The following is a 144,179-nucleotide window of genomic DNA, read 5'->3' on the forward strand; positions in this document are numbered from 1 at the left end:
TCTCAACAATTAGCTTGTGCTATTGTTCCGTTTCGACTTTCCACCTCTCTATATGAATTGACCTTCATAAAACCACCACCTGATTCTCCTTATCTCCTCTTTACTCTTTTCCCTTGTTGTAACTTGTATCAACAATTCTTAACTTATATTGATTCTAATACAAAACATCAAAGATTCTAAAAATTAAACAATTATACTATTTTATTTTCACTTTCCCAATCATAGTATTTTTGAAACCTCACAAATTCTATAACAAAATTTTAAGAAATAAATATAATATATTTTAATTGATGCATACAATCAAACCTGTCCATCACAAGAAATAAGAAACTGATAATATTTATTTTTGGTTTAATACCTATTTTGACATTCGTACAATAGTACAATTCTCACTTTGGCCCTATTACTATTTTTCGGTTACTTTGCCCCCTCACTTTCATTCTGTCCTTCACATTCGCACATTGTTCATTTTCTATATAAAAAATCCCATGTGTTCACATAATTGCCCCTTGACAATGGGCTTAATAAATGTTTTGGCCCCTATACTGGAGTGAAATTCTCACTTTGGTCTGTACTATAATAAAAAATTCACTTTTGCCATTGGTCTAAATGCCCACACGAGTTTTTATTTAATGAAAATGGTCAAGGGACTAATGTAATGGATGGAACGAAAGTAGAGAGGCAAAGTGAGAATTTTACTATAGTACAAGGGCTAAAACAGATATTAAGCCTTTATTTTTAAGGATGGAATTAAAACATTTTAAAGTTTAGAAAGAAGGTAAAATTTGCTCTAAGGTACTGTGCTATTAACACTTTTCCTGTGTATTTTAACAAGCAGGGCGCACATTAAGAGATGTCACCTGTACACCGTCTGTATCTTGTATTTCGTTCTCCCTTCTCTTTCATTGTCGACCCACCTTATCCTAGGCACCTTCTTCCTTCTCTTTTTCCTCGTTGGATATATATTTTTTCCTTTGCTAGGGTTAGGGGTTTCTTGCTTTTTCTTTACAAAATTCTTCCTCCATGCTTGTCGTGGAGTTAGGGTTTTGCTATTGGGGACTCTCTTCACTTTTTCTTCTTCATGGAACCCAGGCGCCAGTCGAAGGATTCGTTTTCCTACTCCGGTCTCTTCAATCTTGAGGTCTATTACTTGCCTTTCGATTTATTTTCTCAATCGATCTTCTTTGGTTTTTATGCGTTTTTTTTGTGATTTTGTATCAATATGTTTTGGTGATTTCGGGTTCTCGGATTTTTGTTAATTGTGCACTCAAGTAAATTTATTCCTTTTTGTTTTTATTTTATTTTATTTTGGTTTCTGTTGTAGCCTTTGATGAACTTCAAAGTTCCACAACCTGATGATGATTTTGATTATTATGGGAATAGTAGTCAGGACGAGAGCAGAGGTAGCCAAGGTAGTTTTTTTTTTTTTACAACTCGGAATTAAGGGCTCCTTTGGATTCTATCCTTGTAAATGCACCTTTTTTTCATTGGTTTTTTATACGTCTAGAGAATTTTGGTGGTTAAAACAGTTCGATTTAAAAAAAAACATTGACCTAGTGAATGTGCATTGTTCTTTAATGGGAATTCAATAGGTGGAGCAATGTCGCACCATGGTAATGGAACTATGTCTGAGAGGGAATTGAGTTTGGCGAAGCGAAAGTGGAGGGGGGCATTAAATAGTGACGAGGAGGACGACGACGATTATCAAGGCACCCATATCACAGAGGAGCGGTATCGGTCAATGCTTGGAGAACACGTACAAAAGTACAAAAGGAGGTTCAAGGATACCTCTGCGAGTCCTGCTCCTTCACGAATGGGTATTCCAGCTCCAAAGAGCAATTTGGGTAGTTCCAAAAATAGGAAATTGTTGAATGAGCAGCGAGCAGGGTTTTATGATATGGAGACCACATCTGAATGGATGAATGATGTTAGTTCTCAGAGGTTTGCAAACTATCATGAAGCAGATCTTGTGCCCAAGTATGACATTGTTTGATCTACTGTTTCCCTTGGTTGATACGCAATGTTGTACTAGAATGCATGAATTTTAAATTATATCTTGGATTTTCGTATTCATAGAACTTATTGGCATAATCAATAATTCTTTTTCACATATAATCTGCAGAATTATGTATGAACCTGCTTATTTGGATATTGGGGAGGGTATCACTTTTAAGATCCCTCCGACCTATGATAAGCTGGCATTGTCATTGAACTTGCCAAGCTTCTCAGATATCAGGGTGGAGGAGTTTTACCTAAAGGGTACTTTAGATTTGGGGTCCTTAGCAACGATGATGGCTAGTGATAAACGATTTGGATCTCGAAGTCGAGCAGGGATGGGAGAGCCTCATCCTCAGTATGAATCACTTCAGGCCAGATTGAAGGCTTTGGCAGCTTCAAACTCATCTCAGAAGTTCAGTCTCAAGGTATCTGAAAGTGCATTGAATTCCTCCATTCCTGAGGGGGCTGCTGGAAATTTACAACGGTCCATTTTGTCAGAGGGTGGTGTATTACAGGTTTACTATGTTAAGGTTTTGGAGAAAGGAGACACGTACGAGGTTAGCTCAATTCAAGTTATGATAGTCTCCTTTTTATTTATTGTGATAATACTTTTCTTTAACTTCCTCTATGATTGTTTCTGGCTGCAGATAATTGAACGAAGCTTGCCAAAGAAACCTAAAGTTAAGAAAGATCCTTCTGTAATTGAGAGAGAGGAAATGGAGAAAATCGGAAAAGTTTGGGTCACCATTGTTAGAAGAGACATTCCAAAGCATCACAGGAATTTCACTAATTTTCACCGAAAGCAACTCATTGATTCTAAGAGATTTGCTGAAAACTGTCAGCGAGAGGTATGTATGTTGTTTTATGTGACCTCAAGAGCACTGTAGGATAGTAGGGCTCCTGTGATGTTATCTCTTGAAGCTTTAGTGACAATCTAATTTCCTATCCAGGTGAAATTGAAGGTGAGTAGATCACTCAAATTTATGCGGGGTGCTGCACTTCGCACAAGGAAATTGGCTAGAGATATGCTGTTGTTTTGGAAGCGAGTTGACAAGGAGATGGTATTTTTCTTCTCCCTTTCTAAAGCACTATGCTCTGTGAATGTCCTTCAATTTTAAGAATGGAAGTCATTTTGTTAATTGCATATTTGTAATTTATTTTTGAAAGGATGACCAAGAATTGGCCAATTATCAGTGGTGGAAATATGAAAGGGCTTATTGGATGGTTCATTTTGATAGACCAGATAATAACGAGGGTAGTTGGGTTGGGTACTTTTTGCTACTAGTATTTATGATTGTGTATTTGTGTGCCTTGCATGTAAATACTTGTTTCACATAAAATAAAAAATTTCTAAAGCTTAAAGTTTGAAATAAATAATTGAAAATTTATAATATTAATCTATAAATTATTCAATTTATGAGAATTAAGAAAAATAATTTTAATGGAAGTCATTAAATGTACAAGTGGATAAATTTTATTAATATTTATACTTAAAAAATGTTTTATTGCTAGTCATTTGATGCAATTAGAACTTCTGGTCACAAATTAGATAAATTTATTAATAACTGTGTTAGAGAAACATTTGAACGTCACTTTAGAATTACAATGAGTAATTGTATACACATATTATAACTCATGGTTTAACTTGGTAACTAAAACTGTCAGTCTGAGACCTCTCTCTGCATAGGATCAAAAAATTTTATTGAACCTGCTGCTATGTAATTTCCAATCCTTAATAGGCAGAAGTGAGGAAAAGGGAGGAAAGAGAAGCTGCAGAAGCTTTAAGGCGTGAACAGGAGCTTCGAGAAGCAAAGAGGCAGCAGCAAAGGCTCAATTTTCTTATACAACAAACAGAACTTTATAGCCACTTTATGCAGAACAAGGCAAATTCTCAGCCCTCTGAAGCTTTGCCTGCAAAGGATGAAGAATCAAATGATGATGAAAAAGAAGATGATGGTGGGCCTGGTGCAGAAGAAGATCCAGAAGAGGCTGAATTGAAGAAGGAGGCTCTAAGAGCTGCTCAAGACGCAGTCTCTAAACAAAAGAAGCTGACTAGTGCATTTGATACCGAATGTATCAAGTTGCGTCAAGCTGCTGAAACTGAGGTGCCTTTAGAAGATAATTCTGTTGCCGGGTCCAGCAATATAGATCTGCATAACCCGTAAGTTTTATTTTGTGTACAATTTTTGGATAAAACTGCAGTTGGAGATGATCTTTTTTTTTTTACCCTCTTAAACTTGCTCCTTCTTCCCTTGTTTCACTTATTTGGGACTTCCAATATGTGCAGATCCACTATGCCTGTAACCTCAACAGTTCAAACACCGGAGATGTTTAAGGGTTCCCTCAAGGAATATCAGTTAAAGGGCCTTCAGTGGCTTGTTAATTGTTATGAGCAGGTTTTCATGCAACCTCTGACTGAATAGTCTTTTAATAATTATCAAATGTAACAGTTTTAACTTCTCTTTTATATGATTGTGTGGTCATATATTCTCTTTCAGGGTTTAAATGGTATTCTTGCTGATGAAATGGGATTGGGGAAAACTATTCAGGCAATGGCATTCTTGGCCCATTTGGCTGAGGTAACCACTAAGGTTGGTGTTTTATGTGCTTAAATTTACCTTATCCTAACTAGGATTGGTTGCTTTACACAGGAGAAAAATATATGGGGGCCTTTTCTTGTCGTTGCACCTGCTTCAGTATTGAATAACTGGGCTGATGAGATTAGTCGCTTCTGTCCTGCCCTTAAAACTCTTCCATATTGGGGTGGACTTCAGGAGCGGATGGTTCTTAGAAAGAACATCAATCCAAAGCGCCTTTATCGAAGGTAGTCTACTTTTGTTTGCGATACTCATTTTACTTGAATAATATGAGAAACATTGTAGGTTGGTGCCATAGCAGCTAATAATGATTTGTTATGATCTGAAGTTGATGTCCCCAGTCCTTCTAAGTTGTAGAATCTTCTTGAAAGTTATATATATCAAGAAAGATTACATCTTTCGGTTTGCTCTAATATCATCCAAACTCTAGAGTGATGTGGCTTTTACCACTCAAGCACCTCGCTTGTCATTAGGGTTTATATGCTATTTGGCAGGGGAGCATGTACTGTTCAATTTTCTTGCATCTTCCTCTGGTTTACATATCATACGGTTACATAAGCATGTTATTAGGGAAAGAAGAACAATAGAATGAAAGATGCAATTAGTGGCATATTTAGACTGGAAGTAATTTGAGAGTTTCTGCACCCTAGTTAGTTCCTTTGAATGAACCCAGTGTTGCTAAGCATTGCACCTTAATTGTAGACAACAGAAGTGCCTTGGACCTTCCAGGTGAGCCAGATTTTGATTGGGTGCATGCCTATGCTCCTAGCTGCTCTTTTTTGAAGTATTAGGTGAAAATCTGCCTGATTGAACCTCATTAATTTTTTAATTATAAGTTTCTTAGGTAACTGTACCTTTACTAGTTAAAGAGAGGACAGTTTCAACCTTTCTGTTTCTCAATGTTTGATTTTTCAACAAAAGGCATTGGACCACAAGAAATCTTGCATAATGACCAACGAAAGAGAGGGAACATTTTGCATGTCGTGTAGGATAAGTTGAACCTCTTTTTAGAGTTTATGACCATAATTATAGTTTAAACATATTTTATATAGACACGAATAGACATACAGAAACATATAAATATATATTGCATCTTAATAGACTGAGGTGAGTTTTTTCTTTTTTTTTTTTGGGGGGGGGTGAATTGTGCATTTGACAATGTAAGGGTTCTAACAGCTTGAGCATCCCTTGCTCCCTTGACAACACTGATCTAACTTCTAGTCTGTTCTTCATACTTACGGAGTTGCATTTGTTTCAAATGGCTACTTAACTCTCTCTCTTATTCCTTATATTGTTCATGTAAATTTGTTAATTATTTCTTTTTTGTCAGGGAGGCTGGATTTCATATTCTGATTACCAGTTATCAACTGCTGGTGTCTGATGAGAAGTATTTTCGACGTGTGAAATGGCAATACATGGTATTAGATGAAGCACAGGCAATCAAGAGTTCAAGCAGGTTTTTACATTTAACTTTGAATTTGTTTATTTGCTTAAATTTATGAGCTTTAGTCCTTATTAATTATTTTTAATTTAGCAATTATTTCTTTGATGAGTAAGTTCTGTTTATAAAATGTCTTGTTGCCAGCTGGCATCCTCACCCATTGAATGCCACATAATTATTTGTTTTCTGTTTAGATGGTTATTTGGAAGTTGGACAAACCTTCATGTACTGATATTTATGCTAATTGTTCATTCTTTTTAAAGCAGTATAAATGTTATTCTGAATAGAATCAGAAATATTGTCTGCGTTAATAGTTGTATAGATTTTAGTTCTACTTGAACACTAAATTATACATGTATATAACAAATTGTAATTTTAAACAGCATTAATTCATTCTCTTTTCATTTATGGTGTATCCTTGTATCTGGTGCTACCATAGATTTCCTCTACTGGTTTAAGGATCTTATACGATCATTTACTGCAATACATTACTGCATCTCAGTTGCATCAGTGGTTTTCCATTTTTTATTCTAGAAAATGGTTGCCCTTGCCTTCCCTAAGTTGCAACTCTGATTTCCATTTTTACTTTATACTATATTAATCTTTATATACTCAGTTTTATCTGATATTCTGATTGGATTGTTTCTTTGCAGTATAAGGTGGAAAACACTTCTTAGTTTCAACTGTCGTAACCGCTTGCTTCTGACTGGTACACCTATCCAGAACAACATGGCAGAACTATGGGCCCTTCTGCATTTTATCATGCCAACCTTATTTGATAGCCATGAACAGTTCAATGAATGGTTTTCTAAGGGGTATGTGTTCCTTATGCTAGTCTACTCCAGTCTTCACCATCTAACCAAAAATAGATCTTATTTATTGCATCTCTTTCTATATCATCAGAATTGAGAATCATGCTGAACATGGAGGTACTTTGAATGAGCATCAGCTTAACAGATTGGTGAGTATTTTGTTTTGCTGGATTTGCTACCATGATGAAGTTGGACTTGAAAAGGCTACTTTTTTTTTATTATATTTATTATAGTTTGATTTATCTAGATGCCAAAACTGACATTCTTCTTCCTTTTGAAAAGGAATGTAGGTTTTTTTTTGCCCTGTTGTGTTGATATTTCTTAAAGGTTTTTCTTCTCCTTTTCTGTTGGCAGCATGCAATTTTAAAGCCCTTTATGCTACGGCGAGTGAAGAAAGATGTGATTTCTGAGCTGACTAGGAAAACAGAGATTATGGTTCACTGCAAGTTGAGTTCCCGGCAGCAAGCTTTCTATCAAGCTATTAAGAATAAGATATCTCTAGCGGAATTGTTTGATAGCAATCGTGGACATCTAAATGAAAAGAAAATTCTGAATTTGATGAATATTGTCATTCAGCTGAGAAAGGTAAGCTACATTACCTCCTTTAGTTTCTTCTTATCCCTGCTTTATATGGTTAACCAGTTGCGCAAAGAACGCGTATCTCTGTTCATTACACGTGTTGAAGTTGTTTATCTTTGTTTTAGAAGTTTCAGATTGTTTTGAATATCTTATTTATGTAATGGTAGGTGTGTAACCATCCGGAGTTATTTGAAAGAAATGAAGGAAGCACATACTTCTATTTTGGAGAGATCCCAAATTCTCTCTTGCCTCCTCCCTTTGGGGAGTTGGAGGATATACACTATGCAGGGAGTCATAATCCCATAACCTACAAGGTACTTCTGTTAAAATATCTATAGTTTTGATTATATCAGCCTTGTTTGTTTTAGTGCTTTACCATAAATACCACTTTTGCCCTCCTTTTCTTTATCCAGTTGCCGAAACTTGTCCAACAAGAGGTTCTACAAAATTCTGAAACATTATGCTCGGCTGTTGCTCGTGGAGTTTACCAAGAAATGTTTTACAAATACTTCAATGTATTCTCTTCGGGAAATGTTTATCAATCTATTTTCCAGCAAGAGAGTATCTCTAATGAGTGTTGCGTCAGAAGTGGGACATTTGGGTTCTCCCGTCTCATGGATTTGTCTCCCGCTGAGGTTGCCTTCCTTGGAACGGGTTCTTTCATGGAGAGGCTCTTGTTTTCTATTTCAAGATTGGACAACCAATTTTTAGATGGAACTTTAGACGACCTAATGGAGGTATTGGATGATGACTTCAGTCCCAGCTACCTTGAGATGGGAACAGTCAGAGTTGTTACTAGGATGTTGTTAATGCCATCAAGATCCAAGACCAATTTGCTCAGAAGAAGAATTGCAACCGGTCCAGGCAGCGATCCATTTGAGGCTTTAGTTGTCTCTCATCAGGATAGGCTGCTATCCAATACTAAACTTCTTCATTCAACATACACATTTATCCCACGAACTAGAGCTCCTCCAGTATGGTCTTTTTATTTTATCCATTTTTTACTATTATGGGGAACGGCTTAAACTAAATTAGATATATTATTCACTGTTGATATTTTCTCCTTGATAGATTGGTGCTCAATGCTCGAATAGAAATTTTGCTTACAGAATGACTGAAGAACTACATAATCCATGGGTTAAGAGATTGTTGATTGGTTTTGCTCGGACATCCGAGTATAATGGGCCTAGAATGCCAGACGGTCCTCATTGCTTGATTCAAGAAATTGATTCTCAATTACCGGTTGCGCTACCTGCCCTCCAACTTACATATAAGATATTTGGTTCTTGTCCCCCCATGCAAAGTTTTGACCATGCAAAGTTGCTAACAGTAAGAATCTTTCTTGTGCACTTTATAGTTGCTTTTCTTCTTCTTTTTTTGGTAATATTCTAGTTGCCCTTTTGGGTTTTGATATTTATTTTTTGACATTAAAATTAATTTATTTTCTCCTTAGGATTCTGGCAAACTTCAGACGCTTGATATATTACTGAAACGTCTCCGGGCAGAAAACCACCGCGTTCTATTGTTTGCACAAATGACAAAAATGCTGAATATTTTGGAGGTATTTTTTATCCTGTTTATTCTTCACCTTTATCTTATTTCCTAAGCTTGTCTGTTCTATTTTAAACTTGATTCTTAGATATAGTGCAAAAGCATTTGGATCAAGCTGTTAATAATGGTTCTCGGTTGGATAGTTAGATTCGGTATGTCATAAAACAAAAGCACTTAAAAACACGCTTCCACAATGTGTATGCTGTATATTTATTATTCATAGTAAAGTGCAGTTGTAAGGTATGGCTGTTATCATTGCTTGTATGCATTGGAGTTAGAAATGGGCTTCCTAATTCTATACTGATTTTATTTTAATTGCAACATCTCAATCTACAATAACAGAACTTATATTATTGATGGATTGCTTTATACTGATGCATTGGATTTTGATGCTTGTCTGTATCTGCATATTGTTGGTGCTGATTCTTTGTTTGTTATTGCAGGACTACATGAACTATAGAAAATATAGGTACCTGAGGCTTGACGGGTCTTCCACAATTATGGATCGACGAGACATGGTCAGAGACTTTCAGCTGCGGTGAGTATTTCATTACATCTGACTTCTTCATAACAGGTTTCAGTGATCACTACTTCTTTTCATCTCCTTTTATGAAGTCATGAAAATAAAATATGTACTTTGTTTTCTATTGCAGGAATGACATTTTTGTGTTCTTGCTGAGTACCAGAGCTGGTGGATTGGGTATTAACTTGACAGCTGCTGACACTGTAATCTTTTATGAAAGTGATTGGAATCCAACCCTGGATTTGCAAGCCATGGACAGAGCTCACCGTTTAGGGCAGACAAAGGATGTAGGATTCTGCTTCTTACCTATAGTATAACGGAACGTGAATGATTTGATGTCGGACATTTATTTAATGGTTCTTGAGATAACCTTGCTTATATTATGCTGGTTAACATCCCACTTGTATTTCCGCAAATAACGTTCAGCTCTTCTTTTTGCTACTGTTACGAAAATATTTGTTTATTTAAATTTTCAAACACTTTTTAATAAGTAATAGTTGCACAATCTTACATGTGTAGGTTACCGTCTATCGACTCATTTGTAAGGAAACAGTTGAGGAGAAGATTTTGCAGAGAGCAAGTCAGAAAAGCACAGTGCAGCAGCTTGTCATGACAGGTGGCCATGTTCAGGGAGATCTCTTGGCTCCTGAAGATGTTGTATCTTTACTTCTGGATGATGCACAGCTGGAGCAGAAATTAAGAGAAATTCCGCTGCAGGTAAGGTTGAATCTGATAGGGTGTAAAATTCTCTACTTTTCTCAACATCAAAATGGGCTTTACAACTGTTTATGGGCCCTGTACTGATTTTTATGTTTTATGCACCCTCAAGGCTAAGGATAGACTAAAGAAAAAACAACCAACGAAGGGCATACGGCTAGATGCGGAAGGTGATGCATCTTTGGAAGACTTAGCGAATGCTGGAGCTCAGGGTACTGGGGTCGATCCATCTCCAGATCCTGAAAAAGCCAAGTCCAGTAATAAAAAGGTACTGAAGGTCATTTTGATTCAAATTATGATTGAAATAATGGTCATTTCTTTTTACAAGAAATAATAATGAAGGCCTATATTGTAGAGATTCCAGGATATCCTGAACAAAATAATTTACAAGAGACAAAATGCTATGCCAAGGAATGCGTAAATTGTGTAGTCCTATTGGTTTGTCTCTTGTTATATTAGCTGCTGCAAAGGATGATCTAATTATTTTTTGGTTGATCCTTGAGGGCCTCCTTTCCAACCATTGTATAGCATAGAAAAACTGTGTATCCTTATCCTCTGTGAGGGTGGTTGTGTCCTGCAATTTTCTTTTGGTGCTGCTGACCATGAGAAGTAGAGAACAACCTCTTTTAGGCAATATTTTATGTGTTAACAACTTTATTTATTTAAATATTTGTGCAGAGAAAAAGTGCTTCTGAAAGGCAAACATCTGCTAAGCAAAGGATTTCTCAGAAGACAAGTGAACCTAGCTTTGTGGATAATGAGTTAGATGATGCCCTTCAAGATGATATGCAATCACAGAGACCCAAAAGGCCTAAGAGACCAAAGAAGAGTGTAAATGAAAACCTAGAACCAGCAATTACTACTGCAGCTGCTGCATCAACTTCTGGCCAGGTACCTGGAAATGAGTTTGGTCCTGGTGGTTTTGGGACTGAAATGGGGCATAACATGGCGCAGAGTAATATGTCAACGTGATAACTTGACGAAAGGAAAGCAAGGTACACCTTAATTGCTGTCACTGCAACACTTGTTGGATGGTTGTGGTCATTTCGACTAAAATTGACCTGCATATTGATTAGTATAGTAGTATGTATGTATATATAACATTAATTTTTGGTGGGAGGGAGAATTGTTCTAGGTGCAGCGGTTGATTACATTAGAAAATATGGGAAAATATATGCGGGATAATCATATATTGTAGATGTTATAACCAGCCTGGGTGCAGTAAACGTTGTTGGTTTACCAATAACAGACCCATATATTTATTGACCACTCTAGATTGGGCCCGTAAAAGCCAACGTATTTAGTTTCCTCTTGCTTTCCTAATTCTCTGCTGAAACAGGACGGATGCTTCTGCTTCGTGTCTTTGGATCCTTTAATGACAGTTCTCCCAATAGTATGCTGTTTAACTTTGATCTTTGGTTATAGATTTCTTCTGTTTCTTTGATCAAGTTTAATGAGGTAGCAAACAACAATGAAAACAATTCAACGTGGTTATTGCAATGTGTTGAATTCTGGTTTTCCATTGTCCTGGATGCTATAAAAGGAGTAGGTGAAGCATTTGTCAAAAGAGAGTAGTGTACTGATGTTGAAGAATTCGTACAGAGATCGATAGAAAATGTTTTCTTCCAACTAAAACAAACAAGTCAAAAAAGTTAAAACTAAGAAATTAGAATAAGCAAAGAAAGCAATAATCCCAATGAGACATTGATGCAAAGCTAAATTATAAAGGTTTTTAATAAGTTGGTTATGGTTATCTAATAATTTATTTTCTTGCTTTTTTTATAATTAAGATAATTATCATTAATTATTTCTTTTATTGACAAATAACGTATAATGATCACTTAGAAATTTAATTTATAAATAGACTTAAAAAAGATTCAATTTTAACCAATAAATGCACAACCAGAGTTCATTTGAGTTAGATTGTTGTTCATATTATACAAATAATTCTATCATACTGAACAATTAAATTAAAAGACATGCAAATATTAAAGAGAAAATTATTAGAAGTAATTCAATCTTGTAAACTTATAAAATTAAATTTATAATATTACTTCAACTAGAAAAGAGAAATTTAGCAAGTAAAGTACAAAATCAAATTATAATTGAGACTGGAGATAATTTCTCTCTTCTAAGATTCTATTTATAGAGCTGTGGAGTTTTAATTGCCTTTACACTAGTGTTACAAACTTGATTTAAACTTACATACTTGAAAAGATGAAAATAACCTTGCATCTCGAGTTTAAAATAGCAAACAGAGCCATGAGACACAGATAACGGCACTGCGGTTTGGTAAAACAGCTCCGTGGCACAGAGCTTGGAGAGTTGGGCTGCTTGCTAGCTAACTGCATTGGGTTGGTGCTACAACGTTGGGTTGTGAGGTCGTGATTGTTCGTTTCTGTTTAGGCTTTCTTTTAAAACGCTTATTTCATCTTTGATCACTTGTGATTTTGCTTTCTAAATTTATACATAATTTATATTACAGAAACACTCAAAGTAATCACTTGTAATTAGGTAATATAAAAGCGCATGCATAAATGACACTAAATATATAAACTGAGCGAAAGCACGATTTTTCGCTCATGGAACAATAAAAAAGGTTAAAAATATATGAATTATGATAGATGTTAGTGATTGGCATTTAAAACTAAATAAATTGACTTGATAAGGAAAGGAAAGTGAAGAGAGGGTGGATGCTTTTGTTTTGGTCTGCTAAGAGTGATTTAATGTCAACTTCAGCACAACCGCATGTGAATAGGTGTTTTTGCCTTCACAACTTTTATCTGTATTTTGTCTGGGAATTAAAAGGATGAAAATTTTGGGTTTTTGGGATAATTGGTTAAGATATTTTTTAACTCCACACTATTGTTTCTTCATACTTGTTAAACTTTTACCAAAGAAAAAGCTGGTAGATTTGATAATGATTGTGTCCCAATCCTCATCAAATGACGCTGTAATTTGTTTTCGCTACCATTCGTCTCGTAGTTGTTAATAATAGGAATAATAATTTATTTAACTTTTTATTTAATTTTTTTCTCTTATAATTTTTAAATTTATATTATTTATCAAATCATTTTAAAATAGATAATAAAAGCTAATGTTTATTAACTGTACTGATATAGCATCCTCGTAACATTCCGTTAATTACGTGAGCATATATATGCTAGACTAATATACACACAATATAAATATGAATAAAAAGTATTTAAAATTATACTTATAAAGAAATTTATGTAAAATCACTATATAAAAAAATTTAAAAATTATGATGTTTTATAGATATTTTAAATAAAAAATAAAATACCCTCATAAAAAATTAAAATTTTATATAAAATGTGAGAAAAGGTTAAGAAATGAGGGATATCTGGTGAAGAAAATGAGGTTGTTGCCATGTGGCACCCGATTTCTTCGTTGAAAATTTCAAAGTGCGAATGCTTGGTAGGCAAGGCTAGCTGTAAGCATACATAGGAATAGGATAATAAATAATGCAAGCTGCAGGGAAGGTTCCGAACACCGTTACGAAAATACTGAGCAACTCAGTCGCCAAAATGTCGCAATGGATAACTCCTACATCAATTACTCAATCCGCAATCACCTTGACTTTTGATAATGGGGAGAAACTTTCAAATTTGCATGTATCACTTTTATTTTAAAGATTTATTTTCCCAAGTTCATGCAAACAACCAATCCCGTGGGCAAACTAGTATATTAATAATATCTACATGTTTGTTTTTTATTTTTATTTTTATTTTTATTATATTCAATCAATTTATATATATATATATGCTTCAGTTGTTTAGCTCAGACTGAGTTGCACATTCAAATTACACCAACAATAGATTCAAAGAAAAGAAAGGAGCAATATGTACTACAAGGTAGCAAATGCATCAGAATATCTGGTCATCACTGGTGTTGGCATCCAAGACATAAAGCTAGCCAAGAAGGCATGGATTCTCCCTGGTCAGTCTTACACCGTTTTCGACCTCTCCCCCGTTAACTACACCTTCGAAGTCCAAGCCATGAGCGCCGAGAAGCTCCCCTTTGTCCTCCCTGCTGTTTTCACTATTGGGCCCCGTGTCGATGATACGCCCAGTCTCCTCAAGTATGCCAAGCTTATCTCTCCTCACGACAAGCTCTCTAACCATGTAAAAGAGCTCGTACAAGGAATCATCGAAGGCGAAACAAGGGTCCTTGCTGCTTCTATGACCATGGAGGAGATTTTCAAAGGAACCAAAGAGTTCAAACTCGAGGTTTTTGAGAAAGTCCAGCTTGAACTCAACCAGTTTGGACTTTTGATTTACAACGCTAATGTTAAGCAGCTTGTGGATGTCCCTGGCCACGAGTACTTCTCTTACTTGGGTCAAAAGACTCAAATGGAAGCTGCTAATCAGGCCAAAGTGGATGTTGCAGAGGCCAGAATGAAGGGGGAGATCGGGTCCAAGCTACGGGAGGGCCAAACACTTCAAAACGCCGCCAGAATCGATGCGGAGACCAAGATTATATCCACGCAGCGGCAAGGAGAGGGGAAGAAGGAGGAGATAAAGGTAAAGACTGAGGTGAAGGTTTATGAGAATCAAAGAGAAGCTGAGATAGCTGAGGCAAACGCAGATTTGGCAAAGAAGAAGGCAAGTTGGGCTAAGGAAGCGCAAGTGGCGGAGGTGGAATCAGCCAAGGCTGTTGCGTTGAGGGAAGCTGAGTTGCAACAAGAGGTGGAGAGGATGAACGCTTTGACCAGGACTGAGAAGCTCAAGGCTGAGTTTCTTAGCCAAGCAAGTGTTGAGTACGATACCAAGGTAAACAACATATATACACGCTGATCCTTATTTCTTCGCTTTACCTCGTTAGTATATTTTTACTATTTGTTTTTGACCCTTTCGAAATAAAAGGTACAAGAAGCAAATTGGGAGCTGTACCAAAAACAGAAACAAGCAGAGGCAATTCTGTATGAGAAGGAAAAAGAGGCAGCAGGGCAAAAGGCAATAGCAGATGCAGCATTTTATGGTCGTCAAAGGGTTGCGGATGTAGAACTGTATGCAAAGCAGAAAGAGGCGGAAGGGCTTATGGCACTGGCACAAGCCCAAGGTGTTTATCTACGAACACTTTTAGAGGCATTGGGCGGCAATTATGCTGCCCTAAGGGATTACTTGATGATCAATGGTGGAATGTTTCAAGAGATTGCTAAGATCAACGCTGAAGCCGTGCGGGGACTTCAGCCTAAGATTAGCATTTGGACTAACGGTGGTGGAGAAGCAATTGATGGTAATGGAAGCAACGCAATGAAGGAGGTTGCTGGTGTTTATCGGATGCTGCCGCCCTTGTTTAAGACGGTGCACGAGCAAACTGGAATGCTTCCGCCTCCCTGGATGGGCACATTGCCGGACCCAAAAAAAGCTACCACCGATTAAACAAGCAAATCGTCTAATCACGCTTTGCCATGCACTTCCTTGTTTTGGTTTTAAAGTATTTTGCCTTGGCTTTACATATACGGTGTTGATATAATCGTACAAAGTTATTGGTTTGTCTTCATTGCACCTGCTTCGTCTCTAAATTTATCAAATTTCTTGATCTTCAAAAAAATGCCATTCTACTCAACCGATCTTTTTTAAAATACAATTTAGTTTTAAAATAAAATATTTACTATTATATTTTTAAATTTGTATAAAAAACATATTTTTAAAATTAAAATTATTTACAAATTAAAAAATTAAATATGAAACTAGAAATTATTTTTTAAATATAAAAAATTTAGGCTTATAGGTATAAAATGTACTTAAGGAAATATTTAAAAAAATCATTTAATTCCCTCGACTTAATTCACACTAAATTCAACATTGCTGTTAATAAAAAAAAATCAATTAAGCCCATTCATTGACGATTTACTTTTTTAACCATGTTGACCATTAAAATCAATTGACGATATATGAAAACTCTTAATTTAATTTCATATTTCTAATAAAAATCATAAAACTATTTAAAAAATATCTTATAAAAAATTTATAAAGCTTTTATAAATTATAAAAAATTCATAAAAACTTGTAAAAAAATTCTAATTTTTAATACTTAGACCCTAGTTACAAGACTTAGGTATTGAAGTTCCTAATTATGGATACTTAAACCCACTATCAAGACTTGGATGCAAGAGAGCCAAAATCAAGTTTAAAGACATTACAAAATATACCAATTTATACCCTAATCATTCTCAATCATCCTTAACCATTCTTAGACCTTAAAAGTACTCCTAAATCTCCTATGTTCAATCACCAACAATAAACCACAAAGTGTTCAAAACATTCACTTAAACACAACTTGTCCTCATATCATTTCACTGTTTGTTTGATACTTTCATGTCAAAAGAATATCTATGTACATGCCACACTAGTGTCCATAATTTAAAGTCCATACTTCACCATCCTTACCTTGTTGATAAGATGTGATTTGGCAAGTCACACTTAAACTCTATTCTTATGATCTCTTTTTCCAATCTATGCGTTTAAAAACAATGCATTAAGCTTCATAAAAGCTTAGTAAATACTCATGAATTTTATACATATCCTAGTATTCAATATAAATTTTATTTAAATACACTAATTCATTTTGTCTTATCTTTATCACTTCATTATAAATGTATACACTAAATATAAAATTCACTTACCACTTACTTCACTTAACCCTCAGTAAACGAAGGAGGACCGAGGAGAATATGTAGAATAGCACAAGCATGTAAGTGCTAATAATCACGAGCACATAGGTGATAATAGTCACAAGCACCGAAGTGCTAATCGCACGAGCAAACTAAATGGGTTTCTAATGGCATACCATTTATAATTGACTAGTCACCTTGTTTACTAGCCTTTACAATATCTTATTCACTTGTAACATTTCTTTTTATTTTTCATCATATTTGCACTTCATATTTAAATATACACTTCCATATGTCACTTATGGCTAGATCACACATTTTCACACAAATAATTTGCATTATTTATCACTTAATTCACTTATGAAATATTCTTTTACTAACTCCACATGCCACTTAATCTACTTATAAAATATTCTTTTACTAACTCTACATACCACTTATCGCATTCACATTCACTTTCATGTTCACTTAGTCACTAACTTTCACATCTTATATACTTTGTAATTATTTCATAGAATTTCACTCATGAGCACTTATGATAAGCACTTATCCATTAAGTACTTCAATGCTTTAATTTTCTTATAAAACATGTTACTTTCATTTATAATTCATATCTCTTGCTGATATTTATACTAAATTTTTATATCTCTTGCAGATACTTATACTAAATTCATCTATTTTCTCATTTTCACACTAAAATGTCACTATTATATTCACTTATACTTGTAATATTCCAATTAATTCACCTAATTCTTTTATTTTCTATATGTAAATTCTCATTATTTCTTGCACATTAATATTATTTTAAAATAAATACACAATTATTACACTTGATTTTCCACATATTTCAATTTAATGCTTAAGTAAATATAACTCATAAGAGTACTTACCTATTGTTTACTAGATTTCACTTCTTTTGCTTCTTTTTTCTTCCTTTCACTCCTTTGATACTTTTTTCTTTTGTCTACAACACTTTCATCACTTTCTTTCTTTTTCACTTCATGAACACAATATGAACATAATCAAAATCTATATTAGAAATCGTTTCCTTATGTTTCTACATCAATAAATGACAAAATCCATAAAAAATAACACTTGAATTCTTACCTTATCACATTGCTTTCCCACATTTTCTTAACTTTCTCTTATTTCTACCCATGAACTCATAAATTCTACCATGAAAATTGAGCTTTTGTTATTGTTGGAGACTTGATTTCACTTGAAAATTTGTTTAGAAATCAAAAGCAAGTGGTATGTTGCAGCTTTTCAATGCTTCCGTCAACATCCATTTATAGCCAAATTGATTGACGACTTCCATTAACTGAAAGATCTTATTGATGTTTTTTTTTTCATCATTAAAGGCTCAATTAGGTGTAATTTTCTTTAAAGATTCAATTATTTTTTAAAAATTTTTTACCAAGAAATTTTTAGACCTTTTGGAAAAAAATTGTTTTAGAGTAATTAATTTATAAGGAACTTGATTGTATTTTCTATATATTATTGATGTCTTGGAGGAAGGAGATGTTATGGGGGTGGTTTTGGAGCTGCAACGAAAGTTATGTCAAGCTTGATCAACGCTACCTAGGAAGTCGAAGCCTTCACAGGTCATGATGTGCCAGTATAGAGGCTCAAGGATGTGAATGGCAAGGTGACCTTAGTCGAGTAGCATGCGTGCAAATGTACACGTTATATGGCCGAGGCATGGACTCACTAAGGCCTTAAGGTTGGCTACAATTTGGTTACTCAGGGCCCAATGACGTCTAGTGGTCCAACAATTTCCCCTAGGTGAGGGGGAAATCATAAAGAAGCCCTTCACAAAAACAATTCTAATTGGGGATTGCATTTGTCGAGACTGTTCTCACCTATGATCATAATTGCACCAATTCAACAAGTCTGGGAGAAGAGAGCCGTTACCAAAGGTGTGGGCGTTTGGTTGGTTACAACGGAATTGAATACAAATATATTAAGTATTGAGTACAAATGGAATAGAAATATAATAGTATTAGATAGGTTGAATGGAATAAAAGTATAAATAGATGTTTATGGATTAACATAATGATTTATTTGGTTTTTATTTAATTTTTAAATTGACATTGTTTGTTAAGTTATCCTAAAATGGATAAAAAATTAATTAATTACAAACGTGGCATACACGTAAACGTTAAAATTTTCATCAATTTTAAAGTAATTTGATAAACAATATAAATTTAAAAATTAAAAATTTAAGTAGAGGATTAAAATAAATTTATTTGTAAAGTTGGATTTCCTTAGGGATTTTAGTTTTTATGTAGGGTATGTTGTGGTACAAAATGCTACTTGTTATCATATAAGTAGATGTAAGTGATTATAGGGCAGGGATTATTAATTATGGAAGGAACCACCCCTACCATCCATTAATGCACTGCATTCCCAAACCCGGATATAACTAAAAATTTTATATTATCCCATTTAAGCTAAAAGTCCCCAATGCCCAATGCTGAATATTAAAAAGATTCACAATGCAGCGGAGGAGGTGAATGGAGATGTCATAATGGTGACATTTTGATTGGTAAGGTTGTGAGATGTAATGAAGTAAAATCAATAATATTATGGTGAATAAGTCATCCAATATTTATGTAATGACGGTTGGCATGCAACAACCTTTAATGCAACTCCCAACTCAAATCAATCACGCTCTTCTCAACTGTCACTCATCAATGCATCTCTCTCACCATTATTATTGATCACAAGCCCAGCTTTCACCATTTCACTCATCTGTTTCATTTACTTTAGCATCAACATTCACACATTCTTACTTTGTTTTGCCTTTCTTCCCTCTAAGTAAATGCACTTTGAAATTAACCATGCTGTGGTAATTAAACGAAATCCTCTACTTTATTTGTAACTGACAGCACCCAAAAAGCCAAAGGTTGGTCTATATTTCATTGACAATTATTTCTTCTTCTTTGCCCGCTTGTCTTTTTCTTTTTATTTATTATTCTATCTTTTCTGTTGAAGTTTATAGTTGGGTAGATGAACAAACTCTAGACGGAGATATCAATGTTTTGTTTTGTTTCCTATTTCTTTTTTATTATATCCCTTAGCAGCCTTCAATGAACTCCAACTGTTTAGATGCATTCATTCTGATGATATTGTTTTATATTGGAACTCTGTACAAGAACAATCTCTAGAACGGGTTGGTATGAATATCTATATGGAGTGATCAAAAGTTAGCTCTGGTTTTGGTACAAGAATCCACCAATAAAATTTTGTTCTTATTCAATCAGGGAGAATTCAACATGTTTTTCCTTGTTTCAAGTAAAGGCTGTTTAGTGCGGTTTTAGGAGAGCAAAAGCCATATAAAGTCATTAGGTAATTTGGCAAAATTTCCATGATCCTTTTCTACCTCACAACATATATCCTACATCCTTAGAATCAGAGAATTGGGTTTTCTTTGTTGGAAAAAGATGGTAGGGAGTATAGACACATTGCACCGGAGTTTGAACTCAAATGGATCTTTCTACAACTGTAATGGTTTGGAGGAGAAACTTGATGAGCTTCGGCACCTTCTATGCAAGAGTGATGGTGATCCGTTGAGGATTGTGAGTGTGGGAGCTGGTGCTTGGGGAAGTGTGTTCGCAGCTTTGCTGCAAGATAGCTACGGGCAGTTTCGAGACAAGGTTCAAATCAGAATATGGAGGAGGCCTGGAAGAGCAGTTGATAGAGCTACCGCAGAACATCTCTTTGAAGTGATCAATTCCAGGGAAGATGTATTGAGGAGGTTGATACGACGTTGTGCCTATTTGAAGTATGTTGAGGCTAGACTAGGCGATCGAACACTATTTGCGGATGAGATTTTGAAAGATGGGTTTTGCTTGAACATGATTGATACGCCACTTTGTCCTTTGAAAGTTGTGACTAACTTGCAGGAAGCTGTTTGGGATGCCGACATCGTGGTAAACGGCTTGCCTTCCACCGAGACACGTGATGTATTCCAAGAGATCAGCAATTATTGGAAAGAAAGGATCACTGTGCCTATCATTATCTCTTTGTCTAAGGGTATAGAGGCTGCACTGCAACCGCTTCCTCATATCATTACCCCAACACAGATGATTAATCGAGCAAGTAAGAGTCCCTCAATTACTTAATATGCATTGGTGAAGCAAAGCAAAATTTTCAATTCCAGATGATATTGTTACTACTTTCACTTTCCAGACCGCACAACCGATAGTCGAGTAGGATTCTCTGTTTCTTCTCAAGTAAATCTTTTATCTGTCTTGTTTTTGAGCTTTATGCGTATATTCCTTGCAGCTGGAGTACCTATAGAGAACATACTCTATCTTGGGGGACCAAATATTGCCTCTGAGATATACAATAAGGAATATGCTAACGCTCGAATATGTGGAGCCGAACAGTGGAGAAAACCGCTAGCAAAGTTCTTAAGACAGCCCCATTTCATTGTATGGGACAACAGTGATCTTGTCACTCATGAAGTCATGGGCGGCCTGAAGAATGTCTATGCCATCGGAGCTGGTAAGTACCCCCTGTATCTTTCGGCCAACTAAGTTTGTATAATAGACAACAACTGGTGCACCAACATATTTGCAGTGATTCTTTTACCCATCCCATTGACTTCCTTCAAAGATTATATACTATTTGATTTCCATGGAAGTAATGGTGAACAAATTTGGTTCATGATAGGTTAGACATCGTTTATATGCTTAAGAAAGAAACTTTGAAGAAGCTAAATCTTTAATTTGAATTTAAGATGGATGCAAATAGGAAACAATCTAATCATTCGAGTTCAAAAGGAATACTTGATAATGACTTTCAAGTTTGATTTTCTCAGGAATGGTAGCAGCCCTGACCAAGGAAAGTGCTACTAGCAAATCAGTGTATTTTGCACATTGTACATCAGAAATGATATTTATTACCCATTTGTTGGCTGAAGAACCAGAGAAGCTGGCAGGCCCTTTGCTGGCTGACACTTATGTGACATTGTTAAAAGGTCGTAATGCATGGTATGGCCAAATGTTAGCCAAAGGAGAACTAAGTCGAGATATGGGTGATAGCATCAGCGGAAAAGGAATGATTCAGGTAAAAAAAAAATGCTTGTTCAACATATATCTTATTCTTCAACTGTTATTTAGTAAGTGCAATTGATGGCTTTATGAGAATGTGGCAGTACGTCAGGATTATGACTCAAAATTGCATCTATCCATTATACTAATGAAGAACAAAATTAAACAAATGGTAATTGTTTACCAGGGAGTGTCTGCAGTAGGAGCATTTTATGAACTTCTGAGTCAATCGAGCTTAAGTGTGTTGCATCCAGATGGAAACAAGCCTGTTGCCCCTGTTGAGTTGTGCCCTTTATTGAAGACGCTCTACAAAATTCTTATAACAAGGTAGCTTCATATTCCTCATACAACAACTTCAATTTTCAGCTACAAATATCAGATAACATGTCTCTTTGACCAATGTGTAGTAACATGGTTATGTATGAGGAATAAGTCCAATGCTAAGCTTGTGGTTATATATTTTGAATGTTTAGGGAGAAGACGGCTGAAGCGATTCTGCAGGCACTGAGGGATGAAACCCTGAATGATCCTCGAGAGCGCATCGAGATTGCCCAGACACATGCATTCTATAAACCTTCACTTCTAGGCCAGCCTTGACAAGTTTGATGCATACCAAGATTTCAAGTTTAAAGGGAACTAATCATATGTAACCAATTGTTTCAGAATTCAACATGGTGTGTCATTGTCATTGTCATAAATATAGAGTACTGTACTGCCTTTATCCGAAACTCCATCCTTGAAATTTGTCTGAGTGAATTTTTTTTTCTTTTTTGACAAAGGGAGCATTTTTATGTTGTGACAACAAGAATGAAATTTTTTTAGCGAGAATCACGAGAATTTAAATTATTCCAACTCTTGAATTTAAAGTCAACAGCAACTTTATTTTTTCTTTTACCCTTTAGTTAAAAATTTTGAATATGACTTTGAAATTTTAAAGTCAACATGAAAATATATCTAGATTATATTCATATAAATATGTTTATATAGTTTGTTAGGTTGAGTAATTCAATTTAATAGCTTTTAGTTCTAAATGTAATTATGGAAAGTTTAAATTGGTTAAGATAAAAACTTTAAAAATTAGTTTAAAATGTCAAAATTTTGTATCAATCGATACAAGCCGGTACAAGTTGGTATTGAACGAAATAGGTCAAAATACACCGAAATTATCGAAACCCACTAAAATTTTGACAAAAATGAAACATAAACAATTTGATATCGGTTTAAGATCGAAATGATACGTACCGATCAGTACAGCCAGTACCAGTACCAGTACGATATTGACTACTATAATCTTATCTGTCCATGTCCATGCACCATATAGTCATCAATGCCATCCATTCCTGAGAGGCTTGTCAACTTCAACTAAATAAGACAAGCAAAACTGCAGCTCTTCTACCCAAAACAAATCTGAAAGCAGTCCTAATCTCATAAGACCCACTTGCCACTTGCTTCATTACGTTCCTTGTATGTTAACTCCTTCAAGTGCTGAAATAGTCCTGCCAATATAGTGTAGTTATAACATACGGTATTTTGTAGTATTTATAAACTCAGTTATACATTTATGCATCAATTTCAATTTCTGTCGTTCAAATTTTGATATAATAACAATATACATACATTCAATTGTACAATTGCTTTTAAAAATGAATTATAATAGAAAGATAATAATTAGTAAAGATATTAAATTATATATATAATAAGTAACTAAAATTATTAAAATTATATATTTTAAATTAAAAATTATAATATTAAATTTATATATTTGTTAATGCGTAGTTTAGAGTTTTGTGATTAAGGATGATTTATACCGAAGTGGAGGTGTTGAGAGCTACCAAAAGAGAGACTTGGTGAGGACAAAATGTTCGGGAAAGTTTTTTTTATAGGCAGTGAATTTTTGAGAAGACTATCTATGGGTCCTAGTGAAAGTATCCATACTTTATAGGATAATTTATAGGATAATTGGTAGGATTATGAGTTTTTTGTTATGACATGATTAGATGAGGGAAGCTACAAAGTAGGTAGCTAGTGGCAAGGTGTTACAACATGAACTGAAATGTGACGGTGTGATGGGGGAGGTTTTTGGCAAATCTTTGGCAGGATACAAATGGTTCCCTAAGTAGGTGAGCTATTGTGTCGATGAGCTCTTGAATTGGGCAAACTCCTTAGATTAGCGAGGTGCTGGAAAACCCACAGTTGAAGTAAAGGTTATAAAGGAACATTTTCAAGGCAATTGGGTCTATGCTAGGGGCGTTAAGTAGGTTGTTTGTTTTGGTGAATAGTCCTGAAAGAGGAGGTAAAAGTGAGCAAGCCTGAAAAGGTAATAGAAAAAGCAAACTTGATTAAATGTGCCTTACGCCTAAAAAGGCAAGTGGGGTGAGCACATTTGATACAAACCTTACGCTGAAGAAAGAAACATAATGAGCGAGCGTTAGGCTTGGAGAGGCAATTAAGATACAACGGTGTAGCTAGGGAGATTGGTGGGGACCATCCTCTTGTTGGAATGTCGGTATGTCTTGTACAACGAACTAATCAAGTTGAAATAAGGTTAAAGAAATACTTTTTCAATCTGATCCCTTTTCAATGTCGATATTGTTTCAGCCCGACCCCTTTGTGATGTCGATCCCAAGCCCCAACAAAATCGTCTCGACCATTGCATAGTTCACCCAATTAAAGCGAACAACAAAAACTCTCTTGAACTTTTTAGAGAGAAAGTTCAAAAGAACTACTAGACCCTCTATTTGTTTCTAGGTAACCAACACTCTCTAAGGGATTCTATTCATTTTATTAATCTAAGCTAATAAAAAAACGGAATAATTCCCTTTTATTTTTAGAGAAAACTATGGAAAATATTAATACATTATATCCTTTCCGAAAGAACATTATCTTTCATAATTTTTATCTTTGACCGTTATAACTATTTATTTTAATAATTTCGGTAAACTATATTCAGTTAATATTTTATATGAATCAAATTCATATATTAATTTTAACTATGTTCTCTATTTATATAGAACAAGTTTGTACATATAATTTTAACTATGTTCTCTATTTATATATAACAAGTTTGTACATATAATGTGTTCAATGTTTAACTATTAAATTAAATTGATTCAATAATTAATTTAATTCATGTGGCAACTAAACACAATATCAATTGTGTTTGGATTTTGTTACCAAAATTACAAGAAGTCGTGATTCGACATAATCTTTCTATGATAAATTTTCATGTATTATATCATTTTATCTTTTATATCTAGATTTGACACAAGTCATGGAATAATCATACTTGTATAGTCCAATCTCATATTTATTGATATTCTAAGTAGACTATGATAAACAAATAAATGTGATATATCATATCAACTTATTTGAGCATGACCATGCATTTCTAGTTTCATTCCATTAAGTGGCCTAATATATTACTCCCATTATGTAGGAGGGACAAATCATATATTGATCAATCATATCCCACTACATAAATTTGTGACATACCCAACATCAGTCTTTATAGTACAACCTGTTATAGTAGACGTTTGGCTGTATCAAAATATACGACTCATGATGTTGGAATAATGATGATCTCAAGTTTGAGGATCATATATATAGTTATCACTATGAGTAATGTTGTGATTATTACATAATAATCCAAGAAACATACTCATAGCGGGTCAGTCCAGCATGTTTTTATCTAACACATACTCTTGTATTGATTTTGACATCCATATGTCAATGACAACACTTTGTCATTAATCAACTATACATTAGTCTCAAAGTATTATTATTGTCTAAACTCACAATAATACTTAATTAAAGACCTTTTAAGAATAACTATATTATTCCCAGGATATTATAATTAATCAATTTATTTATACACACAGAAAAAGAAACTGAAATAATAATGACAATGCATTATATTAACAAACTAGGTAGAAACGAGTATGTGATTACAATCATTTTATGATTGGTCTTTGGGCATACTTTAACCCCTCCCCCTTTCTCCCACTAATTTTTGAATATCTTCCTTGGTTTTTATAATTTTATTTAAAAAATGTATATTTATGTGTTTGGGCCCTCAAAATTTTCAAATTCTCACTCAACATTTGACGTTTTATTTTGATATGGTAAAAAGTTGTCATTCAACATTAATGGTGGGTTTGGATGGACGAATAGGTGCGGTGTGGTACGTTTAACTTATTTTTTGTGCCACTACGATTTTTACACTAACCGCATGTAACCGCATGTAAACACATCGTCCATCCAAACCCACCCTAAATTTATTAGAAAATGCATATTTTTGTATTTGCCCCCTCTTAGATTTTCTTTTAAATTAATAGAGCATATTTGTATTTGGTTTGCTTAAATTTTTATTTTGATATGTTAAAAAGTTGTAATTTGTAATTTGCTATAATAAATTTAATAACACTTTTGGTTAAAACCTTAACTTAATTTTATCTATTTACCTTCTCAACCAATCAAATATATACTTACTTTAATTTTAATGAATTAATCTTATTTTTCTTACTTTCAAAAAAAAAAAAATTCTTATTCTTATACTCATGAGAAAGAAAAGTGCAGCTAAATCATTACAATACTTAATAAGAAATTATTTAATATATTTTCGTTATTAAATATAAAATTATATGTATCTCCCGGTTATATAAAGGTTTAAGGATACAAAAAACTCTCAAACTTTTTCAAAAAAAAGTAATTAAGTCATTACTTTTTTTTTGAACTCATTTAGGTACTTAAACTTTCAAAATACATTAAAAATACACTCAAACCTTTTCGAAAAAAGCAATTAAGCCCCTACTTTTTTTCCACTCAATTGGGTACATGAACTTTCAAAATGCATCAAAAATACACTCAAACCTTTTCGAAAAAAGCAATTAAGCCCCTACTTTTTTTTCCATTCAATTGGGTACTTGAACTTTCAAAATGCATAAAAAAGACCCTCAAACTTTTTCAAAAAAAGCAATTAAGTCCATGTTTTTTTATTAAAAATCAGAAAAAAAAGCTATACTTATTATTAAATTTTAATAAAAAATTCAATTATTAAATTTTATTAAAAGTTAGAAAAAATATAAAAATGGTAAAAAAATATAAAATTTTATAAAAATAGCAAAAATTATAAAATATATAGAAATATAAAAAAATTATAAAATTTTATAAAGTCGTAAGAAAATTATACAAAATGTAAAGAAATATAAATTTCGTAAATTTTTTATAAAAATTATTGTACCAAAAGAAGCATTTTATAATTTTCTATAACTTTTATTGATTTTATTTTTTTTATCATTTCTCGTCACATGTCACGTTGTGTTATGGCACGTGATGACTTTAATTGAAAAAAAACTAGGGGTCGTTAATTTTTTTATGATTTTTATAAAATTTTACAATTTTTTATTTTTTACGATTTTTATAAAAAAAATTATATTTTTTAATAAGTTTTAAATTTTTCATATTTTATTAAAATTTAATAATTTTTCTAAAATTTATTGTTTATTATTTATTTTCTAATTTTTAATAAGAGCAAGAGCTTAATTGCTTTTTTGAAAAATTTTGAGGGTCTTTTTGATGCATTTTAAAAGTTCAAGTACTTAATTGAGTGAAAAAAAAGCAGGGCCTAATTGCTTTTATTGAAAATTTTTGAGGGCCTTTTTGATACATTTTGAAAGTTTAAGTACCCAATTGAGTGAAGAAAAATAGGGGCCTAATTGCTTTTTTTGAAGAAATTTGAGGGTTTTTTTGATACATTTTGAAAGTTCAAGTGCTCAATTAAGTGCAAAAAAAAAAAACATAAAGAGGCTTAATTTTTTGTTTTAAAGTTTGAGGAATTTTTACACTTTTAAGCAGTTATGGCTTATATAAATTAATATGTTTTTATTTTTATTTTTAGAAAGTATATTCTAACGTGGAGGCTCTATGATTAACACATCAACTCCTTGTTATTATGAAATTCCGTAAGCCATGCGTTTTTGTAATCAACATTTCTTTTATTTACTCTTTTATAATTTGGGAGTATTATATGATAACGTCATTTTCACTTTTTGAATCATATAAATAATTCCTTTTTTGCATTTTATATATTCCATTTTTAACACATTATAATTTAACTTCTCATTTTTAATTTTTAATTTTTTGTAATTCCATTTTTTTAAAAATTATTAATTATTACGAAGTTTTCATTTCTTTCAATTTATTAATCTTTGATTTGAAGTCTTAATTTATTTAGATTTAATACCTAAGTTCACTTTTGATTTTTATAATTAGGTCCTTATGATTTGGGTTTTAATTTCTATTATTTTTCTTACTTTAATTTTTTACAAAAACTTATTTTATTTCATATAATTGTTATTTATTAATACTTCACATGTTTACTTTTTTCTTTTTAACTCGCATACAACATATATCATAAGAATTATAATATAGTAATTTATTTGTATTAAATTATAAAGAAAAATGATTACGGGAATGATATTTTAATTTTTAAACATATTATTTTTCAAAGGTTATTTAATTTTTAAATATAATTTAAAATTTATTAAAAATATAATAAAACAATGTATGATACAGGTATACAAAGAAATATGTGTGTATATGCCAAAAGATCCTCCCGTATATTGTATAAAAGGTTCTTTATGAAGCGTGGACCGTCTCTTAATAGAATAGAAAATCACAGTTTTAAGTTTCAATGAAGCCAACCATGGCGAGTGAAGAGCTCCTCAAACCCTTCTACCAGAGAGCTACCGAAGCCGAGGTTTTGATTTCTTTTCCTTTTCCTTTTTCTTTTTTTTTTTCTTAATCATTGTATAACCTTTTTTTTTTTTTTACTTTTGCTAATAGAAATTCTATTATAGTGGGTTATTAAAGATGTTTAATTCTGCCATTGCTATCATTTTTGTAGTCATAAAAATTGCCTTGGCCTGATTTAGCCTTTTGAAATACATGAATAAATTATTTTCTGCTTTTTTCTGTATAGCTTTTCATTTGTGCATCAACTGGAGTTCTGGGTTAGTTATTTGTTCAGCAATGTCGATAGTCAACCCTTAAAAGCACCTCACGGTTCTTACTGTTAATTAGTTTCTGAATTGCACCTTGTTGAATAATCGGAACTTTTTGAACTTGTTTTCCTTTGAAGTTCCTATGAATGCTTGTGATAAAATTGATATTTTCAGTATCAGTATATGAACATTTGGACTTTTTAATATTGCATCATGTATTCTGCTTACTGATGTGCTTGCTTTTCGAATTAAAGGAACGGCTATCCAGACTAGAAGCTGTTCTAGCGGGCAATAAAGGTAATGGCTGAGGTATTCCACTGGAAGCTAATTTATGCTTACCTAAATTAGATTCTAATTAGGTTACCAAATGTTGGCAATATAGATGCTGGAAATCAGGAACTTTCCCAGTTAATAAGTGAATTACAGGCGAAGTTAGAAGATGCAAATGCTGAGACACTTTCAGAGCGAGAAAAGGTAGTTGAAACTTTGTCTAATATTTTGTGGAAAACAATAGGATTTATAGCACGATGACTTGTTACTTGTAGGCTAAGAAGCTGACCATGGAAAATGAAAAACTCAAATATCGCATTGCCCATCTTGTCCAAGCAGTTAAGGTGGCTGATCAGAAATTAGAGTGCATGAGAGGTAAGAATTGAAATTTATTGTGCTGAATATTGAAGCTTATATGTTATGAATTGTCCTAGAACCAGAAATCATATACAAGTAATTTTGGATTAGGACAACAGAAAGTCGATTACCTGTAGGTCTAGAGTAATTAGACTTCTGAGATATGTTTATCCAAGAAAAACAGACGACTTCTGAGTTTATTGTCAGGGTTGTATATCATAGCTTAGTTTAGATATATATATTGGTGTTACTTAGGCAAGTGTTATCTTCTGCACATTGTGCGACAGGAAAATATGCTTGAGTGTGTTTGACCCATCAATAATACTACTCAAATGATAGCAGTGGTGTTCTTGGACGATGAAAAGGTGCAAAATAATCAAAACAACCAGCAATGGCGTTCCATGGATGTTTATTGTCAGAATTTATTTCCTTTTTCTTCATTGCTTTAGTGGTTGTTTTGACCATCTTGAGTTCTGATGTGCCATACATTGGTCGCAACTTGTTAATACATACATTGGTTCAATGTCAACAGGTGATGTTTCTGAAGCAACAGCACAGACATCATCAAAATTTGAGACCATGAGATTGTGAGTTTGGACCATGAGATTGTTCACATGTTTCTTGTTGAAGTGGTCTGATTATACCTGTACAATGCAAGGCATCTGTAAAACTTTCCTTTCGGATTTCTATAATCACTTGGATTGATTGGTACTTAGCATGAACAAAAGGCCATGAATGAAAATGCCCTTTACTTTGAAATAAAGGTTTTGAGAAGTCCTCAGATATGTGGGACTTTCTTAGAAAGTCCTTTTTGGATAATGGGATGAGACAATACTGATGCAAACCAGTAAAAAAGGATATAAGATTAGGACTTGGGTCAGGCCCTGGAGTCCATAAATAGGAAGTGTGTGGTAGGAGGTAGGAATAGAAGTTGGAATTGATGAATGGTACACTACACATAACAGTCTCTCTACTATATATTAGATAGCATTTTGAACCCTCTACTGAAAAAATGGCCAAATTGGTCCCTATATGTTAGTTGAGAGAGCAGAATAGTCCCTTTATTAAAATTGTGTCTTTAAATGTTTATTTTGGTCTTATATGCAAGGCATAATAATAAATTTAGCCTTTGACCCCTTTACATATTTGTTCAATTTGGCCCTGACTCTTTTAATTGGAGCAAATTAGCCCTCTACATTGAGTTGTATATCTGGATTTGTTGGTGGTCTATTCCTTAAATTTTATCAATGAAAAATTGATTTACACTTGATCTTAGAATGCATTTAGGCTTAGAAATAATAAAAAATGCATTTGTCAATTTAATAATTCGTTCATCATTTTTAAACATTAGACATTTGTTAATAAAATTCATGGATAAATATTGTATTCATGAAATTATTAAATTGACAAAAACGAATATTAGATTTCTGTGTTTTATATGAAGTTTAAGAAGAAATATTTGACGTTGAAATTACTTGATGCATTAAAGTTTACTTAAATCATTAAAAGATTTTAAAGAAATTTAGTATTGAAGCACGGGCCATGGGAGAAAAGATTCAGGCAAATCGAATTCCCTTCTAGTGGAGATGTTGCTAGCTTGGTTGAGTTATACATTTAACGGAATTGGAAAAAAGGATTTCGGCATATTCCACTGTCTAAGCATGCGAATAACTGTACACAGAGTTTATTACTATTTACAGATCCGCTAAACTCAGTTCAAGGTTTCAGTTAAATGTAATCGCCTAGAGTTGTTAAAAAAAAAAAAGATTTTTAAGAAATTTAGTAATTTTTTAGAAAATTTTATTTAATCTACTAAAAGGATTCTAAGTAATTACTGAAAACATATTTAATACTTGAAAGGTTACTTGTAAGAGAAACATTAAAATATTTGTAAAAAGTAATGAAAAGTTTACTTCAACATTAAAAAGTTGTTAAGAAAATGAGTAAATCCTAAATTGCGGGAAAGTTACTTAAAAATGAAGTTGCAACTTGGTAATCCCATTTCTTTAGCATTTAGGTTTTCTTTTCCTCATTCATGCTTTAAATCATTTTCTTTCTACTTCATAATAGGCTCAGGGGCTCTTTTTAGAATTGCAAATTAAAGAAAAACAACACAGTAGCTCATTACCTAATTATAATATGTTCCTTCAACTAATTGCTGTTAATTTTGTATCGGTGTAATAATAAATTTAATTCTAATAATATATTTTTTGCTTTTGTTTTTATGGCTAAGATTTAATTTGGGTATTTGAAAAAAGTACCTCTGAATCTCACACAATCCTGCCAAGAATACGAATGGGAAGGTGGTGGTGGTGAGCGCAGATCTCGGCTCAGGAGATTTAGTCAAAAGATTGATGAAGATGATGATATTTAGAATACAAAACTATATTTTTGTAAAAATTGGGTTTTTCATTTTTTTAAATACAAAAGAAAATTATAAAAGTTGGAGGCTAAATTTATCATTACACTAATTTAAAAACTACAATGTCATCTGAGGTAATAAAAATTAATAGAACTAGACCATAAAAGATAGATACGATTGGTTTTTTCTAATTGGGTGAGTAAAAAAAAAAGGTTAAGAATAATTAGGTTGTAATTTACCCTAAAAAAAAGTAAAAGACATTTCCAATTATCATTTTGATTATTAATCTAATCATGTTTTATAATTATTAATTCTTATTATATTTATTTGGATGCATTATTTATAATTACAACGTAACTATATTTGTATATATTATATTCTCCTGGTTATATTAAACATTTATTATTTAATTTAATAATAATCAAAATATTTTTATAATTAATTAGATTGTTATAATTAAATATTGAATATAACAAAAATAAATAAAATAATTAATAACTAACAAATTATAAAATTTTATTTAAAAATCATTTAATTTTTTTAATAAATAGTTAACTCTAAAAAACCATTTAAAATTGTTCTTTTTATCGAATATTTTCCCTTTTAAAAATAAATAAATAAATAACCGCAAAAGCCAAAATTTCCGTTGAAGCTCTTCTTCTTCTGCTGCTGTTTTTTAATCAACAATAGATCCAGCCCTTTTCCCTTCCACCCTCCAAACTCCAAAAAAATGTCATCAACCCAGCAATCCTCTTCAACAAAAAAGCAAACCCTTTTCATAGCTTCACTTATAATCCTATGGTACTCCTCCAACATTGGAGTTCTTCTCTTAAATAAATTCTTACTTTCCAACTATGGTTTCAGATTCCCAATCTTTTTAACAGTGTGCCACATGTCAGCTTGTGCTTTTCTCAGTTACGTCTCTATTGTGTTCATGAAACTTGTCCCTCTCCAACCTATCAAATCCAGGCCTCAGTTCCTAAAGATTGCAACTTTAAGTGTTGTCCTTTGTGGTTCAGTTGTTGGAGGTAACATTTCCTTAAGATACCTCCCTGTCTCTTTTAACCAGGCTGTTGGTGCTACCACACCCTTTTTCACTGCCTTATTTGCTTACTTCATGACTTTCAAGAGAGAAGCTTGGGTTACTTATGCTGCTCTTGTTCCTGTTGTTGCCGGGGTTGTCATTGCTAGTGGGGTATGTTCCTTTTTTTCTGTCTTTTTGGATCTTTTAGTGATAAGATGAAGAAACCTTCCACTTTTATGTTTGTTTTGGTTCTTTACGTAATTTTGTCTCTCTTTTTTTTGTGTGTAAATGTGTATGTAGTGATGAGTTTATAGATCTGAAATTGTATTACTATTGATGTTATTTGTCTATGATAATTAGTTGTAAATGTATGCTGATCTCTGACTACCATAAATCATAAGGAGTGTATAATATAACTGTGAGAGATTAACGATGGTAATGCATTAGTAATTTAAAATTTAACCAATTAGTCCATATTGGCATAGATGATTAATTAGTTTAATAAATTGAAACAATAGGAACCAGCAAAAGCTTTGTAGCTTTTATGTTTTTCGTTGTCTTTGACGTTGACATATTTCATGACTGTCTTTGTTCTGTAAGTCGTAGTAAAGCTGTATGCAGTTTGCATCAAATTGCAGCTAGAAAGCGGGATATCTTGAAACTATGGAAATTCGTTCAATCTGAAGTAAAAGTAGATGTTGGTGTAGTTATGCTTAAGTTATACATGCGGTATCTCAGAACTCAGTTATTGATCGCACTTGTTTAATTTGTATATCCTTTAGATGGTCTTGTGCCACTTGTGATGACAAACTATAGATGTACAGCTCATCTCATTAGGCCAAGAAGTCCAACTGTAACATTTGTCCAGCACTAATCCATTCAGAGTGTAATTCAATATCATGATAGTAATCTGCAATAGGTGTGCAGTGAAGGTGTAAATTACTTCCTTTGTAATAGAAGTTGCAATGTCATTGGGACCAATGTTTATTTATGCGAGATACTGGCTGCATAGTGATTAGCCGTATCCACCGTATAGCTTTAGATTCATAACTAATACAAGCAAACTGGCTTGAGAGTTTGAAATTTCTAGAAGAGGAAACAAGTAGAGAAGCAAAAAACAATCAAACTGGCTTGGGGTGTCCACTCTGTTTACAAGTAATTCCTTCTTTGATGTATAATTGACCACCATATACAAGAACCTATTGTTGCAAAATCTTTTGGCTGCATCATGTACAATTGTCTCCCTCCCTCCAATCTTCCCCAAGAAAATGAAAAAGAAAACAAATGAAAGAAGATCGTTCCACCTTGGACTCCACTATATTTTGGGGAGGAAAAGGCAGGTTTATTGCCCATGTTCATACATTTCTCTGCTACACTAGCATAGCTATGGCCTATTCGGGCTGCACCATAGTGACGTTTCCTTACTGTGCTTAAATACAGTAACCATTGTTTCATTCCATAATGCTGTCTAAATTGTTTGGTCAAGTTTCCAAATCAAGTTTTGTCGGTCTTTGCACCTTGTTCATGAATTCATGCTGCAAAATTGGTGGCAAAGGAATTTTTCTCAAAACCCTGTCATTCAGTTCATGATTTGTTAACTAGGAAAGAGACAAAGAGCTCTAAGTAACTTTCAGCAGTGCTGGGCTATCTTTACTTCTTCCCTAAAAACTTATTTGGTTAATGAATTTTATGGCAGGGTGAACCAGGTTTTCACTGGTTTGGATTCATTATGTGCTTAAGTGCAACTGCCGCAAGGGCCTTCAAATCTGTTCTTCAGGGCATTCTGCTTTCTTCTGAAGGGTATAACAGTTTTATTTTTATTAGTTCATCATCTGCATTGCCACATTTCTTTGTGCATTTCAGTGCATATAGGTTTTGTTTTGTCCCTCTTCTCTTTTGAGCATTGGAATTCTCTCGTAATCTCTTGGATTTTTACCAAAGTTAAGTTGCCTACAATTTCTGTTATTGAAAGACCATGTAGTCAAATGCTGCTATTAAGTTTATTTTTTACTGTCATTATTTAGTATTTCAATCTTTTAAAGGGAATATACTGTCATGTTATGTCTTAGTTGAATTCTAGCTCCTGCCAGCTATGAGGGGTGCATTTCTTCCATGTGTTCCTTACGGATATTATATTTTGGGGAAGAAATCAGGTTAATTGGAGGAAAACTTTTGAAAGCCTGATTTATGGCAGAAAAAGTGGCCAAAAAAAAAAAAAACCTGACATAGGATTGTGGAGTTCTTTTCCTCTCCTTTCTTAAATGTAGGACTGCATAGATGGTAGCCAGCTTTTCTGACGAAGAGGACATTGTCAACTATAACCATGGAAAGAAAAACTTTCCACTATTAGTTTCTGTGTAAATTCCAACTAGAAAATGACATGAAAGTAGACCAAAAAGGGGTCTTTGTAATTGTTGACAACCAGAAGAAACCTTGCATTTAACATACCCTTTATCTTCAAGTTAAGCGATTAGTCTGAGCAAAAGTTTGGACCTTAAAATTTCTTATTATTTCAATTTCTATTGGTGATGATTGGTAGTAATATAATTTTTTGCATTAACATCATTTTTTCTAATGTGAAAAAAACTCATTTCCAAACTAAGTGTTCCTACATAAGTGCCAAAGGCTTTTACTATAATCTGAAAGTGAGTTATGGATGTCTAATGTTTCTACTTCTTCCCGTACCCCCCATCATATTGTGTCTTTCTCTTGTATCCTACAAGCATTTCTATTTGTCTTCACTCTTAAACTGCTTGGGCGTTTCATTCTTACAGAGAAAAGTTGAACTCGATGAATTTGCTACTCTATATGTCCCCAATTGCAGTTCTAGTTTTAGTGCCTGCAGTACTTATAATGGAGCCCAATGTGTTAGAAGTCATCTTATCCCTTGGAAAACAACACAGATACATGTGGCTGCTTCTTTTCATTAATTCAACAATGGCATATTCAGCCAACTTGTCAAACTTCTTGGTGACTAAACATACAAGTGCATTAACACTCCAGGTTCAATATCTTCTGCCTTCCTCTAGTTTAATTTTTTAATATCTATATCTATGGATTATAGTAGTAAATGTTGACCTTCAGCACCTCATCAAATTTGATAAACTCTTAAAAGAATCTCATTAAGGTGATGTCGGTAACTGCTTTATATCAATTGCACAAGTAGAACACTAGTATAGCTATAATATGTGGCTTGTATAAATGAATAACTTGTGATTGACTTTCATCACATTACACAAATGACTGTTTCACCATCATTCATACTTTCCTGGAATGTTGTAGGTTATACAAGTTTATTAGCAATTATCATTTTGTAGTCTCGTTAACAAAAAAAAAGAAGAAAAAAGGCTTTGATTAAGTACTGCATGCATGCTTTGCTTTCAGTAAGCCTTTTGTTGCATAGGAGGTAGATGTCCTTTATTCCAAATTCATGCCTTCACTAATGATCGAGTGTGAGTGTTAGACTTAAAGAATAGCATACTTAAGCCCTTTAAATTCTCTAGTGGCCAGGAAAGGAATCACAATAGAAAAACAATCATAAGCGTTCACATAGCTGGAAGCTCAACCAAAAGCGCATCATTAGTTGGACATTCCTCTTTTGCATTTCACCTGCAATAATATGAAATTTCAGCTTGTGCTTGCATTTTTTTCATCTGATATTGTGGTCAGGTGTTAGGCAATGCAAAAGGTGCTGTGGCTGTTGTCATCTCAATACTTCTGTTCAGAAATCCTGTAACAGTTGTGGGCATCGGTGGTTATACAATGACTGTCCTTGGTGTTGTTGCTTATGGAGAAGCAAAGCGTAGGTTTAGATAAATGACATGTCACGTCACATTTTACCGATATGAATTCAATTTAGTGGACTTGGAAATGTTGTGTTTTCATGAAAGAGTATAGTGAGATTTAAAGGGCAGATTCCTAGTGAATATAGTATTTTGTAGAGTGCTTTAATTGCCTACACATGCATGCCTTCCCTTGTGTTCTTACCCTTATTTATTTGGGACCTTCCCATTTTTAGCTTCTTCCAGTGTGGTTAATGTTAAGAGGAAAATATGTGTTTTCCATCAGCTCCCTCCCATGTTACCTATAATAGTTTATGTAATTGAAGAATTCTTTCTCTCGTAATAGTTGGTGCAGTCTCGCCTCTTTCCTTTTGAGCTTTCTATTTGTAATCAAGCACGAACCTCTATCCTACCTATGGGCCTCCAACTAAATTGTGAAAGCTCTATTGTTGTATATATAATCCGTGCTGAGAGTTTGCCCACAATTAAGTTATACTTCACCACAAACACCACGTTGAAAGGGTAAAATAAAATTTACAGTGAGATTCATGATTTGAAACCCAAATCACAAAGGTAAAGAATTTTTGTAATTTTAAATTTCAATTTGTGACAACACCTTTTCTCAAACTTAAAAACTTTCTTTAAAACAAACCTCCTAAACTCAAACTTTTCCTAACCCAACCTTCTTTTGATACTAATAATTAACCCACAGTTGAACATAGTAAAACTGGAACTGAGGAAGGAAAATAAACCAATAAGTTTAAAAATTACAATGACCCGAATCAAATCAAATTCTATTTTTTATTATGTAAAAATAAATATTTCATATTTAAAATAGTAAAAATAATTTAAAATTTCTAAATAAAAGAATTATTTATAGAAAAACTCATAACAATTCATTATTTTTTAAAAAGGACATTGAAACTTTACAAAATAAAGTTAATTTTGTCAAAATAAATCCAAAAATACAAAACTCAAAATTAGTATAAAAATATAGAGAACCAAACTAAATTGAAGTCCTAAACGGTTTGTGCAATCCAAAAAGCCCAATTGAGCTTAACTCGTTGCTAAGCAAAACTTAAGGGCTGGAATCACTCCGGGGAAGAAAGGACATCTAAAGAAAAGAAAAGGAAAATGAAACAAGTAACATTTAAGGATCTCAACCAACCAAGAATCAAAATCTGTGAAGAAACCAACGGCTATTCAAGTAGAACATCAGAAAGGAAACTTCAGTCCATTTTTAGTTGGCAAAATTCATGCAAGTTCTGGACCACTAGGAAGTGCATCATAACCATCATGGTGCTTTGGCTTAACCGCTGCTCTTTCAACAGGGATACACTTCACAATCACACCGACAATCAAGCTAACTGACCCAATTAAGATGCAAAGTAGCCATAGTTGCCAACTTAGAGGCACAGTGCTGGCAAATGTTCCAAGGAACTCAACTATCACCACTTGGAATGCTACTGTCGAAGCCATCACACCAAGGAATACCCAGCTGCTAAACATGCCCCGCAATATATTTATCTTCTCTATTTCACGGCTATTTATTTCATTAAACACCTGCAAATATCCAAAGAGAAAAAGTCAATAATTAAAGATGTTTCCTCTACCAAATGAGCACGAGCTATCACGTTGTGTTCTAGGTAAAGTCTGTTTTGGATGTTAAAGAGGATCGAATTATATAGTTTTGGGAGACTAAATAAGGAGCCAAGGCTCCTGCTTATCCCCTTGAATCTACCTCCGACGTTAATTAATGAGATGGTATACAATTTTCTCTACTAATTTCACTATGATTTTGTCATTGACCTATACAAATTATAGCCTTAAGCTCCTAACAATGAGCACACTTCGAAATAGAGATATCTTGAAACTTTTTGAGGTGTGTCTTGATCAAATGATCATCTTAAACTGATAATGTGAGATTGTTTGTCATCCATCTGAACAAATGCATAAAAAGCTATCGCCAAAGAAGCTTATGATAGTGGCTGTTAAATCTGAAATATCATACCTGGCAAAACACAAATGAATTGAATATCACAGTATTCAGAACAGTGGTGGCATCTGAACCCGTAAGCCGTAGAAGCTGCTTCCCATCAAAATTGAGAACACCAAGGACAATTAGTTGATATATACTTTGGCCAATGATATTTCTCCACATTGGTTTGGTGATAAAACTTGCGCCCCTTGGAACAGGCGGCCTTTTCATTAATGCATCATTTGGAGGCTCTGTAGCTAGTGCCAATGCCCCAAGAGTGTCCATTATCATATTAACCCAAAGCAATTGTACAGCTGTGAGAGGGGCAGATCCTGAAAAGTCATGCACAGGTCAGCAAATGATAATGATAGTGTTTAATTTTTACAAATCTAATACATGTCTGACAAAAGCTTCACAGAACAACACACCTGAGATGCATGCAGAGACAAAATTGATTATAAGAGCTACAACATTAACTGTTAACTGGAACTGCACAAACTTTTGTATGTTTATGTATACTGCACGTCCCCATTTGGCTACATTTACAATGGTAGCAAAATTATCATCCATTACAATGACATCAGCATTTTCTTTCGCAACCTGTACAATCAAGGCATTAACAAAATGAAAGTCGGAGCAGATTGAGAAGAATGCTAAAAAGCTTGATATAGCAACAAGGTCAGCCCAGAGTACAAATATTGTAGTCTGATAGCAGATATCTTCATAAAAAAGAATGACATAGTCAAACATACATCTTAATCCAATCTACATACCTCAAGAACTAAATGTTACTATGCTGCTATTCCTAAATATTTCCAGCAGTTCACAAAAAAAAATTGATTTACTTGCACAAATAAAAGTTATTTTCTGATAATTATAGACTCATAAAGTACAGCTTGAAAAAACAGTTAGGGTATCAAGCACAAAGAAATAAAATAAAACAACTTTAAATCAATCCAATAAAACTTATCAGATATCTTGGTTATCCAAACATCTCCCTACAGAAAGAAAAGACCACTAACAAAAATACACAGGTCTTTCATCCAAAAAAATATTAAATATCTTCTATAAGCATGTCAAGGACAGATATAAAGTTATTAGGGACATGCCTGATAAAAAACAAGCATGCTCATCCAAATAAAAAAACCGAAGAAAAAAACATATAGAAACTGAGAGAATTAAATTCAAATGGTACCAAGAAAATGGAAGCAACAAAACAGCAATGGATCCAAAAATTTCTTTTGATGAGTCATTTACAAAATTACGCAGGCCATTTTTCCAAAGAATGGGAGAAACATCCAATTAGAAAGAAGAGTGGAGAAAAATCCAAAGCTCAAAATATTCACCTAGGCAATCTTTAAAAATGGAAGTTGGAACCAAGATATTGATAAACCTCGGTCAAAAGGCCAAAAGAAAAAGTTAAAATTTGTTACTTCCGGAAAATAATTTGTTTTCCCATTTCTTAATGGATAAACTAATTCGGTAAAGTCAACAAAATATAAATAATAGGGTAGTAAACATGAAATAGAAAACAAAACAAAACAAGAGATAGAAGGGTAGAAAAATGAAAACAAAAATGAAGCAAAAATCCTGTACAGTAGTTCATTTTATAGAATAAATAGCAATTTTCTATTCTTGATGTAAATTAAAAACCAAAATGAAATACAAAGATGTTCCTGGAGAGAGATGACATCCAATGAAAACATTAAGAGAATAAACAATAAACTAACATCACATAGGATGCTGAATAACATCAAAATATGGGAGCAAAAATAAGAAGATAAACACATCCAATGTTGTTAGAATCATATCGTCATTAAATAAAACTATGCATGCATGCAAACCTCTGTTCCAGCTATCCCCATAGCAAGTCCAATATCTGACTGGCGCAAAGCTGGAGCATCGTTGGTCCCATCACCAGTCACAGCAACAACTTCTCCAAACATATTTCTCAAATTGGTTACGAAATTGAGCTTATCGGAAGGCTTTGACCGTGCCATTACCTGAAATCAAGACAGTGTTCAAGAAAATGTACACCTCATGAAGCATAAATAAAAAGATAAAAAGTTTTTTATGGTCATTAGAACCTGAATATTTGGTATAATGTCCTTCATCTCATCAGGAGACTTGCTACTAAACTCTGGTCCTTCTATGGCATTCTCTTCTGCTGTTAGTATGCCACATTCTTTAGCTATTGCTTTTGCAGTGTTAATATTATCACCAGTGACCATACGGACAGTAATTCCAGCAGCTAGACAGGTTTGAACTGCTTCCTTGACTCCAGGACGCACAGGATCCTTGATCCCAAAAACCGCTATCAGGGTATAGCCACTATCAGGTATACCATTCTCATTAAAAGTTTCACCGACATCTTTAACAGCCACACACAGAGTCCTTAGAGCATCCGAAGCAAAGCCATTTATGGCCTCTGTTATATCTCTTACTCGTTCTTCAGATAAAAGAACTACTTCCCCACTGGAATCAACAACCTTTTCACACATACGTAATACTATTTCAGGTGCACCTTTACAAAAAGCTTGAATTCTGCCTTCAGGCAAAGCTACCAACACAGACATCTTCTTCCTGTCTGAATTGAAAGGCTCAACCTTGAGAATCTTAAACTGTCTTCGGTATGCATCATGATCAGCACTCAAAAGAAGCCCAAATTCGAGCAGTGCTGTTTCTGTTGGTGTTCCCAAAATGGAGTTCTTTCCATTTTCATCTTTCACCACTTCAGCACTACTATTTAGAAAAATAGAACGCAGAAAGATACTGAAAACACTTTCATGTATCTCCAGCTCATCAATGTTCTTGTTCTCATTATCACCAATGTTACTAATTTTCTCACATATCCATATCTTATTAACTACCATATGGTTTGTGGTTAGTGTCCCTGTCTTGTCAGTGCAGATGCAACTAGCAGAACCCATTGTCTCACATGCAGAGAGATGCCTGACCAGTGCCCTTTCATCCATTAATTGTTTCATTGCAAAGGCCAGGCTCAGTGTAACTGCCAATGGTAATCCTTCAGGAACAGCAACAACTATAATTGTTACTGCAATAGCAAAGTAGTCTAGAAGCGTCAATGCATCAGTTGAGGACCATTTTGTGAACTCATTGTGGAGGGCTTTCTCAATGAGAAACCTTACTGTTAAAACCAAAAATGTGAGCACAGCAAAAGTCAAGCCGATTTTACCAATAATTGTAGCAACACCATTCAATTTCACCTGAAGTGGGGTCTCATCTTCTCCCCCCTCATTCAAAGTTTCCATCAACTTCCCCCATTCGGTCCTCATACCAACTGCTGTGACCAGCATCTTTGCTGATCCATCTCTAACTTTGGTTCCTGAAAGAAGAAAAGGCTTTTGTTCATATATGTCAACCGGGTCAGTCTCCCCTGACAAACTTGACTCATCAATCTGCATGCTGTATCCCGATATGAACAGCCCATCAGCTGGAACTTGGTCACCTATACCTAAATGAACAACATCGCCGACAACCAGGTCATAAATAGAAACTTGCTGCCTACGTCCGTCTCTTGTAACTTGAACAGAAATCTTTTTCTTCTCCCTGTCAAGGTCTCTGAATTGCAATGACTGCCTATAGTCACTAATAGCAGTAACTAATACTACCAAGATTATACTGAGTAAAATTCCTGCTCCATCATACATTCCCTTTGGCCACCCCTCTGTGGCAAGTCCAACACCTATAGATACCACAGCACAAATCATAAGGATGATCAAGGTCAAGTCTTGGAGTGCATCCCACACAAACATCCAGAAAGTTCTTGGAGGTTTCTCTGTGTATCGGTTGAAGCCATAGATCCTTTGTCTAGTAGATACGTTTTCTGAGAGGACACCTTCATCAAGGGAGACTGTGACTTTCTCAGCAATCCCATCAACTCCACCATGCGACTTTAAGCGCTTAATATCATGACCATGAACAATAGAAGCAAGTTCATCTGGTTCAATTCCAAAATTTGCTTGTCTAACCTCGTCAGTAATCTTGTAATCAAGTGGACCAGCAGCTGAATATGATCACAGGATCAGTTGATTTATACATGAGAACACAGATAACATAAAAAGGGGTATCATATAAGCATTGTTCAAACAGCAAAACTGCATATCGTACCATCAATAAACTGCAGAGCTGCTTTCTGAACAATAAGAGCAACTCGAATTTTCTCCTGGTTTAGGGGGAAAAAATCATAAATAGATTAAATGCATTATAAGGTCAAAGTAGTTTAGAAAAATAAAGTATATTCATTGCAATAGTGATACTTGGTGTTGTAGCAGAACTTAAAAGATATTCTTATCATAACAATAATAGTATATTCATTGTAATAGCAATCTCAAAATGTTCCCAGTCATCTTCCCAAAGAACATTTTTGGATTATTGTTGACATTTATGATCTTCAATGCACAACATTGTATCATGTTCCAGTATCTCATTAGAATTTGTAAGGAAAAGAAAAACTCTCATTATATATTACCAGCTAAAAGTAAATGATTTAGATGCTCAAGGGGAAACTTGTCTTACATAAGAAAGATAGATACTGATAATGGAAAGGATTTGAGCTTATCGAAAACGTTCTGATAAGAATAAGGTATTCTTACCAGGATTCATTTCATCAACCGTATCCCTGCCTTATACAATTTCCACCATGTCTTTGTAACAAGTGGTTTTTTTTTTTAACTTCAGACGATGTTAATAAATATTATATAACCTATTCAAAAGAAATTTAGCTAGGGCATTTGTTAGGACTGGACCTTTATTTAACATGAAACGACAGTACTATCAAAATTCAAAAGTGCTCTCTAGACGCAAGCAAAGCTTTTAAAACCACCCTTTAGTTGAACTGACACATTTACACCATTTCCATTATACCTTACTTTTATCAGAAACTGAGCAATTTAGGTAGAGTTTGGGAACTTAGATTTCAAAAATAGTGTAAAATGAGTGATAACACATATAATTGTAGCATTCATGATTATTTCTCAAATTCGTAGATTTGTTGGATGACTATTTAGTAGTGAATTTGAAGTTCTTAAAAGAATTATGAATTTCACAAATTCATGCATTTTACACTTTCCAAATATATAAAGGGCATATATTTCATTCTTAAAATTTATGTAACAAATGAAATCTAAATCCAAAATTTCAAATTCATGTTCCCAAATGTAGCATTAAAGAATCAAACATTAGTTGAAATGGCATTCTTTTATCAGATTCCTATTCCCAAGCTTGTAAAACACGCAACAACTGCAATATATGATATTGCATAATGGTGATTTAATCATAGAGATTGCAACTAGAAGACAAGTCGACGGCCACGACAGTTCAAAGCTTAGAAGGCAATAAACAAAACAGCATTATTAGTTTTAAAACAAAAAAGATTACCCACTAAACGAACAAATCTATTTATATCATGATGGATTAGAAATATGTGAAGTGGAACAAATAATACAGGTGGGGCATGATTCTTGCAGAGCTAATGGGACAAAATTAAAAGCCATCCTTATCCTTGACATAAATGTTCCCCATAGCTTGTATCGTATTTAATACGGTACAATACACCTGGGGTCCATTTGAAACCTATTAGGAAATTTCAAGGAAGTTTCATTAGAAACCCTTTATCATCTATAGTCAAAAAGGTTGATTAATTCTGGCCTAGAATAAATTAGATTTTTTAAATTCAGACCCTACCTCTACGTCACAACCAAAATTAAAGACAAAATCCAAGAAACTCTAGAAAGACGAACTGTAATGAAACCACCATAATTTATTAGAGTAACCGGCACCAACTCCGTTTCGTTTGACTTACTCTCAAAACTATTACCCATGACATGATGATGATCTAACTTTTAATTCTTTTTTCCAAGTTCTTGCATACGAATCCCACTGCATATTAAATGAAAAAACTCCTAAAAAGTTAAATATAAATGTTAAAGGAATACATATTCTGTATTCCATCATAAATTCGATTTTTATAGTGGCTAAATGGATTGAGTAGTTTTTTTTAGCAAAAAGAATTTTTTTTTTTCAAAAAGAAAAGAACAAGGTCTTGTACGTAATCATTGTAAATTACTTTTGAAAATTTGATAAATCACTCAACTAGAGTTGTTTGTTTTGATCAACCCAGCGGACCACAACCCGTAAGAAAATTGAAAGGTATGGTAACGCAGTAGTGGATTCTCCACTGTAAAAAGCAACGGCAGGAATAGATTTTCTTGATGATTTAGTTGGCGGGAGGCGTAGCTTAAATTGCACCAAAAAGACAGAAACGCGTAGCTGAAAAAGCATTTAACCACAGCACCATCTTAATGGAGAGGCCATGTTCAACCACAAGGTGCCCCAAACGTGGCAGTACATCACTGGTGCTTGCAGATAAGTACGACAATATGTTCCCTAATTATAAGGGACTACAAATGGATCCGATCCACCAAATCGTAATTTCAAATGTTTAAAATTAATTAATTAATTAGCATAAAGTTAAAATGAAATGAAATGAGATTCCCTAATCTGTGAGTATACCACAGTTGCCCAAAAAACAAATGAAAATTCCTAGCCATCCCTTTGGTTCCTCCGACGATCAAGGAAATTTTTTTAACAAATAAAAAAGGTTGGAAAGGAATGGCCTTCATTTTTTTTGATTCCAAGAGTTGATTAATATCGTAACTGTGCATTTGCTAGTTCAGTGGAGAACTTCAGAGAAAAAAGGAAGACAATAACGGAATTTCATAAAAAGTATAAGGGGAAAACTAGATGAAAACCTTGATTTTGAGCTTTTGCTGTTCGGCTTCGGATCTTTTTTCGAGATTCGCGATCATTCGGAACCTCCGGCGAGGGTTCCTAACAATCGTGACAAGCTTCTCCACCGCCTCAACGCCGCCTCCGACGAGTTTTTCGGCGGCACTTCAAAGCCCTTCAACAGTTCTTCCATATTTCTGCTGAACAAAACCAAAAAAAACGACTTGGCTTCTTACCACTCTCTCCCTGTCCCTCTCGTCTCTCCCTGCTGTAAGGCTGCTAGCAGTTGTAGTATTATTTACATATTACATACACACACATAAATATATATATATAAAATATTATTTCCAATAACTAAAAAGTACAATACTTTTTATTACAAAAAAAAACCACACCTCCTCTAGGGTTTAATATTCCCAAAATAGATCTCAAAAGTGAATCTTAAAAATAAAGGGAAAGAAATCAAACTCCATTATTAATGAAGAGAAAATTGACTCATTAAATTGAGTTACAGAATAAAATATATATATATGCTATTATATTTAATTAGTTATTCGACTGGGTTAGAATTTTGAATCAATCCACATAAATTTAAATAAAAATTATCATTTATTTTAAAAATAATGCACAATATTCTAAAATTTTAATATTGTTACATAAGTTAAATTCTAACTTATAAAATTATTTAAAATTTATTATTTTATCAATAATTACTTTAAAAAACATTTTTAAATATTTTTATATTACTTTTATTTCTTTATGATTTCATATAGTGGTTGTATTATTTTTTAAATATGTTTGTACATAAAATTAAAATATGAAGGCATGTTTTTTGAATTATTCTCTTAAAGAAAGGATTAAATGTTGCACACGAGAAAGTTCCATTGTTCGAAACAGTGAGGGTTTATGGACGACACATTCTAACGATGAGGAAGAAGATGGCGAAGACATGTGAACGTGCCTAACAAAGGTGAAGAGAGGAATTCTTGTCCGTCTTCATGATGACTTTCCTTTGCAAGATGGAGGTGGCCTTTTTTGAGTGACAATCTTAGGCGGGCGATTACTTGCGAGTGGCTTCTAAAAGAGTCTTTCTTTCATGGGAGAAGTCTTCATACAAAAAGGGCCTTTGAAATGGCCTTTGCTTGTGGGGAGTGTCTCGAACAAGTGACAATGTTAAGCAGTGATCTTCCCTTAGTGAAGAAGGTTTTGGATGGACAATGACATCAAGGGATGACTCGTTTTTGTAAAGAGAATCTTGGACAAATGATGAGACCAAAAGATAATACAAAAGATACATCAAGTTCCCATGCCACAATACATAGAACAAAACAATGGCATGAGATCTAACTCCCTGCCAGATGGAGATTAGAATGAGCTACATATCTTGTTGCACCAATCCCTATTCAAAATACTTCACTAAGCCTATTCAACACGAAGATGACACTCTTGAATTCACATTCAATAGGCCACCTAGAGTTCCCTCAACACCTCATAGATATTCTTTTGAAATAGGAATGTAACGTCTCGTAAGTAGGGGGTGTCGGGAAATATACCTCCGGGACCCCACCTTTGTGTATCGAATTTAAAAATATTAATATTATAATTTTAAGAGCTACTTTAGAAGTTAATTGAATATTAAATTGATAATTTTAATTGCTAGGGATTAAAATTAATTATAAGAAAGAAATAGTTGCAAGGACTATTTAATTAAATAGTCCATTTTGTTTTAGTCAAATGGAGTTACTGGATATGTATGAGAATAATATAGATATATAGGTGATATCATTAATAATTATAATAGGATAACTATTATATGTAAGAGAAAAAAATAAAATAAAAGAAATAGAAGAGTGGAAAAGAAAAAGAAAAAGAGTTAGTAAAAAAAAAAGAGTAAAAGCTTCATTTTTGCTCTTGCATGCCGAAAATGGGGAGAAAAATTTCATCCACCTTGTGCTTTAGAGCTCAAATTGGTTAGTAATTTTTGGTTAGATTTTGTGTTTTTGGAAACCTAGGATCATGAGTTAAATAACCCATGTTGTAATTTTTACAATGGCTGATGTTGGAACAAGTTAATATGGTAGAAAAATCTAAGTTCTTAATGTTATTGGGGTAGATTTTGGAATTAGAATGGAAGTGGAAAGATTTGGAAGCTAGTTCATGAATTTGGTGCATTGAGATTTTTAATTGAGGCAAACTTTAAAAGGTGAGGGTAAAATTTGTAATTTTGTGAAGTATAGGGACTGTTGGTGGATTTTTTTTTTATGCTGGAAAATTTGGACTTAGTTACTATGCTCATTAAGTAAATAAATTATTTTGTGATATGAAATTTGGTCAGTATTAACTAGTAAGGAGTAAAATGTTATAAATAAATCTAGCATTGTGTGATTTTATAAAATCTAAGATTTTAGGGTCTGTTAATAAATTTATTTGTATATTTGGTGAGTTATTAAAATTAGAAGGAAATTTGATTAATTTAATTTTGATGTTAATGTTTGAATTGAGTAAACGGCTATTGTTGTTAAATAAAAGTATGGAGTATGATTTAGGATTGATTTATTTTAGTAAAAACTAGAATGGTATTAATTGAGTTAAATTGTTAAACTTAGATCAAGAAAAGAATAGATCGGACATCAATCGTGGGAAGGAAAAGATCACTGAGTAGACATCCGTCGAAATTTTGGTAAGTTCGTGGACTCAAACTTAGTTTTATTTCTAACTACTATTTAAATTAAGTAATGCTAAATTAGCTCTTGATATAAAACGTATGCATATTATTGAATTAATGTAAGGAAAATAAATGAGGAAATTGTGGAAGTAAACAATTGTACAATCATCGATATGATCGACTAGAGCTGGGCGCAATCTTTGTCAGCTTGTCTGACTAGTGCTGGGCACACAACCGTCGGTTTATCTGACTACTGCTGGGCGCAATCACCATTGATTCATTAAACTAGAGTTGGGCTCACAATTATTATTGTTGGTATGTCCGACTAGCACTAGGTGCAAATATTGTTGGTTTATCCAACTAGAGCTGGGCTCACATTCAAAACTGTCGATTAATCCGACTAACGCTGGGCGCAACCTTTTCTGCGGTTTACCACTAGGCACCTGGTGCCACGTCGCTAATAAATCTTACGATAAGGTTACTTGAATTATCAAAAGAATCGAAATCTTATTTGGCTAAGTTAGAAGTTAATATTAATATTGATTGAAATTATGTTTAGCTAATAAATGGAACCTATTAATGGTAAATTGATTTACATGTTGCAGGTTAGATAAATAGTAGAATCGGACTCGGCATCCTGCAAGAATCTCGTACTCAATGTTGGTGATGTTTTCTTTTTGTGTTTTTGGCATGTACCTAGGATGCAAATTTAATGATAACGTCCCTTTTGTTTAGTGAGTTCTAAGGTACATGATTTTGTAAGTGTAAATAATTGTAAATACATGTTTGAAGTCTTATGCTATATTGAAAGTAATGTTTGCTTAAATGAATTGGTCATTTTGGTGATTTATCTAGGTTGTTTGTTTGATAGGTAAAGTAAAACTAATTCTTGTCACTTGGGTTGTGAATTGGATAGGAATGATATATGCAGGTTGTGCATTTAGCAAATTCAATGGTTGTATGTGGTGATGTTACATGTTTTAAGCTTGATTTTGGGTTGGTTTGAATGTCTATTATATCATGGTCTTATGCATATTGTTGAGTTTAGGTTGGTATCAATTTGGGTGAGAAATATGGCTTGGAAAATGACTTATTTTTATCCATACAGGCAGAGACACGGATGTGTGTCTCAGCCATGTGTGACACACGGCCGTGTGTCCCCGGCAACTTCTAAAGAAATCAAGTTAGTCGACTCACACGGCCTAGCACACGAGCTTGTGGCACAAGTCAGTATACCCTCCAATTTCACACGGCCTAGCACACGGCTTGGTACATGGGCGTGTGAGGTTATTTCAAAGGGAACATGGCCTGGCACCCGGGCGTGTGGTTTCATCGTGTGACCCAAGTCAGTGAGTTACACGGGTACGGACACGGGCTGGGACACGGTCGTGTGTCCCTATTTCGAATGCCCACACGGCCTGGGACACGGCCGTATGTCCCTATTTTGAATGCCCACACGGCCTGAGACACAGGCGTTTGTCCCTTGTACCTTTGAAAATTTTCCATGTTTTCTGAAAAATTCCTTGAGTACCCGGTTTAGCCTCGAACTATTTTTAATATTTATTTTGGGCCTCGAGGGCTTGTATTAGGGACTACATGATTGATTGTGATTGGTTTTGACTTGAATAGTATATGATATGAAATGTTTGAAATTTTGTATGTTTGATCGCTAATACTCTGTAACCCTACTCCGGCGACGGATACGGATTTAGGGTGTTACAAGGAAGCTCTAGTGCAACCTTTAGACAACTAAATCTAGAAGAAGAATCAAATCACGAAACACAAAGAACAAATTTTAGGACAGATAAAGCTTTATCTCTTCCATGCCATCTACATTTAAAACCAAATTGCAAGAAATGGATAATTCTTCAAATATATTCCAACCTATCTATGCTATAAAAGAAAGAAGTCCCTCAAATTTACCTAATATGTCACTGACAAACTCATTAATGAAAAATAATGCAAAAGTAGAAGAAAATTCATAAATTTCACATTCGAAAAGTCATTTGAAATCAATAAAGAGGGGTGTAGAAAACACTTCTACTCCAATGAGAATAAACAAAAAGGAAAATATTACCTTAAAAATCATGGTAATGAGAAAGAAGACATTTTCCAAAAGTATTACAAATTTATGGGTCCATAAATTTGATATAAAATTCTTTAAATGGTTTGAGGAGCATTATTTGAAAACTATCAATATAATAACAAAAATTACTAAATGACAAACAAATAAAGGAGAAGTTGAATCTCAACATCCTTATTTTATAGAGGTCCAATACCTCCATAAAAAGATCAGAATAAAAACAAGTCCTTAATAATGAGATCTCTTGATGCGAGAGAACCAATCTCATCAAAAGATGTTAAAGTGATAGTGGAACAAAACAATTATACAAATCTAAGTTATACAATAGGAAAGCAAGTAAATTATATTAAAAATTCTGTAGAAGGTCAATCAATTAGGAAAGAATTGATCAAAGAAATTAAAAAGAATATTGAAGAACCGATATTTACACATTATGGAATAACAAAATCTTTTCAAAAATCCAAAAATGATTTCTTAACTAAAATCCAAAAACTTAATGCTTTGGAAAGTTAGAGGTTTGAACTAGTTTCCCCAAATACCCCTGTAAGAGCTCAATTTCATTCGGCCCAAAATAGAAACCAAAAATAATAATAATTAAACAAAATAAAAAACCAAAATAAAAGTTCAAGTCCATGTACAAAAATCCCAAATACAAAAAACCCTAAGGCCCACAACCTAAACTTTTTCAGAAAATTAAAAAATCCCTAGGTCTCAAGCGCCGCTTCCCCACCACGTCGGCATGCTCGTGCCCCGAGGCCTGACGCCTTATCTACCACCGTTGCACCAAAATAGCCAAGGTACGACTCCCATCGTCATCGTTGACCATGGGTGCCTGCAAAGGAGAAAAAGCACAGAAACAACATAGTAGAGCAGAGACAAAAAGGAAAAAAAAGAGAGAAATATTGTAATTAAAAGGCTATAAAGGTCAAACTTTTATAAGATTCAAACACATAGAAAATACGAAGAATAAAAAAAATTAAAAGAAAACAAAGGTGATTTTTATTTTACCTTTTATTTTTCGAAAAAGCATAATAAATAAAGGATGAAATCTTTTTTTATCTGAGTCACTTCGCCTCTCTCCGTCACCGAAGGTCTTCTCCGACACCAAGAACCCCATAACCCATTAGGGTTCGGCCTAGGCTTCGACGGAGCAGGGCATGAACGGCATGCAAAGAGCTGAAAGTTTCGTTGTTTTTATTTATTTTTTTGCAAACAAAAGGCCTTGCCTTCAAATCGGGGTCCAAATGAATTGAAAAGTTTTTTTTTTGAAAAAGGCTAAAATGGTACTTTTTCGCCACCAGAGACGGCGACCACCGTCGTGGATGACCGGTGGCCACTATGGACCACGGCGAGGAGACAACGGCCCTATGGCTGGACCCTGGGGCGTGTTTCAGAGAAAAAAATAAGAAAGCATAGTTTTTTTTAAAACACAGCTGAAATGATTTTTTTTTTGAAATTTGTAACTTATATGGGGCTAGGTACAGCGTCGTTTTGGCTTGGCTTTAGAAGCCCCAAAACAGCGTCGTTTTGAAGCAGGACCCGATTGCCCAACCTGAATCACCCTTAGGATCTACGTGTTTTTCTAAAGGGGGATATTTTCTGCTTCAGTCCTTCTGCCATTTAGATGCCATCCAATATGGTCCCATTTCCAACCTTTTTTTCCTTTTAAAAATTATACCACTTAATTTTGTTTTTTTTTTTGGTCCTCTGGTCATTTAGCCACTCTTGGAAATAGTGCGTTTAATTAGGTTGGGAATACTTTCTCATTTGGTCCCTGTTCCTTTTTGCACATTTTTATTTTGGTCCTTTATTTTGCTTTATTATTTAATTTCATTTAAATCCCAATTCAGTCATTTATCTATTTAATTTCACCCTTTTATGAAATGTTTTATCTATTTATTTATTTATTTATTATTCCTTTACTCTGTTTTTTAATATTTAAAATTGATGTTATTTATATTTCCTATTTATTGTGCATTTTTTTTCTTTTTTTCCCTCATTATTATTTCATTATTCATGTTATGATAGTAATCACGACATGATATCGTTGTTATAAATTGATGCTTTTTTCATTATATTTGCTTGATTATTACTCACTAGTATGACATTTTTATTTTACCTTTTTTATTTATTTTCTTTATTCATATACTTATCTATTTATTTCATTTTTTCACCCTCTACTATTTTACCTTATTTTTCCAATCATCGTGCCATCCTGTTAAAATATATTTATCCGTTTGTACATTATGCCCAAATAAATTAAACATACTTCGTTTTAAAAGTTACACTCGTTTTATCTAATGCATATAAAATATTCAAAACCAATGTAATGTTCATTACTTTTGGGATTTGAAGAAGTCATGCTCCTAACTTATGGAGTATGACATCTTCCTAGAACCGAAGTAATCGAATATCCTATTTAAAATAACAAAAAAAACAAGATTTAAGTAACGATCAAATGGCGATTATTCTGATTTTTTGAGAATTTAAGGGATTGTGTTCTAACTTATGGGGCATGATCTTTCCTTCTCGATTAACTTAAAATAAAGCCTTTTTCCATAAAATTTAGTTGAGTGATATCTTAATCAAATAACATTATGTAAAGAGGGATCATGTTTTAAATTCTCTTCAAACTTTCAATTCTCGACACTAAGACATCAATTAATCAATTAGGTATCAATTTTGGGCGTTATGAGAGTGTTAATCTTTCCTCATACGTAACCGTCTCCCGAACCCATTTCCTGGATTTTGTAGACCAAAAATCATCGTTTTAGTAAATTTAAACTTTTACCAAAATGATCAAATTACAAGGTGATTTGATCACACCTAATAAAAAGGATTGGTGGCGACTCTATTTTAGTTCTTTTTAAAATAAAAAGTTGATTTCTAAAAATGTTTTGACAACCCCAATACAAGGTCAAACATTCTATGAATACATTACACCAACCTTCCCAATTTGACTTTGATCAGTCAGATGAGCAATAGATTAACAAAATGACTTAGAAAAAATCAAAACAATTATATTATCTAAAAAACACTTCGACCTAATCATAGAAGAGAAACTTAACTTCTAAAACAAATATAATGTCAATAGCATATATGAATAGAATATAGATGGGATGTTTGAATATAATATCTTACTTTATTATAAAAATAAAATAATTTCAAATGTTTATAAAACTCAAACCAAAATAGGTTAATCACTGATCATGCCATAGCTAATTTTTTAGTTGTCGATTTTACTAGCCGAATAAAAAGATGGTGGGATTTGCACTCACTACAACTCTACAAAAAGAAATTTTAAAAGTTGTAAAAAAAAGTGTAAAAATAGAACATTGATAATGACAATATATCGCAAAGAAAAGAGAAATAAAAATAAAGAACACACATATTTTTACGTGAAAATCTTTTTGGAAAAAAAATCACGGGCAGAGGAGAAGAAAATTCACTATATCAAATTTGAATGATTACAAGAGGAGTTTCAACTACATCTATTTATAGGTTGAAAAAACCTAATTCTAATCAAAATTAAATATATTATGCTAATAAATGCTAAATATATTATACTCATAAATACTAAATCTTCTAGAAAGAAGATATATTTTGTTTAACTTGACTTGCAAGCAATCTCTTAAAATTTGGGTCACACAACTCTAACAAAAAGGATGATCAAGAGGAAAATATCTTAGATGAACAAGGAAGAGAAACTCAATATGTGGTTACAACTTTGATTTTGTCAATCTTTAAACATTTCATAGGAGATCCTTCTCATCTCAAAAATAAAAATTTGAAATTATTATCAAATTTAAAATACAAAAAGTTAACAAATTTCAAATAGTATAAAGATGTCTTCATGACCTATGTCATACAAAGATATATATGATGATTAACAACCATTCTGAAAAGAAAATTTTCTAGCAGACTTACTATCTTTTATTAGAAGAGAAAGTTAGGAACTAAATTAGGGAAGATTATAAAGGCATCATTTCTTATGAAAAACCTATATATGGCAAATTAATTAGTTTTATCAAAAAAGAATGATTAAAAATTGGTCAAGATCTAAAATTACAAAAGCAAGATATCAATGCTAAAAAGGATCGAGATCTTTTTGCTGCCAATTTGACATAAAAAAGTAATAATTCTCCCTTGAAAACATGATGCTCTGCAAAACCAAAAAATAATAAAAAGAACACCCTTGAATATTATAATAAACAAAAATATAAAAAAAAATATAGAAAAGGAAAGGAAGAACAAAAATTAGAAAACAAAGTGGGTAAAATAATAAAATATTATAGATGTAGAAAACCGAAACATATCTCAAAATATTATAAAATTAAGAGAAAAAATAATAATTTAAGTCGAGATAAAGAAATAGAATAAATATTAATGAAAATCTCTTAAAAAATCTTACCTCTAAAGATGAATTACGAATAGATAAATTACATACAACCACCCAAACTTGTGAAGATGAATATGTAATAGATGTCTTAACCAAAGACTAATAATTTACTATTTATATTTATGAAATATTCTTCAAAATCGTTGATAAATCCAAAACATGCCATCAAAATAAATTAATATCAACAAGTAGTAGTTCCAATAAAAAAAAGGGTGCGCTCACTAATGCCACATTGGCTACATTGCTTACTTGTCACCCATACTTAAAATTGTAATTGCTATTGAAAAATAAAAGTAAATGTGTGTTATTAATAATGAAAACATAGTGCTTACAACATGAGAAATAAAATAAAAAAATTACTAGATTTAAACTAACGTAATAGATTGATATTTAAAACCTGTTGAAAATATAATAAAATTTTAGTTTATATAAGTCTGAACTCTGAACTAGAGTCTTTTCATTTCAACTTAAAATTTCTTACCTTCAACCTTTTTATTTTTTATTTTCCACAAAGCCTTTTTAGTAAAAACAACAATAAAAATATTTTTAAACTTCTTTTACATGTTTTAATTTTCTAAAATTATTTTTAGAATTTCAACTCAACACTTTTTTCAATGTTTTCCATTCACACAAACCAAAATAAAATAATTATGTCATTTTTTCTAAGTTTGGCATTTCTTTTTCTTTTTTTTTTGTCATAAATGGTACATAAATTATACTCTGTTATCCAAAATGGTACGTAAACTATACACCGTTACTCAAATTACCCTAGCCATTAGAAAATATATCTTAGCCAATCATTTTGTGAAAAGTGGTAATTTTAAATTAAAAAATAAAAACGCTTAAATATTATTTTGTTCTTTAAAATTATAAACACATTCATCTTTTTTGTTCTTCTCCCAATAACTCTAGTATAGAAAATTCAAAAACCCATTGGAAAACTCATCCAAACCTAGCTTTTGATGATAAAACTTAAATTCCAACTAGCTTCTTTTCCTTTCTTAATGTGGATTTCAATTCCTTTCTCACCCAATTTAAATCCATATATTATTTTTTGTAAAAATAATTTTTTTTTCATTCCTTTCAATATACTTTGCATAAAATAGTTAATATTGAATGAACTTTTATAATAATAAAAAAAACTTAGATAAAGCATGAAATCTAAATGCAGAGGAGAAGTTGAGTAGAAAACATGGTAAGGGGATTGCATAAAAAAAAAAGAAACTCTAGCTATTAAAAAAAATTGCATTAAAAGAGAAGAAAGAATCATGGGAACTAGTGAAGGAGAGAGTGTAAAAAAAATGAAAGTTTTAATTTAATTAAAGAAAAATTATCTCGTACACAAGTAAGGTGAAGGTGTTACATATGTCTTGTAGGGTATATTAAAAAGTTGGAAAGGAAAAAAGCTCATCGGAACTGGATTTTGTCGTTGAAAATTAGATTCAGATGAATTTTTCGACAAGTTCTTGAATTTTCTGTCACCGGGGTTCTTTGGTAAAAAAAAAAAGTGTTAAATCTGTTTATAAATTTTTTAATGAAATAATATTTAACTTCTTTTTGGATTTTTTTAAGTTAAAAATCTCACGTATATTGGTTAAGAGGGTTTTTTAAACGGTTGGGGTAATTTAGGTAACAAAGTATAATTTAGGTATCACTTGGGATAAATGTTTTTTAAACCAAATCGGTGGTCGAACCGATCAGGTTACTGGTTTGTCGGTTCAGTATAATTTAAGTACCATTTTATGATTTAAACATTTAGTTAACCAAATAAATCCTTAAACTTCTGGAGTCTTTTTTTTTAAAATTTATTTTAATTTAAATTCAAATATATTCCCTTATATCTCGTTATATTTTTAAAAAATTATCTGAATTATTATAATATTTAAAGATTATAAGTAAAAATCATAGCTGGTAGTGGGGGAAGTTAATAATAAAGATAGATGGTGGTGAGAAGATTAGTAATAAAAATATAAAAGGGCCAAGATTCCAATGGAAATTAAAGGGAAATTGCCGTATTAATCAAAGGGCAAAACGAAGCTAAAGCCAAAACCAAACAAGATGGAGAAGGTATTTTCTATATTTTTAAAGCGCAATTCACATGAACCCCATTGACTATATAGAGAGATGCACTTTGTAAGGACAAATAATTAAAAGATATTACTTTAATAATCAAACAACTTATTGGTCAATTTAGATGACATCCATTCTCTCATCTGTGTCTGTAGACAACCTGTTACATTCGCACCAGAGCATTAGAAGAAGGAAGAAAATCGTGAGCCAATCGCAAGGTCCTAAATTCATTCATCATGCTTTTTTTTATTATTATCGGAATCCAAAATTTTTATTTAATTTAATGAGAGAATGCTGGGAATGTCAACTCTAATGCTCCTTAGTTCATCCTTTTCTTGTGGGTTTAGCTAAAGCCTATGATCTAACATACAGTCCAGAAGACGCAAACATTATGATTCCATTTGTCGAAACCTCAAGTAGAAAGCCATAAATACTACCACTAAAATAACCCCTACACCCATTGAGATTTCAAGGTTGTATTTAAGGGTTTAAATACCATTTATATTTGAATATTGGCATGTATACAAATACTTAGACTAGATGAGTTGGTGTAAAGTTAAATGACGAATTGAAGTTATTTTATAGTTTTCCTAAACGAGATTTGTATTATTTCAACTTGGATGTGTTTATCTCATGTATTTTAGCCTAAATGAGTTTAATTTTTTTCTTTATAATGTTTTGATTCATGATGGAATGATATTGTGATGTTTTGACATAATTTTAAAGTTTTTTTTAGCTCAACTTCTACTTTCAAAGGCCTAAGGTCCGATACTCTGTCAAGGGTATCATACCCCACTTGGCTGAATGCCAAAATAAATAGTACATGGACCTAGGTTTCAATAACTAGACCACGTACCGATATATAGGCCCCTGTACAAGATTACTGCACAGTTTTGGTCGCTTTGAGGCTCTACTTGACGGTAGGCATCTCTAATCACTCGAAAAACATTTCTAAATTGTTTTTAAGTTGAATTTAAAGCCTTTAATTTTTTAATATTATTTTTATGATTTTATTTAAATTGCTTGAAGATTTAATTTTCGATAAAACTCCTATTTTTCTCGACCTAAATAACTCTATTTTAAGCTTATAGGTTTTGAACAATTGCTTTATGATTAGGACGTGGCCTTATTAGTAATCAATGACCCGGATTGGTTTGTAACCAAATTGAGTCTTTCTAAATTTTGCTAATTTGTTTTAATGACCATTATTACGTTGTGAAATTATTATTTTTATAAAAACAAAATTTTTGGTTAAGATTAGTAAGTGCTCCAGTAATTCTTTCCATTTTGTATTGTAAGTTGGGACAAGTAAGGAGTGTTACAAGCTAAGTCAAAATAATGATCATTGAGCGTAGTTATCATGCTAGAAAATAATAAGAGTATTTTTCTCAAATAAATTATATTTTTGTGAGAACTCAAGTTAAGTTTCTTGTCCATTGAGAAAATTATTTAATTTTCCCCATTGGAAAGTTAAAAGATTTCATAGTGTGATTGGTCTCTGAATTAGAGTATACTCTCTAATAAAATCAAGAGCTTGAGAATAACAAAGAAGATCGTACTGATTGAAAGCCAAAAACTGGCTAAAATCTCTAAGTCGAAAGTACATATACTAATTTAGTAAAATTTATTACTATAAATAACATAAGAGCTCAGTTTTCAAAAAAAAAAAATTTCCGCTATGCTAACAATCACATTTTCTAAATCGAATTTTTCCAATAATTTTCATGATATACAACACATCATATTCATGTAATTAGAGCTTCTGAGCTTCCATGCAATATTTTACATCTTCAACTTCCTCATTGTATCACATACCATTTTTAAAGACTCAAAGGAAAATTTTAATTAAAGATTGCATATTAAACACACTTAGTGTTCCAACAATGTTTTTCACATGCATAAATAGACACATTAATACACCTTCTATGATTTTCTCATTCCCTCTTGCTAGGACATTATTTTACCATTGATTCACATTTTACCCCATTATTCAATGTTCATAACTCCACAAAGTTACCCCCAATTATCACAACCTGTTAAGTTATCACTTTTCTCGTATAATTACTAATAATCATATTTGAATTATACAACATCATTTTACACTTTATTATACCATTTGAACTAATTTCTCATAATTTCATGCTAATCCCATGTCCTAAGTCACATAGCAACCAAGTTTTCATAGTACATTAACGATTAAAACTTCACTTTATGACCAAGGCTTACTAAGCCACAAAATTTTAAACCACTTGTTTTCAACCCTTTTAAACTATGGAACTTACACACATTCATCACGTAATAGTTTTCATAATTATTACATAAATTTATTAAGTTCCGTAAACATGTTAACATTGAAAAAGTAAGAGTATCCAATGATACTTACTTCTTAGATGCATATAAACTTAAATTCAAGCTTCTTGTTACTTGAATCCGTCCTCATATAAGTTTAAAACTCCGCTTCTCAATTTTTTCTCATTTTCCCATACACAAAAATATAATAATAAAAAATTAGCATATAAACTTTTCAAACTTTCTCATAGCAATCAGACTCAAATGTCAAGCTTAAAGAGGTGGAAAACATCATTATTAACCTTGTTGGATCTTTCTCTCTCTAGCTTCAAATTTCTCTCTCAAGAACCTATGAGACCTTTGCTGGAAATGGAGGACTTGAAGAGATGAGTTTCCTAGATGATTTTAGAAAGAAAAAAAAACCCAAGGTTAAGGACTTAAGATGTTTAGATTTTTGTGAGATTTGAAGAAAAATGGAAAGGAAAAGAAAAGAGAAAATTTTTCTCTCTTATTCCATGAGGGTTGGCTGAACAAGGTTGAAGTAGATGATTTTTTTCCAAATGCCTAGGAATATTTTTTAAAAGTGTTTTTTAAGGGAAAAAAAACATTTTGCTGGAGAAACTAAAATTTTCAACTTTTGCCAAAGTGCTTTTGGGTTAATTTTTAGCTTGGGAGAGCACTTTTTCTCTCTCAAAAAAAATTTACTTAGTAATATTTTTATCCCAAAAGGCTTAGAAGTAATACTAAACTGCCCAAAGTCTACCTTAAACTTGTGGTCCACAATTAATGATCTCTTGAAATAAATTACATCAAATGGTATAAATTTTCCAAATATAAAATATCTCATCAAAATAATATTTTCCATATATAATTCTTGAGAAATGATCCAAATGCCTTTTTATGATAAAATTATCATTTTGTCCCTTTTTATCTTTTTATACAATTTCATCACATTGAATAGATATTTATCCACTCGATTCTCATAAATCATATTTAGCTCTTATTAATAATCCTTGAATGGTGGAAATTATACTTCTACCCTTTTCTCTACAAAATAAAAAATTTACAATTTAGTCATTATACTTCCAAATCTTTTCAATTGGTCCTAAAAGTGATTTCCATGACATCAATACACATGAAAACTTATTCTCATGTCAAAAAATCAATAGTAATTTATATTAAGTGCTTTCAATCACTCAGGATATGTCGTGGTTGAATTGTGACAAAGTCAATTGTCAACGTGATATGATGTTCTATTGATGCTAAGGCTAAAGCATTTATTGTGTTGATGGATGTAACAGCCTGGTTTAGACCCTAGTCAGACAGTGATTTCAGAACCACAGATCTGAGTCAGAAAAATATTTTAGTATTATTTTTCGTATTTATAGTATGTGAATTGACATGTGTGAAATTTTCGTGATTTAATTTATCCGTTTGTGTGTTTAATTTGATAAAAAGGACTTAATTGTGAAAAGTAAGAAAATTGAGATCTATTTGTTAAATGCATTAAATTGATATAAAATAGAAATGTAAAACACTTGCATGTTAATTATACCATTGAATTAGGGCATGGACAAGTATGGACATTAGTTAGTGGGATTTTAATGTTATATGCCTAAGGTTAAAATAGTAATTGTTATATTATTATGTGATAAATAAAATAAAAACAAAATGGCCATGCATTTTAATGTGTTCTTGCCGAAACTTGCAGAGAAAAAGAATCTATTTTTGGTGTTTGATGTTCGGCACCTTGAAGCTATGTTTTTTGTTCGGTTTTTGATAATTTTTACGGATCGTTGTTTTGTGTTTTTGCTAGCCCATGCTTGAATTTTTGAATTGGTTGTGCATTTTGTAATGTTCCATTGAAGAGAGCTTGTTGTTCTTGTTGTTTGATGATGGAAATAAATATATATTGTTAGATTATTATGTTTAATTAAGTGATTTTTAGTAAAAATGCCTATTTGGGATTAATTTGTGAATTTTGTAAATTGAGGGGTCTAAATGTGAAATAAATTAAATAAATGGGCTGCTATGAACCTTAGTAAAATTCTTCCTAACTATAGGATGTTGAAATTTTGAATATTTTGTGTTATTTTGAAATAGGGACTAAATTGAGAAAATATGAAATGTTAGGGGCTAAAGTGCAAAATACCCAAATTAGGTATTTTTGAATGAATTTGAGTCAATATGTTATTAAACAAGTTAAATTTAAATTAATTCATATCAAGAGAGAAAGAAATCGGATTTGGATCGGGGGAAGTCGAAAGTTGTCGAATAGCCGTTCCGGTCCGTTCGTCTTCGTTCGAGGTAAGTTTATAAGCAAATAGATATTGTAATTTTTAATTTAAATATTATATGTATATATATTGAAATGAAATATGCAAAAGAAAACAATATAGATATATGGTAGCAAAATGTGTAAATATTGGGAAGTAAGAATTGATGTAATTGCATTTTATTGATATATAGCACTGAGTTTGCGAGTATAAATTAGCAGCAGTTAAACGAGTAGAAACTAAGTGTGCGAAATTAAAACGATGATGTTAAGTGATAAACACTAAGTGTGTGATATCATGATTAATTTGGTTTAATGCATAGGCACAAAGTGTGCGATTTCATTGTGGCATTAGTTAGTTATGGAACACACTAAGTGTGCTGGTCCAGTGAATGATATCAGATGATCGAATGAGTTAATACATCGAGTTTTAAAGTGGTAAATGTGAGATATATGTACGCGTTAATAAAGATATGTAATAGATAAATATCAAGTCATGACAAGGTAATTACTTATATTATGCGAATGAAAGTTTAGGTATGTATGGAATTCTGTATTCGGCTGGGTTGATTTGATTCATAATTTCAAGTTTGATATTTTAGATTTTATAAGTTCGAATGTGTATATATGTTATGGTTGCATAATTAGGTTTTGTTAAAGTATATTATTAATGTCATTGAATTATTTATTACTTATGACTTACTAAGTTGTGAAAGTTTACTGTATATGTTTGCTCTTTGTTTTATAGATTTTAGAAATTGGTTGCGAGCTCAATCACACTATCGATCGTCTTTGGTATTTTATAAATTTGAATTTGAACCTATGGCATGTATAGTCTAAATAATATGTTTGCTATTAGGATATGTAAGTAAGATCGAGCCATACGAAAATGGCTTATACATTTTGAGTAGTTAGGTTTTATATGTCTTTTGTGTAAATACTTGACATGTTAAATTTTGAGTTTTGTATATACATATAAGTCATGAAAATAATGGGATATATGTTCTATGATGATGATGTTTGTGATGTTTAGCTTGTAAATTAATAGTAATTCATATTTCTCATTTTGGTTAAATTTACATTTAGGTCCTCCAACTTTTTAGAATGTTTAATTTATTCCTTTTTCCACATATTCACTTCTACAATTCTTTTCACTGATTTGCATACTCAATATCAATTTTACTTTCATGAAAATTCTCTATTTGACTCGTTTTTTCCAAATTTCTCGAGATTTCATTGTTTGATCCCGTAATAGTGCTAGACATCTTATCAAAAATTTTGGGGGAGTTACATCAAATCTTCATATTATGCTTTATTGTTGGAGGCTTTAAAGTTGAATTTTAAGGCGTCATACTCCATCCATGAATCTTGGAGGATCCGTCTACGTAGAGTTCCTAAGAAGGTGACTTGCCGCTGTCTTCTTCTAGGTTTGAAGCTGTATACTCAACGTTGAAATCTACCAAGATTTGTCACTTTGGAATTGTCAAGGGTCTTATATGCAAGTCAAACTCATTCAGCTCAACTGCCCACTTCATGATTCTCTTAGACATTTTGAGCTTATAGAGAACTTGGCACAATAGGTTGTCAATCAGCGCCACAATGACTTGCGGCTAGAAGTAATGACTTATTCTTCCTTTGGAGATAACCGCATGTAGCTATTCCAACTTGTGATACTTGACCTCGACCCCTTGCAAGACTTTACTAATGAAATACATAGGTTCTAGCTTCCTTCTTCTTTAAACTAATTTCGCGCTAATAGTCTCAGCGGTGGCAGATATATAGGTAGAGCTGTTATGTGGAGCAGGTTTGGTGAGCAAGACGGGTGACATCAGGAAGGCCTTGAGTTGCTGAAAGGCTTCTTTGTACTCTTGTGTCCAATCAAAGCCTTTGTTTCCGTTCAACATCTTAAAGAACAAAAGGTATCTTTCTGTCAACTCAGACATAAATATTTTAAAAGTCGTGATTCTTCCCATCAGAAGTTGTATGTCCTTAACCGTTTGTGGGCTTGCCATTTGGAGGATGGCTTCGATCATTTCAGGGTTAACCTTAATTCTTCGTTGTGTGACCATAAACCCTAAGAACCTCCATGAGGATACCTCAAGATTCCTCAAGATCATATATATGGCTGCTAGAGTCGAGGCTCTTGACTAGCACGTTGTCTACATAGGCTTCCAGCTTCCTCCCTATTTGTTTCTCAAAACTTTGTTGATCAACCTTTGGTATTTTCCTCTAGTGTTCTTCAGGCGGAAGGACAAAACCTTTTAGCAATGTGTTCCCCTTTCGGTGATAAACGAATTCTTTTTCTCGTTGTCAAGATTACATTCAAATTTGATTATATCTCGAATAGGCATCCATAAAGCTTAACAATCCTTGCCCAGAGCTGTCATCTACTAGTTTGTCGATGCTAAAAAGGGAAAAGTTGTCTTCTGGCCAGGCTTTGTTTGAGTCAATGAAATCTAAGCACATCTTCCGCTTGCCATTAGGTTTCTTAACGATTATCACTACACCAAAACAGGCTTTTAGCGGCGCTTTTTAAGGCCTTTAGCGGCGCTTTTTAGCGCCGCAGATACTTTTAGCGGCGCTTTGAAAAGCGCCGCAACAGACCCGCTAATGAATGCGCCGCTAACTTTAGCGGCGTTTTTAGAAATAAACGCCGCTAAAGGTGTTGGTCTATAGCTGCGCTTCTAGCACAAACGCCGCTGAAGACTAAGACCTTTAGCGGCGCTTTAGTGGACGCGTCGCTAAAGACCCTGATCTTTAGCGGCGTTTATGCTAGAAGCTCCGCTATAGATCAGGGTCTTTAGCGGCGTTTTTATCTCAAATGCCGCAATAGACCCTAATCTATAGCGGCGCTTTGACCACAAACGCCACTAAAGAACCTAATCTTTAGCGGTGCTTCGACCACAAAATGTCACTAAAGAACCTAATCTTTAGCGGCGCTTTCCCCAAAAACGCCGCTAAAGACCATGATCTTTAGTGGCGCTTTTTCCACAAACACCGCTAAAGACCGTTATCTTTAGCGGCGCTTTGACCAAAAACGCCACTAAAGGCCAACACCTTTAGTGGCATTTTTTTTAAAAACGCTACTAAATTTGGCAGATTTGTAAAATAAAATTTTTTATATTTTCAGCCCTCCTGTAAAAACAAATTAGAAGAAATCATATCTAAACCAGCCAAAAGTAATAAATCTATATATTAAACAAATAATAAATATCAATAAATAAAATAAAATTCGTATTATTCTTACAAAAATGTTAAAAGTTAAAATGATAATTAAAAGTCAAAATCGAAGTATATTTACACGATAGTCTAAGACGGCGGCTGTTGCGACTGCTGAAAAATCTTCATCATGCTCTGAAGCTGCTGCTGGAGTTCATCGAACTTTTGACGCTGCTCTGCTTCCCTCGCTGCAGCCTCTGCTTCCCTCGCTTTAGCCTCTGCTTCCCTCGCTGCAGCCTGTACTTCTCTAGCTGCCGCCTCTGCTTCTCTTGCTGCCACATCTGCTTTAAGCTGCTGCTGGAGTTCTTCATATTTTCGTTGAACCTCAGCTTCTCTCGCTGCTGCATCTGCTTTCAGTTGTAGCTGGAGTTCTTCATATCTTTTTTAAACCTCAGCTTCTCTCGATGTTGCCTCCGCTTTAAGTTGTGTAATTTGCTCAATTGTTGTCGCTTGCATCTGAGTCATCTGGTCTCTTAACCTCTGAACTTCAGCTTCGGCTCGACTCCCCGAAGGCATATATTGTTGCGAGCTAGATCCAAAATATTGGGATGGGTTAACAAAAGATCCTTGAAATCGAACCCGACCATACCTTCAGGACCCAAAACTTCAGTGATAATCCGGTTATCAATGTCGTCAATATGAACAGAACTATCACTGGAAGCAATCGCTTCGTACTCCGCCTTTTTATCCTTTAATTTTTCCTAAAAAATAAATCCTATAGTTAGGAACGCAATATATATTAAAAAAACCCAATGCAACATAACTTAACAATATTTGCATTACAATAAATGAAATAAATCATTAGAAAATAAACACTATAAATTATTAAAACAATTTAAATTGTATTAATTAAGCAAACGTACCATAATTTCTGCAGCTTCAGGAGTCATAGGGTTTCCATCTTTCTTCCTATGTGTAATGTCAAAAAGTTGAAGGCGTCTAACTTTTTGACCGGACGACAGTTCCTACAATACAATAGTAAAAATATTAATGTAAGTAAGTAATAAATATCTGCCAATATTACAAAATTGAAAATACCTCTGCATGAGCTACACACGCAAAACTTTTCGACCCAGCTATGTGAGTGAATTTTTATTGCTGCCTACTTTTTTTCCAATTTCTTCACGATCCTACATTATGAAATTATTAGTACGTTAATTAGGAAATACTATACACCAGAGTAATTACAAAATTTTATAAGTTACACATACCTCTCCTTTCTTCGAAGTCCAAAATCTAACGACCTCTTCCCACTGGTACCTCAGCATTCCCGGCGGGACATTTTGTAATCTCTCCTCGAGTGTTGTTTTTGTCTTAAAATAGTCTTTCTTTAAAGTGCTCTTATGGTCTCTCCATCTTTTTCCCAATGCCTTCTTTACATAAGCATCGGAGACCTCTAGAGTAAATCTCGCCTACAAAAAACACAACTTAAGAAAGTAAATGTAAACGAAACTTAAACCCAAGTATTATAAATGACATACACGTTTTGTTACCTTAATGTTATCGAGAGCTTGGTTCTTGTTACTCTCGGGCACTTTATGCCATGACTCAAAGTTAATTGACAACATATTTGCATTCCGTGCTAGAATGCCCATGTATCCTGCTAAAAGGCGAGCTTCTGATCCAACAGGCTGACCGAAGCTATTACTGGATACTTGGACACGCTCGACTGGATCTAGGTCGTATAAATCGCTCAGTACCGTACGTCCGCGACCTCTCCGCGTCCGACCAGTTTCATCTGAAAAATAAAAGTATTGTAATATACGAAATTTAAAAAAAACAAATAAGAAGTCAACACACATGTAAATTAAATGTTAAATTACTTTGAACTTCTATAGGTTCCTCAGGTGTAACCGGAACATTCGAAGATCCAATAGCAGTCTGTTGTTCAGTGCTGTTTGTTTCCGCCGAGTTTGAAGTACCTTGAACAATGCGGTGCGATCACACTTTTCTTCTAGGCATTTTATCTGCAATACAAATAAATTAGTTGAAAACTTAGTATACAATTACAACAATAATATCACATATAAAATAGTTGAAATGTCATCATTCGTAGATGTAATTAGATAATCGTAAAAGCTTACTACATTATAATTCGTAAATCTCTTCATCCGTATCCTGGCGGACCCATTGAAATTGTGTACTAGTACTAAGGATGTTTTCGTTTAAGTTCTGTTCTGGAAATGGCAAAGTTTGTGTTCTGTCGTCAATGTCATCTCTACTTCCACTGCCCATGTCAAACAAGTCTCTAGGGATGTTACGGAGTACAACGTACCAACCCTCATCAGTTGGGTCTTTTGAGTAAAAAACTTGTTTGACTTGAGAAGAAAATACATACGGCTCATCAATCAATTGTTGTCTTGTGTGAATCAATCGAGCAAAGTTTACCATTGTGAAACCAAATTGATCTTGCTTGATTCCACGTGCAGTATTAACATCGGCCCAATCACCTCGAAATAAGACAACTTTCCATTTGCCGTAGTAATCCAACTCAATTATGTCAGTAAAAAGTCCAAAATATTCCACATTTCCCTCCACAGGATTATTGTCCCTAGCACTAGCATAACTTGTAATTGAGGAATTAACCACTATTCCACAATTTTGCGTTCTCCTCAATCTCTCGCGATTGTATGAAATCTGAATCCGTTTATGAGGAACGCACTATATCTTTTAACCACCCGATTTGGACCTTGGGAAAGCCATTTAACTTCGTCGGTGACGTTCTTCCCACTCCAAACCTATTGAATGGAAAGTAAATTGAGTAATTAAAAATGTTTTGAGTAAATATTATTATTTGTCGGTGAAAGCTCCAATTACATACCGTTTGGCTTAACCATTCATGAAAAGATTCTGTAAACAACTTATTGATATCTCGATGTTGTGTTCTTCGGGAGCGCGAACGAGATCTCAATATTTGTTTGTACTCACTATGTTAAAAATATGTTCACTTTGTTAGACTATAAACAATTTTTAAATGATGAATATTTATCAAATTTCTAGAACTTACTTGCGTAAAGGTTCGATTGATTCGTAGTGAAACAGAACATATCGATGTGCTTGAACCCACGATAAATCATCTAATTCTGCAATTTCAACTTTACCGATTGGTTCTCCAAAACTTTGGAACAAATAAGTCTCGGCAAAGTTATGATCTTTGCCGTAAATTAAAGTTCACATCAAAGCTGCACGTAAATTAAAGTTCTCCTTTCTCAGCACATCGTATGTCTCGACACCAACCCATAATTGTTTTAACTCTTCAATAAGTGGCTGTAAATAAATGTCGATATCATTCCCGGGCCCTTTCTCTCCAGGGATAATCATAGATAAGATAAGGGAAGATTGCTTCATGCAAATCCACGGAGGCAGATTGTAAGGAACAAGCACTACTGGCCAAGTACTGTATGCAGTACTCATGATCTTGTATGGATTAAATCCATCAGATGCTAGGCCAAGCCTCACACTGCTGGGATCGCTTGCAAAGCTTGGAAATTTATTGTCAAATGATTTCCAAGCTAAAGAATCTGCCGGATGCCTTAATAGTCCATCATCGGTTCGTCCTTCATGGTGCCACGTCATTGACTCCGCTGTCTTCGACGACATGAAAAGCCTTTGAAGCCTTGGTATCAGCGGAAAATACCGCAAAATCTTGACTGGCTTCTTTCTTGGCTGTGCATCATTTTCATCGTCGTTCCCATCTTCTGTGTTTCTATTTATCCAACGGGATTCGCCGCATACATGACAGCACTGTTGGTTTCTCCGATCGCCCTAGTACAACATGCAATCATTCGGGCAACTATGGATTTTGTTGTACCCAAGACCTAAGTCTTTTATCATTTTCTTCATATCTTTGCATGACTGAGGGATTTTTGCAAACGGAAACATTTCTCTCAAAAACTCTAACAGCATTGTCAATGAGTTCCCGGTCCACCCTCCCAAACATTTTAACTAGAAAAGACGAATGCAGAAAGAAATTTTTGAAAATTTCGATCCCTCATATAGTTCTGAGTTCATCTCATTAAGTAGCGCGTAGAACTTTGCCGCTTCTCCATTCGGCTCTTCATGATGTACACTTCCTCCGGGTTCAGTAAAAGCATTTCCACCGAGATTACAATCATCAGATGGCACAAAGTCGGGTGGGAACGACTGTAAACCATGACTGTGAATATTAAATGCTTCCCGCAACATCCCTTTCATGTCATCCCCTCTAACAGACTGATGGTAAGCAGTACTATCATAAGATACATCCATCCTTGAAGAGGAAGTACTAGGCGGGCATTCTCCATGAAAAAACCATTGTTTATAACCACGAACAAACCCATCAACAATTAGATGCTCGTATACAACTTCACGATAATGCCAGTTTATGTTGACACACTTCTTACACAGGCAAAGAATCATGTTCTCTTGGCTTGCATATTGAAATGCAAAATTTAGAAATGTTTGTACTCCATTTCGATAACCGTCGCTTACCCTTGACAAATTTATCCAAGACCGGTCCATTTCTTATTTCTTGAAGCCTAATCTTGACAATAAATTGCACGGGTTTAGGATTTAGGAATAAGTATAATTAAGCTATGTAAGTTATGTATTATGTAAGTTATTTATTATGAAAACTATGTAAGTTGTGTATTATGAAAATTATGCTATGTAAGTTATATAAGTCATATAAGTTATGTATTATGTAAGTTATGTAAGTTATTTATTATGCAAATTGTTAAAATGTTATGTAAGTTATGTATAATATTAATTAACTAAGTTATGTAATTAATGTATAATATTAATGTAAGTTATGTATAATATTAATTAATTAAGTTATGTAATTTATGTATAATATCACATCACCCCATCTTTAAAAAGAAATAAGTCACAGCAAATTATGTAAGGTAACATATAAGTTTATGTAAGTTATGAATGTAAGTTATGTATTATGTAAGTTATTTAAATTATTTAAGTTGTGTATTATATAAGTCATGTAGGCTATGTGTTATGTATGTAAATTATGATTTATAAATGCTTTAAAATTTTCAAATATATCAATATAATTTTAATTAATATATTAAAACTGTATATAAATATATATATCAAAGATGTTTTAAAATATAACTTTGAAAACATTTCATTTAAAATATAATTTTGTAGGTTTAATCTCCGGAAAATTCAAAGATCGTTATGATATGATGTATATTTTGTAGCTTTTATTAATTCAAACAACAAATTATGTTAGTAAAAAAAAATTGACTTCGAATTACAAGATATAATTAATTTGTTTATATTTATCGCGATATTTTTGTTACTAAAGAAATAATACTTTGAATTGCCATTACAGAATAAATATATTTCGAAAAAGTATATTTTTATTTTAATAGAAAATATAAATAAATATACAAATTTATTTGTATGTAAAAGATTATTAATCATTAACGAATTCCCATTATGTAAGTTAAGATCGATAATTAATCATTAATTTTCCAGTAAAATTTATAATGGCAACACATAATATTGGAAATCGATGATTTATAAACGCTAAACCGATAAAACGATTCGCCCATCATTGGACACGCACTCAAATATATAAAGTTGTTTAAGAGTTGTATTCCGAATTTTAATAGTTTAAAACAATTGCCTTTGCCGAATATCTTGAGCAGAAAATTTAAACATCAAATAATATGTAATAAGTTGCAAAGTAAAATGCAAATTTAGCTAAAATGGTAATTAAAACTCCCATCTAAAAATGAAAAATAATAATTAAACTATACAACTAAAATATAATAACATATAAAAATTTAACAATTTGACTTTTTTTATAAGAAACCTAAATAGAGAAAAATAGGAATAAATACCTTAAATCCACTCAATTCCGAAGCAAATCCTGGAAAAAAAAGACAGAAATACATTAGTACGTACCGAAAAAACATAAGTAATTAAAGCCAAAAAAATTAAAAAAACAGGAGTTTATACTCACAAAGTTAGCTAAACTAAAAAAACTAAAATTGAACATATATATGAAAATATATATGAATATATGTTGAAACATGACAGTGAATTAGATGATATTAGAGGTTTAAAATTGAACATATATAACTGTACCCAAACTAACATGTTCCCAAAATTGAACATATATATATGTTCCCAAAATAACATGACAGAAAAACAATCCATTAAATCCATTAAACTAACAGCAATAGTCTACCTACTTGTCTAATAATTACCCAAAACTTCAGTAATGATTCCTACATTGATACTACATTATAATCACATCACCCCATCTTTAAAAAGAAATAAGTCACAGCAAACAGCAAATTATTTGGCAATTGGGTGATGAGAAATCATTAGTGGGTTAAAACACTAAAATATAATTCACACCAAAGAAATAAAACACGTCAAATTCACACCAAAATCTAACCATCATATTCTTCACCTGAAATCATTAGTGGGTTAAAACCATTCTAATTAAATCTGGAAAAGAAAACGGAGGCAATTGGGTGATGAGAAATAATTAATTTGGCAGTTTGTAGCCTTTTATAAACCAAAAACACAAATTGAGTTTTGGCAGAAAGAATTGTGAAGATCCTTGTAAATCAAAGTCTAAAACTTGTTAATCACTCTATTATTCTCCTTCACTCTTATACTTATTTCTCTAGCTATTGAGAATGCATGTCTCATTCATGTCTTCGACAATGTTTTCAATACAACATGGACAGATTCAATTCAAGCCATCGACACCATTGCCTTACCTTTGCCTTGCCTTGTTCTTGTTCTTGTTCTTGCCTTGTTCCAGTTCAAACAAATTCCCCTTTTTTCTTCTGCAAAAGAAAAAGAATGGATGGCGAAGACATGAGTAAAATTCCCCTTAAATTCAAACACAGTTCCAAGACGACAGACGGCTTACCTATTCCCCATCATCTAATGATTCCCCACAAATTATGTTGTTTAATCGAAACCCTAAAACCCCAAATAACTTAGACTAACCTAAAACCCCAAAAATTTAATTGAAAAAGAACAGAAACGGCTTACATATTCAATCGACAAATCTCGCAGCTGTGCCCACCGTCTTTCAAGATCAACTCCGACCACCTTTCTTCCCTTTCTATTTTTCGTGATAAGTTTTTACACACTTCTTTCTGTAATTTCGACACTTAGAAAATTTCGAAACCTAATCTCTGCAATTTTGTTAAGGGTTGTTGTAACTGGAGGACGGAGGCAGAGATGTAAGTGAATTTTGTTAAGGGTTGATGTAAGTGAATTTGTCCGCTGACGAAACGACGCCGTTTAAGTTAAGTTATGTAAGTTTTGCGGCACTTCCCTATAAAACGCCACAACAGAATCTGATTCCCTAATTCACGGAACGACGCCGTATATTGCAATAATTGTGGCGTTTTTGACTAAAACGCCGGTAAAGGATACCTTTTGCGGCGTTTTTATATAGAAACGCCGTTAAAACTCTCATTTTCTTTTTGTTTATTTAACAAATAAATAATTAGTAACTTATTTATTTGTTTATTTATTTATATCAATTTTATTTTGGTCCTATATTTACAAATTAAATAATTAATAACTATATATCTATCCATATATATTCATATATATCCATATATAAGTAAAAATATATCAAATGGACGTTAATTTGGGTTAAATGTTTTGCCAGTTATAACTATTATTAGTTATATCGTATCATTTAACAAGTTTCAAATTATAAATTAACCTTGTAATCTTCATATTAACCATTCAATTTATGTAGCTACGTACATGCATAAAGTGATCACCTACCTATTATACTCAAAACTTATCTTAATATTAAATTTATTCTGGATATATATTTTACAAATATATAAGAACATATATATTTACCTCCAAAATTAATCAATCTAATATTAACCTATTAAGAAACCCTAAACCCCGGCCAAACCCCTAAAATATCTGTAACCCTCACTAAACCCTAAACCCTAATTAACCCTATCCTTAACCCCTAAATTTACGTCTATAACCCCTAAAGCATAACCTAGCCCCTAAACCCTAAACCATAAATACCAAACCTTAAATTCATATATACCGGCCCGTACTCCTTAGAATACCATGCATCGACCAAAATATTCCCTAAATATTCTTTAATAAAAAAATATAGTGAAAATCTATTAAAATATAATAACTTATACATATAGTTAAAAATATTGTATAAAGTTGAAATAAGGAAGCAATATTATCTTTATGACAAATTTTCGTATGAAGCTTCGAATGTCCTCTTAACAAATGGATGAAATTTGTTATAATAAACTTGGTACAACAAATTTTGTCTCTAAGTTAATAAAAAACAATTTTTTATTATAAATTTGGTATAGAAAATGCATTTTTTTCGATAATAAGTTCGTAAAGGATGAGGACACGGGTTAAATGGCCTTTACAGAAACGGCGCCGTTTAAATTAATTATAGGTCACATTTGCGGCGTTTTGGGTAAAAACGCCGCTATTGCATGCCTTTTGCGGCGCTACGGGAAAAAACGCCACTAAATTTTCAATTACAGAAAGAAACGGTGACGTTTTCACAAAATTGTAGACATATTTGCGGCGTTTTCCCTTAAAACGCCACTAATAGAGTACATCATTCAACTGAAACGACGCCGTTCTGACACAGTTTCAAGAATATTAGCGGCTCTTCCCTATAAAACGCCACAATAGAATCTGATTCCCTAATTCACAGAACGACGCCGTATATTGTAATATTTGTGGCGTTTTTTACTAAAACGCCGCTAATGGCTATTTTATATATATATTAATTATAATATAAACTATATACTAAACTTCAATATATTAAATTTCATCTAACTGGATTTATTTTACAAATATATAAGAACATATATATATTTACCGTAAAAATTAATCAATCTAATATTAACCTCTTATTAAGAAACCCTATCATGACCGTCTAAACCCCCTGACCATTGAAATATGGTACGTAGCAAATTATCTTTATGACAATAATTTTCGTTTGGATCGATCTAAATATAAGTTTTACCATTTTTGAACTTAAGTATCGATATTTTTGCATCTGCTATTGCTATAGCCATATATATCAAAAAAATCAAATGGTTAGGGTTATAAATGTTTTTAAATATACAAGATATTGTATCATTTAACAAGTCTCAAATTAACCAATCAATAGACATGCATAAATCCATCATGATGATCTACCTATTATATTAATATTCAATATATTAAATTTATTCTGGATCTATATTTACAAATATATAAGAACATATATATTTACCATAAAAATAATCAAAAACTAATATTAATCTAAATTAAACCCTAACATGACCGTTGAAACCCTAAATCTCAAACCCCTAAACCTCCAACCCCTAAATTAACCTTAAATCCCAAACCTTAAATCTATACCCAGTCCTCCTTAAAATACCGTCCATAAAAAAATTCCATAAATATTTAATATATATAATCATAAAATATAGTCAAAATCGATTAAACAATAAGTAATTGTTAAAATATATTTTGTATAAATTGGTGTTTTATAATTCCTTTCATTTATTTAGTCGAACATGAGTACTACCAAAATTTATTACTCTTATAAAAGTTAATTCTATTTTTAATTTATTCTTTGCAATACAAAAATTTAAGTTTTATTATATTTTATTTTATTCATAATTTAATATATTTTCTCTCGTAAAGTAGTTTAAATCAACTATGATTGAAAATTGGTAATAAATAGTTAGCTGTTATATATATATACGACTTCTATTTAATAAAAACTTTTTGTATTAATCAATATTATTTGTTAATTATAATTTATATGTAAATTGTACCACGACTATATAATAAATAGACAAAATATTAATTATTTCAACTTATAAGATTTTTGTTACTATTAGCGGCACTTCGGAAAAAACGCTGCTAAAGGTAGCATTAGCGGCGCTTACATATAAAACGCCGCTAAAGGCCAGAGTATTAGTGGCGCTCAGATAAAAACGCCACTAAAAACACGAACTTTAGCGGCGCTTAGAAAAAAACGCCGCTAAAGAACAGAGAATTAGTGGCGCTCAGACAATAACGCCACTAATGATACGAGCATTAGCGGCGCTTAGACAAAAATGCCGCTAAAGGCCAGAACATTAGTGGCGCTCAGATAAAAACGCCGCTAAAGATCGGAGAATTAGCGGCGCTAAAGTAAAAACGCCGCTAAAGGTTTAAAAATCGCAAAAACGACGTCGTTGGTCTTAGGTTTTTTGTGGCGCTTTATATAAAACGCCGCTAATTCCTATTTTTGGCGGCGCTTCTTGGAAATCGCCGCTGATGGTCTACCTTTAGCGACGCTTTGACTAAATCGCCGCTAATGCTCGATTTTTTGTGGCGCTTTTGTTCCAAACGCCGCTAAAAGTGCCGCTAAAGGCCTATTCTGGTGTAGTGTTACAACGTTGGTTAGCTATTGTAGGTATTGTACCTTCTAGATAAATCCATCTTCTAGGAGCTTATGAACCACCTCGTCTATTGCGAGCCTTATTTCCATGGAAAAGAGTCTTTTATTTTGTTGGACCGGCTTAAAAGAGGGGTCTACGCCTAGATGATGCACGATTACTTTTGCGGCGATTCCTGGCATTTCTGCAACTAAGTGAAGGCGTCTTGTTTTTCTAGAAAAAAGGTAAGTAGTTTTGCTTTCTCGACCATAACTAGTCTAAGTCCCTATGCAAACAGTCCTGTTGAGGTTCTTGGTTCAAGATGGATCTCTTTTAATTCTTCAATAGTTGCAACTCAGACATTTTTCCTTCTCTTTTCACATTTTGATTCTCTTTATAGCAAATTGTCCCCTTTCTCTCACGTTCTTGCATTCTCGGGATAGTTGTTGGTTTCATTAGGTTTATCATTTCTCGCGCAGTGTGGGAAACTTCACCTCGAGGTGTGGGACAGATTTTATGGCTCCCATTGCATTCTAGATAGTTCATTCGAGAAGAGCTTTGTATGACGACGCAATATCTACTACTAAGTAATTTACCATGGTGGTAGTTGTTTGAGGATATGTCCCCAACGTGAGGACAAGAACCAGACTTCCAAGGGAGCATATCTCAACTTTCCCTATTCCCACCAAAGGCAGAAATAGTGGTGATAATCTAGCAACATAATGCTCATTTAGAGGATGGTGCAAAGGAAAAGGATGTCTTTGGAGGTTTTCACGTTGAACAATAATTTTGCAAAGGTAAGTTTATAGATGGTAGCGGTGATGACAATAGGATCACGTCGAGTCTTTGGATATCTCCGTAATCTTTAGGGCTGAAGGTGATAGGTTAGTGCCTACATAAGGTCTCCAATACTGAGGACTCCCTTAGGGATATCTAGATGTACTCTAGTACGTAAGTGCATAGGGTAAATAATTTCTTCAGTGTTGAGTTCTCCTATCTTTTCCCTGAGAGTTACTTGACATTCTCTAAGGTGGTAAGCATCTTGAATTGGACTCTCAATGCACCAAATGTTGCGAACACAAGAGGGGGAGTATCTATACTCAAGAGCGGGTAATGACAAGATCTATAGGGCCACCAAAACACCATTGCTGTAGCAAAATCCTCACCGTGGATTCATGCGCGAGAAAATGAATTTAAGATAAAGAAAGGTTCGAAAATATAGGTTTATCGATTTAAGGGAAAGACTTGGATGGAAATGTCAAACCATAGTCGCAACATTTTGCTCCATCCTCTACCATATCCACCTAGCGACAATTATTAAAATTCTCTTCTTTTCGAAATTTTAGAAACTCGGTGAAGAGCAAAAGATGGTACAAATCACTTGCCTTTTTTCAAGACACTTTAAACGAGCATTAATCACTATTAAAAAAGTGATATTGTTCCTTTAAAATCGTGATATCAATTTTAATGTGAAAATCATAATAATCATCTTTAACCGGTTACACTATTTAATAAATTCCATAAAACAAATTTAGATAGTTAAATCATATTAATTATAAAAACATCTATGACAGGTTAAATATAGTCTCATCTTTATTCATATTAAATTGTGTTAAACTATCAATGCACTTTTAATGAACTTTCTACTTAACTTTTCCAATTTTTTTCCCATTAAATTCAGATAATATTCGATTTTTCATAAAATACTAAACTAGATATTATGTTAATTTTCGATCAACTAACCAACCCAATCTAGTTTTCTTTAACCTATAAAATAGTAAAACGAAGTGTCAGGAGAAAATAGTGAAAATGAAATCAAGACAAACCCTAAAAGAAAAGTGCGATGATAGATGATTATGATGAAGGCAACGGTGAAGATTACAATGGTTGAAGTGATTATAGAAGAAGAAGCTTCTTTCCCCTAAAAAGATTATCTATTCTAGTCCTCCCAGAGAAGTTATAAAGATTGGCAACAAAGTTAACGAGAGAGAAAAGTTACATTCACATGAAGTAAAAACGAGTCAGGAAGATAATTGACATAGTGAACGTTAAATTGGAGTTGCCCAAATTTTTCATAAAAAAAAGTGCTACTATCACTATTTCTCATAGCTTTTTAATCTGCTCTAGATGCATTTTAAGTTCGTCACATGTTAGCGTTCGGATGCTTAAGTGCTCAAGGAAAGAAGTACTAAAACTATTCAGTGCAGCTCGTCTGGTAGCCGCTTGGGCACGGAGTGCTGCTACTAGGCAATGTTGTCAACAACCGCTGCCAAAGAGCACTACATGCCAAGAGGTGATATCCAGAAACTAGCGTCTACAAAGCCATGGTTAAAACATCAAGTATAAATTGCACTCCTATCATATCAATACTCCCTCAAAAAAATTGCTGCAAGTTCAAACGTTTACTAAAATATATCGGTAAATAACTTAGACCACTAAGTACCCCAAAAAAAAACCTTAGACCGTCTTTTCCACATTACCTCCCTTACCATTCTGTCTCTACTTGTAAGGGTAGAGTCAAGTAGGAAAACTGAGAAAGAAAAAAAAGAACATTCTTGGAACTTTCCAAGAATTCAGCCAATTTGAGGGCCCTTTTTTTGTGTGTGTGTTGTGTATTCTCATTATTGTCTGTTCTTAACTTCAAGGACTACATAGATTCTTGAGATCTTCTTCCTTGGCATACCAACTTGGTATTATCTTTGCCAGATGGGGATAAAGATCCTTGTACGAATTTCGGATTGTCCCTTCTGCAACTCCTGTAGCAAGTGAAATATCTGCATCCAGCACATTTTACTATTAAAAGTGAACATTTTTAATAGAATGATAGTAGCAGCTCACATTTTGCATACACTCCTTGTGCTTTCTTATTTTTATTAGACAAACACATTCCATAAGTTGCACACTAATGCGACAAGAACTGATCCGAACTGAAGGTCAAACCAGTTTGACTCTGGTTCCCGGTTCAACCACTTTAAAAATTTAAAAAGAATAAATTATTAATAATTAGAAAGTTCATAAAAAATTCAAAAAACTTAAAATTAAGAAAAAAGTATTTACAAAAAAAAAATCAAGATTAAAAATGAACCAAAACATAATCCAAAAGTTTTTGATAAAAAAAAAAATTCTGCTTTTATTTGTTTTTTCGATTCATGATTTTCAGTTTTTTACCGAACGATTGACCTTTTCCCAGTTATATGTCACCAGTTTAACTGGTTGGACCTCCAGTTTCCAGTTCAACCGGTCGGTTCGATCTCATTCTAACAACATTGGCAATATTTCGAACCATATAAATTCTAGAACCTAACTGCAGTATTTCGAACCATATCAAGGAGGAAATTAGGCACATAAAAGTCGTTGGTGAAACATCTGTATTTCTACTTAATAAGGTGGGAAATATCAAACCTCTAAGAGGCTTCTTGTCATCAGACAGCTGTGTTATGATATAAATAACAGCAGCTGCAATTGATATCGGGCTTCGCCTGCAAAGTTATTTAAATTATTAGCAAATACATACAGAAACTAATATAAGTGAAAAAAAAATTAAAGAAGATATACATAAGAGATCTAATGTCTCAATAGTCAATAGTCAATTCAACAATCTTGACTCCTGATTCTCAACATCCTTATTAACATCCGCATCCCTAAATGTTTTCGCTTATCACTCATCAGAATTTCATAATCCACCTCCATCTTAATAGTCAATAAGATCTAAGGGCAACTATTGCAAAATTTCAACTATAATGGTCTTTCTATACTCGACAAGCTTCCTTTTCTTTGCATCATTATTCAAACATTCTAACTTTCCTAATCATGTGAGTTGCTCAACTGAAAATACCCACTTCCTAATCATGCAGTCTGTTAAATGGAGAGATCCATACAGAATTATCCAAGTCACAGAGGATAGTGAATTAAATTTTTATTTGTAAGGAAAAGGCTTAAACAGAAGCTTCAGTTTAGGCTGACATCGTCATGATAAAGACAGAATAAAAACTACCTTATATCAAACTCCTCAGACTTCTGAACTGATTCCTGGGCAGCTTTAACTGCTTGATTATTCATACCAAGATTGGAACAAAAACGCCTCTGATAATTAAAGAAATTAATGTCAGTGGCAACCATAAACGGTAAATGAATAGTACAGTATTTAACAATGGAACTGCACCCTACCAAGCATAAAGAAAAAAAACACAATTGTTTACTAAAAGCACTGTTATAGATTTTTTTTTTTTCCTTAAGCAATAAAGGGAACTCACCATGAAGTCACCGGCATGTATGGTTCCCATCTCCACAGACTGGCCAGTCTCCAATCCCAGTTGTTTCACTATGTATTCTTTTGCTCGGCCAATTTCTTTTTTTGTGGCTCCATTGGCAACAGAGCAAATTTCTAATTGAAATGCAAGGTTCAGGGAAGCTAATACACATTAAGAAAGATAAATCACGAAGAATCCAGGCTTTAAAAGAATCTTAGGCTGTACCCTTGACAGTGCGAGGCTTGTCCTCTTGTCTACAAGCAATGTATAGGCAAGCAGCCAACAATGCATCTTGATTTCTTCCTCTGCTAGACTTCTGATCTTCCACCTTCTTATATATCTCATTGGCTCGATCCTTCAGTCAATGGAAAACCCCGATAAATTACATGCACATCAAAATTGATAATAAAAAAAAGAAAGAATAAAGAATAAAAAGGTCATGAAACTAAAATTTAAAATGTCATGCACAAAGATTCTTTTCATTAATAGGAAACCTCTCAATCTAACTTTGGCAATCACTTCAAATATAAAATCATTTTCTTTTAGAAGCATAAAAATGCTCAAATTTTTATGGTGATCATTAGAAAACAATATCTGAAAAGGAGATTACTAGGGATGGTGGTTACAAGAAAATTTCAGTGGCCAGATGGAAAAAATTATAACTGAACTGCAGCTAGTTTTCAAAAATTAAAAGTTAACTTCAAAATTAAGAAGCCTTTAAAGATGGCAGAGTTTATTCGTAACATATCATTTTCCTTTTTCTAAAAGATTTACATACAACTAATTGCTAAAAAATGGAAATTTTCAAATGATAACTGAACATTCATCCATTTTCTAGGTGTTATTGTTAAATGCTCATTGTTCAGTCACTTGAAGGAAAGGCATAGTAAAGAAACCATCACCAGGAAGCCTGTCCTTCTGTCATTGTTACTCAAATATTTCAAAGTTTATAGCGCATTCTATCCTGGTGTTCTATGCAGCAACTTACTTTGGTTACAGTATTATTATCGTTATAAAGATAGTAAAATAATATGTAAAATAATAAATAAATCAAAGAATGGTGTATGCTTCCCCCGTAACTTTTCCTCATTAATGACAAGATCTAATTACATTTTAGGAGTCTGTTAAATCAAACACACTTACCAAACAGTTTTGTGTAATAAACAAGTGCTTTCTTTCCCAGCCATCAACCCTAACATTATTATTTTTCCTGATGGTGAGGTCACTAAGAGCAGGGAAGCTTCTTTTAGTCATGCATAGAACTGGAGATTTAAATTCATAACCTATTTTTGTTCATGCATAAACCAGGACTCCAAAAGGAAGTTTCAGCTGCTATGGTAACTTTTATATGCATTTCATAGTTTCAACTCATGCACAAGATTGGTGCTCTATATTTGTAATTCTTTTCTGCTCATGCACAAGATTGACCAAAGGGAGATCAGCAGTTACAGTAATGCTTGTATGTATTTTAGGCTTTCAGCATAAGCACAAGATTAGAGATCATGAGAATACCTTGTCCCAAGCTGGTTAACTTATCAGAAATCTGTCTGTAGAGACATTCTATTTCAAACAAGTCATTCATATAAAGCCTCTCATACTCACTTTTAACTTCGTTTTAATTTAGTATTGTTGCCGACATGATATGGTCTAGTACATGATAAACCCTTTTTTTGGTCTATGGCAGCAATGCCAACCAGTATGAATAATATATATACACGACATACTAAAATAACGGAATAGACCCAGCCTATACATATGTGCATGTCACTAGTCCATAGTAATAGAGTGAAACACCATATAAGATTCAAATTATATTACAAGGAAATGGGTAGCATACCTTGATGGTTGCAACGAGACCCAACCTGCAACATAAAACTTATCCAAATAAGTGACATATTATAGTATATCACTATCTCTCAAGCATAAAACTTCACTTCATGAAGAAAGGAGAGGGAAAGTGAACAATTATGCAAATCTTTAAACCTAAAGAAAACATGATGGTAACTGAAGCCGATACTAAAACTGTTCATAAAGTAATCACACATATCGAAACATCAATGCTTTAAAAAAAATGAAATCTTAATACTCAGCTAGATTGTACAACCAGATCACCATTTTAATATTCAGTTGGATCACATTAAGCCAGATACAACAGAGAACAGCATATTTGTCTAATTCAAACAATTAGATGCTAGTCTTATTCTGATTAAGGAAAACACAACTCAAAAGTATAACAATTTACAACTATTACAATGACAATCAATTGTAAATTTCCAAGAGTCAGCCCTCAAACTTTGATCCACAATTTTCTCCATTACGATAAAGTAACAATATGTCATAATTTGTTTTCACCGATAACTGAAGCATCTCCTTTCGACCTGCCAACCCACATCGGGAAAAAATGGAAATCCCTCAAAATCTCTAGCATTTCCATCAATTTGTCTCTAGAAGCATTGGACAAGACAAACTCACCGAACACATTCACCTCAATCAAACAAAACCCAAAAAATTTCACCCAAGATCCAAAACCCTAACACACATTTTTTTCCGTATTATGTACTTACAAAGTCTGACCATCCAAACAGACACCATAATACCAACCAAAAGCAAATTCCAAAAAGCCAACAATAAAAATCAAATACCTATCAGACATGGTAGCAATGGTCTTGAAAGCGACAATCAACCCCCGATCCGGATTCGACCCACGGTTCTGCCACCGACCCAACGAAGACGAGAGGAACTCACCAGAAGCACCGTTAGGCTTAGCAATAACAGTAGATAAACCGCCATCCGCCAAAAGCGGATTGGTGGGACCACCTACACGGACGGGATCGTTATCACCCGACTCGTTTGCGAAGGTTCTCCACTCCGACGTCTCATCGATCGAGTGTGACTCTAAAACTAACCCGCACTCCGAACACACCGTATCTCCCGCCGAGTGATCGAAAACCACCTCCGTCTGCCGCTTGCAGTCCGAACAATACACGTCCCCCATTCCCGGAGCACTTTTTTCTTTTCTAGTTCCCTGATCTTGCTCGATTTGCTAATGGATTCAACGATTAAATGGAAAAGTTTGTTAGGTTAAAATTTTTTTCTATTAAAATATTTTAATTTGTGAGATTATAGGATTTTATTTTCGGTTTAGTTTTTTTCTTTTTTCTTTGACTGGGTTCCCAGGAAAAGGTTTTCTTTCAAACGAGGAGAACAACGGGAAAGTTAAATAGGAGAATTTTTTTATCACTAGTTTCTCACCCGTGAATATCTATTTCTTAAAAATATATATATTATCTCACAAAAACAATATATATATTCATATTATCTCACATATATATACCATAAATCCTATCACACGGCTATATATATATATGAAATCCACATATTTAAAATACAAATATGTGTTTAAAAATAATATATAATAAGATATATTATTTGAAATTAATTAATGATACCATAAGAAATATGTACGATATTAAAATAGAAAAATTATATTAAATTTGTCTATCATGTGTTGTCATCAATTTTGAGTTGGTATTGAGTTAACTTATGATATCAATTCAATCAAATACATTAATATATACTATTGATGGAGATAATAAAGTATGCATAATAAAAATTGAAATGTATAAAAATACAATAATAAAATTTTAGTTATGTTATAAATTAAAGGTTTTACTAATACAATAATTAATTTGGGTTTAAACCTTACGTTATGCATATTTTTATTTATTTTTAAATAAAAAACTAAATTATCTTTGAATAATATAACATATTCCAATTATGAAATATATCTAATCATGGGTTTGGCCACCTACCTAGGCTCGAAGGCCCATTCAAAAAGCAATAGGGTTTTAGGTAAAAATATAAACCCAAAAAATGAGTTTGGACAAAAAATAAAGCCCTTTTTTAAATGGGTCAGGCCCTGGGTAAGAATTTTTTGCCAGACTCGACTCGAATTTGGCTAAAAAAAATTTCATGCTGCTATTTGTTGTTGTGTTGTTGTCATATTGCTACTATTTTGTTGTTATTATTTGAATATTGTATAACTCTTATTTTATTATTAATTTTACTACTATTTTTGAGACATTTAGTTACTAAGTTATTGTAACACTCCTAATCCACCTCTTTCGTCGGATTAGAGTCACAGGTATTACTAACCGACCAAAACAATTAATTTCAACATAATCAAAGGTGCAAACTAACTACTAACAGTAATATTTTACAGAGAACAAAACATGCTAATCTAATACTTTCATATTATTATTATCTTTTACAATAGAATAATTAGATATGATATGCAATGCTAAACTTAGTCTTCCACTATTTACATTCTGATAATTATTTATGCTTTCTTGAAAGCTAGAAGTTGGATACCTAACAAGACTATTCCAAATATTAGCATTAAAGTATAATACAATATTCTGACTATCTACATCCTATGATATTAGCAGAATGATCTACTTCACCCCCGTTAAGGTTTGTTACTTCATTTAAAATTAGCGTAAAAATATTCTTACAATTCTTAATACAAGTTTACGGGACCCTAAAAATAATTAGAAAATAAACAATGATTAATTTGAAATAATTCAAAAAGGTTTGGGGAAAAAAAATTTTAGAAACAGGGGTCACAGGGCCATGTGGCCAGGCTGTGCGATATGCCCCAGGTCGTGTGGCTTTCGAAGCTGGGACACACGACCATGTCCCAACACGTGTCTCTACCCATGTAACTCATTGACTTGAGACACACGGCCGTATCTCAGCCCGTACATCTGCCCGTGTAACACAATGACTTGGGTCACACGGTCATGTCGCAGGCCATAGTGCCAGACCATGTGAAACATGCACTAAAATTCACAAGACACACAACTGTGTGGCCAAGCCATGTGTGTCACATAGTCATGTGACAGACTTGTGTCACATGGTCATGTGACAGACTTGTGTCACATGGTTATGTGACTGACCATGTGTACCTAAATGCACATTAAAACTCAAGTTTACAAAATTATGCTTACTTGGACACTAAGAAACCCAATTCCCAGCCATTTAACCTATTCAAATCACAATTAAACATGCTTAAAACATGCCAAAACATCATTATTAAGTGTCTAACCAATGTACCCTCATTGGTACCACATTTTTATATTTCCAAACATATCAATAAGATATCAACCATCCAAATATTCATTCATACCAAATAACCATAATTGAACTAATGTTTTAACTATTTAGGCTACCAAGCTTAAAACTAAAACACATGCAAAACATTAAGCTTGACTAACATACCAAAGCATAGATTAAGCCTCAACTTTATGAACACATAAATACCATTACACATAGGACTCCTAAAATCATCGCATTATATAACAATTATCATTCAAAAGACCTTCTAGGTACATGCCATTGCAAAATAAAACATCACCACACTTGAGTCTAGGATCATTGATAGATGCTGAATTGGAGATAAGCTGAAAAGTATCTAACCTGCGCACGGGAAACAAAATCGTACACTGAGTATAACTCAGTGGTATTTCTATAATTCGAAAATTTAAAACTTGATATAAATTATTAAAATGTAAAAATGAAAATAAGTAATGTTATGTACTATATATATATATCAAGTCAATAATGATAGTTTATTCATTCCTTGTCCACATCCAATAGTTTTCACAAATTCTAGCACATGACAATAGTATTTCATATGGCATTTGATAATTCAACTATTTTCTCATAATTCATTCAATGTTCATAACCAATTTCACCATTTTATATTCCATTTCACATCTCATTTTCCATTTTTCATCCTTATCATTTCAATATTAAATACATCAATTTTATCATTTAATATCCCCTATTAAAACGACTCGGACTCGGACGAATACACGGATCCAACCAACACACCAGTTTGACACCCAATGCCTCATCGGATAAATTCGAAATAATAATTGCACTCAGCGCTATAATAAATTGACATCCAGTGTCTCATCGGTTAAACCGAAGCAAATTAGCACCCAGTGCCTCATTGACTCGAAGTTGAAGAAATCCCTGAACTCTTCCTATCTTATGACATGCCATCTATATCCGATTTAGCCCGAAACAGTTAACAGGGTTTCATTTCACTTTTCAAAACAACCAATGTCTCAATTTCATATATTTACATTCTCATATATAAGCATATATTCAATTTGATGGCAACCAACTTTTCTTAATACACATATTCCAATCAATATTCATAAAAACACTACATTTCTTAATATTCGTAATTAATTCATTCTAATAATCAATTGATTCAACTCAACCCAAAATACAAGAATGTTCACCTCAAATACTTACTATATGCAAACAATTCAATATGCAATAATTTATAATTTGTTTCGGATTATAGAAATACAAACCGTATATTCCGAGCTACTCAACATTGACCTTGTCTTTTCCCTTCTTACTCGAGGATTCTGGAACAATGTTCGTTATGAATAAAATAATTAAAATATATCAATAATACAAAACTAAATTTTCATTAAATTTCAAATTTTATACTACATTTTGCTTAATCTTCAATTTAGTCCCTAAACCGAGACTAATTGAATCTTCACTTTTAACCTCCAATTTTTATACTAATTTCATTCCAAGCTAAATTTAGCTCCCTATTTTTAATTCTACCCCTCAATCTTGAATTTTTCACAAATTAGTTCCTATTGCTCAAAATCAAAAATTAATTTCACTATTTAGTCCTTTTTCACTCCTAACTTTAAAATCTATCAAATAAACCATTAATGATTTAACTACTCAACAATGGCAACATCCAAAATCTTAAACAACGCTAAAAATTATAACATGGGTCGGTTAGTTCTAAGTATCGGAATTCCAAAACTATAAAATTTATAAGAAAATGGATTAAATTGACTAACCAATTGAAGCTTGAATGCCTAAAACCCTTATGTCCCGTGCGTTTTCTTCCTTTCTTTCTTTCTCAATTCGGTTTTGCATGTAAAAATAAAAGAAAGAAATGGTTTTGGTTGTTTATTACCATTATGTATTATTATTTTAGTTAACTTATAAATATAACATATATATAATATACACATGCATATATCATTAAACCATGCCCGGTCATCACCCAACCATTTAATTTATGGTATAATTGCTACCTTAGTCTCTTTTATTTAATTTAATCTATAATTCAACTTTTAACATTTTCACGGTTTAATCTCCGTACATTAATAACTCCTAATTTTACGAAATTTACTTATCCAAAATTTAATTCGCCTCAAATATAACTCCGTAAATATTTACGAGTCCAATTTACAAAAACAGAGTCTCAAAACTACATTTTTCGTTACCCTTAACTATCGGATCGTTACATTTATCATATCAATCTCTATACAATTGGATTTGTTATCATATTGCAGATTTCCAACTCTTACGATTTTGCATAGATTGTTCTTTATATGAATCACTATACAATTGGATTTGTTATCATATGTTTTCAATTTTGTAAGTCTAAAAAAATATAATTGTATCATTTTTTTTATATTAATGCACATTCTCCCAAATAGAGGTGTTCATGGACGAGTCGGGCCCAACCAAAATTTTATGCCCGCGTGCTAGGTCTAGGCCCAGTCTGATCCGAAAAATGGGTTTAAAATTTTTTCCAAGCTCGGCCCGGCCGTATTAATTTTCTTTTATATTATTTTTAAATATATATAATATATCAAAAATACTAAAAATATTAAAATAAATATTTCTCAACAAATTAAAAATAAAATTTTAAAAATATGTATGCTTAAGTAACACTAAGATAGGTGCAATTTAACAAGCAAATGTCTCTAAAATAGTAACAAAATTAACAATAAAACAAGAGTTATACAACAATAACAAAATAGTAATAACATAATAATGAAATTGTAGCAAAATGGTGAAAAAAATAAAAACAAAATAGCAAGAAAATAGTAAAAAAAAGAGTAAAAAACAATAGCTTTTTTCATATTAGGGTTGGGCCAAGCTCGGGCCAAAAAAGGCTTACCTGTGGCTCAACTCGTTTTTTAAACGGGTCTTATTTTTTTACTCAAGCCCATTTTTAGGGCTTATAATTTTACCCGAACTCTCTCACTTTTTGGGTGGGCCTTCCCAACCCGACCCATTAACAGGTCTACTCCCAAATAATTAAAAAATTTTACTAAATTTTAATTAAAAGAACTTTTACAAAAAAATTAATTATATTCAATTAAATTTTAAATATTATTATTTTTTACCTAACTAAAATAATTAATATCAAAAGGATTATATTTTTGAACATTCATTTTCTAGCTCTACCTTGTTAAAAGTGTCCTGATTATTGAAAAGCTGTAATTAAAAAAGTTAGTGTTAATATAGTAAACAAACCTTTAAATTACTATATTTTGTTTAAATAAACCCTTAAATTATTTCTATTGTTAAATAAACCCTTATTTTATAATATTTACCCATAAAACCTATTGATTTTAATATTAAAGTAAAGTTATTTTGAATTCCAAGATCTTTATATTAATTTCTTGTTGACGCAATAGAAACACTTTTAAGAAATTTTAGAATATTATTTTATTTTACTTTCAGAAAATATTATTTTATTTTTATTTAATAAATTATTATAATCAAATTCGCATCAACATAAAATGAAAATTAATTTAAAATTTTAAAATATTTTTACTTTAAAATATTAAAATCAAAGACTTTTATGAATAAAAATTATAGGTTAAAAGCTTATTTAACTACAAAAAATAGTATAAGAGCTTGTTTAAACCAAGATAATAGTTTAAGGGATTTTTTAATATATTTACTAAAACTAAGTTTTAACTACAATAATATCAAAAAATCATAATTTATGAAATTAAAAAAACTAATTACAATAACCTTTTTTTTTTTTAAATTACATTACAAACGTAGGATCTACATTGCAGAAATCTACTGGTTCAGATGAAGATTTAGTTGTAGGTCTCCTTGATGTTGTATCTTCTTCTGGTACCAAATTCTACGCAGACGTTAAAATGAAAATTTTTAAATTAATAAAAATAGAATCATGCTTTGCCCTCTTAAAGATAATAAAAATTTAATTTAATATTTTAAAAATTAAAAAATACAGATTATTAAAATCGTGAAATTAAATTTTTACAATCATAAAAATTATAATTTAATTTTGACCTTCCCTAAAAAAATTTTCTTACTTCACCCTTTGTGCAAAGAATTAATTTATAGAGATGAGTTCTAATAGGAAATATTTTTATTTAATGTTTGTGAGAGGAGAATGTTTGGAGTTACTCTTTTAAACATTAATTATTATAAATATATTTAGTATTAAAATAGATAAATTAGATATAATATTAAATTCAAATAAATTATCTTAAACTTTTTACTCCAATAACTTTATTTGGGAGTTGAAAATATTATATATTCACATAAACAATAATTGTACATAAACCGGAATAATCCGGGAATATTCCAGTCCCTAAAAGGGTCAACCATATCATAGTAATTATGTTGGAGTTGAGTCGTATAGCTTCTCATCTAGTATGACTTGGACCTTTTATGGTAGATATTGGTGCACCGATTCCCTTTTTTAATATTTTCAGAGAAAGAGAATTAGTATGTGATCTATTTAAAGTTACCATCAGTATGAGAATGATGCATAATTATTTTCGTATCAGAGGAGTGGTGGCCGATCTGCCTTACGGTAGATAGATAAATATTTGGATTTATGTGATTATTTTTTTTAATAGGAATTGTTGAATATCAAAAACTTATTACGCAAAATCCTACTTTTTAGAACGAGTTGAAGGGATAAGCGATATTAGTAGAGAAGAAGCAATAAACTAAGGTTTATCCGACCCAATGCTATGAGCATCTGAAAACAAATGAGATATTTGGAAAATTGATCATTATAAGTATTATGAAGAATTTAATTGAAAAATCCAATGGCAAAAAGAAAGAGATTCATTAATTTATTATTTAATGGAACGACAGAATCTATTCTTATCTCACCCTTAAATTTAAGTTAGAATACCAAATTGACCCCTATTTATTCCATAAGGCTCTCTAAGGATTCCGTTTTATATATTATATAGATATAAAATTGTAATATTTTAAATATATATATTACTCCAATGTTGTGAAATATAATTATTTAGATTAAATAATTACTAATGTAAATAAAAAATAGTGATAAATATTTAAAAGATATAGATAATCTTAAGTTTAAAGTGTCATCTTCATAATAACTGTTTCAAATTAATCGATATTATTTAAAAAAAATTTATAATCATTATTATCATCCGTAAAATATTTCTAATTAAATTGAATATACTTCAATCATCATGGATTTTTTAAAACTTGTTTTCAAGTAGTAAAAAGTTTTTAAAGTGTAATAAAATAAAATATTAAAAATTTGTACAAATTTAAAAATTTGAATTTATAACTTTAAATTTATAAACAATAAACTTTTTCAATGTTTGAAACATTTTTAACATTATTTTTATTTTTTACATTATGTTATTTTATTTTTTAAAATTGTATCGTGTTTTTAATTGTGTTGTGTGTATTTATTATATAAAAATTTAATATTTCATAAATAAAATGAATTTTGAAAGTGAAAATAGAACTGTAATGACAACTTTATATTTAAAAAAGCAACTTATCTTGTAATTTGATAAGTAAACATACCTAAGCTCAAATTTAGAAACAAATTGTAGCTCGGGATTGGGCTCGGTCCAGCTTGACCCATCCAAATAACTCATATCACTATTTTAAAAGTAATAAAATATTAAAAATATATTAATTTATATTTATATATTTTACAATTAAAATTAAATTAAAAACATTCAAAAATTTTATTTAATTTACGCCCGATGGCAAAATGTTTATTTAATTTTGTCATCTTTTATTTTGGACCAAAATAGTTCATGACAATCTATTAATGGCTGAAATATTTAAATTTATTTAGATTAATTTTTAAAATTTATGCCCAAAATTTTTTTAGTATATTTTTAATTTTAATTTATAAATTTTAATAAATAAATTTGTTGGGAATCGGCCCGATTAAGCAACGAACAAGTAAAAATAGCAGAAGAAGTTGAGAAATTGAACACACAAATTTAACCTGAAAAAATCCCTCCAAAAAGAATAAAAAATCATGAGTAAAGATAATTTTACTATAATGGCAAAAGAACGAAAAGTACAAAAGATTGAGATAAAAACTAAATCCTGAAAACCCGAAAACAAATAACCCTCAAAACGTAAACACAAAATTTTCTAAATGTGTTATGAGTTCTAATCTCTAATAAGTGTCTTTTTTTAAGGTTGTAAAAGAGCCTGTTTATAGGCTAAATTAGTAAGCCAAATAAATTATGCTAATAAATGCTAAATAAATTATACCAATAAATACTAAATCTTTTAGAAAGAAAATATATCTTTGTTTAACTTAACTTGCAAGTAATCTCTTAGAATTTGGGTCACACAACTCTAACAAAATTTAAATAAAAATAATTTCTAAACTATTTAATTTAAATTTGGGCAGGTTAGAGAACAAAAAAAAATTTATCTAAGCCCAGTTAATGTGGAGCTGAGCTGATTGAGGTGGGTCGGGCGAGCCACTCTATTGTATTATAAGGAAGAAAATTAAAATAGATTAAATTGTGATGATCCCAATTCCTTCTGTTTAGACTGATTGACAGGCGACAACAATGGCATCACTCAATTTGCATTTGACAATTCTTGGTACGATTACATTGACAGGTCATGGGTTTCTAACTCAAATGCAAGATCCGATAGGTACAACAATAGCTATAAGGAAATATTCAAATGATGGAATTGCATTTTATAAATAAAGTATTAGAAACTTGATTAAACTCAATCTCTTATTTTTTTTTATCTTTATTATTTAAAAACAATCCGAAACTTTCAAATATATAATATTTTAAAAATATGTTTTTAAAAAATATAAATTACATAAAAATATAGTCACGCCGCTTATCACAATATTAATTTATATATAATATTTGGTTGAAATTGTTAGCCATTGATTAAACTCATTCAAGAACACAATTGAATAACAGAAAGAAAAATATACCTCAACTTGCACCACAACCAAAGCATCCCAAAATATAACATTTTGGTGAAAGGTCTAAAATTTTCAAAGACAAATCATGCTTTACACACAACATATAGTTTTGTATAATAGTTATTTGGGATTATATTTCCAATTACCTGATTCTATATATAATTTTATTTCATAATTCTTTTGTCTAACTTGTTTAATGGGAGTTTGTTCAATTTAATCTCTAAATTTTGCCTTTTTAATTTGATTTAATCTCTGACAGTTTTGATATGTTCAATCTAGTCCCTAATTCAATTCTCATTACATTCAATTTCATCTCTGCATTTCATTTTGGCCTTATACGAATTGTTTTTGTTGTTTTATTCTTTTTATTCATTTATTTGTTGTCTTGTATAATGCATTACATATATATTAAACTTAAAAATATAAAAATAATATCACACCAAACTTTTAAAAAAATATTACATACATATTAATTTTGAAAATATAATATGGTCTTTTAAAAATTAATACATTGTAGGGTAAACTACAATCAATGTCACTCTAAAATAAGGTTTGTTCTATTTTAGTCATTTTAATTTTTTTCCCTCAATTTAGTCACTTTAATTAAGATAATTGTTCGAACTAGTCACTGCCGTTAAAATTTCTGTTAATCCATTTACGAATTGCTAATGTGGCACATTAGCCAATTGAATGATGACACGTGATACTTTTTTTACTTTTGACTAAAACTTAGGGACCTCTATGTAATTATTTCAATTTTTTTTCTTTCTCTTTTCTTTGTCATCTTCAAAGTTCTAACCTCTCCTTCACGTTATCCACCACTAGAGAAACCAATTGGTGGCAATAATGACGGTGCTGGCGAAGATCCTTCGCAAGGTGCTAATAGCTGCCCATGAGGCCGCCGAGTGACAACAAGAGGATGTTGATGTCGCCTTCGATGGCGCGTTCCATACAAGAGGCTTCTAGTATTGTTCTGTTCTCTATAGACCTGTCCATGGGCTAGCTATTGGCCTGTCCCAAAGGCCTACCTGAAAAATGGGCTTGGGCAAAAAAATAAGGCCCGTTTAAAAAATAGGTTGGGTCTCGAGTAAGACTTTTTTGCCTAAGCCCGACCCGGCCCGAATATGGAAAAAAATTATTGTTTTTTTACTGTTTTATTGTTGTTTTTGTTATTTTTTTTTCACTATTTTGCTACCATTTCACTATTATGTTGTTACTATTTTATTTTTATTGTTTGGATATTGTATAACTTTTGTTTTATTGTTAATTTTGTTACTATTTTAGAGACATTTGCTTGTTAAGTTGCACCTATCTTAGTGTTATTTAAGTATACATATTATTTTTAATTTATTTTTAGTTTGTTGGGAAACATTAATTTTAATATTTTTAGTATTTTTAATATATTATATATATTTTAAAAATCATATAGAAATTAATACGAGCAAGCCAAATCGAACTCGAATTTTAGCATTTTTATCTAGCTGGGGTTTGGACAAAATTTCAAGCCTATTTTTTAGATCGAGTCCGGACCTAAAATTTTGGTTGGGTCCTACTCGACCCATGGACACCTCTAGTTCTCTGTTGTATTTAACCAACTGAAAAGGGAAACAAGAAGCATCAATTGGGCAAAGCTATTTTAAGATATAGGACAAGAGAACATAGAAACATTACAAACCAGTAGAAGTCTCCTCAGTCCGCAAGACCAGTCCCCCTGGGCAGAGCAAAAACCATTATCCTTTATTAGGCGTCTTCATCCAAAAATATTTTGGCTGCAATTGAAAAACATTAGTTGTGAGTACTGAGATTAACAAAATCGTATCACTTTCAAGAGATAAAATCACCATTAAATTCTTAGTTTTTGGATGCTTTGTTGTAGAGAACAAAACTCATGAGATGAAAAAAATTCATCTAGAGCATGGAATTCGTTCAAGAAACTCAAACATGTAGTGATTTTTACTAATAACTAGGCAAACGCCGATACTTATACTTATACCAAGAATGCTAATGATCCTGATCAAACAGACGAAGAGGCTTTGATACGCTATTCGCAACAATCAGATACGACATAATAAAAGGTTCCATGAGTGCCCAAAGACGTAAAACAATTACTTGGGAGCTGTTTCAAGCAAATGTATATTCTCATTTTTTTGGGACAGAGTAGACAAACCATTCTTTTTTCTTTTGATATTTTTGGACCGTTGAAACGAATATCTCAAAATTGGATATGTAAAAATAAAGAATAAAAAATTTCTGATTATACAGGAAAAAAGGATCGAGAAAAAAGACGAGGCCAAAAGAGAAGAGAATATGAGGATAGAAATAGTAGAAGCTTGTTATCGTTTCTACAAAAAATGAACTTAAAAGAAAATTACAATATACAGAAATCAATGAATCATCTTGTATATACTTCACCTGAAATAGGGAAAACTTGAGTTTTTCGTTCTACAAATAATATTTATTTTCATTGCATTTTATTAAGCATCCAACATGCCTTTCCATACCTAAATTATATAATGGTTGTCGGGAAACGGGTTGCTTCGGATTCAACATTCTAGCTGGCAAGGAACACGCCATCAAAGACGGCGTCGATGTCCTTTTGTTGTCACTCTGCGGCGATGCTTCTTTCCTCACGGGTGGGTATTGGCAATTTGCGGAGGATCCTTGCCGGTGCTGTCATCGCTGCCACCAACTGGTTCCCTTGACGATGGATAACGTGAAGGAGAGGTTTAATGACGACAGAGAGAAGAGAGAGAAAATATTTTGGAATAATTACAGAAAGGTCCCTAAGCTTTAGTCAAAAGTAAAAAAAAAGTGCCACATGTCGTCATTCAATTAGCAAATGTGCCGTGTCAGCAATCCATTAATAGATTAACGGAATTTTTAACGGTAGTGACTAGTTCGAACAATTATCTTAACTAAAGTGATTAAATTGAAGAAAAAAATTAGAGTGATCAAAGTAAGACAAACTCAATTTTAGAGTGACCTTAAATAGAATTTACCCTATATTGTAATAGCATTAAAACGATAAATATATGCAATAAGGCCAACTTTCCGTATTAAAGCATAGCATTTTGATAAAAACAATGTACACATATTACAACAACTTCCCCGTGTTTTTAGACCCAACAAAAGGAAAAAGAGCCTGCTTTTCATTTTTTGCTTTTTTTTTTCTTTTTCATTTTTCATGCCATTGTTTTTCTTTTTTCAGATCTCAAATCTGAGATTTCCATGGTTTCAAAGTTTATATATAAAAAATTTCATGCCATTTTCATATTTTTCATACCATTTGCACATGAACATTGTTGTTGTTGTTATGTTATCAAATTGATACATATTACTTAAATTTTTGTTTTTAATATTATTATACAAAACATCATTTCAAATCATAATTGTTTATTAATTTAATTAATTAATTAATTAATAATCAAATTTCTTTCTCTAGATCAATTATGAAAAAAATTTCTTGTTAGTATTGTACTTGTTTTATAGAAAACAATTTTTGGAAAATAATTTTAGGAAAATTTATTAAATAATGGAAAATATTTTATACAGAATCATTCAAACATAAAAAAATATCATTTTTTTCAAAAAATTAATATATTTTCTAAAAATCAATTTTCGTAAAAATTTTTACACCAAACAAATAAACCCTTAGACTCAATTTATTTAACGAGTTAATTAAAGATAAATTTAATTAAACATATAAAGTAAATAGAATAAATATAGGCTTAAGGATAAAAAAAATGCCCTTAATAAATTGAAAAAAAACACAATTAAACCCTTAAGAAAAAAAAATTATCTTATAATGACTCCAAAAAAATCAACTAAGCTATCCCAATAATGGAAACCATCAATTGATCGATAACGGCACTCATTAGTAAAAAATTGAAAAATTAAGTGTATTGACGCAGCAAATTTTAAAAATATTTAAAAATAAAAAAGTTATCATTTATAAAAATATTAATAATGAATTTCCTTATATATACTTTATACTTTTGTTTTTATTTGCTTTTATCTTTCTCTCACCTCTCTCTACAATGGCACCCTATTCATTTTGATTTCTGTCATGATTTTTGTTCAATTTTTTACAAGCTTTCGTAAAACACAAAAACACTGAACCAAAATTTTCTTTTTACTTTTACATATTTTTATAAATTATATATATTTTTTTATAATTTTGCACTAACTAAAATGGATCTCCATTTGTCTTGTTTCATCTGAATCTGGACAATCAATTGTTCAGATTCATTCTAGATATGTATTTTTATTAAAAAAAGTGTTTTTATTTTTATTTTTTGAATATTTTACATATTTAAATTCTAGATATCCAATTTTTTCACTCAAAAATTTCTCATTCACAAAAATTTCTCATTCAACAATTATTTGATACTTCAATATTAAAGAAGAAACAAATTTGACGTTAGATATTCAAACCCTAATTACATATTTAAATTAAACAACATAACCAAAAACTCTAAAAGTTAACATAAAACTTAATATATCGAAATTGTTACATGAGATAATGTTGGTAACTTCATTAAAAAGTGTCAAGAATGAACAAACTTCCTCAACCCTCTCCTAGTTTTCTCAATTGGCAAGTTTTTGTAACTTGCACCCCTTTGAGCGAACCATGGAAAGTCTAAATTAATAGAATATGTAAATCAAAATATTTCCTTAGAACAAATGAATTAGTTTGAAGAATGTCTCTATTTTACGAGTTAAAAGCTTTGATTAGGAAGTTTGAGGATCAAATTAATAGGATTTATAAATGTGAAGTGTTAAGTTTATTGAATTATTTAGAATTAAGAACAAAATGATAGAATATATAAGTATTGAGGACTAAATGTATTATTATCAATTTAACGGTCGGTAACCAAAACAGGAACAAATTCAAATGTTAATGCCTAAATTTAAAAAATAATAATGTTGGATGACCAAAACATTAAAATAGGTATAGTTAAGTGACCATTTATATAATTTAAAAAAATCAGGATATTTCCTTAAAAAACATGTATTAGATTAAAGAAAATTTAATTGCTTTTGCACCAAAGCCACCAATTATTGTAGTAAATTATTGAAGTCTAAAATCTAGTTTAAATCTCCTTTATCCTAAACTTGAGTGTCTTTCTTTTTACATTTCTCAAGAACCTTTACTTTCGCTACATTTCCATTACCTCATACTTCACTTGCCTTTCTCTTTTCATTTCCCCAAAACCTTGTTCCCACTTCCCAAATGGCGCAACAACAGAATATGTTGTTTACTTAAAAAAATGTTGCTATATTTAATATTTAATTCATTAATTGATTTTAAAAATATTTATATTTATTGTTCACAATATTGATGTATTTAGATGTTTTTATTGAATACAATAAATAATTTTTAAATGAGTACAAGATTATGCATTGTGTGGTATTTAGCTTAAATAATATATTGAAATATGCATATTTTAATTATGGCATGTTTGACAATTGGTTGATAGTGGATTGATGATTGTACTTACTGGTTTGATCAATTGTTTATTTATAAGTGTTTAGTAAAACTTAATTGATAGCTGAAAGTTGATATGCGTAAAATGACAAATAAGTTTATTGTTAGGTATTTATTTGTTTATAATAATTTAGTTTTTATTGGGTGAAATTATTGAAATAAAATATTATTACTAAAGAATTAAAATATTTGAAGGATGCCAAAAAGATGGGTTATTATGGTTTAGTTTAGCTAGCATGAACATGGGAGATAATTGTGGGCACTTAAAATTCTCATATTACTTTAAAATTTAGAATAACATAAATTTCCTTTTAAGAAGGAATTTCCAAATTAATTTTAGAGCTTGGCCCCATAATTCCCGGTCGTTTTGATGCAACAATTTTCAAAAAGATAAAATGACACAGAGACCATAGTTGAAGTAGGGCCAGTTGAGTTTCCCTTCCCCAATGTCATTTGACAACTAATTTGGCTTTACCTTTACTAACCCTCCACTCCTCATCTTCTTTTCTTTTTTGAGAAGCAAAATTTCACACAAAAGAGGAGGAAAATATTCTCCATGTTACACCCAACGGATGCCATGTGCCATGGGGAAGACCCAAATACAGGATATGAAATGCAACACTAGCAATCCTTAACGAAATAAACATGCCAATTTAAGTTTAATTTTCTACAGCAAAGGTTTACAGAATATGACGTTATCCTTGCCAGTCTATTATTGATGATCAATTATGTTCCATGATTAAAATTACTGTCACTCGAGAGAAGATTGCGGATGGATTCCAGTAATACAGTAATAAGCACGTGCCAACCGCTTCCCAAATCTTCTGAGCTCTAATCTCACAGTTTGATCCTCAAGATAGATCTTCTTTGTGTATTCCCATCCCTTTTTGGTAAAACTCGAAGGGTTTCTCAAAACAGGATCATCTTTATCATATTCATCAAACAACGAGCTCTCTCTACCCTTGATTTTATACCCAATATACTTCAAACCCAGCTTCCTTGCAGGCTCCCCATAGTACGTCTCGGCTGCCCATTCCGTTCCTAGGGGAATAACTTGAATCAAAACAGAGCCTGGTTTCATGAACAGAAAATGAGTCATGGCTGCACCATGGACGCCAATCATGACATCACTTGAATTAAGTGATCGATAAATCTTTGCTAACTCTGTCGTTCGTTCAGGTCTCAGGACTTGAACTTGAAACCCCATTTCCTCGGATGTTTTCACCAAACTGTTCTCATTCATTATAGCTCTAGAACCATTTCGAGACAAGATCACCAACTTTGGTTTCCTTGCTTGATAATCAAATACAGATCCTGATGTTGGGCTTGTGGACATTTTCTTATCTACTGTTTCTTGTTCCTCTTCCTGAATCAAACCTCTAATTCTAGGCCAGTATGCTCTATCCAGAAGGTTTCGAAAATCAACAATACTCTCATTGCTTCTCATCAATGAAGAGTCCACAGTGAGCTCATCATGTATCTTTAGACCGATGATTGCCTCAGTAAAGCAGTGCGTCCTGTTGTCTCCGATAAAGTCTATTACGGGATGATCTGAGAGATGCGAAATGATGTCACCATACTTGATCACCCACCAATTACGATAATCAAGAATAAAAAACACAACCTTCTTGTTGAAATGCTGTGAAGTGATGTACAAAGGCATAATCCCATCGTTGAACTCATGGTAAAGGTTGCCGGTATAGCCTCCGGTCGAGAAGATAACTGCGGGAACATTATGAATCAAATCACAAGGATGGTGAACACCCAAATTTGCTCTCTTTGAGATAAGGTCCAATTCATCAATGGTATCCATTATACTTGGTTCCCATTTTCGGGTATACGGTTTGATCCTTTCATGTTGAAGTTCATCATGTTCCTCTTGTTCTCCATCATCAATCATACTCGAAACATAACTAATGAATCCATTGTTGCTTTTTGATGAATAAAGAAATACTGAAGAGGAGGGAGAGTGTGTTCTTACGTCACCCTTCATAAAACATATATCTGAACGAAAATGGCTTCTGTCACAGCAGATTCTACCTGTATTTCGCCCAAATGAGAAAAGTTTCAAAATAACACTTGCGGATTCTGAGAAAAGGATATCATTGCTTTAAAAATGGATCATTTAATAATCAAGAGATTAAAGAAAAATAAATCAATTAAAGGCAACCAGATTCGACTGTTTGATTAAAATCCAAGAAGATGCAAAAATCAAGCTCAAAAAATGAAAGAAACACTACTAACCATTAGGTATGGAGGAACAGAGTGGAGCATTTACATCAATATTACCAACGAAGCCTTCATTTTGAACACCGAAGGAGCCTGCAAAAACCATGGAAGTGAAATAAAAAAACGCAGAAACAAAGTAAAAATAAGCAAAACCCAGTAAAGAGAAGAGCTTACAGAGATGAGACAAAGAAGAAGAAGCGCTAAACAAGCGAGGAGCCAATATGAAGGTGCAAGAGAGAAGAGAAAGAAAGAGAACGGATAAAAGATTAGGCCTTCTTCTCCTGTAATAAAGAAAAAGAAGTGTCCCGGCCTCTTCATCTCCACCCTTTTTCAACAGATTATAACGATGATGATGCACCATTTCTCCCAATATTTCTTCGTTTCTCTTAGAAAAGCGTACTTTATGCTTTTGTGCAATCAGCTTTTCTGTGCTGGGCTTAACCTTGTAGCGTGTAGTGATACTCAACCCAAAAACAGAACGAGAGATATAGGGAAAAAAGGAGCTTGCTTGGTATAATGAGTGCGGTTGGCTAGTTCAGAACAAAACCCCGTTTCAAGAAAGATTTAGGAAGAGAGAGGCACACATGTGTATCTCTGCGCTTCTGCTTTGGGGAATAGATATATATTCTCTAGAAAATGGCCGAAAAGGAACGGAAGCTGTAGTGTGTAAGAAGAACAGAATCATGGGAGTAAGAGAAATATTTGGATGATGTGTTCAGTCACATTTACAAGGCATGCAAGCTTTGTTGACTTTGAATGCGTAATTGCTTAGCCATGTGGCAGTAGAAGAAGAACAGGGTACGGTCGTTTCATACTTTCATCTTTTGACTTGATAATATAAAGGTTAAACTACAAAAATTATCATTAGCAATAGTGTAACTACAAAAATTACTACATAATCCATTTATTATATTATTTTCACTTAATCAAGAGTGTAACGTTAAGTTGATGTCATCGTTAGCAATATATATTTTTTTAATTTTTTAAAACACTAAATATAAAATCTTTTCTTTTTCTTTTCTTCTCCATTTTCTTCCATTCGAAACCCTAGTTGTCATTGCTAACTCTACCATCTCCGACGTTGAACCGCCATTCAGAAACATCTAAACAAAAGCCTATAGTCCCTTTTATGACTTTCACTCTACTCACCATCACTCATCACCATCTCAAGACCTCACAGATCACTGACCTCCCATATCAGCCACCACTCATCATTGTCACACGCACCTACACCAACTATTAGAAGCCTAAACCTATACCGATAAACCCCCACAACTCACTATATATATATAAGAACCCATCTTTCCTTAGCTTGTCAATTTTTCGAAGATTTGAAGCTCCAATCAAGGATCCTAACGGTAGAAGCATTGGTCTTGGTGGAGAGAAGTTTTTTTCGGAGTCTCTGTCTGATCTAATGACCAATAGCGGCGGTCAAGGTTGAGAAAGGTTCGAAGTTAGTTTTATTTTCATACTTTTTCGGTTGGCTTCTTGGAAATCAAAACTGATAGAAGGAGAAGGGAAAATAGCAATGATTTGGTGAGTTCTGATCAGAAATTGGAGGTTGATGGTTTTTTACAGTGGTAAAGTCAGAGAGGCTAAGACTAGGGCTAAGGGAGAAGAAAGAGAAAAAATGAAAGGGAGAAAAAAATAGAACATGAAAAGAAAAAAAAAAACTGTTACAGTACATTAGCTTGTGGTTACACCCTTAACGAGAGTTAGGGTGGATTTGGATGGACGAGTGAGTGCGGTGCGGTACGTTTAGCTTACTTTTTGTCTCACGCTACAATATTATTACAGTATCTAATCTCACCGCCACCGCTATTTTTACACTAACCGAGGATAAACGCACCGCCCATTCAAACTCACCCTTAATGGTTGAGTGTAGATAACATAATAAAACACTAGCTTTGTGCAACACGAATTGGAGAATTTGTATGAGGCTAGAGAGTGCTCTAAAGACCTATTTAGAAAGTGTCCCTATCATGATTTCCCAAATTTGTTACAAATACAAATGTTTTATAATAGATTAGCTAACAACTTAGGGTGAGTTTGGATAGATGATTGGGTGCGGTGTATTTAGTTTACTTTTTATCTCACGCTACAGTATCTAATCTCACTACCACCGCTGTTTTTATACTAACCGCAGGTAAACGCACTGCCCATCCAAATTCACCCTTAGATTTTAACCTCCCATATTCGACCTGGTCGTCATGTTCAAGTTACGAGATGTTATATTCATTATCGAAGTAACTCTAATCACACCTTCAATCGATTCAACATTTTATAAATTCATCACATCATTATAACATATCATATATTTTTAAACAAGGTTTATATGAGCTTATAAAAGCTCTTTCATAACCCGAAATCATTTAAAGATTAAAATATAAAGTTTCCAAATTTTACCTAGTTGGCGTCTAGATCATGAAGGTCTTATGTCGCAACATTAATGGCAAAGGCTTGACATTGCGACTTTAATGTTGTAGTGTAACAACTTCAATAACAGTAAATTCACGTTGCGACATTGGAAGGTTAATATCGTGATATCAATAGAAATGTGTCGCGACTCTAAGGATAGACTCCCTTAAATATTTATTCACTTGATTCAACCCATCCAACTTTACACAACAATGATGAATGAATCCAATATACAACTCAAACCAACATAGGAAGTTGATCATTTACACATTTAAGTTGAGACATGCGATTCCAGGTGAGTACCGCACTTTTCCAAGGATGGAAGCCCAATTTTAGGAGTCATGGATAACGAAAATGATAAAATTGGAAACTTCATTGCTGTCAATTCTTACGTAGCTTTTTGAGGATGGGTTTGTTTTAGGATTAAATATTAATTTAGCCCTTAAATTTGTTATTTTCTCTGGTACTTATATTATTTTTTTCTAAATTAGTACCTAAATTTTATTTCGTCGAGAGTTTTGATATTTTTTTTGTAACTATATACATGGACAATGATGACATCATAATTTAATTTTTTTAAAAAATTTAAAAAATCTAAATTTATAATAATATTTAAATAAAAATAGATTTTTTAAAATTAAAAAAATTGCATTAAATAATATTAAATGAAACAAAATATTATTTTTATATTAACTTTTAATTACAAAAATTAAATTAAATTAAAAATAAAACAAAAATATGTTTTCCATAGCTATTAGTCAATTACTTTGTTAGGTTACTAGCCTTATTAATTTTCTAATATTGATTGTCAAGGAAAGCAAGCATATAAAGCATCAACGATCATCGTCCCTGTTTGATGTTATTGTGATTTCTAGCTCCTTAAGTGCTTGAGGTGGTGACGGCCATGGAATACAAATGGATTCTTCTCTAGTGATTTGTAGTGAGATTTACGAGAGTACCAAGGAAGAAGAAGACATGTTTGATGCGAGATTTTCAAGTTGAGGTTTGAATGGGGCATGTGAGTTCAGGGGTTTTATGGTTCTATAAATGGGTTTGGTTTTGTGTTGGGGTTGTCCAATGGAAATAAGGATAAGGAGTTTTAGAATCAAGAGGAGTCATTGAAGAAAAACTAAATAAATTTCGAAAAAGTTGAAGAAATTTTCATGAAGAAAAATGGGGTTCTGTTGAGGTTGTAAAATGAGAGGTCATGCGAATCAATCCGCCGTCTTCAACACGTTTCCGATGGCAATTATGGTCCCCAATTTACTTAACCAAACCTCTCTACATTCCTCACTGCCGATGGGATTTTTTTTCCTTTTTTAAAACATGAAAGCTTTGCTCAATCTCAAATGTCAACAACAACAATTTGAATGCTGATTAGTTCTTGTCAAAGTGGGGGAAAATACAACATAAAAACAAATCATTTCAAAAGTTTCATTTTAATTCCTCTCATTTTTCAACTCTATCAACCAATGAATGAAAATATTTACTTCTTTAAAATTTTCAATCCTTCCTACCTAGCAAACCTAATAAGACAATTTTCTATCCCTAATACAGAGAAAAGGTTGAAACAAGTTTAGAAAAGTCAAGAACCCTATCAAGTACAAATAAATAGCAAACCAAAGCTTTGTTATTATTCTTTGCTTATTTGAGGGTTTCTTCTTGGTTGGGAGAATGGAAAACATAGCAACTATAGTCTATAGAGCTATTCGAACACAACGCAGACACCCACAACCGTTTCCTCAGAGATATGTAATAAAAGCTGCTCATTCAATGCGATATTGTCGCATGCCATGTTGGTTCCCCAACCCCCATTATTGTCACTGTCAGTTGAAGGTTTTCAATAAATATTCATGAGACCAAAATACCAGTAGTGCCAACAAACCGTACCTTGATACGACCTCAAGAGCAAGTTGTAGGCCAAAACAAGTTGAAGTCTGATCTACTAACCTAATGACTCCAAAAAGTCTCATTCATCAGTGTAAGCATTCATTTTGCCTTCAGAAAACCTTAGCCTGGTAATCAAAATATTCACTAAGTTAATAACAGGAATATATTCCAAGACATTGTCCAAAACAACATATTGCTATCAAAGTTCAGAAGCATAGAAGAGTTTTGCCCCCATTTGCAGGGACTTTCTAGTCTTCATAGATGGTAACATATCAGCAGATTGGGAAATGAATGCTAGTTATCCATTCTAGTGAAATATTAACATACAATACCTACATACCAGTGACATTAAATTCACGTTTCTTTTATTTCTTATATGAGCAATAGCAAGAGCAAGTTTCAGTATAAATCAAAGTTGGTCATTAATCCAGTTAGAACTTACAAGATTTGAGCAAGCATTAAGGATGTCTTCCAAAAATTTATATCTATAAGCATGTTGCTATCCCTGGACATAGTATTTAATGAGCAGTTGCCTCCTAGTACAAGAACTTACGCACTAGTGTAAACATACATTGTTAGTGAATTAACAACATAAAAATACAAGTTACCATCATCTCAACAAAAATTAAAATGAATAATCAACTGGCTAGTATAAGTAGAGTTTATCATCATTCAATATCAGCCACAATGAACTAGCTATGAGCTATCCAAAGCGAGCTTCATTGGATAATACAAGCAAGATCCCTAAGAAATTAATAAATTTTGACTACATTAATACATCCCTTTTTATCCCCAGATGTCGCTAAAAAATCTAAGCAAAAGAATCATATTTTGATTAAAAAACAGAAAATATGTTAAATATAATAAAAACTCCAACATAAATAAAAATAAACAAAATTAGAAGTAGCAAACTCAAAAGTCTGAATCAAAATTCAAAGAAATTTAATAAGAAAAGAAATCAACTGACCAAGCTGATCATTGTCCTCTTCTTTATGCTTGCTCTTCTTCAGCATCTTGGGCCTAGGTTTCAGAGGCTTCAAAAACCCAGCTTGCAATCTCACCATCTCCCTCAAGACCCCAATCAAAACTCCTTGAACCTCATCTCCATTAGGCTCAATGACTCCCAAGCACCTAGCAACAGCTTCCAGAGTACTAACACATCCACCAAAGGGCTCTTTCCTTAAAACCAATTCATTATCATATATACTCCCACCCGTCACATTCTCATCCACTCCGTCCAAACAAACCCTTAAAGCGAGACCCTTCAAAACCCCTTCACTGGCACTCACCATCTCCTTGGCATGTTTCCACGTGGCATCGAAAACAATTAAGAGGAGAGGAGTAGTTTCGTAATTGAGGAGGTTAGAGGATTTGAGTTGGGATAGAGTGACGGCGGGTGCGGTAGGGGAAGGAGGGAAGAGGTAGATGGCGGGTGGGGATTGGTTAGGGAGGTGGTGAGGGAGGAGGCGGCGGGAAGAGACGGTGATGGCATTGAGGAGGGTTTTGGAGATGAGTGGGGTTGTGTTGAGCTTGTGCCGGGACTCGTGCGGGTGGCGGATGATGAGGATTTTGGTTTTGGTTGGGAGTGGGGTGGCGGGGAGGGCGTAGCAGAGGCAGACTGGAAGTGGCCGGTCACAATGAGAGCAAATTTGGCGGCGTTGCGGCGGTGACGATGGTGGAGATTTGGAGGCGGTGGGGTGTTCAGGTTCTTCCATGAGCGGGCCGTGGAGTTGCTGAATTCGCCTGTCCTGAAAAGTATAGTATGTTTCTGTTAGGGAGCCGGCTGAGGCTCAATCGTAGGAGCAGCCTAATGGAAAGGCCGTTTACACTGAATGCTTGGACTGGGTTTTGTTAGCCCATATGGGTTGAATCTTTGATACAAATTTTATTAATTCGGCTCCACCCATTCTTCAATTCCTATTAAATATTATTTAAAGGTATACTCGTTTTGTGAATTTTACTTTTATTTTTTATGCTATTTTTTATCCTTAATTTTTAAAATTTAATTAAATTGCTTGCTTTTAGATAGAAAAATAAACTAAATTGTTAAAATATTTAACAATATTGACATGGCCACTAACATGACAGTCCACGTATATTTCATACAAATTAATAAAAATATTTTAAAAATAAACAAATTTTAAAATTTTCATAAAAATTTTTAGAAAATTTATCTACGTTAGCAATGAAGTATATGTAAAATGCTACGTGAGTTGTCATGTCAATGTCATTAAAATTTTAACAGTTCAATTAGTTTTTTCATCAACAAACAAGCATTTTGACTAAATTTTAAAGGTTGTTGACCCCCCCAAAAAATAAGGGCCAAAATGACAAAATGAGTACACATTAAGGACTAAATTTATCTTTATGCTTTATTTAAACTATGAAATGAGTCAAGTAAATATTAACTTAGTTTTTATTATTATAGTTCCAATAGTTTGGAGGTTATAAGTTCGAATAAACTTAAGGTCATGAGTTTAGGTTGGCTATCACCCACCTTTTTCTCCCACCCACCCACCCACCCTCTCTTTCTTTCTTCTCCTTATTCAATTCATGTGTCTTTTCTCTTTTTAGTTTGTATATTTATTTTGTGGGTATTTTTATGGTCTTCACAAGTTGTGATGGACAAATGACGATGTCTGTCATCGCTAAAGTTCCACCAGCCACCAACAGTTTCTTTTGAAAAATTGGTGGATAGAGCATTTTCTGAATAATAAATGCTTTCATGAGTCGGTTTGGACTTGTGTTGTCTTAAATTATATATATAATTTGTTTGTTTTTATTATTTAATAAGTCTTCAATTTTAGAAGTTTTTTTGCGTGCTCTTGTAGTACATTTTTTTAGTATTGCTTATACAAGTGATTTTAGGGGTGATTTTGTACAGTTCTCTCCAATTTGGTGGATGTTGGTTCTTTTGTCGATTTTTGGCCGTCGCTTTGGACCATCCAATGTTGATTTCCTTATAGTATTAAGTACTTGTAATCACTTCAGATATGTCATGCTTGAGTTGTGACAGAGCCAATCGTCAACGTGCCATAATGTTTTATTGATGATGAGACTGAGCCTTTGTCGTGTTGATAGAGCTTGCCTTTCACAGCCTACAACAGGTGTTTGTTATTTCCCCTCTGAATTGTATGGTCTCATTCATAGAATGAATTAATGAATTTCCCTTTAAAAAAAAAAGATCAATGATTTAATTTTTATACTTTAAATTGACCGAAATTTGTTTAGATTTTGAAAATCATAAAATTTAATTATTATATTTCGTTCAATTCTAAATAATTAGGTAATATGATCTCCTAATTTAGCTTCACATCGAATTCATCATTTAATTCACTTAAATTAATACCCAAAGTGACCAAATTAACTCTAGATCAATCTAATCATTAAACGAGAAAACAACTATTACTTATATGAATAATTTTGTAAACAATTTATCCTTGTTCAATCATTTATTGTTCTTTACAATTGTTCGTATTAAATGTAACTTTTTAAGAGTTACGTTGAGCTACTGGAGGGATTGATTGAACATATATAGTTAGGTTTAGAATAACATGTACTACTCATCTATAAATTAAATTGTTATTTAGTCATGAAGTCAATCCACCAAAATTGTCATGATTGAAGTCCCTATTATATACCATAACGAAAGCTACTTATTGAAAGCTTTAGTCCAATGACCTCATCATATGTGGATATCCATGATCATTTTAGGTTAGATTTACTCACTTGATTCAATCCATTTTATCTCATGATAACAATTGGATCTTCCGCAATGAAAATGGTCATTACTTGTGCTAGTAATGGTAAAATCATTTGTCCAAAGCAAATACCATTGACTATGTTCCATTTCCATCATTCATAAAATGTCAATAAGAGGATACCATTTACTCTTTTATAGAGCTATGATTCCACTATTGTAAGTGAAATCATATCATGCATAAGTTACATACCTAACATGCCAATTTTTCGCTCACTACCATAGGTTTTCAATATATCAAAGCACATGAGTCAACATAGATGGTTATTCACTTCCATAAACATCACTAGTGAATAAATCCATAAACTTATCTAGGATAAACTTAACTTGTGTCTTGTCCAATGTATTGTTAGTCTAGACAATCACATTTATGTCTTTATTTTTTAGAGTCAATCTAGCTTTGATAGCTAATACAACCTATCTTTCCAATTAGACTTATAGATGACATAATAGTCTTTTATTATTTGGATCATTTGCTCAAATTTGATTCTTGCAGACTATGAACAGCCTGTTAATATAGACACATGTAATCTAAATTGTCTTCTCGCATTGTAATTCAAGCATATAATGTAACTTAATATTAATTAAATTTTAGATAATTAATGAGACGATATTTACTTGTACATTTTTTATGTGCAAAAACCAAAGACAATTCTAATATAGAGATAATGATTGACATTTGTTTATTTCCATGACTAGTTAATTTGACCATATAAGTATTTATCAAATACGAAGAAATTACTATATTAAGTGCACAAAAAAAAAACCTAACACTATAGTACAAAGAATCATTGTCCTCGAGGATTAAATCATTTTGATCTTCATAATCTTTTAAGTTATGAACGAATGATCCAACAAATATTGTTACACCATAAGTTGTAAACCTTGTTCCAATAAGAGTAACTCCACGTGCACTATCCCATTGGATGGTAACCAATTTGTTCTCCCTAAATGTTCCAACAATTAATGTGTGATTAACTTTATCCTTCTTACTTGATCTTGAAGGTCGACCATTTGATATCTCTTCAATTTTTTTTTGTCTTGATCACATCACTAGGCGGTTCCATAGTAGGGTTAGTAATTTCCCCTATATCAAGTTCAACGTTACTTGTTATTTCAAGTGGATGAAACTTTGATATTTTAACCATCAAAGTTGAGGGTTGCAATGCATGGCTAGTGATTTGTACATCTAATAGCAACCATTAGTAGTCTTCATCTTCAAAAAGAATAGCCATAATAATGTGTTTCAATAATGAGTGAAATAATAGAACATTATTGCTAGACTAGACAACAAAAAATGAAAACTTAAGGAGATGGGTGCACAATTAAACCAAACTCAAAATTCTTTCCATAATTGAAAGATAAACACTCAAAACCAAAGAACTAAGACCCGACCCAATGTTTTCATTGAAACGTTAAAACCAAGAAACCTTTGCGAACAATCACAACTTGTAGCCTCTCTTTCTATGACTTGATCCATATTCAATTCAACCTTCTAATTTTCAAAGGACATGCCTTTAGTTGTCAAAAAATTGTTCTACCTCTACAACCAAAACAAACTCACATTTCCAACCATTTCTTGAAATCCATACCAACCCATAATATTTGTATAATGCGCATATTGTCTTCTATCATTGAAGTCCAAAAAGTGACTATTTTATTAATTCAAACAATTTGCACAAGACCATTACATTTTTCCATTATCGCAAGCATAAACTCGTAGGGTTATAAACTTTAACAAGTTCATTCACATATATCTCCATTATTGAATAATCATTTTCAAATTTAGCTTTAACATAAACAAATAAAATCCAATAGAGATTCCTTCATATGCAACCTAAGAAACATATTTGACAACACAAGATTACACATATGTTGAAGAATTTATACCCGATTGCTTAACTAATGTCTCATTTTTGTTTGGTGAGATGAAATCAACGATGGGTTTGGTTGATGAAGGCAACCCATCATAACTTGATAATGATGGTTTTGATTCCATATAAAGTTGGGTATTCGTGTTGAATGCATCACTAACCCTTATATTACAAACTATCTCATCCATTCTCACAAGTATTTGATTGAGCACCAAAGTTGCTTTTGTGTGAAAGTTCTCAAGATCATTTCGTATATTGCATCATTACCACTTTAAAAAAATTGTCGACCTTTTACTCCAAACACGCAATTAGCTGATTAGCTATATCCTTTGATAACATCATCTCACAATCAACCATAGCCAAAATTAGATGGCTTTGATTGTAGCACCCCTAACCCTTATCCGTCACCGAAATAGGATTACAGAGCATTACCGGACTTTTTAGAACAATTACGAACATTTCATATAAATTAATACACATATTAGAAACCAATCATAAATCATTCATATTGTCCCTTATATGAGCCATTGAAGCCCAAAATACGCATTAGAAATAAACGGGACTAAACTAGAAACTCAGAAAATTTTTCACAAAATTTTAAAAATCTCCTTAGGTGTAGGGGACACATGCTCGTGTGACCAGGCCGTGTGAGCCACATGGTCAAGAGACACACCCATGTCTTAGGCCATATAGGCATTCGATGTGAGGCACACGGCCGTGTCCCATTTCGTGGCCATGCCTGTGTAACTCTCTGACTTGGGTCGCACGGCCAAGCCACACGCCCGTGTGCTAGGCCGTGTGTAAAAACTTTGGTATTTTGTTTCTAAATTTTAAAATGCAGGGGACAAACAACCAGACCACACGCCCATGTGCTAGGCCATGTGTCACACACGGATGAGACACACGCCCGTGTCTCTGCCCATTTGGATAAAAATAGGCCATTTTAAGGCCACTTTTCTCACCCATTCTTGATTTCAACCTACACATGTCAGATTTCATACTCATAGGCCATAACAATGCCTTCAAAATAACCAATTCCTAGCTCTAATATTGTCATATTATCACATATATCCTAGCATTCTAATTAACCACCTTAGTCAATTCACTTATATACCTATAAGTTTTCCATCACCTAACTACTCCAAACACATATACCAAACATAATTAAACCATACATATATATGTTGGTTGAGAATATAAACAAAATGTAATTCTTAACATTTACACAACCAAATCCAACCCTATACATGCCATATAAACCATAACATATATTGCAAAAACTATTGGAACAAGTTGGATAGTGTGGCTTGATGTGTTAATTCTATCTTCCGACCTTACATTAATCTACAAGGACATTAAATAACACAAGTAAGCTTAAGGAAGCTTAGTAAGTTCGATAGGTTAAACATAAATCTTACCAAACTTAGTATAACAAATCAAATAGTAAATTACCCATGCACTTTCCCTGTCAATCACAACTTAAATCGATGAACACATTTCTTTCCATCAATATAAATAATAAACGATAAATATTTCAATTTCAATCACATGAATCATTTACCAAATCTTACCGAATCGGAGAACGACTTACGGATATGAGTATATCATTTTTGGAATCTCGAAGGCTAAATAGAATTACATAAGTGCTAAATAGAAACCCATAAGGGTTAAACAGAAGCTCGTGAGAGCTAAACGGAAAATAAACACTAAAGTTTGCAAAAAATGCTGAACCTCGGTTTACTAGGGTAATTTGCCGTCAATTCATCCTTTGCATTTACCGTTAATTCATCCTTTGCCACAGAACGATTGTACTCAATCCCGCGTTCCACTCGTTTTGAACATTCAATTCAATTTCATCATTTAACAATAATTTTATTTTCAACAATAGATATAAATAAATACATAATACCATTCATCGATTTAATAAATAAACATTAAATTTTAACCATACGAACTTACCTGAATTTAATTGTAAGATTTGTAGTAGTTAAAGGACTATTCTACCAATTTACCCTTTTCATGATTATCTACGAGCTCTTGATTTGAAGTAAAAATATGAAAACCAGCTTTTTGGGGACCTCCTATGGCATTTTTGGCTGAGAATTATGAAGAAATTGCTAGAAACTCTTTTAATTGTTTATTTAATTGTTTAATTTTTACAAAATTTCCCATTTAGCCATTGTTTCACCTAATTTCATGATTTTTCTCTGCTTATGCCGCCTCAGCCATCCCATGCGTGTCTAATTGCCTTTTTAGTCCTCCCTTGTTTACCATTTAGGCTATTTAATTACTATTTCTTTTAATTAGCAAGTTTTGCACCCGTTTCAATTGAGTCCTTTTTGTTTAATTAACTATCAAAACGTTAAAATTTTCTAATGAAACTTTAATACTACCTTGACAACACTCTGTAAATATTTATAAAAATACTTACGGTTTGATTTATAAAATCAAGGTCTTGATATCTCGTTTTCAAAACCAATTAACCTAATAAAACCTTATGACACACAAATTACTAATTCAAAAATTTTTCTGAAATCACATTTGACTCGTGAATACTAAATAATAAAATTTACGAACTCACTTGTCGAATTTGGTGGTCTCGAACCACTATTTTCGACATTACTGAAAATCGGCTGTTACATTGATAAAAATTGTTATGAACCAATATGTTTGAAATAGAATTTATAGATAAAAAAAAAGGAGGAAGAAAAGGAAAGAAGAGAAAACAATAACAAGAAGATTCAAGGGAGAAGAGAAAGAAGAAGAAAGAAGGGTATTTCATTTCACAAAACTCAATATCCTAAACGTAACACATTAGAGAAATGGTAGGGTGAGCTATTGAGCTTCACTAAAAAATATTAAAATAGCTTTTTTTATCAAAATATCTAAGGATTTATCAATATATATATTAATTGAAGCTCATGGTAAAAGTGTCGGACAATCTTATTATCCTTTTGTATTGGTATTGGCTAATTTACATTATTATCCAATATTATCCTTAATAAAATGTGCATTTACAATCTAACCCGGACAACCCACAAAAGGTTTAATTACGAGAGGATTTGATCTGAATTATATTGAATGATTCTTTCTTGGGTTATCGCAGCTTGCTTGCTTTTAATCATTTCTAATTAGAGACAAATTATTTTAATTTATGATTTGTTTTATATTTTGGTTAATAACAAAAACTGAGAATGTGAGCATCTAATGGAATGGAAGAGAGCTTTGGTTTGAAATTAATAGATTTTATTTTTTTAATGAAAATTTAAAATTAATAAATGCTCGTCTTCAACTTCATATTGTTGATCTAATGGAGTGACATTTAGAACGGACTCCACATCTGTTAACTCAATAAATAGTTGAACTGGTTCAACGTTAACGTTCCTAGTCGAGCAATAAAGTGCAATCATTGTCTTCATGTCTTCATCATTTACAAGTTCTATCTTGGTAATTTTGATAGGATTTGATGAAATTGAAAATTTGTAGAATAGTCAGGACATCCCCCTCCCACAACATCGAGCTATTTTGCATTAATCTTTTGTTTCATATCGACTTTTACATTCTTATTAAACCTATTCCTAATTGCTGACGAGATTCAAATATAAAACCAACTGCTGTTTGTAAAATTATTCCTTTAAAATAAACATATATGAAAAAATTGGTTATTCATCTCCAATAAAATATTTGTAAAATAAATTTTAAAAAATAGGTTTTATTTTAAAAAATTAGTAGCTCCTATTAAAAAAATTAATTACATACAAATAATTACAACTTAACATTATAAACTCAAACTTGATTTTTAAAATTTAAAACACAGATCTTTGTTCTTCTTTTTCTCTGTTTTCTCCCTTCTTACTAAACACAAATTTTTTCTTTTTCTTTTTTCTATTGAATAAATACTAAAAACTTCAACAAAAACCAAAGCATTCAAGGGATACAGTTTTTTTAAGTCTCTTGACTGTTGTTTTTTTGGACAAAAAATACCATATGGTATCATAAGATTAGTCCACGTCTTAGGTGATGTTAAATTTTAACACTGATAGGTAGGGGTGTTCAAATGATTAACCGAACCGAACTAGTATTAATCGAATTAGTTAAAATTTTTAATCCTTTAACCGTTAACTGAACCTAAATTTTTTCTAAAAAATTAACCGAATCGAAATATTTCAGTTAATTCGGTCGATTAACTGAATTAACCAAAATTTATATGTTTTGTTTTTTTTTTATTAAAACAAGTATAAAACATATAAAAAATGATAATGTTCATTTGACCGAATTATCCGAATTAATAATAGTCTAATACATATAATATATAATATATAATATTATTTATTAAGTTTGGTTAATTCAGTTGATTACCTGATTTTAAACCGAATTAACCATTAACTAAAATTTCAAAAAACTTTTAACATACCTCCGACCAAATTAAATTGGTTAATCAGTCAGTTAACTGATCAAAATTGATTTGATCGATTAATTCGGTTTTAACTTAAATTTAAACACCCCTACTGGTAGGAAGATAACATATTAGCAACGAATTAAAATTCAAATATCAAAATTAACATTTTAGAAGAAAAAATATCATATTAAAAGATTTGATAAAGTAGAAGGGTCAAATATGATATTTTCCCTTGGTATAGGCATAGCGAAAGAAGGCCAACTTTTGACTTCCTTTTATTAAATAAATACTGAAAATTTTGTAGCTTAGGAGAGTCAGAATGACGACTTCGGAATTGCGGTTGCAGCCAAACAACTTGGACGCTTCTCTCTTCAATCATACTCCCTTTTACTGGTTTTTATATCTTGCTTTCATTACCAACTCTTTTATTATTATTTGATTTATCCCTGAAATATCAATTGGGTGTGTTTCCAGCGAGGAGAACGTCTATTTTCTTTGCAAGAAACTTTGTTCATCCGAGATAGCAGATGCTCAAGGATCTGATCTTTTCGTCGTTTTCATTTCCAATGACAATAAACAGGCACGTATATTTTTCCATTTCTTTTTTGGGTTTTCCCTTTTCTTAGCTTTTTCGTCCTTTGGAACTCATAATCCAATTCGGATATTGGGTTTTTCTTTTTCCTTTACAAAAAACTTGAATTTTGCAGTATTGCAAGTTAAAAGTTCCAAGTCCTTTGCTTTTCTGAAGAATGATGGAGAATCCATCTTTTATACTCTAGTGACTAGTGAACTACCTGTAATGTGTATTCCTGTAAATAGTGCATTTTTGTGAATTGGGATTTTCCTTTCTTTTTTGGAAAGCTCGAAATTTTACATTATAACATGTTAAAATATTTTTCTTTCCTTTGAAATAATGGGATTCTACTTAGGTAGTGTGTGGTTATTGAACTACCTGTGAAGTGTATTATGTAAACAATGCATTTTGTGTTTGAGCTTTGCCAATGAATAATTGTTTGTTTCATTTGCGAATTGGGACATATGTATATAGGAGATGGGAATGATGAAGTGCTGCTTTTTTGTTATAACTCTAATTCTATCTTGATTGACTCTTAAGAATTTTCTTGTTTACTGTTTTGGTGGAATGTTGTTCTGATATTTGCTACAAAAACTTTGTAGATTCCACTGTGGCATCAAAAAGCTAGCCATAGAGCAGATGGTGTAATTCTCTGGGATTACCATGTAATTTGTGTTCAGGTGAGAGCTGAATCTTATGTGATGTGATTTAATCTAGTAAATATTGTTTTCTTTCACCCAAGCTCTAGGATCATTTCATGAGTTCACTTATTGTAATTCATGGTTGCTTGGTCTTCTATTTGCCTTCTTTAGAGGAAGAAAGATGGTGGTACTCATTTAGTATGGGACTTGGATTCAAGTCTTCCATTTCCTTGTCCTTTAGCTACCTATGTGTCAGAAACTATCCGGCCATCATTTCAGCTCTTTTCGGAGTTTCAGAGGTGAGGTAAATTTTAGTTTCTTGCTGCTAATGTTTGTAGAGAATACCCTTTGTTGTTCAGTACTGGTTTTTGACTGAGCAGTATTTACTAATTGTTTGGGTTGGAGTAGAACAGCTATCGAGTTACCTGTAATTCTTTTCGTCTTTTCCCTTCTCACCTAGAAATAATATGATGATGAAACTGTGAAATCTGTTTCTTTTATTGTAAAGCTTCCTTTGACTGATTGTTATCTTAAAATATTTGATGTTACTGTGCTAGGACAGAGTGCTAAGAAAGAATTTGAAGCAACATATTTTGTAGGACATATGCAATTTTAGGAAGCTCTTTAGTATTATTTATTATAGTGTATAATATCCTTAGACAAATGGCATCTGCTGAAGGAGGTTGTCAATCATCCCCAACCGTTTGTAGGTCAAAATTCAGATGTAACATTAATTTTAAGAATGTCAATGTCTCTAATTTTACCTTTGTGCCTCTAGTTATTTTTCATTTTCATTATCTTTACTGTTGTATTGTAATGTCATGTGTGTTTCCAGCAATTAGAAACTCTTCTAGTTGTAAGAAACAAGCAAGTCCTTGATAGTCCCATCCAATCTCAACCTGTAATGGAAACATTACCAGTTGTATAGCATCTTGCATGGAGCCATAGAAGCATTCTGGTGAAGCATTAATTTTTTCATATTTCTTGCAAATGCATAATGTTGGAACGTTTACAATGTCATTGGAGATCCAGTTTGTCAATTCTAAAGTTAAACAAGCATGAATTCGTGTAGCTCTTGAGAAACTTCCTTTTTCTATTACCCTCTTCATATATATATATAATATTATCAGGTTTTTCCGGGTAGTGCATGCTCCTTTATTTCTTCGTCATTTTGCATCTGATAGAAGACACATGAAAGATTCTGAAGGGAACTTTACTGCTCAACCTCCTCCATATGAACCCATAGTTGCTGAAGGTACATGCTATCAACTATAAACCAAAAGTATTAGTATCAGTTACTCATCTGCTTCATTTCCAGTGGGTTAATGCTGTAGAATTTTAAGATTCAGAACTTTCGCATAATATCTACCTGTCTTAGAGCTTGTAGAAGATTAATATGTCTGAGAGTAATCAGTTTTGTCACCCAAGCTGAATCTTGAAGAGTTTGTTGAGGCATTGCATCTGCTGTACTTTTCTTCGTTTTTTGCCCTTAGGCTTCTTGTTTATCTGCATTTTTTTCTCTTGTTGTTCTGGTATTTGTGAATCCCTTTTCTTTGTTATTGACTGCTAGTTGAGCAATGGAAAGACTGTTTAAACTCTCAACTTCTTTTAGTGAACCAGAAGAAATTCTTAGGGAATGGAAAGTAAATTAAATATGTAAACTGAGAATACCTCTTGAGGATTTAGAGGTTTGAAGACATCAGATCTAGAATCTTCTGTGAGCACAAAGTGCATTGAGAGCTACAAAACTTCTGCTAGACAAGGTTCTTTGGTTCATACCAAAATCAAACCACAGAAAGATTATTGTACGAAAATATATAATTTGTTTAGTGACTCTACATTGTTGACTGCATGTTCTCTACTGTCCTTTCTCATGCATAGTTACTAGTGTTGTTTGACACTGCACTGTTGATTGTTGCTCAAGTTTTTGATGTAGGGTTAATACCCCTCATTAAGGTATCGGATGAATATGATTATTTGAAGCAATTTGTGTTAGGATTTTGCTTTAGATTTTATTTAACTCTTTCTTGTAAATATGCGTATCTAGATGGATCTGTGCACAACTTAAACGAGTACATGGAGATCCGTGCTGCTGATGTACTAACAGATCTACCACCGGAACTGACAAGTGCAGTTTTTGGTCAGAAGCACGGAGTTGTAATTGGTGAAGCACATCTTGAGGAATTATTTTCTCAAATTCCTTGATATGGTGGGTACTTTTAACTAAAATCTTAGAACTTGCATGTTTGATGCATGGTCTTGAGCACTTAAAACTGCTACTGTACAAATATGTTTCCAATACTGTTATATATGTCGTGTGCCACAAACCTGCAAAAATGAAGGAAAACAACATACTTACAGCAATATTGTTGATGTGTGTGTGTATATATATATATTATCTTTGATTGTAATAAAATTCTTTGTTTGCCATTGTTAATGGTTGTTCTTGAGCTTTTTGTCTGCTGGTCTTCCCATTCATTCTATCTGGACAATGGGGACTTTTGCATTTATGCACAGGTTTAACAGGGTCACGGTTGGTCTATCTAGTTATGATTTTTTATAAATATATTAAAAAGAGAAAGGATACACAGAGTATTAAAAGGAATAATATTGTAAGCTTAAATGATGGGTCCGGCAATGCATAACAAACATTTACCAAAAGATGGATCCTTGTAGAAAATGCGCAACTGATTTTGTTGTGTAGTATTAATCGGACGAATTCCACGGTCGGTTGGGTTTAAGAAGGCCTTAATTATTAAGAGAACCCTCAGCTCAGCTCAGGTGTACTTGGTTTGTTTGGTTTAACAATTATACATTTGTTTTTCTTATAAAATTACAGTAAAACCAAAGGAAGGTATACGACTTTTCTGATATTTTATAGGCTTGAACGTAACCTTTATTTAACTATTCAGGAGTTGGAATGTCATCTGCTTTATTCTTCGGAAGTTTCGGGACTTGTATGGACAGCTACTTTATGATTTTATTTATAACACTTCCCGTTAGATATCCATTAACGAAAATTTTGTCTAGGAAAAACTGTTAGCACAATATGTTTTGTTAACTCCCAGTGACAAAATCATGGTAAAAAAAAGAAAAAAGAGATTATGATACATCTTAGACTCCCCTTAATAGCAAAGCGACTTCACATTTTTCGACATTTTTGAGTTGATGTATTTAAATTTTGTATACTAACATTATCGCTAAAATGAATTTTTTAAACTTTTATTTCACCATTCTTAAGAGCATGAAATGTTTCTCTTTATTATTTATTTTATTTATCTTCCTTTTAGTTGAGTTATATATCTTATTTTATTTTTGTATAAGATAGTTGTCGTCTTTTTCCGTGGAGATAAATTACATATCTTTTGAATTTGTTAAGTCAATAGCCTTAGTTATACACACTCTTAGTTGCTCTTATGCATTGCAATTATTTATGCATGATATAAAGAGGCAATAGTTAATGTTGGTTTTGTTGAATGTCATGATATGATTGTGAATAAATATCTCAATTGAGATTCACCTTTACGTGGATTTGATAAATATCTGGCATTTGCAAAGCCAACAATTAACGCTTTGAATTGTTTGAATAAAATAATCGTATACCAATTGTGGCTTTGAGATATCTATCTATTCTAATATTTATGAGTTGGAGGAGAGATAAATATTACTAATAAACTTATAGCAAATGTCAGATCATATTATGTATTGTTTTCAAGATACGTTAATGCTCTTATAGCACTAATATATGATACTTTAGGACCAAGTAGCTCTTGGTAATTTTCACAAGGACGAAAGGGATGAGATTTTTATTCATATCTAGTGATTTTATAACCATTAAAATACTCCATAGATATGGTTTATTTATGTAGAATTTCTTTAAGATCTTTTCTGTATAGGATGATTAATGAACATAAATTTTATTTTTTAAATGCTCAATCTACAAGTTGTTAAAAAAAAAGGTTTGAAAAGTATATTAGAGTTGAAAAGAATATCATCATTTTTTTTACATGACTTTTATTTGAATACTTATTTTACTTAAAAAAAATTACATCAATCAATGAATTTAAAATAAGAATTTTAATTATTAAAACTTTGAATTTTAAAATATAAAAAATAAAGATTAAATTGTTGAAAAAAATAAATCTAGTATAGAAATTTTAATATATATTTGCCGCACTGATAGAGGAGCAAAGATGTAGCTTTTAATATCATCAATGAAGGAGGTTGAGAAAAAGACGAGAAATACGGTAGAACTGTGACTTGGTGAAAACCAGTGAAACCTGGTTCACTTAGCATCACACGAAAATGATAAAATATCAGTTCTGTTATTCGCTGTGGAACACAAACTCACCAAAGCAAAAATAAAATCTTTTACAAAGTAATGATGAAGAGCACATTTTCGTGAATATCTCTATCCCGTTCCTATGCTCTCATTATCTCGTTGTGTCCCTCGTAGCACTTTTAGAAATCCAACTCCGCCAATCAGATTTCAGTAAACACCATCATCACAATCCCAATAGATAGATAAAATTCCACACTCAGCTTTCCTCCCTCTCTCTTTGTTTTCTGTAATAAGCCCAAAACAAAATTCCACACTCAGCTTTCCTCCCTCTCTCTTTGTTTTCTGTAATAAGCCCAAAACAAATCAACCTCACAAAGAGCTCCAATTGCATTCTCTCTTAAAAACCCATTTTGCCACGTGTTTCTATCTCTCACCACTAACCTTAAAAGAAAAAACTTTTCAATTTCTCATAATTCCACAGTCCACACAGAAAATATAAAATCAGCAAGCCTTTCATCTCCCAAAAAGAAGAAGAAGAAGCTGACGCAGCAAAAACCAAGAGAGAAGCAGAGAAATTCTTTTCTTTTTTAGTTAAGGAGTCTGTTCGTTCTGTATTCCTTCTTCTTCTTCTTCTTTGTTAATTGTGAAACAGACTGCTCTGGTTTTAGTTGTGTCACCTACAATGGCTTCTCTTGTTTCTTCCCCGTTTACTCTGCCAGCTTCCAAGGCTGACCAGCTTTCTTCTCTTTCCCAAAAACACTTCTTTCTTCACTCATTTCTTCCCAAGAAAATCAACAACCTTCCCAACTCAAAATCTTCATTGAAAGTAAAATGTGCAGCAATTGGGAATGGCCTTTTCACTCAAACCACACCTGAAGTTCGTAGAATTGTGCCAGAAAACAAAAACAATCTCCCCACTGTAAAAATTGTCTATGTTGTCCTGGAAGCGCAGTACCAGTCTTCCCTTTCAAGTGCAGTCCAGTCCTTGAACCAAAATTCCAACTTTGCTTCATTTGAAGTCGTTGGGTACTTGGTTGAGGAGCTTAGAGATGAAAATACTTATAAAACCTTCTGCAAAGATCTCGAAGACGCGAATATCTTTATTGGGTCTTTGATTTTCGTTGAGGAGCTTGCCTTGAAAGTGAAGACTGCAGTGGAGAAAGAGAGGGATAGGCTTGATGCTGTTTTGGTGTTCCCTTCAATGCCTGAAGTAATGAGGCTAAACAAGTTGGGCTCTTTCAGCATGTCACAGCTTGGTCAATCGAAGAGTCCATTTTTTCAGCTATTCAAAAGAAAGAAGCAAGGAGCAGGTTTTGCTGATAGTATGTTAAAGCTAGTAAGGACATTGCCTAAGGTTTTGAAATACTTGCCCAGTGGCAAGGCACAAGATGCTAGGCTTTACATATTGAGCCTCCAGTTTTGGCTTGGTGGTTCACCCGACAATCTACAGAATTTCTTGAAAATGATATCTAGCTCTTATGTGCCTGCACTCAAAGGGACAAAAGTTGATTACTCGGATCCCGTTTTGTTCTTAGATAGTGGGATTTGGCACCCACTGGCTCCTTGCATGTATGATGACGTGAAGGAGTATTTGAATTGGTATGGTACCAGGAGGGATGTTAATGAGAAGCTTAGGGGGCCTGATGCACCTGTAATTGGATTGGTTTTGCAAAGGAGTCACATTGTTACCGGTGATGAGAGCCACTACGTAGCAGTCATCATGGAATTAGAGGCAAAAGGGGCCAAAGTAATACCAATTTTTGCCGGTGGACTTGATTTTTCTGGACCAGTTGAACGGTTCTTGATCGATCCGGTTACCAAGAAACCAATGGTGAACTCGGTGGTGTCATTAACAGGCTTTGCTCTCGTTGGTGGACCCGCTAGGCAGGACCATCCTAGGGCCGTTGAGGCACTGATGAAGCTTGATGTTCCTTACATTGTTGCACTGCCTTTGGTTTTCCAAACAACCGAGGAGTGGCTAAACAGTACTTTGGGACTGCATCCTATTCAAGTAGCTCTCCAGGTGGCCCTTCCAGAGCTTGACGGAGGCATGGAACCCATCGTTTTTGCCGGTCGTGACCCTAGAACAGGCAAGTGAAGTTACCTATTTTAGCAAGTCTCATATTTAATGTCTAAATTTGCCTGTCAGAACTTGTTTGATTTTAGGTGCTTAGTTTTTTAGCTAATGAGGGGTTTGTCTATTGCTTTATCTTTGGTGGTCTCCTCTCATGCTTCACTTATATTTGTCATTTGTATAATTTTTGGGCTTTCTGGCTCAAGTAAAATTTTTTTTCAGAGTTGTTTAAAATGGTCCTTTTGACTTTTGATTCCAGGGAAATCCCATGCTCTTCACAAGAGGGTTGAGCAGCTTTGTACTCGAGCCATCAAGTGGGCTGAATTGAAAAGGAAATCAAAGGTATTTGCTTTTAAGTTTTAACGCTATATAACTTTCCAATCTATGCACATTAGATGGCCTCTACTGTTTTCCATGAGAGCCTCGATCCAAGTAATTAACAAAAAAGTAGTTTAAATTAACAGCAATTAGCTTTTTCAGTCTAGAGAGCATGTATATATATGTTTAATGACTAACGATACATTGTTTACGTTAAGATTCTACCACTTAGCTGTTGAATCTACTTTTCAGCTTTTAATCTAGAAGGGATCTTCAGTAAACTATACATATGTTTATAAATCTTCAATCACTCATCAACCAATTGTTTAATACCGATAATTGTTTAAATTGTGTTCAATAAACTACCCTATCCTTATTCTTCACATTCTATGGCCTACAGCTTAGCAAATCCTGACAACATGCTGTTGTAGGATATTACTATTGACTAGCACATATGGGCTTTCTTGGTTAGATTGTTATGTTAATTGTGTTTGTATGATCCCTGCAGACTGAGAAGAAGTTGGCAATCACCGTCTTCAGCTTCCCTCCTGACAAAGGGAATGTTGGCACAGCTGCCTACCTCAATGTTTTTGCTTCCATCTATTCGGTTTTGAAAGACCTTCAGAAAGATGGCTACAATGTCGAAGGCCTCCCAGAGACTGCTGAAGCTTTAATTGAGGATGTGATTCACGACAAGGAGGCACAATTTAACAGCCCTAATCTGAATGTTGCTTATAAAATGAGCGTCCGTGAATACCAGAACCTTACTCCCTACGCTCCTGCTTTGGAAGAAAACTGGGGTAAACCTCCTGGAAATTTGAATTCTGATGGAGAGAATCTTTTGGTATATGGAAAACAGTACGGCAATGTCTTCATTGGAGTCCAGCCTACTTTTGGTTATGAGGGCGATCCTATGCGGTTACTTTTCTCAAATCAGCTAGCCCGCATCATGGGTTTGCTGCATACTACTCCTTCGTTGAGAAGATTTTTGAAGCTGATGCTGTTCTTCATTTTGGTACTCATGGATCGCTCGAATTTATGCCTGGAAAGCAGGTGGGAATGAGTGATGTTTGTTACCCTGATAGTCTTATCGGGAATATTCCCAATGTTTACTACTATGCTGCTAATAACCCGTCTGAAGCTACCATAGCCAAGCGTCGTAGTTATGCTAATACAATTAGCTATCTGACTCCTCCGGCTGAAAACGCTGGGCTTTACAAGGGACTTAAGCAACTGAGTGAACTTATCTCATCATACCAGTCCCTTAAAGACTCAGGTCGTGGGCAACAAATTGTTAGCTCTATTATCAGCACGGCTAGACAATGCAATCTTGACAAGGATGTAGAGCTTCCCGAAGAGGGAGAGGAAATTTCAGCAAAAGAACGGGATCTTGTTGTTGGAAAAGTATATTCCAAGATCATGGAGATCGAGTCCCGACTGTTACCATGTGGGCTTCATGTTATTGGTGAGCCTCCATCTGCTATGGAAGCGGTTGCTACATTGGTGAATATTGCTGCATTAGACCGACCTGAAGATGGGATTTCATCACTGCCATCTATATTAGCTGAGACTGTTGGAAGAAACATAGAGGATGTGTACAGAGGAAGTGACAAAGGCATCTTGAAGGATGTAGAGCTTCTCCGGCAAATTACTGAGGCCTCACGTGGGGCAATTTCTGCCTTTGTGCAGAAAACAACCAACAAGAATGGTCAAGTTGTTGACGTGGCTGATAAGTTAAGCTCGATCCTTGGGTTTGGTATCAACGAGCCGTGGATTCAGTATTTATCGAACACAAAATTTTACCGTGCAGATAGGGAAAAGCTTAGAGTATTATTTGAGTTCCTAGGCGAGTGTTTAAAGCTGGTTGTTGCTGATAATGAGTTAGGCAGTCTGAAACAAGCATTGGAGGGGAAATATGTTGAACCTGGGCCTGGTGGTGATCCTATTCGAAACCCAAAAGTGTTGCCAACAGGAAAGAACATTCATGCATTGGATCCACAAGCTATTCCAACAACAGCTGCAATGAAGAGTGCAAAAGTTGTGGTAGATAGGTTAGTTGAGAGACAGAAGGTTGACAACGGGGGAAAGTATCCGGAGACAGTTGCACTTGTATTATGGGGAACCGATAATATCAAAACTTACGGTGAATCACTCGCTCAGGTCTTGTGGATGATAGGAGTAAGGCCAGTGGCTGATACATTTGGTCGAGTCAACAGAGTTGAGCCAGTCAGCCTTGAAGAGCTTGGCAGACCCAGGATTGATGTTGTTGTTAACTGCTCTGGAGTTTTCAGAGATTTATTCATTAATCAGGTACCAATCCTAGTTTTTTTAAAGCCATTTTGGATATGCATTCGGTAATTTGTATATAAAGATCATTTTTTTCTTACATTTGCCTACACCTTTCTTACCATTTCATGTTCTTATTTCTTATTTTTGGTTGACAGATGAACCTCCTTGATCGAGCAGTGAAGATGGTAGCTGAATTAGATGAACCTGTGGAGCAGAACTATGTACGTAAGCACGCCTTAGAGCAAGCCAAAGCCTTGGGAATTGAGGTTAGAGAAGCTGCAACAAGGGTCTTCTCAAACGCTTCGGGATCGTACTCTTCGAACGTCAACCTTGCTGTTGAGAACTCCTCATGGAATGATGAGAAACAGCTCCAAGATATGTACCTGAGCCGGAAATCATTTGCTTTTGACTGTGATGCCCCAGGTGCAGGTATGACTGAGAAAAGGAAAGTCTTTGAGATGGCTCTAAGCACAGCAGATGCCACTTTCCAAAATCTTGATTCCTCAGAAATTTCACTGACTGATGTGAGTCACTACTTTGACTCGGATCCAACAAACTTAGTACAAAACCTCCGCAAGGATGGAAAGAAGCCAAGTGCATACATTGCAGATACCACCACTGCAAACGCCCAGGTGTGCACCATGAATCTTTCCTCCAAATGTTATAGGATCATCTTTGAGACGTGCCAATTTTTAAGCTGATTACACAACTATTAGTACATGTCTCACTAATCCTACTTTGCTCTAATTTACAGGTTCGAACTCTGGCTGAAACTGTGCGACTAGATGCACGAACCAAGTTGTTGAACCCCAAATGGTATGAAGGAATGATGTCCAGTGGATATGAAGGGGTTCGTGAAATTGAGAAGCGCCTTACAAATACTGTAGGGTGGAGTGCAACTTCGGGGCAAGTGGATAACTGGGTGTACGAAGAGGCTAATTCGACTTTCATTCAAGATGAGAACATGTTGAATAGGCTGATGAACACCAATCCCAACTCGTTCAGGAAGTTGATTCAAACATTCTTGGAGGCTAACGGACGTGGCTATTGGGAAACTTCGGAGGAGAATATTGAGAAGTTGAGGCAGTTGTATTCAGAAGTCGAAGATAAGATTGAAGGTATTGATCGATGAACCATAAACCAAATAGCTTCTAAAATGGCAAATATTTGATGACTTACTTGAGCTCCTCCCTTTAGGATGAGCTGAAACACTCTCGTGAACTTATGGAATGTAATTTTGTTCATAAAAAATAAAAAAAATAAAAACCCTTTGCTTTGTTATTTTGTCAATTTCATGAGTCATTCGCCATTTGCTATCATTAGACATTGTTTTTCCCTTCTTTTCAAGCTTTTCGCAGCAAAAACTAAAGAAACTTACAAAAGCAACATGAAACAATACCACTACTGATCTTCCTTTTTTTGGTAAAAGAATTTTCAGGGATATGTGAAATTCAGTATAATCACATCTACCATTAAACTAAGTTTCGAATTCATTGCAGCGGAATAAGCTTTATTATGTTCATCAAACAAAAATTTGTATGGAAGAAAATCTTTTTTTTTCTTTAAAGGGACAATAAATCATTACAAAATAAATTATAAAAATCGTGTGGAAATTGGAATAAATCTAGACCTATAATATATACTTTGATTTGTCTTAAGTTACTTCAACATTTTTAATTCTATAAAAGCTTGCATGAAAACAAGTTTTGATCTTTTGAAGTAAAAGTTTGTAATTTCAGTTTTAGTATAGAGTTTACATTGGTATGTGAGGATATAAAAAATTAATAGAAGATTTTATGGTGTGTAAGTATGTCACTTTCTTTAAAATCTTATTAACTTCCACTTATATTTTGCTTTGCAAAAGAATTACTTACAAATGAATCTTAAGGATACAATGAAGCTCAATGGTTGTTTGCATTTTGCACTGACGAAAATAATCCACAATACTAAGAGGAACATAGCATGATTATCAAATTCTATAAAGAACTTCCGTAGTAATTCTTTATAGAATAATCTTTAAATATTAGAAGATGGGGATAATAGAGAACTTTTTTACGAGTTTTGGTGTGGTTTGGTATATATTAGTTTATTACGCAAATGAAATTCCTCTCCTGTTTATAGAAGTTCTCATATCTTCTCATAGAAATATAACTATCCAAATGATTAGTCATATTTTTTACCAATAAATATAATAATTCAGTAGATATGTACTTGAATAATTATGATTATTTATTAACAATTAAGTGACGTAACTTTTGATAACAAGAGAGATAACTTACCATTATAAATAGTGACAATTTCTTGGTTAATAACCATGTGACATAACTTTCGGATTACTTGTAAGTTTTTAATTATAACTATTGGAACATTATAAATATTGGAAATCGATTGTATTAATAAAGACGTCCTGTGATTGAATCTTTACTTGGTGGAAATATGTTAAAGTTAATTGAAATTATATGGTAGACTATGCTTTGAACCAACTATTCCATTTGATTAACTGAACAAATTTCACACAGTGATTTCAATATCAATCAATGCACATTATCTGGGGAAACCATTATGGCTATGTGTTTATAACCTCTTTTCATGAATGTGGTTAGAGTTAAGTCCTTGAACTCCTAGAAGTAGACACACTTTACACTCACATAAGTAAATCTCATTAATAATGTTCTCATAATTATAACACTCTAACATATTTATATTTTGTGTTTTCTAAATGATTTTATAATTGAAAACACATTAAATATGGTTAAAACACTCTAACATATTTTCAAACTTTCAAAACCTTATATAATTTAAAACAAGCTCCTAGAGCAAGGAACGAATGATTATTAAATTTTTTTATTGAAAAAAGTTTCTGTAAAGGAAAGGTTGACACAAGACTTTTTATCAAAAGAAAAGATAATAATTTGTTAGTAGTTCAAATATATGTTGATGATATTATTTTTGGAGCTACTAATGATCTTTATTGACACCCCGAATCAAACAGCTGACACATTGAACTAATTAATTGACATTTTTACAAAATCTTTAGATAAAGAAATATTTTAAACACTTAAGAGAGAGTTATATATTACTACCTTATCTTGGATTTGTGTTTATTTATATCTTTGTACTTAGATTTTTTTAAAATATTTTATGAGTTGAAATTGTTTGAAAAAGCATGAACAAATTATTTAAATGACTCATATGCAATTAGTTAGGGGCGGTGATTTTGCATGATTAGTCTATTTTTAACTTATTTGGTCTTTTTTTTTTTTTTGGTTGAATGATAATATCCAAGTTTTGCATGTCTTATGATGATCTATGTTTCGTATGCATCATAACATATTTAAGCGTATGAAGACAAAATGTCATTCTAAGTTAATTTAAAATATTAAGTTTGGAACAATTTTCTGCACTTCAGAAAACGTAATAAACATTTGGTATCAATACCATAAAAAATATCGATACCATATTAGGGTTTTATGATATTGCACCGTGTTTTTTAAACATAAAACAATTTTTCCCCAAACTTTTTTCTCATCCGTTTTTCATTCTCAAAACCCCTAACACTCAAAATCTCTAATCTTCCATTTTTTTTTCTTCATAATCCCTACACAAAACAACTCCTATTATCATTTTCATCAAGGATTACACAAGGTTGCTCAAGGATTTCACCATTTTAAAACACATTTTGAGGTAAATTTTTTTTTCGAAATTTCATTAAAATCTTTGTTAAATAGCTATTTTGAAATTGAGTTTTGAGATGATTTAGAACATATTTATTGTGTTTTTATGCAGGAGGTTACCAAAATTTTCCCTGCGTTGTTGAAAATGTTGTTTTAATCTCTTGCTCACCAAGTGTTTGTCAAAATTTCTCAACGAAATTTCTTAGTAAAATTAGTGTGTTTTACAGTTCTAGATTACATTATGCCTCTTAAGAAACGTCCTAGATTCGATCCCTCTTATGCTAGTGCCTCTAGTGGGTCTAACTCGTCCTTTCGCGAATGTTTTCGTTCTCTGGGAGAACGAGAATGGTTTGATAGAGTCTTCATCACTCGTCTAGTTAATACCTCTAGAACATTAAATGTTGATTGCTTATAATCATTTAATTTTAGGTATCTTCCCGTTTTATGTAAGTGACAATTGCTTGATTTCTTTAGAACACGTTCTCCCACTTTCGAAAACCTTGTCCGAGCCTTTTATAGTAACCAAATGGTCGAATATGATGAGTCCAATGACACTGTTATTGCCATTAATTCCTATCTTATGAATACACATATTCACCTCACTCTAGAAGACTTCAGAAATTTTTTGTCATTACCTCCCGGTGGTGTGCCTAATGAAAAGGGTCCTGTTAATCCCACCAATTTTGTTCCATCTAATCTTGCTATTAATTTAGATATGCATGATCAATTATTGCATCTCGTTATCTCTTGGATCTTTAAACCCATATCTAAGCATTTACCGTCATTCGAAACGCAGATTATTGGTGGATAGATTGCTTTAAGTCGAACAGGCCCTTCTCATGTATAACGACATTACCAAATCTATTGGGAGAGACCTAGGTAGCTCTATAACCTTACCATTTGGGACCTATCTTTTTTTTTTTTCCCATTTGGGCATCAATACTCGTGTCAATACCCCCATCCGAAGACATCAACCTATCGGTATTGGGGCTCTTCATCATGCCAAGTACAAGCAAAATCCCTCTACTGGAGAATGAGAGAAAGAAGGTCAAGCGACGCGTCATGATGATGAAGACCTTGGAGTTGATCTTGATGATATTCCACCTCCTGCCAAGCAGGCTTCTTCACCGGCATCTTCATCCGCTCAACCATCTGCTCTGTCTCACTCTGGCAACATGTTTGCTGCCATCCTTGGTGCTATTACTTTCCTTGAGTGAGGAGTTTAGTGGTTTTCGTACTTGTGTAGATGATGCTTTTGATTGAGTAAATAATAATGTTGGTAATCTAGGCTCTAAGATAAAGACTTTGGAGGAGCAAATGACTCAACTTCTTGCTCACTTTCCTCCATTGGATCCTTCATCATCACCTAGGGATGATTAGTTTAGACCATTCATACGTTTGCATCATGCATCTTTTAATTTGTTAATGCACTCTTCTATTGTCCTACTTTAATTTGGGATATTATCATGTTTATTCTTAATGTTAGTTCGTTGTTTTCATAATTTTCAGTTTCTATTCTTGGGCTAACAAAATTTCTCTCATTTAAGCTTTATTTGTCCTATTTTGATATAACAAAAAGGGAGAGAAGAGAAAGGTAAAGTTAATGGTAATGGTTGATTGAACAATAGTTGATTGTGTTACCAAAATTTAGTGACCAATTGTTTCAAAATGTTTTTCAACTAAAAATGAATACAAAAAATGAATACAAATGAATGTTAAATTTGACAATAAGCAACAATGTCTGATGAAACCTTAAAGCGAAAATGAATTTTAGAAAGGGGAGCAAATTTTATTCAAAACCAAAATTCACAGGGCTATTATTGACCCAAGCTTTATTTGATAAAAAACATTTTGATATAACAAACACTATGTTTCGAATAAAAATAATTTTAAACAACACTTAGTAAAATTTCAAAAAATGCTCCAGGCCCACTATCGATACTTTTTGTTAGGTACTAATAGATTTTTAGAAATCGATACCAAAATAGGCTACTAACTTGCAAACAATTTACCAAGTATCGATACCTTTTTGTTAGGTATCAATTATTTTTTAAATGGTATTGATTTTGACACACTGTATCGATATATTTTTCAATATCGATACGAAATTAGAATTCTGCCATTTTGAGGTATTCAATTAGTATCAATATCTTTTGTTTGGTATCGATAATTTTATCTTGGTATCAATTTTTTCAGTTTTAATGGTTATTGAATTAAGGCACTAAATGCTAAAATTATAGATACTTTTCCAAATAGTATCGATACCTTTTGTCGCAGGTGAATTAAATGCTCTAGTATTTTCATCCCAACAGCTCTTCTTCCACAATAACTCCAATGGTTGAAAATAAATTAGAGGGTATAAATACCATCTTCCATAAGTCCTACAACAACAAGAAAGAATATTCAAGCAAAAAGAACAATTAAATAATCTTTGTGCCAAATATTTCAATACATTTTCTTTCATATACTGGTGAGCCTTATTGTCATCTTATTTGCTCAAGTGTTTTTCATTGTAATTGAGCTTAATTTGCAAACACTTTGATCTAGTAAGGATTATTTTCTTTGTTTGATTTTTTGTATCTCTTTGAGAGGGTTTGTATCTTAAGGTTTGCGTAGAAACCTGAAGAGAGTTTGTAAGGTTAAACCTTGTCTCAAAGATGATCAAATTAGTGAATTTGGGAAAATCCTTAGTTGTGGAAAGTTAAGATAGTGAAGTAGGCAATTAGGGTTGAATCACTCTAAATTCTTGTGTTTAATTTTTTATCTTTTCTATCTTTCACAAAATTTTTAAAAGTCAATTCACCCCTATTGACAATTTCAGTTTGATTATTTGATTTAACAGACAACATGTTTGCTATTTTTTATAAATTCTTTACATGGTCAATATAAGGCCTTAATACTTACTGCAGATAAATACTCAAGTAACTTGACTCCCCTACACTTAACCCAATCAACAGATCTAGATGTGTGACATCACATTATGTTGCCGAAGCAACTCAGGCTAACTTGACATGAAATTCACAAAGTTTCATTCACAACGATCTAATCATCCACTGAACAATATATACACTCTTTTCATACAATAATCAATTTCATATAAATACAAGGTTATATTAAGTCAAATTTAGAGTTAGACTCGAATCCAATTTTTTTTGTCAAATTTCAAGGTTATATCTCGAGACATGGGACTCCATGTCTCAAGATAGGTCTTATTTGATTTTTGGAAATTTTAGCTTCGATATCAATATGTCTCGAGACACTTGAAATTATGTCTTGAGACAAGTTTCCTCAACTCCTGTTTTCTCATTTTTGCTTCGATGCTTAAATGTCTCGAAATAAGGGGTTTTTATCTTGAGATTGGAGCAGGACAAAATTAATCTAGCTTTGATGTGCCATTGTCTCGACAAAGGCCTCTTGTCTTGGTATCAGCTCAGTATGTCTTGAGACTTAATGGTTAAATGGTTAAAATACCCACTTTCAAGTATCCCAAACCTTATTAAAATGAACCAAAACTTACCTTGAAATATAATATTCAATTCAACCTATTAAAATGCATTCAATCACTACCAAATCGTACCTTCCAACACGTCATTACTAAACCAACTAACTTACATATTCAAACTCACATAATCAAGCATAATTAGCTAGTGATAAAAAAGCCAAACTACCAAAAGTACCAAGACCTTACCATGTAGCAAGACCACAAACTTAAGTACATGTCGTACGACTCTAAATATTTATATACATACAAAATAGCAACGAGAAGACTTTTAACTTGAGCCTTTGAGTTTGGTGTTTGACCACGAATCTACTATAACTTTTATCCAAGACCTGCAAATGGAACAAACAAATCCATACGCTAAGAAAGGTATACTCAGTAGTGCTAACATAATTCAAATTCAATTATAAACATAACAAAATCAAATTGAAACAAGTAATAAGATAACTCAAGTTAATCAATAACATTCAACATTAACATCAAGGATACGTATACACAAATAAATCATCTATCATTTCACCTTGTTCACATCAATGATTTGCTTGATTACTCGTTATAATTTTCAATACACCCTCAGAGTATTTGCATCTAGTTTAACATATCAAACCAGGTATCACTTCAAAATTTTTATCCCAATATAGTACACATGTATACAATAAATAGTATTACATTTTTAATCCCTATTAGCATATATCAAACTGAAGGGCAGATACTCGGATCAATCCACCAACACACCAAATATGCATCAAAGTGCTAATTGGGACACCGATCCCACTAACCACACTAGAATACGCTCGTACCTTTGTGGAATTTGAGCTAGTGATACGTTCTCAACCCCTAAGGTATCAGAGAACTATATATACACACATAGTGCTGAATCTCTCACCTATCAAAACGGACCCTATGACATGCCAACTATACCTGTGATTCTATCCAATAACGTTAATAGGCAATTATCATTATTATTGATCGTATCTCATCAACAAACATATACACATATATTTAGTCTGTCAAACAAGCTCAAGTCACATAGGCATAATAATTTCACATTGATAGTTTGTCATTTTCGGACATTTAACGAATCAAACATATACATATAATTATCTAAAGAACTCGAATTATGAAAGCACAAACCAGATTAGCTATTCATCGAAAGCTTTGTCTTTCTTTTTGCTTTTCGACATAACAATGTCGTCTTTAGCTACATACAATAAATTCGAATATGAGAAATCCATTAAATATATAATTCGGACATAGAAATATGATAATTAAATATGAATATAATTTATTCAATATAATCCCTGTAACAGCCCGATTTTGGTTCTAGTCGGAACAGTGGTTTCGGGACCACAAATCCGACGAGAAAAAATGTAATGGCCTGAATTTTCAAAGGTGTCAGAACGGTGATTCGAGATCACTAAATTTGACAAATGAGTAGAAAATATTATTAATTTAGTGAGTATAAGTTAAATGTGAAGTTAGAAAAAATTTTTAAATAGTGAATAGTGCACTAGAAATAAATATTAAAATAATTAGAATCGAAAACGAGGTATTGAGACATCGGAGATTTTAAACCGAGCCATAAATATTTTTATAAATATTTATGGAGTGTTAAAAAGTTAGTATTAAAGTTTCGTCAAGAAATTTTAAAGTTCCGATAATTAATTGAACAAAAAGGACTAAATTGTAACAAATGCAAAATTATAGGAAATGATTAAATAGCTTAAATGATAAAAGGAAGAGTACTTAAAAGGAAAATAGACCCAAGGTCTATTTGGGCTGGACGACAAAGGCATGAAATCAGCAAGAAAGTCAGGAGAATTAAGAGTAAAATTGGAATATTGCAAAATTTGCTTAATAAAGTTAGGACCAAAGTGGAATTATCTAGATTTCTCTTCATTTTTCTGCATTCTCATCAGCTAAAACACCATATAAGGGTTTCTTTAAGCTGGTTTTTCATATTTTTACTGCAAGTAAGTTCAATTCTTGATTATTTCTTGAAATTTTTGTGTTTTTGGGACTTTTACAACTAGACCCACTTGTTGAATTCATTAGTTTTTTATTCTATGAAAGAATTTGAAAGTTGCTATGAATACATGCTGGAAGTATATGATTATTTATCATGGAATTAGAGCTTTAAATTGTTCATATGCTGATTTTATTGAAAGAATTGAATAGAAAGTGAATGTTTGGGACCTAATAGTAAAAGAGTTTGAAGATAGAGTTATATGTGGAAATTATGAATTCCAATAGTTGTGATACAACTTATAATGTCTAGGGAAAGTATTAATTGAGAAAATTAGATTAATTGAGGGGTTAATTGAGAAAGAACCAAATTGTATAAACTGTGAAATTTGGGGCAAAATGGAAATCAAAATTTTGCATTAAAGTAGTTTTGGACAGCAGCAGTAGTATAACTTTGAAAAATCACAAAAAATTGTGGGAATTTAATTAGAGGGTGAATAAAATATGAAATTAAAGCTTATTGAGTCTAGTTTCTTATAAAAGAAAATATGTAAGCAATGGAATTATAAATCATGAGATATAATAGATTTTGTGAGACAAGGTCAGAATGAATTCGGTTCCCCTGTTTTGATTTTGGAAAATCATTAAAAATTGTACAAAAATTATTATGAGTTATAATTTATATGGTTAGAATCCTTAATGAGTATATTTTCATAAGAAACAAACGGAAACATCATCCGAATTTTGTACAATGAGATAATTATTTTTTAGTGAAGAGTGGTCGGAACTGTCAGACAACGAAACAGGGGAAAATTTAAAGAATAAAATATACTATTTTGCCGAACAAAAAATTCTGAAAATTTTATTGTAAGAAGATATGTGAGTCTAGTTTCAGGGAAAATTTATGGATCTTAATTTGGAGCTCTGTAACTCTAGATAAAAATAATTTAGTGACTCTGACTCAAACGGACAGCTTGAATTTTACATACAAGAAAATAGTGAAAGTATGAATAATGTTGTTTAAGTGTGTTATACACATTAAGGATGTGGAATGGAGAGGAGGAGGAGGAAAATTGAGAAATATATGAATGATTTGTGTATAATTGGTCATATGCTTGATTATAATTGATAAACGATGAAATAGAAATGATGCTTATATTTGTGCATTATTGGTCATGGTTTAAGCTCATGAGTGAAAATAAAGTTTCATAGTATGTGTGTATGATATATTCGGTATATGATTGGCATGAAATAATGTCATGAATGGTTTATGAATTAACACATGTTGGTAAGCCTGATACATGAATAAGTGTTGTGCTCATCCATGCTTATAATGCTTATGCTATATGTGTATTTGGCTGACATATTTGGTGTATATGCTTAGGCTTTGGCCAAGTAGTGGCTAGATTATGCTATGTTAAATTTATAACTTATACATTGAAATGATTTATCATGTGGTTAGCCCCAAAAAGAGTTATGTTTAAATACACTAGCTTGCGACTATGGTTGAATGATATGTTTATATCTTATGTGATGTGCATAGAAAACGAGTGTGGAAAGATGATGAAATAATAAGTTCATATGGCTGAAATTTAATGATTAAGTGTTAATTTCATGAAATATATAATGTATGATGAAATGTATTTAGTGTTGAAATGAGAGTAAAATAAAAATGCGAAAATCGAATAAATGATCAAATTAAGCGGAACGCCGGATTTGAGTACTTCTGATCAAGAGATAAAGTGATAAGTGGTAGCTTTAGCTACACTTATCTGATCAAGTGAAAAAGTGATAAGTGCTATACTTATTTGATCAAGTGACAAAGTGATAAGTGGTAGCCTCAGCTACACTTATCTGATCAAGTGAAAAAGTGATAAGTGGTAGCCTTAGCTACACTTATCTGATCAAGGACAAGTGATAAGTTATCATACGTAAGACCATAGTTATACTATGGCAAAGTGAAAGTGAAGTACTCAATTTTCCGTAACCGTTCCTTAATTTTGATCAAGGATGGTAAGTGACAAATGGGCCCAAAAGAATTAAAGCAAATAGATAAGTGGTTGTGTATTTATACCAGGATGATGTTGTTATTTAAGCTAAAGTGATATTTTCATTGCAAAATTGAGAATTTCATAAATGTGTTAATGAATGGTATAATCGATAAACGTTGAATTAAATGGTAAATACGTATTAGTGTTAAACTTAGTGACATTGAATTGTACGTGAATTAAATGGAAATTGCTAGTTATATGATTTAAATTGTGAGTATGAGAAATTGCGAATTGAATGAAATGGAAACGAAGCATTGAATTGCATGAGTATGTATCGGGTCTTGTAGGCCCAATTTTATTATGATTATAATGTTTTGAGGATATATTGTGAAGAGTTATAAAAGCATGTTAATAATTTTGAAAGTTTTAATTTAGATGAAATTTTATAATTCGGTTAAATAGGTTCGCAAGTGTATGTGTTCTAGTAATGCCTCATACCCTATTCCAGTGTCGGATACGGGTAAGGGGTGTTACAATCCCTACTAAATATCTGAAACACTCTTATCTCACAATTCACCAAGTTGAATTTAAATCCGACTTAATAAATATAATACAATGATCTCCTTCAACCATTATTTATTATCAAACCCAAAATTTTTATCCCTTCCAATTTAGTCCTTAATGATGCAATAATAGCTTTCAAGGTTTTAAAATTAAATCAGACTTATTCTTACTTAATACATTATCTTATTACATATTTCCTACATCTATCAAGATTAACAACTAATTTTTCTTAATTTCAACTCAATTTCATAACATTCTCTACCATAGTAACTTAGATTAATTCTTCTAATACTAAACTATAAACAATGGGTTAACAAGAACACATCTCATGCTAAAGAAATCTCTGAAATTTAAGAAGAATCAAGTTCACATACCTTGTTAATTTGATGGCCAAATGAAAAAGATCAAGTTTTGCCTAATCCTTCTTTCACAATCGATCATGGAGAAGGAAAGAAAGATGATTCTCTCCCTCCCCACTTAACATATATATATTAACCAACTAATTAACTCAGTAATTTATTAATAAAAAATTTAACCTTCAATTTTTTCAATTTTTAAAATTTTGTGTAAATATTGACTAAAAATGTAAATATTGGAAATTTGTTAAATTATGTAAAATTTATTCTCAATTTTAGTACTGACCGGATACTTTTTTTTTTTTAATGCCTCAAATTTCAGTAAGCATTAAAATCAGAAAACAAGATTGAAAATCTACAGATTGCTTCTCATGTATATACTGATGAGCCCAAAAGAGCAGAATCATTTCATTTTCTCTTCTAATAGAATCTGCAAACAGTAATGAATCATACAAATGTAATGAATCTACAGAGGAACTTACAAAAAGAACACCCCCTTTCCCCCAGAAAAATGATTATGGAACAAAGTAAAGAAAAGAAAGAAAAAGAAAAAAAACAGTTTTTCATATTACAGTTACAAAAGTAGTACATGTTTCTTTCCTCCACACTACTGCCTTTCATTCATGTTCAAACTAACTCCGTTAAGAGAGGATCACCTTCACCCATTATTCTGATTAGCTTTATAAATTCCTGCTCGCTTGACACCTTCCATGGATGCACTGCAGGTGAGTGTGCGGAATAATGTGTCGAAGAAGAATTAGCAGATTGTGGTTCTGGCTTATACACCATTGTACTAAGCACTGAATCGAAATTCTGAGGTGAATCCATTGACAAAAAGAACATGGGTATGGAAACCTTTTGATGGATATCTAGATGTCCGACCAGATTAACAAGATCAACAAAGTCCGCTACAAACTGTCGAGGAATGTAGAATATCTCAGAACTGCAAATTGTGAGGCTCTGGTCACTCCTCACAACTTCTCTATAGTTCACTTGGAAGTGAACCGGCATTGTACTAACTACCTTCCTTACCAGCTCCGCTTGCTTTGAGTACCAATCAGAACTTCCTTTGGTTGATACAGTACTCCAAGACATGGATACCTAAATGCCATCAAATGAAGAAGAAAATAGGAGCAATGACTTAGTAGTTCCTCGTAATGAACATTTCCATATTTTAGGAACATAATACGCCAAGCTTGTAAGATTATATTTCTATTTGCAAAATTATTTTTGAACAATCCAAAATGTTTTCTTCAAATAAATGGCGAAAGAAATCTACTATGTAACAGCTAAGCACTAGAACAATATAATTTCTTAAAAGAAAATACAAAAGCTGAAGTACCGTAGGTAGGACAAATAATTATTGACAACATTTTAAATATGTAAAACGAGAAGTAAAGCACAAATGCCAAGTGAAAAGGAAGAATTTAGGTACCTTATCCGTTATCCATAGCTTAGTCTTGTCTGCCTGTAAGAGATTCCAGTAATTAAGAACAGTATCATCTTCGAGGAATAAAAAGCCATCAGCACTTGAAAACCGATCAAATATCTTGGGCAGATGCCTACAAAATATGTTGAGAGACAATTAGTAAACATAAAAGATGCTTCGTAAAAGTAATTATCATTTAACATTCCAACAGGACAACTCAATACTAGTAAAACAGGCATGACCACACTAAACAGCTACGGTTTCCATGGTTACTAACTATAAATTGACCATTTAACAACAATTTGCTGCTTTTAGAAAGTCTTAATTCAGAAGAAAGTAACATACAAAACCTTAATTGTCTAAGTACCAAATGTGATAACCTGTCAAAAATATAGAAAAAAAAAAACCACACAAAAACATGCAATTATTATTGCATTTATAATTCGTAAAACTCCATTAAGATTATAAGGTAACTCTTCCCTTTTAGGGTTTGCTTAGTAGGGAGAATCAAAACAAGAAGAAGAAGAATTCATAATCCAAGGTTATGCTATAAAAAAGTAAAATAATTATGAATCTTAGTGAAAAGGATTCCACTGCACCCCTTCCTCCTGGCAAAGCTTAGCTCAAGGTAGAAGAGGGAGCCTCCGTATGATATATCATGGGAAAGAAGAGGAAGTACTTTGATTGGAAAACAGAGATGCCACAACAAGAAAGGAACGGATTCTTGACGCTGATGAAGAAAATCAGAAAAGAGGGGCCATTTAGAGATTTTAGAATGTCTGAAGGTACAGTCTGGAATCAACAAAAACTAATCACAAGGTATAGCAAATCCCGGTTTCAAATACTATGGTCAATCTACTTCATGCAAGAACTGCTTAAAGTACAACTTCGATTCTTTAAGGCTAATGGAATGCCCTTTGCGTAAGGTAAGGTTATGGATCAATTATTTATGATCAGGAGAGAGACTCATTTATTATTTTAAAATTCAAATAAAATAATTATTAGATACACAAGTTGCTTTATACAACAAATATCATCCTCCACTTCCCAATATATTACAATCATTATTTACTAGTCCCTCTGCAGTTACACCTCCAATCTATAAGATAATATGAAGGATCAAGATTAACATAAATCAACGGGTTAAGATCTTCAATATGAACAGAAAAAAAAAAAACCAAGTACAAAACGAAATTAAGCAGTTTTCTAAAAGTCTTCATCTACCCAAGCACAATATGATATCATTTTCTTTATCACCTCATGCATGTAATAACTGCAAATTATTTTCTGTGAAAAGCACGTGAAAGAAGATGATGAGACTTTCATTTTAGCTGTCCATGGATCAGTTGCTTTTACAAAAATTTCATATTGGTTGTTCATGGATAAAGTAATTTATGAAAATATGATGAACAGAAACTAATAATTGTTATCTATGAATAATATCACGGTTAATGACTTATGCCCAAATTCATTTTGTCCAAAGATTTAAAGAACAATTTATCAGGACTTATATTGCAAAACCTCCCTGGCCAGGTACAGATGAAAGAAAATCAGGAAAATAATGTCTGGAAGCAAAAGCTATCTAGTAAACCAGAATATCACTTTAGTCTACCAAAACAATATTCAAAAGCAAAGAAAGTAACAAATTAAAAATATATATATATCAATATTCTAAGAAAGATGCACCATGGAAAAATAAATTGATAGATTAAAAGTATCATGTGAAGGGTAAGTGATGATTCTTGTGGCAACTTACTTGTAAATTTGATCTAATTGACCTTCTTCAATGGCAAGATCCGAATTCTTCTGCGCAGAAAAAATAACCACAGTTTTAAATATCCGCCCGTAAAGCAGTCTCCACTCCAGGGCAGTACGTTCCACAGGACCATTGCAGAACATGATTAACACGATATTTCCAAAATTCTTCCTCCATCGTATCAAATTCCCAATCTCAGAGCTAACCATCCCTGTTTCCTCCACTGCTAAATGAACAGATGGCAATTTCTGAGGGATATATTCTTTTCGATCCCCATGACCGATATTTGCCCTTGGTCTGTCCAGCTCCAATGTCATCAACCTTGGCTGCTGATAACCTACGGCAACCAAGTCTTGAAGCCAAGCAGCAGTAAACTTGAGATCCTGCTCCGTCCAAAACCCCTCATCCGCCATGGCATAACTCAGTTCCAATATCTTCTCAAACAACCTATGCTTGTTTGATCTCCATGACACCAAGAATTTGATCAAACGACCTACATTCACATGAAGATCCTTCTCCTCTGAAAAGGGGTATGCCTCAATTCTGTCATACCGATGAACTGTAGGAGGATACACAGCAACACTACCACCAATCTCCCACAAGAGCCGCTGTCCCCAGTAACCCCTCAATACATCTGAAGCCATTGTACTAACAGAAACAGGGAGCATCAAGGCCCAAAAGGCCGATGAATGGTATAACGTATTGAACGAATTCAATGGCACCATCATACCTTGAGGAAAGGCCACTTTTGGTGCATGCTCATCAAACCTAATATCAAAGGCTTCGAAACCCGACTTCCTAGTAAAATAAAACACGGAATCAACATCCGGTAACCCGTTTGAAATCCCTTGCTGTATGAACTGTTTCCCACCAAAGACCTCAGTGTAAAACTCCTCGTGTCCAAAGTCACCCACATTTTCCAATGGTAATCCCCTAGGCCAAACTGAACGTTGGCCGAAATGAATATAAGGGTTGACTACAGTCCTATTAGGATTATCATGGCTATACTGCAATATAACTTCTTGCCTAGCCCTTCCCCTACTAATTCTACATCAAAATGTTTCCCTAGATCATTATCAATTACTTCCCCACGATCATCTGCATCGAAGATCTTTTTGGCACCATGTTGAATCGCAAACAAGTAACCGACGCTCTTTCTAACATAAGAATCGTAAGGCAAATGATCCACAACGCGAAAACCCAAATTAGCTTGCATATCTAAAGACAAAAAAATCGCACCTTTTAAGCTCCAATCACTGGGAGTCCTGGAGTTCCCAATTGCCAAAACTTGCCACCCTTTAATCTTCACCATCTTCTTCAATGCATCGGAGGGGTAATTAGAAACGGAGACAACGACCCATTGCTCTGATCTGAAATTAGCGTAAGGCGAAGTGCGGTCAGGAATGGGTTTGATGGAATTCCAGTTGATTTGAGGGAGAGAGATGGAATCCACGGCGCTCTGGGTTTCGGATTGGAGGCAAAGGAGAAAAGCTGTGTTGGTGGAGGAGTAGATGAAGAAAACGGCGGCGATGGTGAGGATTAGGACTAAGATAGTGACGATTTTGTAGCAGTTGTCGGGTACCCATGCGGAGAAGTCGAGGTTTTTGGGTTCAGACAATCTGTTGGGTTGAACAGTGGGGAGCTTTCTGATCTGGGGAGGTTTTGGAGACTTAGGAACTGCACGGTCTTGGACCAACATTTGATCTTTTCTTCTTAGATAGATTCTTCCAAACCTAAATTCTTGCTAGATCTTCACTTTTGCTCCTTAATCTCAGCTTCACTCATAGATTCCCCAATTGCATTTCTATTTAATTTGCTGTTTCTGTTGTGTAAAGAAGAGGGAAAGAAACAGAAAGACAGTCACCTTGGACTCTTTTTAATGACCTCTGCCGACAGCTACAAGCGAACACACACAACCGGGTTTCGTAGGCTTCAACGTAAATTTTTAGCAACTGATGAGTGGTAGTTTGGTGGGTCGTTGTCCTGTCTTCTTCTGCAAATATTTTAGGATAAAATACTATTATAGTAAGTAGTATATTATTCAACTCATTCCATATTCATCACTTAATTAATTTTTTTATTAATTAATTTTCAAAATTAAATATTTTTGGGTTTGTTTTAATGGATGTAAAAGTAGTTTTATTTTGTTCACCTAATACTAAATTTAGTTTTTCAATATTTATATATTATATCAATTTAATCTTAAATTTAAAAATTTTATCAAATTTAGTCATCAACGTTTACAATATTTACCATTTTAGTCCTTACTATAAAAATTGGATAAAATACTTAAAAATCTTTAAAAATTTTAATAAGTAAATATAAATATATGTTTAAGATTTTTGTACACAAAATTACTTTAAACAATATCTTTCACTTTGTTCTTTCTTTCATTCAATTGATAAAGTTAGAAATATCAAATACAATGGCCTTGACATGTAATCTCTCTCCAATTCTTGGGTTAGAAATGATAAAAAGATGAAAACACTATAGCCCAAAACTAGTATTATATATGTAGCAAAGAGTAAGACCGTCGAAGTGGGTGTCATCAACTCGTATAGCTAAAGAAAAAAGGGGACTAAATTAAAAGAGATTGAATAAAAAATAGCTTTAATTTATGGGGTTTTCACATGTTTGATTGATAAGAAAATGAGCATGGTTGGTAAGAAAAAAAAGAGGGTAAATGATAATCTATAATAGAACCATAATCTTTAAGCAATTCAACCCATCTACATAGTCTCAAGTTTAGTTCCTTTTAAATAAGCATATGCTTTAAACTTTAATGATTAGTGAAGACATGACACTTCTCACCATATAAGTAGTGTCTCCCAATCATTAAGAAAAAACTACTATTGCATGCTCTAATTCATGAGTGAGATAATTCTTCTCGTGTGACTTGAGTTGTTGTGAAGCATACACAACTCCTTTGCTCTCTGGCATTAATACACAACCTAGACCATTGTGAGATGCATCACTAAATACTAAAAATTCTTTACTATACTCAGGTTATGTCAAAACAAATGCTTTTATCAACATTGCCTTTAATCTCTCAAAACTCTACTGACACTTATTCGACCATTCAAACTTAACATTTTTTTTGCAGTAACTAGGTCAAACAAGAAGCAATTATCGAGAATCATTTTATAAACCTCCGATAATATCCGGCTAAATCAAGGAAACTTCTTACTTTAGTGACATTTTGTAACACCCCATATTCAACCCGATCATCGAGTCTGAGCTACAAGATGTCATATTCATTGCTGGAGCAACTACAATCACATTTGCAATTCAAATAAACAATTTATGTGTTATTTTAAGCTCAATACATAATTGTAAAATGTTATATAATTAAATTCAGGATATAAACGAACTTATGAAAGCTCTTTTGATAAATCGAGGTTGGTTGAGGACTAAAATATAACATTTTTAAAATTCTCAGGTTGGTGTCGCGATGTCGAAGGTATCACGTCGCAACTTTGACAAAACAATAAGTTTCATCAAGACATCGGAGATCCATGGTCACGACACCACTTTTTATCGATTTCACATTTCAATGTTGAAGGTCTGTCCTTAGGACGTCACCTACTATTTTGCACAATATCCATTAGGAACCAATTCACAACAACTTACAAAATGACCAATTCTATACCTATTCCATTTAAGCAAAGTACACACTTTCGAGCATATAATATGCCACAAATCAAACAAGCATTTCTAATCAAAATTTACCAATTTGACTATTCCAACTTAAAATCGACTCAACATATGTTACCATTTGCATATTTCAACCGTTTCAACCTTATACTAATCTCATGAATGCATTTAACAATTCATATGCTTGGGACTCGAAATAACATTACCAATTTAAGATTCCAAAATGACTATTTACATTACAAAAGTGACTCAATGTAACATCCTATACCTAGTCCGATCACCTAACCCGAGCTATAAGGTATTACAGTTGTAAAGCATTTCTATCATATAAAGATTCGACAAAAATAACCAACAAATCTATTAAACAACATTAACAACAATATGATGTGATTTGCAATCAAAACCAAGCATTAATTTAACATATAGGACCTTTAAAAAAACTTGGAATCAAATTATGACTAAACTGAAACTTTTGTAAAAATTCATGTAATACCCTAAAAAATTTTTTTACAGTAAGATATTATCTTTGATATAATAAAATAAGGAAATAAAGCGACAAAAAGGGGAAATTTTGGAGTTATGCCAACATTGGAAAGTATATTATGACATATTAGTTCAAGAAAAGATTAAATCGCAAAAGTGAGAAAAGTTTTGTTGCCCAAGAGTAAATACTCAAAAATTGAGAGGTTCAAGTGTAAATATGAAAAATATGAAGGACCAATGGTGTAAATATTTTAAGGGTGGAATGATCTAGAAACTAAGGAAAATGGATGGATTAGGACCAAGTTGAAAAAGGTGAAGAATTTTGAGGGACTAAATCGCAATTTTACTAAATTAAGTGATGACTCAAGAATGGATTTTTAAAAGATCATAAGGGCAAAATGGTTAATTAAAAGAGAGAGAAATCTAGAAGATAATGATGATGTTGGAGATATTTTATATTAATTAAATAAATAAATATTAGTTTATTAGTATTTTAATTTAATTTTTAAATAATATTTTATTATTTTATTTAGTATATATATAAGAAAAGGAAGATGAAGAATGAGGGAACCCACTATTTTTCCATGCACCAACGTGAGAAAAAGAGAGAAAGAAAGAAAGTTTTGCTTTCTTTACAAATTGGTCCTTCCACCAAAAATTCACCATTTTCATATAGAAATCAAAAGAATTTCCATATCCATTAAGAGAGAAAGATAACAAGGAGACTATGGGGAGCTAGAATATCAAGTTAGATTCAAGAAATAGAAGCTGGAGGAGAGAGAAAATTAAGTTAAAGATTGAAATCAATATGACAAGGTAAGAACATTAAGATTTTAATATATTTTTAAGTTTGATATTATTGAAAAAGTATGGAAATGATGTTAATGTAAAGTTTTCGTATATATGGTCCTATGTTCTTGATATGTTAGTGAAGAGAAAATAAGAGAAAGTGATGAGAAATAGTGTAGCAAAAGAAAATAAGGGTGTTATAAACATGATAATAAACATCTTGCACTAAAACAGTTTTGGACAGCAACAGTAGGTTAACTTTGAAAAATCACCATAAATTATGGAAATTTAATTAGAAGAGGAAAAAAATATGAAATTAAATCTTATTAAGTCTAGTTTCTTATAGAAGAAGCGGTGTAAGTAATGAAATTGTAAAACATGAGATATAATAATTTTTGTGAGACAAGGTCAGAATGAATTCGGGTTCCCCTGTTCTAACTTTGGAAAATCATAAAAAATTTTATAAAAATAATTAGAGGCTTAAATTTATATGTTTAAAATCCTGAATTAGTATATTTTAAATATAAATAAACGGTAACATCATCTGAATTCTGTACAAAGAGATAATTAATTTTTAGTGAAAAGGGGTCGGAACTGTCAAACAGTGAA

General features: G+C 32.7%; 11 protein-coding genes, 3 long non-coding RNA genes and 1 other non-coding gene across 21 annotated transcripts; 8 read left to right on the forward strand and 7 right to left on the reverse strand.

Moving 5' to 3' along the window:
- Nucleotides 1-841: 841 nt before the first annotated feature.
- Nucleotides 842-11,487, forward strand: LOC107891326 (chromatin-remodeling ATPase INO80). The gene is made up of 23 exons (XM_016816080.2): nucleotides 842-1,141; nucleotides 1,325-1,412; nucleotides 1,593-1,977; nucleotides 2,123-2,555; nucleotides 2,646-2,846; nucleotides 2,949-3,059; nucleotides 3,738-4,159; nucleotides 4,286-4,394; nucleotides 4,497-4,577; nucleotides 4,650-4,822; nucleotides 5,926-6,051; nucleotides 6,690-6,851; nucleotides 6,940-6,997; nucleotides 7,203-7,433; nucleotides 7,595-7,741; nucleotides 7,841-8,401; nucleotides 8,499-8,756; nucleotides 8,881-8,988; nucleotides 9,422-9,516; nucleotides 9,632-9,788; nucleotides 10,021-10,218; nucleotides 10,331-10,486; nucleotides 10,897-11,487. The coding sequence occupies exons 1-23, from the start codon at nucleotides 1,082-1,084 to the stop codon at nucleotides 11,188-11,190; spliced, it is 4,614 nt and encodes a 1,537-aa protein (XP_016671569.2). The 5' UTR covers nucleotides 842-1,081; the 3' UTR covers nucleotides 11,191-11,487.
- A 2,325-nt stretch (nucleotides 11,488-13,812) lies between these two features.
- Nucleotides 13,813-15,744, forward strand: LOC107891324 (flotillin-like protein 4). The gene is made up of 2 exons (XM_016816078.2): nucleotides 13,813-15,011; nucleotides 15,105-15,744. The coding sequence occupies exons 1-2, from the start codon at nucleotides 14,082-14,084 to the stop codon at nucleotides 15,621-15,623; spliced, it is 1,449 nt and encodes a 482-aa protein (XP_016671567.2). The 5' UTR covers nucleotides 13,813-14,081; the 3' UTR covers nucleotides 15,624-15,744.
- A 3,913-nt stretch (nucleotides 15,745-19,657) lies between these two features.
- LOC107891323 (glycerol-3-phosphate dehydrogenase [NAD(+)] GPDHC1, cytosolic) lies at nucleotides 19,658-22,764 on the forward strand. Its single transcript, XM_016816077.2, has 5 exons — nucleotides 19,658-20,962; nucleotides 21,149-21,370; nucleotides 21,687-21,934; nucleotides 22,106-22,245; nucleotides 22,392-22,764. Exons 1-5 carry the CDS (start codon nucleotides 20,305-20,307, stop codon nucleotides 22,513-22,515), a joined length of 1,392 nt encoding a protein of 463 aa, XP_016671566.1. The 5' UTR covers nucleotides 19,658-20,304; the 3' UTR covers nucleotides 22,516-22,764.
- A 5,755-nt stretch (nucleotides 22,765-28,519) lies between these two features.
- Nucleotides 28,520-30,687, forward strand: LOC107891322 (uncharacterized). 2 transcript variants are annotated; one of them, XR_001682180.2, is made up of 6 exons: nucleotides 28,520-28,675; nucleotides 29,174-29,216; nucleotides 29,302-29,393; nucleotides 29,465-29,564; nucleotides 29,834-29,911; nucleotides 30,079-30,320. XR_001682180.2 is itself a non-coding variant. In XM_016816076.2 (5 exons), exons 1-5 carry the CDS (start codon nucleotides 28,610-28,612, stop codon nucleotides 30,135-30,137), a joined length of 360 nt encoding a protein of 119 aa, XP_016671565.1. In that variant the 5' UTR covers nucleotides 28,521-28,609; the 3' UTR covers nucleotides 30,138-30,687. The 2 variants fall into 2 exon arrangements, 1 of the variants encoding a protein (XP_016671565.1); XM_016816076.2 differs by lacking the exon at nucleotides 29,834-29,911 and having other exon boundaries at nucleotides 28,521-28,675; nucleotides 30,079-30,687.
- Nucleotides 30,688-32,552: 1,865 nt separating this feature from the next.
- Nucleotides 32,553-37,057, forward strand: LOC107891321 (UDP-URONIC ACID TRANSPORTER 1). The gene is made up of 4 exons (XM_016816075.2): nucleotides 32,553-33,103; nucleotides 34,629-34,732; nucleotides 35,707-35,935; nucleotides 36,602-37,057. The coding sequence occupies exons 1-4, from the start codon at nucleotides 32,639-32,641 to the stop codon at nucleotides 36,746-36,748; spliced, it is 945 nt and encodes a 314-aa protein (XP_016671564.1). The 5' UTR covers nucleotides 32,553-32,638; the 3' UTR covers nucleotides 36,749-37,057.
- A 623-nt stretch (nucleotides 37,058-37,680) lies between these two features.
- Nucleotides 37,681-46,649, reverse strand: LOC107891320 (putative calcium-transporting ATPase 11, plasma membrane-type). Its single transcript, XM_016816073.2, is given in 8 exon segments — nucleotides 37,681-38,277; nucleotides 38,726-39,024; nucleotides 39,121-39,292; nucleotides 40,537-40,695; nucleotides 40,780-42,719; nucleotides 42,824-42,878; nucleotides 45,466-45,554; nucleotides 45,557-46,649. Coding segments are annotated over 8 exon segments (3,102 nt in total). The 5' UTR covers nucleotides 45,636-46,649; the 3' UTR covers nucleotides 37,681-37,968.
- A 19,141-nt stretch (nucleotides 46,650-65,790) lies between these two features.
- Nucleotides 65,791-66,586, reverse strand: LOC121220895 (uncharacterized). Its single transcript, XR_005918137.1, has 3 exons — nucleotides 66,266-66,586; nucleotides 65,936-66,180; nucleotides 65,791-65,854 (listed from the first exon to the last, which is right to left on the reverse strand). It is a non-coding gene; the product is annotated as an uncharacterized lncRNA (long non-coding RNA).
- A 10,597-nt stretch (nucleotides 66,587-77,183) lies between these two features.
- Nucleotides 77,184-82,371, reverse strand: LOC107891319 (transcription initiation factor IIB-2). Its single transcript, XM_016816072.2, has 7 exons — nucleotides 81,735-82,371; nucleotides 80,930-80,954; nucleotides 79,318-79,447; nucleotides 79,096-79,226; nucleotides 78,837-78,925; nucleotides 78,245-78,321; nucleotides 77,184-77,616 (listed from the first exon to the last, which is right to left on the reverse strand). Exons 1-7 carry the CDS (start codon nucleotides 82,085-82,087, stop codon nucleotides 77,483-77,485), a joined length of 939 nt encoding a protein of 312 aa, XP_016671561.1. The 5' UTR covers nucleotides 82,088-82,371; the 3' UTR covers nucleotides 77,184-77,482.
- A 10,256-nt stretch (nucleotides 82,372-92,627) lies between these two features.
- LOC121220896 (uncharacterized) lies at nucleotides 92,628-94,217 on the reverse strand. Its single transcript, XR_005918138.1, has 2 exons — nucleotides 93,676-94,217; nucleotides 92,628-92,943 (listed from the first exon to the last, which is right to left on the reverse strand). It is a non-coding gene; the product is annotated as an uncharacterized lncRNA (long non-coding RNA).
- A 2,945-nt stretch (nucleotides 94,218-97,162) lies between these two features.
- On the reverse strand, nucleotides 97,163-99,590 carry LOC107891318 (xylan glycosyltransferase MUCI21). 2 transcript variants are annotated; one of them, XM_016816070.2, is made up of 3 exons: nucleotides 99,066-99,590; nucleotides 98,907-98,984; nucleotides 97,163-98,750 (listed from the first exon to the last, which is right to left on the reverse strand). In XM_016816070.2, the coding sequence occupies exons 1-3, from the start codon at nucleotides 99,250-99,252 to the stop codon at nucleotides 97,414-97,416; spliced, it is 1,602 nt and encodes a 533-aa protein (XP_016671559.1). In that variant the 5' UTR covers nucleotides 99,253-99,590; the 3' UTR covers nucleotides 97,163-97,413. The 2 variants fall into 2 exon arrangements, with proteins under 2 accessions (XP_016671559.1, XP_016671560.1); XM_016816071.2 differs by having other exon boundaries at nucleotides 97,163-98,702; nucleotides 99,066-99,587.
- A 3,071-nt stretch (nucleotides 99,591-102,661) lies between these two features.
- On the reverse strand, nucleotides 102,662-105,104 carry LOC107891317 (tRNA-uridine aminocarboxypropyltransferase 2). Of its 3 annotated transcripts, none has more exons than XR_001682179.2 (3): nucleotides 104,167-105,052; nucleotides 103,260-103,324; nucleotides 102,662-103,132 (listed from the first exon to the last, which is right to left on the reverse strand). XR_001682179.2 is itself a non-coding variant. In XM_016816069.2 (2 exons), the coding sequence occupies exons 1-2, from the start codon at nucleotides 104,912-104,914 to the stop codon at nucleotides 103,320-103,322; spliced, it is 753 nt and encodes a 250-aa protein (XP_016671558.1). In that variant the 5' UTR covers nucleotides 104,915-105,104; the 3' UTR covers nucleotides 102,662-103,319. The 3 variants fall into 3 exon arrangements, 1 of the variants encoding a protein (XP_016671558.1); XR_001682178.2 differs by having other exon boundaries at nucleotides 103,200-103,324; nucleotides 104,167-105,048; XM_016816069.2 differs by having other exon boundaries at nucleotides 102,662-103,324; nucleotides 104,167-105,104.
- Nucleotides 105,105-113,490: 8,386 nt separating this feature from the next.
- On the forward strand, nucleotides 113,491-116,884 carry LOC107891316 (protein N-terminal glutamine amidohydrolase). Of its 3 annotated transcripts, none has more exons than XM_016816068.2 (6): nucleotides 113,491-113,625; nucleotides 113,707-113,812; nucleotides 114,409-114,486; nucleotides 114,619-114,746; nucleotides 115,578-115,702; nucleotides 116,495-116,884. In XM_016816068.2, the coding sequence occupies exons 1-6, from the start codon at nucleotides 113,552-113,554 to the stop codon at nucleotides 116,650-116,652; spliced, it is 669 nt and encodes a 222-aa protein (XP_016671557.1). In that variant the 5' UTR covers nucleotides 113,491-113,551; the 3' UTR covers nucleotides 116,653-116,884. The 3 variants fall into 3 exon arrangements, with proteins under 3 accessions (XP_016671557.1, XP_040956624.1, XP_040956625.1); XM_041100690.1 differs by having other exon boundaries at nucleotides 113,529-113,625; nucleotides 115,632-115,702; XM_041100691.1 differs by having other exon boundaries at nucleotides 113,529-113,625; nucleotides 115,635-115,702.
- A 344-nt stretch (nucleotides 116,885-117,228) lies between these two features.
- LOC107891315 (magnesium-chelatase subunit ChlH, chloroplastic) lies at nucleotides 117,229-124,700 on the forward strand. The gene is given in 6 exon segments (XM_016816067.2): nucleotides 117,229-120,819; nucleotides 121,063-121,145; nucleotides 121,630-122,047; nucleotides 122,050-123,431; nucleotides 123,566-124,042; nucleotides 124,165-124,700. Coding segments are annotated over 6 exon segments (4,146 nt in total). The 5' UTR covers nucleotides 117,229-119,411; the 3' UTR covers nucleotides 124,543-124,700.
- A 1,966-nt stretch (nucleotides 124,701-126,666) lies between these two features.
- On the forward strand, nucleotides 126,667-128,586 carry LOC107891314 (uncharacterized). Its single transcript, XR_001682177.2, has 2 exons — nucleotides 126,667-127,094; nucleotides 127,197-128,586. It is a non-coding gene; the product is annotated as an uncharacterized lncRNA (long non-coding RNA).
- Nucleotides 128,587-135,837: 7,251 nt separating this feature from the next.
- On the reverse strand, nucleotides 135,838-140,621 carry LOC107891313 (probable glycosyltransferase STELLO2). Its single transcript, XR_005918139.1, has 3 exons — nucleotides 138,645-140,621; nucleotides 136,895-137,021; nucleotides 135,838-136,560 (listed from the first exon to the last, which is right to left on the reverse strand). It is a non-coding gene; the product is annotated as a probable glycosyltransferase STELLO2 (transcript).
- Nucleotides 140,622-144,179: the final 3,558 nt, after the last annotated feature.

Source organism: Gossypium hirsutum, chromosome D09 (assembly GCF_007990345.1).
Source record: "Gossypium hirsutum isolate 1008001.06 chromosome D09, Gossypium_hirsutum_v2.1, whole genome shotgun sequence".
Classification (NCBI taxonomy): domain Eukaryota; kingdom Viridiplantae; phylum Streptophyta; class Magnoliopsida; order Malvales; family Malvaceae; genus Gossypium; species Gossypium hirsutum.

Bases quoted from the DNA above. Each gene is read 5' to 3' on its own strand.
- LOC107891322 (XM_016816076.2), top strand. From the start codon at position 28,610: ATGAAGCCAACCATGGCGAGTGAAGAGCTCCTCAAACCCTTCTACCAG. The intron at 29,217-29,301 runs GTAATGGCTGAG...TTGGCAATATAG, and splicing joins TGTTCTAGCGGGCAATAAAG to ATGCTGGAAATCAGGAACTT. The intron at 29,565-30,078 runs GTAAGAATTGAA...CAATGTCAACAG, and splicing joins GAAATTAGAGTGCATGAGAG to GTGATGTTTCTGAAGCAACA.
- LOC107891317 (XM_016816069.2), bottom strand. From the start codon at position 104,914: ATGGAAGAACCTGAACACCCCACCGCCTCCAAATCTCCACCATCGTCA.
- LOC107891323 (XM_016816077.2), top strand. From the start codon at position 20,305: ATGGTAGGGAGTATAGACACATTGCACCGGAGTTTGAACTCAAATGGA. The intron at 20,963-21,148 runs GTAAGAGTCCCT...TATTCCTTGCAG, and splicing joins ACAGATGATTAATCGAGCAA to CTGGAGTACCTATAGAGAAC. The intron at 21,935-22,105 runs GTAAAAAAAAAA...ATTGTTTACCAG, and splicing joins GCGGAAAAGGAATGATTCAG to GGAGTGTCTGCAGTAGGAGC.
- LOC107891326 (XM_016816080.2), top strand. From the start codon at position 1,082: ATGGAACCCAGGCGCCAGTCGAAGGATTCGTTTTCCTACTCCGGTCTC. The intron at 2,847-2,948 runs GTATGTATGTTG...TTTCCTATCCAG, and splicing joins CTGAAAACTGTCAGCGAGAG to GTGAAATTGAAGGTGAGTAG. The intron at 7,742-7,840 runs GTACTTCTGTTA...TTCTTTATCCAG, and splicing joins ATAATCCCATAACCTACAAG to TTGCCGAAACTTGTCCAACA.
- LOC107891319 (XM_016816072.2), bottom strand. From the start codon at position 82,087: ATGGGGGACGTGTATTGTTCGGACTGCAAGCGGCAGACGGAGGTGGTT. The intron at 80,955-81,734 runs GTATTTGATTTT...TTTATGTTGCAG, and splicing joins ATTGCTACCATGTCTGATAG to GTTGGGTCTCGTTGCAACCA. The intron at 77,617-78,244 runs GTTTGATATTTC...TGCTGGATGCAG, and splicing joins TGACAAGAAGCCTCTTAGAG to ATATTTCACTTGCTACAGGA.
- LOC107891321 (XM_016816075.2), top strand. From the start codon at position 32,639: ATGTCATCAACCCAGCAATCCTCTTCAACAAAAAAGCAAACCCTTTTC. The intron at 34,733-35,706 runs GTATAACAGTTT...TCATTCTTACAG, and splicing joins ATTCTGCTTTCTTCTGAAGG to AGAAAAGTTGAACTCGATGA. The intron at 35,936-36,601 runs GTTCAATATCTT...TATTGTGGTCAG, and splicing joins CAAGTGCATTAACACTCCAG to GTGTTAGGCAATGCAAAAGG.
- LOC107891318 (XM_016816070.2), bottom strand. From the start codon at position 99,252: ATGGTGCATCATCATCGTTATAATCTGTTGAAAAAGGGTGGAGATGAA. The intron at 98,985-99,065 runs GTAAGCTCTTCT...TGGTTTTTGCAG, and splicing joins TTCTTCTTTGTCTCATCTCT to GCTCCTTCGGTGTTCAAAAT. The intron at 98,751-98,906 runs GTTAGTAGTGTT...TCCTTTTCTCAG, and splicing joins CTGTTCCTCCATACCTAATG to AATCCGCAAGTGTTATTTTG.
- LOC107891316 (XM_016816068.2), top strand. From the start codon at position 113,552: ATGACGACTTCGGAATTGCGGTTGCAGCCAAACAACTTGGACGCTTCT. The intron at 114,487-114,618 runs GTGAGAGCTGAA...TGCCTTCTTTAG, and splicing joins ACCATGTAATTTGTGTTCAG to AGGAAGAAAGATGGTGGTAC. The intron at 114,747-115,577 runs GTGAGGTAAATT...TAATATTATCAG, and splicing joins CTCTTTTCGGAGTTTCAGAG to GTTTTTCCGGGTAGTGCATG.
- LOC107891324 (XM_016816078.2), top strand. From the start codon at position 14,082: ATGTACTACAAGGTAGCAAATGCATCAGAATATCTGGTCATCACTGGT. The intron at 15,012-15,104 runs GTAAACAACATA...TCGAAATAAAAG, and splicing joins GTGTTGAGTACGATACCAAG to GTACAAGAAGCAAATTGGGA.